The 143,435-nt window shown below is 45.7% G+C and overlaps 3 protein-coding genes across 6 annotated transcripts; 2 read left to right on the forward strand and 1 right to left on the reverse strand.

Annotated features, from left to right (window-relative positions):
• On the reverse strand, positions 381-3,421 carry FAM43A (family with sequence similarity 43 member A). The gene has a single exon (XM_018046503.1). The coding sequence runs from the start codon at positions 2,469-2,471 to the stop codon at positions 1,203-1,205; it is 1,269 nt and encodes a 422-aa protein (XP_017901992.1). The 5' UTR covers positions 2,472-3,421; the 3' UTR covers positions 381-1,202.
• LSG1 (large 60S subunit nuclear export GTPase 1) lies at positions 17,136-43,357 on the forward strand. The gene is made up of 14 exons (XM_018046507.1): positions 17,136-17,305; positions 19,283-19,409; positions 23,458-23,578; positions 23,757-23,843; positions 24,335-24,421; positions 28,336-28,396; positions 29,470-29,646; positions 35,012-35,410; positions 35,855-35,956; positions 36,101-36,244; positions 36,681-36,804; positions 38,980-39,059; positions 41,046-41,219; positions 42,761-43,357. Exons 1-14 carry the CDS (start codon positions 17,207-17,209, stop codon positions 42,938-42,940), a joined length of 1,962 nt encoding a protein of 653 aa, XP_017901996.1. The 5' UTR covers positions 17,136-17,206; the 3' UTR covers positions 42,941-43,357.
• Positions 53,313-100,726, forward strand: TMEM44 (transmembrane protein 44). Of its 4 annotated transcripts, none has more exons than XM_018046509.1 (11): positions 53,313-54,268; positions 56,684-56,810; positions 58,490-58,583; positions 59,683-59,849; positions 60,056-60,142; positions 64,993-65,163; positions 66,559-66,699; positions 68,297-68,401; positions 80,951-81,109; positions 93,407-93,439; positions 95,985-100,726. In XM_018046509.1, the coding sequence occupies exons 1-11, from the start codon at positions 54,114-54,116 to the stop codon at positions 96,093-96,095; spliced, it is 1,350 nt and encodes a 449-aa protein (XP_017901998.1). In that variant the 5' UTR covers positions 53,313-54,113; the 3' UTR covers positions 96,096-100,726. The 4 variants fall into 4 exon arrangements, with proteins under 4 accessions (XP_017901998.1, XP_017902000.1, XP_017902004.1 ...); XM_018046511.1 differs by having other exon boundaries at positions 93,410-93,439; XM_018046515.1 differs by lacking the exon at positions 93,407-93,439.

A 143,435-nucleotide genomic window follows, 5' to 3' on the forward strand; every position in this document is an offset into this window, starting at 1 on the left:
CCCCTCCCTAAATCACCTCACAGGTCTGGCAGTGAGGACCTGGCACCTCCAAGAATTGCCTCAAAGAGGTCAAAACAGCTGATGCTTATAGAACTGAATAAGCGAAGAATCCGGACCTAGCTGCAGTACCCAGAGTTTCAGAGGACAAGAAAGGCCTCAGACTACGCAAAAAGCAGGTTCCCCCTTCTCAATCACCTCCAAGCCCTTCGAAGGACAAAGACGAGCCTCCCAACCCTATCCTAGTCATAGTTACACCCTCTCCCGCCCACCCCCATAGCCAAGCATTTTCTGAAGCAGCTTTGGATGCTCACCTGTTCTGTCCAATTTTCCTCTCTATTCTCTTCCCCACTGGCGTGCAAACAGAACCAGAGCACGGCTACTCTTAAAAAATAACAAAATGTTTTATACACATTTCTGTATATACAACTGAACAACATTTTACATGTTCCTTTTGCACAGCAAAAGATATAAACATTGGACTCTGAGAACACAGTTATGTACAAGGAAACCAAAAAGATGTCAAAAATACTTCACAACAGTGCAAAAATATTTTACACAGTATCACGGAGTGAGATCTTTTGAGCAGGAGCAAGGTGTGTGTGTTTCTTAAGGAAAACTTTTTCTAGGTATTAGATGTCAATAACTGTAAACAAAATGCGACTTTCTTTCACCCCTCTCCCTTCCCCACTAGTTATTTGAGGAATTTGGCAGAATTTCAAGGGTCTGAGTCTTGAGGTAAACAACCCAAGCTCTCGCACCAAAAAGACTGGGTCCAAGGAGGTGGCATTAAAGCCTCAAACACTGTGAAAGCAATTAAAAAAAAAAACCAAAAACTGCCATGTCAATGACAACGCTAGGCCTTCCCAGATGGCCGGTGGGGGAGGAAGTTAACCCCTCCTCCTCAGGCCCCAGCTGCCCCACAAACAGGAAACTTGCTAACACCAGCGGCCTTTCCCTTCCCCAGACCCCAGATGGCGACCTCTTTCCCCTTCCTTGTAGGGTTCTCCTCCCCCGTATCTCCACTTGCAATCTGAGCCCCGCTTCAAACACAGCCATTTGTATGGGTGTAGAGAGGGAGGGTCTGGGCCTCAAATGTCCCATTTCCCCTTTCCTGGGCCAGGTCGGGAGGTACGGAAGTGGTGGAGAGACGCGTCGGGGTCACGATCGGGCGCCAGGGGCGCGCACAGGACATTGCTGGGAGCTCAGCCCGAGTGGGGCTCGTCTGGGCTGGCGCAGTCCGCAGGGCCGGATGGGTCCCCGGCGGTGGCAGTGTTGGCATCCGGGCCCCCTCCTTCAATGGAGCTCTCGCTACCCGTGCTCTCGCCCGACAGCAGGCGCGTCACCCGCAAGTCCGCCTGCAGGCTGCGCACGTCGTTGCCAAAGCTGAGCTCGCCCAGGTCGTTAATAAGCTGCGAGAGCTCGGCCCTCATGTCGGAGGTGCTGCCCAGCAGCAGAGGCGACCCAGCCTCAAGGCCCGGCGAGACCCCGCCGCCCCCTAGCGCCTCCTCGTGGCCACTCTCCAGCGTGTCCAGCAAGTCCCCGCATTCGAAATGCATGGCCACCACCAGCGCCCGCTTCGCTTCGGCCTCTGGCTCTGCCGGCTCTCCCTCCCCAGCTCGGTCCTCCTCCTCCTCGGGGCAACCCTCCGCGTGCTCCTCTTCCTCTTCCTCCTGCAGCTCCTGCTCCTGCTGTTCGCCGAGCAGGTCCTCGGTGATGGAGCCGAGCTTGGGCGCACTTCGGCTGCGCTCCACCGGCGGTTTGTAGCAGCAGGGTCCGTGCAGGAGCAGCTTGCGCAGCGGCACTAGCGGGATGGTGTGAGCGCCAACCAGCTCCTGCTGCTGGTGACGCGCATCGTCCCGCCGCTTGAGCCGTTTAAATTCCGCCAGAGCGTTGGCCGACGTCTGGTAGAGCAGCAGGGCCATGGCCTGCGCCTTCTCGGGCTTCGACACGAGTACCGCGTGACAGCGCAGCATGACCGCCTTGTGCTTGAGCTCGTGCCGGTACACCCAGGCGAAGACCTTGGGCAGTCGCGCGTCCGCCACACAGTAGGTAACGCGGTGCAGCAGGTACAGGTGGCCAGGGCGCCGCAGCGCGCGCTCCTCGGCGTGCACCATGCGGATACCCTGCGCACTCACAGTCAGCTTCATCTTGGTGCCCTGACGGCCCGCCTCGCTCTTGCTCCAGATCTTGCCCACCGCTAGGTCGGTGCAGCCGTCGCCGCGCGCCTGGATGGTGGTGGCATTGCCCAGGTAGAGCACAGTATAAGTGGGGTCCTCGCTGGTGATGTGCAGTTTCTTGCGCTTGGAGCGGAACATGCTGCCCACCCGGCTGAGCGCGCCTTCGGGGCACGCCCTCGCTAGCGAGCTGAGCGCCGAGTAGTGCAGGCTCACCGCGTAGCCCTTGGGCTTGGACGCCTGCCGTGGCGGCGCCTCGGCCAGCAGCTCGAACTTGTGCTTCTTCCACGGCAGCATCTCCGGAGGGTGCCCCCGCGCAGCTGGGCGGCGGCGGCAGAGCGCCGGTTGAGAGCCCGGCTGTGCCACCCGCCCCGGCCGGGCTCGGCCCGGGCAAGACCGAAAAATAAAACTGCTGGGAGTGGCCCAATCAGGAGTGGGGGCGGGGGAATGGGGGTGTATAAGGCTCGAGAACCCAGCAAAAGAGGTAGGGGTCGAATTTCTTTCCTTTCTTTTTTTTTTAAGATTTAACTGCAAGGGGGAGGAGGGAAGGAGCACACAGATTTACCCCAGCCTGAGCAGGATCAGGGCAGAGTCTTAAGCAGGCAAAATGAGAGAAAGACAGCACAAGAGTGGGGCGGAAAACGTCTTTAGAAAAAAAGAGATGTGCGCGTGCAAATAAATGAGAAAGCCCCCAGAAAAAGCAGCCGGGGTGGTGCGAGAATACGCAGGAACTCCTCGGCGAAGGTGAATAAGGGCCCCTCTCTCTCACACACACAGTCGCTAGGGCCAGAAACCGCGGAAACTCAACCGCGAGTGTACCCAGGGGTCGCTACTCCCCACCTCCAAGGGGTGCTGGAGGCAGAGAGCCCCTTGGTTGAGCGGGTCCCAGAAGCAGTTGCTTGCCCCAAGTTCGCTCCGATGGTGGGTCCGGATGGCCGCGGCGGGCCCCGTGCAGCAATCCCCCCGTGGCTCACTGCATCTTCCCACAGGCAGGACGCCGAGGACTTGGGCTCCGCGGCTCACTGTTAGGGCTGGCTCGGCGGGGGCAGCGCGGGGCTCCGAGGGCCAGGCGTGCGCATGGTCGGCTCCCGGGACGGTCGCTACCTCATTTCTTTTCTCCGGAGGGTGTCTGACTCGGCTCCCGGGATACCCTGGCTCGGCTGCCAGCCTTTGCAGCGCGCCCTCTCCGGTGCTACGAGCGGTAGCTGCCTCGCCAGCCTCACATCCTTGCCGTCCGAGAGGAAGATCTCGGGTAAATATAGGCCGGCACAAACCATTCGCCGCGCGGGGACAGGGGAGGAGCAGAGACAAGGATCTGTTTCAGGCTTGGACGCCTCGCGGTTTGCCAGTCTCTTAAAGGGATCTGGTTGCAGCCATTGGTTGGGGGAAAGGGGAGACCGCTCCAGTCTGGCAATTTCATCCCAAATTTACCAATATCCCCTATATCTACAGAAATCTCCAACCCCGCAGGAAAAGCAACTTGAATTCTGACACTCCACCCCCAGGCTGAATTGCAACTCACTAAATAAATGTATGTCTCCATCGAAACTTCTGGGGGAGGCGCTGGAAGGTGGGATTTAGACTCTAATATGCAAAAAGGTTGGGGAAATAGTAATTCTTTATGTGTATGAGAGCTTTCTGAGAATGACTGGGTGCTGTTTTTTCCCGCAGAATTTTATTCTTTCAAAGAAAATAAAGAAGGGCAAAGAAAACATCTTTCACTCTCTTGGAGCCCTTTCTCCACAGGTGAAGAGCAGATAGTGAAAAGAGAGATGAGTGGTAATAAGATGGTTGGAGTGGACACTAAAGTATGTATTTGATAAATAAGCTCCTAACTCTCAGCAGTGGCCCTGCCTTCTGTTAGGGCCTAAGCGGGAGAGCACTTTTCTGAGATATATACAGTTTCTAAATAAACCTGGTGTGGAGTGAAGAACTCAGTTTACTTTGGCTTGCCAGTCATTTAGTTTTATTACATCACTATCACATTATGGATGAAAATTCCTAGTAAAAGTCAAATGACTTTTATTTGTTTCAAATAATGCCCACCCACCCTCCATGAGAATGATTAACATTAATCATTCTCTTCTCTTGTGCCAGCTTGACACTGTCGCTTTAATCATCTAGCCGGCTTGACCCTTGGTTAGTAACTCATTCCTGGGCCCTTGAAACAACCAGCTTTCCTCTATGGTCTACTCACTCAAAGCAAAACCACTTGTAGCGGGAATGTGTAATAATTGTCCTGATAACCCTGCATGGAACACCCAAACTCATCCCACAGGAGAACAATAGACCCTCCCACTCTCCAGGCCCAGGCTTCTGGGGATCTGGATGTTTCTGGCTTCCGTGCCAGGTCCTGATCTCACTACAACCATAATCCCTCTTGGGGATTCTCTGGCCCTCTATTTTTGCTAACTTTTAACCTTTCTTTGAAAGTAAGTGAAATTTACTCAGTTGTGTCCAACTCTTTGCGACCTCATGCACTGTATGTCCATGGAATTCTCCAGGCCAGAATACTGGAGTCGGTAGCCTTTTCCTTCTCCAGGGATCTTCCCAACCCAGGGATCGAACCCAGGTCTCCTGCATTGCAGGCAGATTCTTTACCAGCTGAGCCACGACTCAATTTGCTAGAGTCATGGGTACTGAATTTCAGTTTAACTAACTTTCCTGAATACCTTTTGGTACCAGGCCCTGAACTGGGATCTGACAGACCTAATTCCTATCTTCAAGAAACTCCCAGTCCAGTGAAGGATATAAACTTCACCCAACTCTGAGCTTCTGCTGGAACGTAAATTCTATGAGAGCACCCTGTCTGCCCCAGTGCCTGGCACTACTTAATTGTTGAATGAATGAATGAAACATGCATGTAAACAAGAAGACGGAGTGGATCAAATGCCCTGCAAAGATCCCAGAGTACTCTGAGAAGCTGGAGAAGAAAAGAGTCTTTGTGACTAGGAAAATCAAAGAAGGTTCCACAGAGGTGGTTATGTTTAGAATGAACGAGACATCCCCAAGCCGGAAAGAGTTAAAGGACTTTCCAGATATGGCAAACATAGAACATAAAGATGCGCATGTGCAGTTGAGGCTGGCATTTAATAACAATGAAACGGGAGAACTCTCCTGGTGGTTCAGCGGTTAAGAGTCCACCTGCCAATGCAGGGGATGTGGGTTCCATCCCTTGTCTAGGAAGATTCTGCACGCCATGGGACAACTAAGCCCATGTGCCACAACTGACGAGGCCCACGTGCCCTTCAGCCTGTGCTCTGCAACAAGAGAAGCCCCAGCAACGAGAAGATCACACTGCAACCACAGAACAGCCCCTGCTCTCCGCAACTAGAGAAAGCCTGCATCCAGCAGCAAAGACCCAGGGCAGCCAAAACAAAATAAATTAAATAGTTTCTTTAAGTGAAAGAGGAAAATTTCCTGATCAAACAAGGAATTCTCCTGATCATGCTTTCTGGGCTCTCCTAGTCTCTGAGAGAAGGAATGGCCTTTTCATGGCTGGCTGGGCCCAGAATGTCATTAGACCAGAGCTATAATGACTTACCCCTCAACTGCACTGATAGGTTAATGGAGGCAAGGTGTTGGAAGGAGCAGGTTAGGACTGTAATAAGCCACTTAAACCAAGGTTAATTCCTCTTCTGCTTGCATTTCAGGAATATCTTATAGTGGCAATGAAGTAGAGAGAGTAAGTGGTCCAAACAAAAAAAATCCTGTAAAAAACACACCAAATTAACTTGTGCTTCCCTGGTGGCTCAGAGGTTAAAGCGTCTGCCTCTAACGGGAGACCTGGGTTCGATCCCTGGGTCGGGAAGATCCGCTGGAGAAGGAAATGGCAACCCACTCCATTATTCTTGCCTGGAGAATCCCATGGACGGAGGAGCCTGGTGGGCTACAGTCCATGGGGTCACAAAGAGTCGGACATGACTGAGCAACTTAAGTGACCTTTAGCTAGTCCATATCTCAAAGTCTAGACTCTACAAAAGCAGACATCATGTCCAAGCAGTTAACATTTCCAAATTACTCAGAGGTCCAAGGATTACGACAAGGCTGTATATTGTCACCCCGCTTATTTAACTTCTATGCAGAGTACATCATGAGAAACGTTGGGCTGGAAGAAGCACAAGCTGGAATCAAGATTGCCAGGAGAAATATCATCTTCAGATATGCAGATGATACCACATTGATGGCAGAAAGCAGAGAGGAACTAAAGAGCCTCTTGATGAGGGTGAAAGAGGAGAGTGAAAAAACTGCCTTAAAACTCAACATTTGAAAACTAAGATCATGGCATCCAGTCCCATCACTTTATGGCAAATAGAACGGGAAAAAGTGGAAGCAGTGACAGATTTTATTTTCTTGGGCTCCAAAATCACTGTGGACGGTGACTGCAATCATGAAAATTAAAAGACACTTGCTCATTGGAAGGAAAGCTATGGTAAACCTAGACAGCACATTAAAAAACAGAGATGTCACTTTGCTGACAAAGGTCAAAGCTATGGTTTTTCCAGTAGTCATGTACCGATGTGAGAATTGGACCATAAAGAAAGCTGAGTGCTGAAGAATTGATGCTTTCAAATTGTGGTGCTGGAGAAGACTCTTGAAAGTCCCTTGGATTGCAAGGAGATCAAACCAGTCAATCCTAAAGGAAATCAACCCTGAATATTCTAATGAAGGATTGATGCTGAAGCTGATAGGCTCCAATGCTTTGGCCACCTGATGTGAAAAGCCAACTCATTGGAAAAGACCCTGATGCTGGGAAAGATGGAAGGCAAAAGGAGAAGGGGGCGGCAAGAGGATGAGATGATTAGATAGCATCACTGACTGACTGAATGGACGTGAATTTGAGCAAACTCTGGGAGACAGTGAAGGACAGAGGACCTGGTATGCTGTAGTCCATGGAGTCGCAGAGTTGGACACAACTTCATGACTGAACAAAAATGAACAACAACCAAAGATCAGAAGGGTTTAGGGAGGAAGTGGAGGCGCTGGTGATGGGAGCTAGGGCTTGTCTCAGCCTCCACGAGAGGCACCTCCTGGGCTTCCTGCAGTGGCAGAGAAACCAGTGGTGCACAGCAGCAGGGAGGACTCCACTGGCGGGCCAGGCTTTCCAGCAGACCCAATGTCCCAGACACACAGGCTCACAGAGCTGCTCCTGGGCTATCTTCTTAGTAAGCTTATTTTCAACCTGGGAGGACAGAGAAGGTTTAGGCAAATATGAGCACTCCGATGTGTAAGACACACAGCATGTAGACCTGAGATGTGGAACAGTTCCAGAATAGGCCTCAGCAAAGTCAGCTGGCAAGGGCTGACCGAAGCTGCATGGACCATAAGCTGCTTTTTATGACACTGCCCCATCTACTGGTGCCAGGCAAAAGTGACACTTGGTGAAACATTTTCTCACAGAACCAGATAAGACAGCAGTTGAATCAACACACAGCCAAGTCACAGCTGGAAAGAAACCCAGCCTCTAACATAACATCTAAGAGTAAGCCTTTTAGCTTGCACAAAGCTTTGGGGCTGGCTTTCTCCCACCTTATTTCTTGCATAATACTCTTCCTGCTTGGTCCCCCTCCCCCTGTATCCCACTGAATGAACATTGGCTTCAGCCATGACAAATGACATACCTGGGATCTTCAAAGTCATTCAACAAATATTTGTTGAGAGTCCACTGTGGATGTGATGTCATTGCTGGGGATACAGTGCTGGGGATAAAGCAGACAGACAGGTCTTTGCCCTCATGGGATTTATATCCTGTGGCGAGGCAGATAACAAGCAAACGAACAACTGAGAAAATATCAGTTAGTGAAGACTCTCTGAAGAAAAGAAAGCAATGTTAGGAGTAGGAAGTAACTGGTTTAGACTGCATAGCCAGGGAAGGCCTCTCTGGGCAGAGACCTGGATGGGATGAAGCCAGCCAGACAAAGAAATGGAGAGAGAACATTCCAGCCTGTGATGGCCAAAATGGTAGTAGTCATGGGCCAAATGCTGCTAATAAGCACCTGAAAAGTACTGGGTCCAAATTGAAATGTGATGCAAACATGAAATACACTCAATATTTTAAAGACCAGATGTATAGAACAGTCTTTTGGACTCTGTGGGAGAGGGAGAGGGTGGGATGATTTGGGAGAATGGCATTGAAACATGTATAATATCATATAAGAAACGAATCGCCAGTCTAGGTTTGATGCAGGATACAGGATGCTTGGGGCTGGTGCACTGGGATGACCCAGAGAGATAGTATGGGGAGGGAAGTGGGAAGGGGGTTCAGGATGGAGAACACGTGTATACCCGTGGCAGATTCATGTTGATGTATGGCAAAACCAATACAGTATTGTAAAATAAAGTAAAATTTTAAAAAAATAATAGAGAACTAGATAGGAATGTAAAATATTCAATAATTTTATAGTAATTATATATTAAATGATAATATTTTGGCTTGTAGAGTTAGTAGAATATGCTATTAAAATTAATTTTTCCCATTTCCCTTTACTTCTTTAATGTGGCTGCTGGAACATTTAAAACCATGTATTTGGACAGCTCTGTGCTAGGCAGAGGGCACAGCCAGTGTGAAGACCCCAAGGTGGGAATGACTGCAGTGGGTCCAAGGACTCTCCAACTTCAAAATCTTACTGTGAGATTACAGCCTCTTACCCTTCCAGCCCTCTTCATTCCTGACTCCTATCACATCAGCATTCTTCACAGAGTAGACTCACCCCCTGGCTGTATCAGAATTCCGTGGAAAAATTCCTGGATCCCACCCATAAACCAGAATATCTGGAGTTAGAGGTTGGGAATATGTGTGCTTCAACTTCTCATGATTGAACAGATACTAAAGTGCAGGGAGCTCTGCGCTAGCCCACTTCATTTTTCCCACTATCAACCTATTCCTAACCTCTTATCCTTGCCCTCCTCCTCAACCAGGACCTTCTGGATGAGCATCAGGTTCACAATTTCTGTGCACTGTATCCACTCCTTCCCTGGATTACTACCACCGTCTCTGTGCCCTGCTCCTGGAGTCAGAACACTGAGTAGAATCCTTCAGTTGTTCAGACAGGGCCTCAACACATCCTGACCATCCTAACTAGGCAGAGTGATCACCACCACCACCAACATGAAGAAGGCTGAGCACAAAGAATTGATGCTTTTCAACTGTGGTGTTGGAGAAGACTCTTGAGAGTCCCTTGGACTGCAAAGAGATCAAACCAGTCAGTCCTAAAGGAAATCAGTCTTGACTATTCATTGGAAGGACTGATGCTGAAGCTCCAATACTTTGGCCACCTGATTTTCAAAGAGTGAACTCATTAGAAAAGACCCTGATGCTGGAAAAGATTGAAGGCAGGAGGAGAAGGGGACGAAAGAGGATGAGATGGCTGGATGGCATCACTGACTCCATGGACGTGAGTTTGAACAAGTTCTAGGAGATGGCAAAGGACACCAGGGAAGCCTGGTGTGCTGCAGTCCATGGGGTTGCAAAGAGTCAGACACGACTGAGCGACTGAACATCAACCACAACCACCAACAGCAACCTCACCCCCACCACAGATGCCTATGTCCTAACCCCCAGAATCTGTGAATAAGTTACAGTACATGGCAAAGGGAAAGGAAGATTGTAAATGGAATTAAGGTTGCCAACCAACTGGAAATAACTGGGGAAAATAGTTTGAGTTATCCAGATGGGCTCATTCTAATCACCATGGTCTGTGAAAGTGGATATCTACAAGAACATTGTGCTGAAGTGAAACCCTAATGACAGAACACAGGCTGGGGATTGCCAGGGGCTGGAGGGATGGAGGAACGGGGAGCAAGTGCTTAATGTATGCAGGCTTTCCTTTGGGGTGATGAAAATGTTATGAAGCTTGACAGAGGTGGTGGTTGCATAACATTTTGAATATACTAAATACCACTTAATTATTCCCTTTAACAGGGATAATTTTATGTTACATCAATTTTTAAAAATGAAAGCAGGATGTAAGAGAGTTAGAGTGGTGTCATATTTTAGATTCCACCTGTAAGGGATATCATATGGTATTTGTCCTTTTCTGACTTCAGTATGATAATCTATAGGTCCATCCATGTTGCTAGAAATGACTTTATTTCATTCTTTTTAAGGCTGAGTAGTATTCCATTGGATATGTGTACCACGTCTTCTTTATCCATTCACCTGTTAATGGTTTCCATGTCTTGGCTACTATGAATAGTGCTGCAAGGAACATAGAATTGCATGTATCTTTTTGAATTATAGTTTTGTCTGGACATCAGTGGAATTGCAGATCATATGCCAATTCTATTTTTAGTTTTTTGGAGGCAACTCCATACTGTTTTCCATAGTGGCTGCACCAATTCACATTCCCACCAACAATGTAGGAGTGTTCTTTTTTCTCCACACCATTTATTATTTGTAGGCTTCTTTGATGATGGCCATTCTAATCAATGTGAGGTGGTATCTCATGGTAGTTTTGATCTGCATTTCTCTAATAATTGACAATGTTGAGCATCTTCTCGTGTGCCTGTTGGCCATCTGTATGTCTTCTTTGGAGAAATGTCTGCTTAGATCTTCTTCCCATTTTTTCAATTGGATTTTGTTATTGTTGTCATTGAGTTGTATGAGCTGTTTGTATGAGCTGTTTTGGAAATGAAGCCCTTGTAGGTCACATCATTTGCAAATATTTTTTCCCAGGCTATGCTCTTTGCATTGAGTCAGGTCAGGGACTGAGTCTGGAGGACCTTGAATAGCAGGTAGAGGCATCTTGCAAGCTGGGTGAGTCACTGGAGGCCTTTGAGTAGGGATATGCTGTGATCAGAGTCAGAGCTCAGACACCCATGTCCCAGCTCTGACTCACTGAGGGTCCCAGAGCAAGATGCTGCCTCTTCCTGGGCCCTCTCCTTCCTGCTTGTGAGCTGAGCAAATTCCCCTCTGGTTCTAAGATCATAAGAAGCTATGTTGGCTTTCAAAGGCTGCCATAACAAATTACCATAAACAGAACGTCTGAAAATAATAGAGTTTTTTTTCTCTCATAGCTCCTGAGGCTAGTAGAAGATAGCATCCTTCCTTGCCTCTTCCTAGCTTCTGCAATCCCTGGCATTCCTTGGCTTGTAGACACATCACCCCCGTCCCTGCCTTCCTCCTCTGATGATGTTCTCCCCCGATTTTGTATCTTTTCTGTGTGTGCCCAAATTTGTGTTTTCTTATAGGGACATCTGTCATTGCAGTAGGCCCCACTCTAGTCACATGTTACCCTGTCTTCACTTTAGTATATCTGCAAAGATCCTATTTTCAAATAATATCTTATCAGGTTAAGACTGGAATCTCTATTTTTGAAAGACAGCATTCAACTCAAAGCAAAGGGCATAGTAGGGAACTACAAGGGTAAGAGAACAAAATAGACAGACTAGATGTCTATAAACTCTGGAGGTCATCCTGTGTCCTAAGGCCCCAAAAATGTTCTCACATTTTTTTTTACTTTGCTTGCCTTGAAGCCCTGCATTTCATGCACTGCTTGCTTGGAATGTTTACCACCTGGAAAAGGGCCTGGCAGAAATGCAAAGGCATAAGAAGGCAGTCAAGAGAAGTGAAACTATGAGCATTGCAAGTGAGCCTTTCTCATCAGCACCACCAGAGGCAAGGAATGAATGCCAAGTTTGTTCCCTCAAAAGGCAGAGAGAGGACAGAGAAACTGCTAGGCCTGCGTGGTTATCTTTAAAACTGGAGCCTTCAATCTTCACATTTTCATTTGTGCTAGTCAGTTCAGTTCAGTTCAGTCGCTCAGTCATGTCTGACTCTTTGCAATCCCACGGACAGCAGCATGCCAGGCCTCCCTATCACCAACTCCCAGAGCTTGCTCAAACTCATGTCCATTGAGTTGGTGATACCATCCAACCATTTTCCTTCGGTCGCCCCCTTCTCCTCCCGCCTGCAATCTTTCCCAGCACCAGGGTCTTGTCTAATGAGTCAGCTGTTTGCATCAGGTGGCCAAAATATTGGAGCTCCGGCTTCATCATCAGTCCTTCCAATGAATAAGTGCTGGCAATACTTGTAAATAATAATGACCACATTTGCTAGATCGTTGGCTCATGATGCCCTTGACCCTTACATGACAAAGAGGGCAGGATGTACTCTTCTTCCTGGGTTATATAGTGAAGGTACCATGCTGATATTGCCAGCCTAGGCACCTTCTCTGAGATCATCATTGTGCCACTAGTATTTCAGATATTGGAGTGAAACAAGGGGTGGCATAAGCAGGAAGGGCAAGGAGTCTATTAGCTAAGAACCTTACCTAATCGAGCACCTTAGTGATTATCTGTTCCAACACCCACTTTGAAGCATGAGCCTACTTGAGAACATCCTGATGCTTGATTATTTAGCATTTGCTTAAACACCTCCAGCAACAGAGAGCTCACTGCCTTTCAAAGCTGTCATTCCATCTTTGAACCACTTCAATTGTTAAGAAGGCTTACACAGGTTGAAATGGCAACTCTGTAGTTTCTCCCTATTTGTTCTAGTTCCACTTGCCTTGTCAGAACAATCCTCTCCTGTCCCTATGACAGTCCTTCAGATAAACAGAAACAGCCCTATGTATTTTCTCCTGACTCTATTCACACTTCCTCCAACTTTTTCTCATTTCCCTGCCATCCAAGTGTACCTGCTAACATTATCGATGTATCTGTTAAAATGATTTAGGGGAGGGGCCACAGTTAGAGACAAACAGTGAAATCTCAGTGGTCAGAAGCCCCTCCCAGTGGATTAGGGTCTTACTTATAGTTCATCACTCCACCACTGACTTGAGCTATTTAACCTTGGATGAGTCCCTCTGTTGGACTGATGACCACTAAAATATAAGCTCATGGGAGCAGGGAATTTGTCCATTGCCGAACCCCAAAGACTAGTAATGAATGAATGAATGAATAAATGAAAGAAACCTGGCACTTTCCATCTGAAGATTTTAGAGTTGCTGATTATTCACTCTACTAGGAGCCTTCTTTATTTTGTATTACTTCACTGAACTTTACTGGATCTCAATTTCTACTGCCAAAAGTTCAGAAAACTGACAGTGCCCTTTCGTACTTGCTGTTGTGAGGGAAAAAATAATATTCATCTGTGAATAGAAAAAAAAAAACAGAAATTCCACATATAACTCCAAGAGTTGGGAAAAATTCATGGGTTCAAATACAGTACACATAGGATCTTATAGCCTGCCCACCAAAACGAGAGGTCTTTTACATGTTCCATTGAACATACAGTGACTCGCACAAGTGGGAAAGCAATGTTTGAAGTGACTCAAACTTTCCATTTATAGTCACTGCTGAACTACTGAAACTTGTTTATGTGTAGGAATCCACCCATTTTCGACAGGGATAAATTGAGAATCGTAGATAATCGAAGGGAGTTTCCTACTGATTCAGTGACTCTGTAGAGACTGCCAGACTTCTATTTTCACAACTCTCAGGCTTATGCAAACTGCTTTAATGTCCTTGTGGAAGAAGTTGGTGTAGAGAATGGGAAAGAGGGAGGGCAAGGTTGCAAGCTTGCCTTGGGATCATTTTTCTGCCACTGACACATTGTTGGCCAAGAGGTGAAAACCAAAACAGAAACCCACCCACTCATCCCACTCCATCCCCAGTGAGAGGTGGAGCTCAGAAGCACAAGAGTGTGAAGCTGGAGAGCAGAAAGCTGCTCCAAGGTTTATTCCTGCATGTGGGTTTGGGGGACTTGGAATTGCATTTGTTGAATCACAGTAAATCAAGAATGAGGAACACCCCATATTGCTATTTGGAAACTGAACAGGAGGCTCCAAATCTCCAAATCAATGCAACATTCCCCAAGAGTCAGCTATTTAGGGAATCTTGGCCTCAACAGGTCTCAGCTATATGGGGTATTAGAAAGATCTGATTAGTCTTCCAGACACAAACATTTCCACTGTCGTGACAAAATGATGAAGGGAGTTTGGCTGGGTTGTGTTGTTCCCTGAAGTGTGTGGGTGGAATGGCTTTTGTAGTTAGAGGGTAGGGACTGGGCTGATTCATCTTTGCAACTTCCTCACTCAGGAGCAGCAACCAACACCTTCTCCACCCTTGACCATCACCATCATCACTCCCTGTGTCCCCATTTCACTTTGTTCCTCTGAATCTAGATCCCACAATCGTGTCTCATCAGCATCCTCAATTCCCCTTCCTCCTTGCCCTCTCACTGAACTAGCCTCATAATCCTTCAGTATGAACCAATTATACATCTGGAATCTCACCGGCATTGTCCAGTTGTTGGGGAAAAAAATTGTTCAGTCGTGAAAATGAACACAAAATACTAGGCAATGATCTTGCAGCATTATCTCATTTACTACCTCTGCAGGACAGGAATTTATCTTCATTAACCAGATAAGAAAGCTGAGATTTAGTTCTTTGTCAGTGGTAGATTTGAGGAGTATCTCAGGGGGGAGTAGACTTTTTTTAATGGCTTACTTGTCAGCTAAGAGTAGTTGTTGACATTTTACGATGCCAGTGTCTTTTTGATGCCCTATCTTGATTAAATTATCACTTTATTTGATCCAGATTTTTTGAAGCCTAGGAGAATGACAATAGAAACCAAAAGTGTTTGTTTTCCTTAAATTGCTGAAGGTGACAAAATCTGGAAGAGGAAATGAAGGTGAAGTCCCAAGTTTCTAACTGAGCTCTAGGTGGCAGGTTTGTTTACATCCTCTCATTATTATTGTCACTAGAATATAAAGTTCATTGAATCTTGCTTTATGAGTTAGTTTTGTCCCCTGAGCCCTGGTGGCTCAGAGGGTAAGGCGCCTGCCTGAAACGCAGTAAACCTGGGTTCGATCCCTGGGTCAGGAAGATCCCCTGGAGAAGGAAGTGGCAGCCCACCCCAGTACTCTTGCCCGGTAAATCCCATGGACGGAGGGGCCTGGTAGGCTACAATCCATGGGGTCGCAAAGAGTCGGACATGACTGAGCAAATTCATTTTCTTTCTTTCTTTCTTTATCCACTCAGTTCTAAGAGAATGCCAGAAACTCTCTTCCATCTTAGTTCTGGAGATGATGTTCAGGTTTGGGGGTTTTTTGTTTGTTTGTTTTAGTAATCCAATTTTATTGTATGTTATTGTGGCCATGCCTCAATGCATGTACAATCTTAGTTCCTGACCAGGGATCCAGCCCATGCCCCCTGCAGTGGAAGGGTGGAGTCTTAATCAGTAGACTGCCACAGAAATTCCTCAGGTTTTTTTTAAAGATATGTTGTCTCTAAGTTGAGAGATGGGAGAAAGCACATTCTAATGCTTTCCTTCACTGATCTGTGAGCACCACCTTCCCGAAGCCATGCCGACTGCTACATGGTTTGTCAGCAATCCTTTGCGTGTTTCCCAAAGTGAAGTGAAGTTGCTCAGTCGTGTCCGACTCTTTGTGACCCCATGTACTATAGCCTACCAGGCTTTTCAGTCCATGAGATTTTCCAGGCAAGAATACTGAAGCGGGTTGCCATTACCAAAGTGAAGTGAAGTTGCTCAGTCGTGTCCGACTCTTTGCGACCCCATGGACTATAGCCCACCAAACTCCTCTGTCCATGGAATTCTCCAGGCAAGAATACTGAAGTGGGTTGCCATTTCCTTCTCCAGGAGATCTTCCCGACCCAGGAATCGAACCCAGGTCTTCTGCATTGTAGGCAGATTCTTTACCAACTGAGCTATCTGGTGAAAGTGCACTCCAATTCAGTTAGAGTCAGCAGTGAGATACAGCCCACAGCAGGGCTTAGCAGGAAATGCAGACATGGGTGGGGGATATGGTTCCAGCTCTTCCTGACCCAAACTTGCTGTGACTGACTTCTAGCCAATGCTCTTCAGGGTCTTCATCTGCACCAGCAGGAAATGGACTTCTCTTGCTCTTCAGAGTGGCCTGTGGGCCAGACCAACATCATCATCATCTCCTGGAAGGACCCAGTGCCGCCAGACCCTAGACCTTATCAGTCAGAATCAGCACGTTAGTAAGATTCCTAGAGGGTTCACATGCACATCAAAGTTGGGGAAGAACTAGGTTCTAAAATACACAATAACAACCGTCATTCTCCCCTCTTATCCGCCTCAGGAACGGATAAAATATTGAGGAGACTTGGGTTTGATGCCTGACCGAATATATTTCAGCTATGATTTGGGCACTCTGCTTGCTCTCAGAGCATCACAACAATGAGGTGTTCTCCTGATTAATGAGAATAGAGTTAAAACCCCCAACACCCTCATAACTCTAATCCAACTTCTCTAAAGATAAAGTGAGGAGCAAAAGGCGGCAAAGAGTGGAGCGGGGTTACTGCTTTTACTTTATTTTAATTTATAGGAAAATTTAAATACAATTCTAGCTAGGAGTTTTAAATGCTTTTTAAAAAGCTATTTGGAAAAATAACCAAAAACGTTTAAGTCAGATTCCTTTGGCTTTCCTTGCAACCTTGTCAAGCTCTTTCCATTCCAAACTGCCATCCACGCAGGAACTCTTCTCACCAATTCACAGCTTGGGAAGACCAAGTAAACACAAAGCTGTTTAGTTGCCAGGCGTGACCGCGATGAAGCCACACCTTAAAACACTAGGCCGAAAATTAGCGCCAGGAAGCAACGCCACCTAGCGCTGCAGGAACACCCTTCACGCAGGTCTCCACCTCCTCCTGACGAAATTAACCGGAGGCGTGGCTGCTACCGCAAGAATGCCCGGCCACTTTTTTCCGAGTCTCCTAGTTGTACCCCGAACACTAAAAATCGACGCACAAATTTAGACGGTACCATTCGTTTAATCTAATCGCCTTACCCAACTTTGAGATATTCTTAGGAATATATATTGAAAATTAAGCTCTGAAGCCACCTTTTGCATTTAATTTCTATCGTAGTGGCAAATGTGAGATATATAAGTGGCGATTTGAGGCAAATTTTTCTGTTTCCCTGCGACTTCGGGCCTTAACCACTTGGGCTCGCCTACACGTCACTTCCGGAGATCGCGCTCCTGATTACCCAGAAAGCTGGTGTGACTCTTGCTTGCGGCTTTTCGTTCGTGTTCTGGACAAGCATGGGTCGGAGGAGAGCGCCAGAGGGTGGAACCCTTGGCCGGGCTCTTATCCGCCAGCAAGTTCAACGGAGCCGTAGCCACCGCCACCCTGACTCCTGGGTAAAAACCTTGTCTTTCTGCCTAGTTGTGAGTCTGAACGCTGCGAAATTTACGGTCAGAATTCTCAGGAAAATATTCCAAAGGAAATGATACCAAAGTAGGGTTTCTAGGGATGAATACAGTTGCCCCCCGGTAACGGCGGGGATCCGTTCTAGGCATCCCCCCCAGACCCTCTCGGATACTGAAATGCGCAAATGCTCAAGACCGTTAGAATCGACCAGGCGGATAAACAGGCCCTCCTAGCAAGACACGGCCCAGAGGTGGAGGCTAATGTGATGAGGTCGGAGTGAGATCTTGAAAACCAGGGCAAAAGTTTGATATCCTATAGGCCGTGGAAGCATTTGGAAGTTTCTGCACAGGAATGACGCAAAAACGACTTCTTCTTGTATTCATTTTTCTAAAGAATTGATCCTCCAAGAGCCGCTGGTTGGTAGCAAAAGTACAAAATAACTCAGATTCGTGCTCCACTTTTTTTTATTCCCTAGTGGTGTTACTCAGAACTGGACAGCATTTCTCCAAAGTGTGGCGGGCCTAGTAGCTTCCTGGGCCTGGAAACGGCCGTAGTTTTAGGATCCTTGAAGAGCGGATGAAGTGGTTTGATTTGTAATTGTCATTTTGACATTTATTCCTCGAAGTGTTTGAGAATTCACAAAGTTCTCAGTAAAGAACTAGATTCTAATCCTTACCCTGATTTTTGCTGATTCTGTGGCCTTTGGGCAAACCACCTAGCCTTTTAACCTTCAATTTTTTCCTTTATTTGTACCTGTACAGAGCATGTAGCTTAGGATGGTGTTTATCTTATCAAACTGAGGTGTGTCTGGAATCAGATCAGTAAGTGGCAACTAGCCAAGCTTTTCACCCCACAGAATAAAACTCAAGAAAATACCACATTGTGTGTAATGTAATAAAGGTAACTTTCAGGATTCTTTTGTTTTCACTTTACTGAATGGTACACAGCATCTCACAGTATCTCACAGCATTTAAGTCACTATGTGAAGTGTATTTCTTACTGTGGGTGTCTGTCTAAAAAAGTTGACCAACAGTGGCTGCCAGAACCAGAGTATGGTTTATGGGTTTAGATTCAAATACCTCTGCCACTTATTAGCCTATGACTGTAGGCAATTTATTCTATCCAGTTTAATCCTGATTGAGATATGAAGTTTATTTCAAAAGATTTTGAAAATCAAATAAAAGGAAAATAATTATAACGAGGTAAGAAAGGGCTCATTTAAATGTTAACTGTTACTAGTGTTGACTAAAAGAGCTAACACCACCCTCAAGGCCATAGAATGGTTTTTTGGGAATCCCAGGGACAGGGGAGCCTGGTGGGCTGCCGTCTGTGGGATCACACAGAGTCGGACACGACTGAAGCGACTTAGCAGCAGCAGCAGTGTTTATTTGGATGTGAAGAGCAGAAGAAAGCAGCTCTCTTTTTTTTTTTTCATTTTACAACATTTTTTTTAATTTTTTTTAATTTTAAAATCTTTAATTCTTACATGTGTTCCCAAACATGAACCCCCCTCCCACCTCCCTCCCCATAACATCTCTCTGGGTCATCCCCATGCACCAGCCCCAAGCATGCTGTATCCTGCGTCAGACATAGACTGGCGATTCGATTCTTACATGATAGTATACATGTTAGAATGCCATTCTCCCAAATCATCCCACCCTCTCCCTCTCCCTCTGAGTCCAAAAGTCTGTTATACACATCTGTGTCTTTTTTGCTGTCTTGCATACAGGGTCGTCCTTGCCATCTTTCTAAATTCCATATATATGTGTTAGTATACTGTATTGGTGTTTTTCTTTCTGGCTTACTTCACTCTGTATAATCGGCTCCAGTTTCATCCATCTCATCAGAACTGATTCAAATGAATTCTTTTTAACGGCTGAGTAATACTCCATTGTGTATATGTACCACAGCTTTCTTATCCATTCATCAGAAAGCAGCTCTCTTACCCTCCTATGTTTTACTCATAGCTGCACACAAGTGAGCTCAACGATGGGTATGACTGGGGTCGACTTAATCTTCAGTCCGTGACGGAACAGAGTTCCCTGGATGACTTCCTTGCCACTGCGGAACTTGCAGGAACAGAGTTTGTAGCTGGTGAGTTGTTGCTGAGTGCCTCCAGCACATTTCTGTCTTTGCTGACTAGATACAAGTAAGTCTACTTGGGGGTGTTTTGCCAATCTTCTAAACTCATAAGGGAGCTGTTTTTAACCCAAAGGCAGATATCTCAGGAGCAGTGCGGAAGGTTCAGTTGAATTCAACGGGGAAGTACAAAATGTGCCACATTTTAAAAATTCAGCTCTAAAAAGCATCTGTGGTTATCTATCATTTCAAATTCGAGAAACTCAGTCTCTCATCAGGGAAGAGACCAGTTAACATGGTGAACAGGAACCAGCTTTTACCAGAAAATGTTTCCTGCTACCATTGTAAGAAGCAAAATCCTGAATTAAATTTAAGTACTTGTCACACACTGTAGTGCATTTTTCCACGCATATAATTTTATTTTAGTCACTGCTTGCCCTTTTTTGTTGTTTTTGATTTGTTTGTGGTTTTGTGTATGTGTGTGTTTATGTGTGTTTTCTAAGCACTTAGCAAACTACCTGGCACAGAGATACCCTTACAAACTACTGTTTCTATTGCTCTTCTGTTACTGTAACTGTTGTTTAGCAGATTTGTTCAAAATGCTTTTATTGAACCCTAGTTACTTTCAGGTATTGTGTGCCTACTAAAAGTATAGTATTGAGTAAGAGAAATTTTTATTTCTACAGAATTTTATCTTAGGTGCTATAAAAGAAGTCTGTAGCAGAGTAATAAGAGATGGATAAAAGGTGTCCGTTTCTATCTGAAGGAAAACTGGGGCTGGTCAGGGAACTCTTGACCCAGGGTCTGAGCCTTAAAAGATGAGTTGATGTTAGCGGGACAGGTGAAATGATGCAGGAGGTTACATCATCATACATCATAATGGAGGAGCTAAGATCTGAGCAGCAGCCTGCTTTGTTCAGAAAATGGTTAGAAAAAATTTCATGGTTCTTAAAGTACATGGGTACAAGAGGCGATGAACAAACACTTAGGGAGGAAGGAAGGGCCAGGTCCAGGAATGAGGTCTTTAAAGGTGTCGGTTGTAAGCAAGTATATTTTTTGAAAGATCATCGATGGCTTTTGAACAAGAAAGACCAGTTAGGAGACTGTTGCTTTAGTCCAGCAAGCGAATCAGGCCATGGCTGAAAGAGTAGTAAAGAGAAGAATGGAGAAAACAGAAACAAAACTGTTCGTGGTTAGACTAAACCAGACTTTGTAGAGAGGCTGGAGTAAGTGAAAAGAGTGTCTTTTTTGCATGTTAATGAGTACTCCTAAATAGTTTCGGTATACGGGTTGGTCTTCTAGGCAATGTAAGCATAATTAGAAGGTTGGAATTTTCAGTCCCACTCAGGAGAAGGGGGGCAGGGGGGTGCTTCCCTGGGGGCTCAGTGGTAAAGAATTCACCTGCAATGCAGGAAATGTGGGTTTGATCACTGGCTTGGGAAGATCCCCTGGAGGAGGGCATGGCCACCCACTCCAGTATTCTTGCATAGAGAATCCCATGGACAAAGGAGCCTGGACAGAGGCTGCAGTCCATGGCATCCCAAAGAGCTGGACACAACGGAAGACGCTGAGCATGAGCGTGAGGGAAAGAGAAATTGGAGACTAAGTAAATCACTAATGACCAATGACATACCTCCATAACGAGATTTCCATAAGCCTTTCAAAAAATCCATAAAAATCCCTCCTGGAAATTAATTCCCTTACGCTTAGTAATGGAGAATTATTTAATGATAGGATTTTCCTCAATTCTCTGTGTCTTTCAGACAGCACTTGTCTTGTGGACACAAGGGGACAGGGATTCTTAACCTGGAGACTACAAGTTTCAGCTGTCCACGAACCCCTGAGATTGCAGGCAGAATCGTACGTGTGTGTGTCGTGTGTGTGTATACATGTACATAGTGCACTTTTGAATAGGGTGATGGTCCATGGTTTCTAAACTGGTTCTCATGGATCCCTGACCTTAACAAAGGAGTGCAGAACAATGGAAAATGCTAAGTGTTCACTGGGAACTCGTCACTTTTAAAAGATGGCAAAGGCCACACTCAGCAAATAAGCAGAAGGTATGATATTGTACCATAAAAAGAAGTACGTTTATATTTGGTCTTCATTTCTGGTTCCTTGATACAAGCGTTTCTAAAACCCTGGTGATTTCTTGAGTGGTAGGGGCGAGAGGAGTGTCTTTTATTATTCATAGTAAGCCCCTTTCAACCTTACTAGGTTGGACTTCCCTGATACCTCAGTTGGTAAAGAATCCACCTGCAATGCAGGAGACCCTGGTTAGATTTCTGATCGGGGAGATCTGCTGGAGAAGGGTTAAGGCTACCCACTCGAGTATTCTTGGACTTCCCTTGTGGCCCAGCTGGTAAAGAATCCACCTGCAATGTGGGAGACCTGGGTTCAATCCTTAGGTTGGGAAGATCCCCTGGAGAAGGGAAAGGCTACCCACTCCAGTATTCTGGCCTGGAGAATTCCATGGGATCGAAAAGAGTTGGACACAACTGAGCGACTTTCACTTTTCAACCTTACTAGAGTTTATGCTAATGAGGTGACCTGAGGTTGCTGTGAGAAGGATGGACAGTGCTTCTGCCTGGGAGCTGATTGCCACAGGAACCTACCCTGTGATTTGAGGGTTGGGACTTTTTGAAACTCCTTCCCGAACCCCTGGGGATGGGAGATGTCCTGAAGATTGAGTTAGTCATCGGTGCCCAACTATGTAACAGTGGCGCCCGTGTAATGAGGCCTCCATAAAAACCCATTCGCAGATTAGGCATCTGAAGTGGGGGCAGTCTCTTGATAGTGTCAGAACAGAATTGTAGGACACCCAGTTGGTGTCTGGAAAGTTGGAAAACTGGTTGTTGGCGTGAGAAAACCCACACATTTGGTGTCAGAAGTGTTGGAAGTGAAAGCAGTTCAGACACAGGTGGCTGCATCATCCATCGTGTGCTTCCTGCTTATGGCTACTGAGATGAGAATAGGAATGGGCAGTTGACTCTCCCTAAGATTTGAGATTTGGGAGCAGCTGCAGTACACTAAGGAATTTGATGTTCAGTCAGAGTGTGGAATGGGTATACTCTGCGGTTTCAGCTAAATAGGGAAAAAAGTGAAGCTATAAGCTGGATGGCGGACTGGGAGAAGAAGAAAGAATCAAGGGGCTAGAGGGATTTACAGAGCTTGGACCAAGCAAAGTGGGAACATTGGAAGGAGAAATTAATGTCAGAAATGATCAGGTATGGGGTTGGAGGGGTGTGTGTTCTCACTGGTGGTTGAGGATGACATGATGAGAATGGTGACTGAATTGGCTGTTTGTACACTGGGTGACTGGACCGTTCAGTATTGGTGGTCACGTGAGGATAGTGGATTGCCGCCTTTGCCTAAAGATCAAGAGAACCATTGCTGAAGATGACCTGTTATCCTTGAATAGGACCTCCTCTTGGCATTTTGGTAAGAAGCGTAGCTGGCTACCAAGTGCTTATCTCACTGGAGTCACCTGCCCCGGAGACTAGGTGGCTCTGTGGAGAGGTGCAGTGGAGAGGCCTGGAGCAGCCTGGGGGGATAGAGCCTAGAGCAGAGGCCTCTGGTTATACATACACTGGGTGCTTTTTTATTCCTTTAAATTCTTGTACAGCTTAATTGTGAGTGTTTATAAATGTTCTCTGTAAATTCTAGCTTTGTAGTACCAGTTCTGACTGGAGTGCGTCTCCTTGCTGAACTTTGCTTTTCCCCTCAGTCCCTTTGGCTTACAATTATTCTCCATAGGTAAAATGAGGAGATTGGTTGTAATGAATATTCACAATCGCTTCCCACTCCTATTGTTTCTGGTTCTAAGAAATGCATTTAGTATATGGAGTTTTATAAAAATCAGCACTTGAAAAAAGTGGTTGACCTTTTGAAACATTTAGTAAAGATCTTTTCCTTTTTTTTAGGTTAGGGGAATCTATGTAAATCAAGAAAGCTGAAAGCTGAATTCTGTTTTGGGTGCTCATATTTTTAATATTCTAAGTAATGAATTCACTCTCTATACTGCCTCTTAAATAGCAGTACTTTTTTTCCCCCCTATGGACAGAGAAGCTTAATATTAAATTTGTGCCTCCTGAGGCTAGAACTGGACTGCTATCTTTTGAGGAGAACCAGAGAATTAAGAAACTCCATGAAGAAAACAAACAGTTCCTGTGTATACCAAGGAGGTGAGTTGAGTAAAAATGTAGGATATTAAAAGGCATAATGAAACCACTGAATGTAAAATTTTTTATTTGGTGTTCACTTTTTTCTGCTTTCTTTTCTCAACTGCCGTTACTAAATCCAGTTATCCTGTTCTATTTTGGTAACTCATGTGGGTTGTTTTTTTTTTAATGATTGTTTCAGACCAAAGTGGGACCAAAAAACTAGCCCAGAAGAACTCAAACAGGCAGAGAAAGATAACTTTCTAGAATGGAGACGTCAGCTTGTCCGGTGAGTGTTCACCTCCGTGAAGATTTTTCTTGAAATTTTGAGTTAGGCATGTTGGCGTGCTTGCATTGCTGTTTGTATTTTTAAGGCTTTGTTCTTTTAAACGGAAATGGTAGATTTCATCTTACAAGTGCAAATAGGTGTGTGTGCAAGCCACATTGCTTTGTGCATGTGTTTCCTTGCACAAAGGTTGTGAGTTCATTGCTGCATTCCTGGCCTTTTCTCCTTTTCCTGTCCTTCTCCCGCCGTTTGTCACTCTGGAGTTGATCACTGCTCCCTGGAGTCTTCTTCCAACGTGATGCATAAACCTCTAGGACTTAAAAACTTAAGTAGAAAATTTAAATTATACAAACTTAACAGAAAGGATATAAAAATCATTTGACAATTAACATTTGTGTGCTTATTTTTTAATGCAATGAATTTGAGTATGTATATTACTTGAAACCTAACTATCAAAATCCAGCAGAAATATAAACTTCTCATTCTAAAACCAGGTTGGAAGAGGAACAAAACCTGATATTGACACCATTTGAAAGAAATTTGGACTTTTGGCGCCAACTCTGGAGGGTGATTGAGAGAAGGTAGATTACCATTTTCTTCTGGTGTAAGGAGAATGTGGTGGTGGTACATCAGATTTGCATGTTATATATGTTTGTGAGCCCAGGGAGGGGTTAAGGAAACAGGATCAAGCTATATAAAGGGCTACTGAGAATTATTATAAAAATTGGAACTGTGATACTACATTTCTTTTAAAATATAAGGGGGGGGTTTGTTATTAATAAACACATTGATAAACTTAAAATAATGGTTATTGTTTTCTGTAAGATGAGTTGTGAAGCACCTATAGTTATTTCAGCAAATGTATACGAATTCATTCTAGTAACATGGAAAATATAGGTGTGAAAAAGGATTCGTGTCTGCTTGCAGAGAGCAAATGTGTTTTGGGGAGAGGTCAAATACCAGGGACACACAGATAGATGAAATGCAATCCTTGCACTAAGTTGACGAAATACTAGTAAAATACAAGGTGGAGTGTGAGTCCTGCTGTGTTACAGATGGAAGGATCACGGGCCAAGTCAGAGCAGAAGGAACAGTTAGTAGTATTGGGGGAATTTAGGAGTGATTTGTTTCAGCTGGGATTTGAAAAGAAGAGAATGACTTTGATAAGTTGAGAATGGGAGATTTTCGATCATTGCCATGTCCTGATTGTTAGAAACTGATGAATCAACTTTCTTCGATCTCATTCTTTGTTATTGCTAAAGGGTTTTTATTTTTGTCAAAAGAGTGTATGAATTATTTATAAGGACCCCTTAAATTAACCTTATATTTGAAATGATGCTTTTAACAATAAGCCTTCAGGGGGCAGGGGTGTATGTGTTTAATCTATAAAATACACTCAGTAAGAATGTTAGGAAACAGGATGCTTTCACTGGGATTCTTGGGAAAGAATATTAGCACATTTAGCATTATTACCAAGAAAAAGGACTTGTGTTAAATTTGTAAAAGTCACTTACATTTCTTTTTAGGGTGATGAAAATGCTCTGGAATTAGTGGTGATAGTTATACAACTTTGTGGCTTATTAAAAACCACTAAATTGTATACTTTTAAAAGGATGAATTTTATGATAACATGAATTATCTCTTTTTCTTTAAAGTTGCTTACATGCCTCCAACCCGTCTTGCTCCCTTGGGTAGAGAGGGTCATTGGGCTGGGATGGGAGGAGGTGAGAATATTATGGCAAATCTCTAAGCCTGAAGGAAGGGGAAGGTTGCCGCTAATTGCCAGGCTCCATGCAGACCTCTTAGATTAACCTAGGTTTGAATGGGGCTTAGGAAGACCCATTATGGTTCTTTTGGGGACTGGCATGGACTGATCTCTCCTTCATGCAGTTAGGATGTATATTGCTGAAAATGCCCTTATTTCCAAAGAGAATTGGTAACAATGTGGAATATTGAAACTTCTACCTTGAAGGAATGCCCCTATCTGCACACTCTTAGTTTATTTTTTAATTCTAGATTTTCTCCTATTTCCTATTTTGTCTGTCTTTTTCCACATTTCTTTTTTTCCCTGTTTATTCTGGTTTCTGACTTTTGTGTAAGAGGCTCTCCACAGGTATCAAGTGATGTTTGCCATCTGTTCGTATTTAAGGAAACAGTGTTACAAAGCCGATTGACAGGACTTCTGTTTGGGTGATTTTGCCACCAGGTGAACTTCTCTGTATGGTGACTGAGCAGAGATCAATTTTATTTTGTTGGGATACCCTAAGATGTTAGTATCTGTGGGTGTTTTCCCTAGGATCAGTAAGAAGCACGATCGTCTGCCAGGAACGGGGTAAAGGTGATAATATGCTACACGGCGGCTGGGCCTTTCCACCATTTGGGGTATATGTAGGCTTATGTTAATCCTCCTCTCTTCAGTGTGGCATCTCTTTCCCACCTTCTCCTATGCTTGAGGTCTTAGCTCTGGAGCCTCTCAGGTTCGTCTTCTCCACAATAAAGCCTGGCTTCTGCCATTGGGATAGGGGGCTGAGGGGCTGTGGGGTGAGGTGTGGCTGCCTGGCTGAATGGAACAAGGGAATGGACCTAATCACTCCCTGTTCAGAGTGGTTTTAGCCCCACACCTTGCCCTTGTCTCAAAAGCTGCGTCTCATGCTTCTGATCCTGAGCTTTCTCGGAACTCTGGAGTGTGAACAGGCCTGCTTCTCATTGACTAACTTTCTGAGTTGCTCTTTTTGTCCTAATGAGTTCCAGCCTTTACTTTCATTTTTGTAGGTTTTAAGAGGGAACAAAGGTAACCATATGAATTCTTCGGTGTTTAACAGGAAGGCCCTTATTTTTTATGCCCCTAAATAAGCCGTTTGTTTCCCCAGAGTAAGCCTGGACCTGTTGAAACTTGTAGCTTCAACTGGATTACAGCGTCACTTGTTCCGTTGCTGTATCACATGGAAGTGGATCTGAATTACATAAAAATACCAATAAAGTGATTCCTGCCATGTCTCTTAACAGGAAACATTGATTGATATGTTCTGTAAGACAGCAGATGTCTCCTGTTTGATAACAGGCTAGCTATGTCATCTGCCTCTTTAAGTTCAAGAATAGTTATCAGAAAGGATTTGGTGTATGACATTTCATTGAAATGCAGGAAACTGCTGAGGCACGGAGGGAAGCAGAATGCTGCTTCCAGTCAGACAGGGCGTTTCCATTGCGTTGCATCAACCCTTCCCAGCACATAACCGGCACTTTGCCCTGCATCTTAATTCAGTACACGAAGCAAGCCATCTTACACTTTGTCTTCTTACTGGTGTGTCTAAGCTGGTTATTCTTTCTGCCTGTTTGGCAGGTATACATAATGTTTATGGACTTTGGTTCATTAGACTTTGTCCTTTTTTTGCAGTCATTTTTGCATTTACTGTTAAATCCTTACAGTTAGAAAGCAGTGGATATTACCTTAAAGAAGGAAATACTAGGACCCACTTAACTAGAGAACTTTTTAAGCATCTTGTCAGAAATTAGCAAGTCTATGAGTTCCTTTACTCACAAGGTTATGCTGGAAATTTATTCTGAAGGAAAATGCAAACCCAGATTTGTCAAAAGCTCTGCCCTGATTGGTAGCCTTGATTTAACACATTTCCTTGGTGTTCAGCATAGTTTCATAGGAGTTACTTGAGGAAGAGCGAACCAGACATGGATTGGGAAGACTGCTAGAAGGTGCTGGCACATGGCAGCTTGCTCCCTCCCAGCGGTGGTCACAGTGTCCTAGCCGCAGAGGCTGAGGGCAGGGAGGATCCTACCGGAGAAGGGCAGTGTTTATGCATACAGTGCTGGCCTGCTGGTCCCCGCTACCTTTGTGAGGAATTCGAGGGACTTGCTGTCTGTGCAGAAAGTTTTTACATTGCTCCATCATCTTCTGTGTGATGAAGGGGGTTGGATTCATCATTTCCTGCTTCACTGTGGCAACTTAAGTTGATACTTCGCTGTTTTGAATTTTTGGATTTAAGCACATTCTTGAAACTGGTGGGTGATGATTTGCTAGACGTCAGAAGGGTTTCAGTGAGGTTTATAGTGGCAGCTGTGATCAGGTGATGTATTAGGGCTTTTTGAGGCCTTGCTTAACACGAGTGTAGACTGGGTGCTGAGTATACAGTAGACCTCACCTTGGGTTGAAGTCTTTGGAATAACTCTAATCTTTCCAGGAGAGATGACTAGAAGGTATAGTTAAAAATTATAGCATTTTGAGAGCAGGAAAATGTTACTATTACAGCATGATCTCTGGTCCAGAGTGCTTGAGTTCCCCTTCAAGCTCCATCACTTAGTACCTTGTGACTTTGAATGGACCACTTAGCTGTTCCAAGCTTGTTTCTTCACATATAAACTGGGGATAAGTGTGCCCATTGAAAATTAACTATATCAGTGCCTAACATATGGAGAATGTTTGCTCTCAATACTATTTCCTTTCACTTCACAATGATTGGCGTGTCTCACATTTGTTTTTCAGTGATATCGTGGTCCAGATAGTAGATGCTCGAAATCCGCTCCTGTTTAGGTGTGAGGATTTGGTAAGTAAAACATGACAAGATTCCAACTTAAGAGGCCTTGGAGCAGCAGTGGGAGGACAGTGTCACTGACAGCAGTGACTCTGGGCCAGCCTTTGCACCCTGTCAGGTCCCCCACTCCTTCCAAAGCCAGGAGCTTGCATAGTGGTACCCTTTAGACAGATGTTTTCTTCAGACAGTTGTTCCCATCTGCAGGAACACACAAACACTCGAACTTTCTAGATTTTAGTTTAGAAGCCACTTTGTTCAGAGGCATTTGCCAATGTTTCTCATTTTTGAAGAGACAGTAAATGAAGTAGCATTTTGCTGATTTTGGCATATGCCTAGTCCCTTCATCCCACTAAGCTTTCTCTTCTCACACCATAGTTACTACCTTCTGTGGTATTCAACAAATGATCTAAGTTTGTAAAATACTGCAGGGGTCATCATTGAGGTGTGAGGATCACTAGAAATGAGGCGATACAGGCTTTGAATTAATAAGACTAAACACACGTGAAGTATTCCAGCTTCCGTTTGAGGACCATAGTAGAACCATTATTTTAAAATTTACTGGTGGATAGCAAAATTCAAAATAGGGAAACTCTTACTAATTCAGCTTTCAATATTTTTAGGGTATTTCCTAATGGAAAACTATGCTTGGGAGTTAATTTAATCACTGAGTCTTATTTTCCTTTTAGACTTCAAAAATATTTTTTGTAATAAATGGTAAGATTATTATTGGCTGTCATCATTTGGCTTGAAAATAGTTCTTGCTGACTGACAAATCAGCAGTTCTTTATTTTTGCTTCAAAGAAACTGTATAAAGAAATGAGAACAGGGCAGGAAAGCATTTCTTTTTTACCCTTTAGTTTTTTATCTGAAGAGTTTGTAAGTATATGTGACCTAACTTCTTTTCAAAGCCTTTTGAAAGGATCCATAGAATGTACCATGATTAAAAATCTTTTATAATAGGACTGTTTTAAAACTGGGACAGTAAGACCTTTTAGTAATAGCTACTGGGGGAAGGGGGTCTTCAGTATAATTAGCCAAATTTTTCCCCATTTGGAGAAATATCTGAGTATCTTTGTCTGGCCTAGGAATGTTATGTGAAAACCATTGATGACAATAAGGAGAATGTTATTCTAATAAATAAGGCAGACTTGTTGACTACCGAGCAGCGGAGTGCCTGGGCTGAATTCTTCGAAAAAGAAAATGTGAAGGTCATTTTCTGGTCAGCTTTGGCTGAAGCCATTCAACTGATGGATAACTCTAAGGTAACTGGGGATTTCTTCAGGTTGGGCTTCAGGGAGCAAGCTTTCGGTTTATTAAGTGCACTTTGTTTTTTCTTATTGTTGATTTGTGGGGCTTTATTTATAGTAGGGTAGTCGGACACGACTGAGCGACTTCACTTTCACTTTCCTGCATTGGAGAAGGAAATGGCAACCCACTCCAGTGTTCTTGCCTGGAGAATCCCAGCGATGGAGAGGCCTGGTAGGCTGCCGTCTATGGGGTTGCACAGGGTCGGACACGACTGAAGTGACTTAGCAGCAGCAGTAGGGTAGTATGATGACTTACAGACGAGTGAGTTGCAAAGTTGCTTTCTCTGAAGACACATAATTTTTTTAAATGTTAGGCAGAAAGTTGTATAGGACGTTTCCTAATGACTTTACAGTTGCTTTTAAGAGAAGTCAAAACCAAAATTCAGATACAACTGAATGTAATAACTTCTCTGGACTCAACTAGAATCTCTTTTGACTTTGTTTTGAAAACAAAGAAATGAGGTAATACTAAATTAAGATACACCATGTGTTTTAACCCAGTTTTGATAGAAACAGTTTAAGTGTTATTTTCTAATAAAAATTCATAATAACCAGCTATGGAAAGAACTTAGCAGTAGCATCTTAGAGCTGAAAGAGACTTAAAGTCGTATCTTTTCCTGTCCACCTCCTTTTGTCTCACCTCTGTTTATCAGCCATTGCTGACTAGTTAGTGGTCTGAGCTGGGTGCTCTGAATACAACCCCTTCTTGTTGGTGAGCTCACAAGTTAGTGAGCTCTATCTCTGTGAAGGACTTCTTCCCTCTACCCCCCTGGCAGACAGTCACATACTCTCTGGGGCCATACATACCAGATGTCTCGTTCTTTTTCTCTCCAGGGTGAAAGTTCTTCATTCAGTCCAATGAGGCTCAGCTCTCCTAACTTTGATCTAAGGCCTCTTACTTTCTCCCTGTGTTCTGTCTTCTGCAGAAGATACATTTTTCTGCTCTGCTGCTCCTTATAAACCTGTCCTCCAGTGCACTCCTCACCCTAGGGCCTCTCTGCCTGAGTCAGGAGAGCACCTAAAATGGGTGGCCACTGACCCAGTATGGTCTTTCAGGTGTGGTTTGCCCAGGACACGTGTTCTTATTTCCTGTGATCAGGATACTCCCAGGAATTCAGGGTTTTTGTTAATTCACCTCTTTTGAAAGGAGCTTATGCTTTTGGCTCATTAAACCTATAAACAACCATATCCCTCAAATATTGGGTTGGCCAAAAAGTTTGTTCTGATTTTCCTGTACTACCTTAAGGGAAAAACCCATATGAACTTTTTGGCCAACTCAGTATTTAAAAGATAAGATTTTACCAAGCAGAGCTCATCTATCTTTACATGTGGCGGGGGGAGTTTCTCACTTTATTTTTAGCTCAGCTTAGGACATGTTCCTCTTAAATATTAGTGGTTTGTGGACAAGGTAGAGTTCATTTCGGATGTGTCATTTGCTTTTCTCTTCTTCCAGCATTGAATCATCTGCAGATTTTGTGTTGGCCCTTCTGTGTATTCTTAATATTCATTGATGACGCTGTTGAGTAGTCTGGGGCCGAGGACAGAGTTCGGCGACCTTTCGTGGACTAAATAAGCACAGGTGTACCAAGCATTTAAGATGTATTTGAAAGGCTATAAAAGTAGTTATTGTGCTATTACTGTTGTTAATAAAAGCTAATCCACAGAAAACCTGTTCTTAGCAGGCACTGCTATTCTGAGTGCTTGCCATGTTTTATTTCATCTTCTCCAGAAAGAGTGTAACTGCTTGTAATCCTTGGGCAATCTGGCTTCATAGTCTGTCTCCTTCACCATGGCTTCTCTTGTTTCAAATCCTTCCTGGAAGTTGGTGTCTAGTTGCGGTGCTGAATAATTACTTATCAATATATCACTCAGCCCTGATGCACCAACCCAGTGGCCCTGTTGAAAATGGGAAAAGGATCAGTTTTTACATCTGTGGTATTCCCTGAACTGACAATCAAGGAGTAGATTCCCAAGGGAAATGGGATTTGTTTGCAGGATCTGTTCTCAGGTAATCTTTGCTGCCTCCTGTTGCTGACTGTCACCTAACTTGGGGAATTGTTTCCCTGTCAGACTGGATTACCAGTGCTTGGTTTATGGAAGATATTCTTTTTTCCTTTTTAAAAGTTGAACCGTATTTATTTGGGCTCCAAAATCACTGCAGATGGTGACTGCAGCCATGAAATTAAAAGACGCTTACTCCTTGGAAGAAAAGTTATGACCAACCTAGACAGTATATTCAAAAGCAGAGACATTACTTTGCCGACTAAGGTCCATCTAGTCAAGGCTATGGTTTTTCCTGTGGTCACGTATGGATGTGAGAGTTGGACTGTGAAGAAGGCTGAGCGCCGAAGAATTGATGCTTTTGAAGTGTGGTGTTGGAGAAGACTCTTGAGAGTCCCTTGGACTACAAGGAGATCCAACCAGTCCATTCTGAAGGAGATCAACCCTGGGATTTCTTTGGAAGAGTTGATGCTAAAGCTGAAGCTCCAGTACTTTGGCCACCTCATGCGAAGAGTTGACCCATTGGAAAAGACTCTGATGCTGGGAGGGACTGGGGGCAGGAGAAAGGGACGACCCAGGATGGGATGGCTGGATGGCATCACGGACTCGATGGACGTGAGTCTGAGTGAACCCTGGGAGTTGGTGATGGACAGGGAGGCCTGGCGTGCTGTGATTCATGGGGTCGCAAAGAGTGGGACACGACTGAGCGACTGAACTGAACTGAAGTCTTCTGAAATCTCTGTTCATGATCTTCCACATTGTTACCAGCTGCTGTTGTGATATCGTATCTAATCACATCTGTCATTTGAATATCAAGCATGATTATTAAAAATAGATATTCACTATTTTTTCACCTATCTGAAGTTTAGTTCTTTCTCCATGGTTGTTTGGAGAAGGAAATGGCAACCCACTCCAGTATTCTTGCCTGGAGAATCCCAGGGACAGAGGAGCCTGGTGGGCTGCCGTCTGTGGGGTCGCACAGAGTCGGACACTACTAAAGCGACTTAGCAGCAGCAGCAGCCGCCATGGTTGTTTAACCATTTTTCTTTTTTTTTTTAATGGGACTTTTTTTTAAATTGAGTACTTTTGTTTTCTCTTGGCCATTTGTTAAATTGCACTGTGTTCCCCAAAAGATGGGCTTTTCCCTTCTTTCTTTCTTTCTTTTTTTTTTTTTTTTTGGTGTGTGTGTAGCAGAGTTTTATTAAAGTGGAAAAGGGACAGATAAAGCTTCTGACATAGACATCAGAAGGGGGTGGAGAGTGCCTCACTCTCTAGTCTTAGCAAGGGAGCTATATATACCTTTTTAATTGGTCCCTTCTTTCTTTTAATTTTTGATGTAACTACCGCCAAGTCCTTTTGTTGCCTGTATCATTTTTCCTGAACCTGAACTGCTTCAAGCCTTAGTTTTCCTAGTACATACCCACGTTCAGTTCACATTCTTGTGTTCTGCCTCTTTCATACTCTTAAGTGATTCGGAATAGCACACAGTGACTTCTTGACCTTCATTATAGAAATTGCTTCCAACTCCCAAGTTTCTTTTTGAGTCGCCTGAAATGACAGTGAAATCATGCCTCTTCTCGCTGACTGTTTCTCTTCCCTACAATGTAGGGTACCTGTTTAACTGAGTCCATCATGCCCTCTCCTGCAGATTATTTGGAAATGACAGGTTTGCATCATTTCTAAATCTAAATCAATTCACCCTTATTGATAAGAATTGGTAATACTGTAAATTGTTGTATTTCTGCTTTAGTATCCATAAGAATTCAGAATGATTGTTGTTAAGTTGCTAAGTCATGTCCAGTTCTTTGTGGTCTCATGGACTGCAGCACGCCAGCCTTCTGTGTCCTTTAATATCTCCCGGACTTTGCTCAAATTCATGTCCATTGAGTCGATAATGCCATCTAACCATCTCATCCTCTGTCGTCCCCTTCTCCTGCCTTCTATCTTTCCCAGCATCAAGGTCTTTTCCACTGTGTCAGTTCTTCATATCAGGTGGCCAAGGGGAGTTTCAGCTTCAGCATCAGTCCTTCCAATGAATATTTAGGACTGATTTCCTTGAGGATTGACTGGTTTGATCTTGCTGTCCAGGGGACTCTCAAGAGTCTTCTCCAACACCACAGTTCGAAAGCGTCAGTTCTTTGATGCTCAGCCTTCTTTATGGTTTAACTCTCACATCCATACGTGACTACTGGAAAAAAAAACATAGCTTTGACTGTACAGACCTTTGTCGGCAAAGTAATGTCTCTGCTTTTTAATATGCTGTCTAGGTTGGTCATAGCTTTTCTCTCAAGGAGCAGGTATCTTTGAATTTTATGGCTGCAGTCACCGTCCACAGTTATTTTGGAACCCAGGAAAATAAAGTCTGTCGCTGTTTACATTTTTCCCTATCTATTTGCCATGAAGTGATGGGATCAGATCACATGATCTTAGTTTTTGAATGTTGAGTTTTAAGCCAGTTTTTTCACTCTTCTCTTTTACCCTCATCAAGAAGCTCTTCAGTTCCTCCTCACTTTCTGTGATTGAAGTGGTATCATGTGCATATTTGAGGTTGTTACTTCTCTTGGCAATCTTGATTCCAACTTGTAATTCATCCAGAAGGAGTAATATACCCATGAATTGTAAATGATTTTTACCATTCTCTTTCCAAAAAAAAAAAAAAAATCATTGTTCGGTGAATAATTTCCATGCACAGTGTTGTTTTGTTGCTCTCATATTTCACACACAGGGACCTGTGCTCCATGGTGCTCTGATTTATTAAAGGCAGTTATAAAAGAATAGTTTCCTTAACTGTGAGAATCACTGTCTTTGAAAATGCAAATATATATTAATTATAAATTATACCCTTCTTGCTTTGTGCAGAGAAGAGAATGTTAACTGTTTTACTGTTAATGAGAATGTTTTTATTTTATTCTACAGTCCATTGCAAAAGTACTGCCAAGGAATTCAGCTTGACACAGGCTTTTCTAAATTCTTACTCTTTTTTTAATAGATAAAAGAGTTATCTATTAGACAAGATCAAGGTGTTCAGGGTAGTATGGCCTTAGACAAGAGTTATCTGTTAGAAAAAGAATAGATGTTATTTGTTCAAAGTTCAAGTAATATAAAAATGTGTGATGTGAAGGTCCACCTCTAGAGGGCACCACTGTTGATAGTTCAGTTATAGTATCATGTTATCTCATCTCCTCCATCTATCACCTTTTCTCTTCATGTTTTTTGTCCTCTGTTCATCTTAGATAACCAACTCTGAGTGTTTTCACCAGAGTGAAAAGTGCAGTTGTTACACACTTCTGAACTTATGTGGTTTCTGTTATTTCATCAGGAAGAAGTAAACGGAAACCCTGGAGAAGCTATCACAGCCGAGTTTGAAAACTCCAGTTGTGACGAAGCTGAAATTCTACACAAAGAGACTGAACATCTTTCACTTGGTGAAGTTGCCAGTAGTGAAGAAGATGAGAGTGAGTATGAGGACTGTCAGGAGGAGGAGGAGGAGGACTGGCAGACGTGTTTGGAAGACAGCAGCGGCCCTGATGAGGAAGCCTGTGGCCAGGACTGCAAGGAGGGCCATACCGTGGATTCTGAGGCTCAAGGAAGGAACGCCCCACAAAAGAGGCAAATAAGCAATTTTAGTCACTTGGTATCAAAGCAGGAATTGCTCAAGGTCTTTAAGCAGCTGCACTCTGGAAAGAAGGTGAAGGATGGACAGCTTACTGTTGGACTGGTAAGATGAGATATGTCATAAAACTGATTCATGGGGGTCTGTATTCCCATGCACTGGAACCCCAGAGACCAGTCAGGCCCTGGCGTCACAGGGAACACTGAAGACTTCTTGTTGCCCATGGGCGTCGTGGGAGCAGGCCATGTGTGACAGGCAAAGCCCAACTCAAAGAGTGAACTTTCTCAAGGCTTAAACTGGTTACACCCCTGTTCGTATTAGTTACCTTCTGCAGTCTCCCAGTTAATCCCTCCATGTTTCGTGACTTACAAGAGATACCAGAATGCAAACTTTTAAGGTTGTCTCTGCCCTCCGGTCCAGTGTTCTTTCCTTTAGATAGGGTAGGCCTTTGGCATCGTGTGATGCAGGCTTTTTAGATAGGGTAGGCTTTTGGCATCCTGTGATGATTGCCAACCTTAACTGTAGACATTCCGTCTGACTCCCTTCTAGGTGGGCTATCCAAACGTTGGTAAGAGTTCAACAATCAACACCATCCTGGGCAACAAGAAGGTGTCTGTGTCTGCTACGCCTGGTCACACCAAGCATTTTCAGGTATTTCCACAGCATCAGCCTCGCATTTATTCCTCAGACAGTTCCTCCCTCTGAGTGTTTTCTGAAGTTCTTTGCCCCTCGTGTGCTGCTCTTCTCCCCTTCCTGTGCCGTGTGCCCAGCCTAACGCCCTTACTTGTCCTTCAGACTCTCTATGTAGAGCCTGGCCTCTGCTTGTGTGACTGCCCAGGCCTGGTGATGCCGTCCTTTGTCTCTACCAAAGCCGAGATGATTTGCAGTGGAATCCTCCCGATTGACCAGATGAGAGATCATGTCCCACCTGTATCACTAATATCCTTGGTGCTATGCCAAAATTGTGGTGGTTCTGTGTATATTGGATCTTCAAAAAATTCTGGGTAATTAAACAGGGGAGGAAAAAATAATCCCTCCTTACATAATTGTAAGGATTAGAAACAAAGATTGTGTGACTTATCTCTGAATTAGGCTTTTCTCACAAATCTGTAGTGTATTTAGGTAAAAATTTGTCATCTTGAAGTCTGTTTCAGAGATAATATTTTTAAAGGATACATTTGGAGGTAATCATTGGTACATAAGGCTTTTTTTAAAAGAGGGACTGAAAGTCTTTTAAAATTAAGAATAATCATACTACTTTGGAGAAGTGGAAGATTTTTTGTCACCATGGTACTGAAATACAGTGTTCTTAGAAGATGCCATGGGGAGGAGGAGGAGGGTCAGTTCAGAGAAGGAGATTCCTTGACAAGCTTATGTTTGCCAGAATATTCCAAGACATGTTTTAGAAGCTACATACGGCATTGACATCATAAAGCCTAGAGAGGATGAAGATCCCCAGCGACCTCCAACATCAGAAGAACTGCTGACGGCTTATGGATGTGAGTGGTGATTTATTTTAAAATGTGAACAAAAAATAACAATATAATTACTGACAGAAACAAATTCAGAATTTTCCCTTAGCATTTTTCGTCTTTCAGGGTTGATATTTTTGTGATCCTTTTGGTCTTTCCTGCAGAATAGCCTCCAGGTAGCTGACTTGGTAGTGGTTTTGGGGTCCAGCAGTAAAGGAGGGGGAGCCGGCTGCTGCCTGAGTGGTATTTTACTTCATGTTAGGTGCTTTTTAGAGTTAGAGAAGGAGGTGTGCTGTGTTCCTTGCCTCTTCCCAGGTTTTCATCGTAGAAATCGGTGCCTGGGAGACATGTCTTCCCAGGCCTTTGTGGTCTCAGGCTTTTTCCTGTAGGAGGCCTTGGACCCAAGTGTAGACGTAGGGGTTCTGATCTGAGACTGTTGGCTTTTCTTCATGGGAGTTCCATGTAGGAACTTTCCAGGTGGTGGTGGTGGTAAAGTACCTGCCTGCCAGTGCAAGAGACATGAGAGACGAGGATTCAGTCCCTGGGTTGGGAAGATCCACTGGAGGAGGGCATGGCAACCCATTCCAGTATTCTTGCCTGGAGAATCCCATGGGCAGAGGAGCCCAGCAGGTTGTAGTCCATAGGGTTGCACAGTCAGACATGACTGAAGCAACTTAGCATACACACACATGAGAATTATCTTTGTCATATCTCTAATTGACTGTGATTTACTATCTTAAACACAAACTTTAATCTGGAGAGACCTGTATCTACCTTAAGAAATATCAGTGTTAAAAAATTTCCATGTATATGTATCTTGCCTTTCAAGAAATTGCCCTCCGCTAGGAAAGAGTTCAGATTATTTGAGTGCTTACTGGCAGAGAAAGGTGATTTGATATAAACCACAGTTAAATCAGACCTTGAATTTTTGCCTTAGTTGAGACATTTTAAAGAGGATGGATATTAAGCACTTGTGGTAAGACTAGTATAGTCACAAAATCATAGGACAAGAAGGGGTCTTAAAGATGCCCCCATCCCCCATCTCCCTTTCCTTACAACAAGTAATCTGAGCTCCGAGCATGAAATGACTTGCCCAAGGTGGTGTCTGGTCCGTGGCATAGCCTCAGGGAGAACCTAGGTTTCTTTCCTAATCCATCTCTCCCTTGTGCTGGCCTGAAAGACTGGGAAAAGTAGACTTTGCTTCAGACTTTCCATCTGGTTTGATATCCAGAGAAAACTGAAAGTAATATGAGGCTTTTCAAATTTTTCATCTAATTCTCTCTGGTAAATCAAAAAGTGAGGACAAAGCCAGTTTGTAAAAACACATGCCTAAACATTCTTAAAATACTAGTACAGTTCATTATCTGTCCGTGTATTTGTTAACCATTTTATCTTCTAAGAATCACTTTTTTCTCTGCATCATTTGTGCCATAATGATTTGTAGCAGTTCTTTGCCACCTATGTTTCAAATGTGTTTCCTGATGTATATTTTCTTCAGCTCTCTAGAAGTCAGTTTTGTTCGGTTTTTAATTTTGTTGGGTTTGGTGTTTTACTTGGGAAAAGCTGTTTTCCTATAATTTTTTTTTTTTTAATTTTTAGATTTTCATCCTCCTCCCAAAGGTATTTTTGTGTATATTTATAACTACTTTCTTCTAAACTAAAGGACCCAACATAGGGCTAGTACAAGGAGCTGGGTTTTGAACCTGTCAGCTAAAGCCTGTGTTATTATCAGCTGTGCTCTGTGGCTCCCTTCTAATTGGATTAGTATTACAGGGATCTTTGTTGTATGTTTGGAAAACTGAAAAAAGTGTAGGTATATCATTAAATAAGAAAACTTGATCTGTTGCTTTTGGTTTTGCTGATAATGACAACAAAGCATTCTACAAGTAGCCTCCTTGAATCAGTGTTTAAAATCAAAGAGATCAAAGAAATAACTAGAGTAGAGAGAGACTGAACGTGTCTATCACAACATGTTGCTAGGTGTTTGTCAAAAGATCAAATGTACCAGTATAGTCGGTCCTGGATTATCAGATATATTTGTAATGCTAACCAAAATATTTCCTACATTGTTAATTGATTTTTTTTTAAGGTAGCAAAAGAATGCAGTGTAGTAACAGAAAAGGCTAGATTTCCATCAACTTCAAGTTTCTTTGTTACAGTGTCTTCTAACTGAGGTTTTACAAAATTCATTTCTCCTCATAGGTATGCGAGGATTCATGACAGCACATGGACAGCCAGACCAGCCTCGATCTGCGCGCTACGTCCTGAAGGATTATGTCAGTGTAAGTGAGCCCTGCCTCTTGTTCCTCTCGAATAAGTAAGGACGTCTTTCTCCATTACATGTGTTTAGGGTAATGGCAACCAGCTGGGTTATAAAGGAGATATTTTCTTTTTGATACTGTTTTATAACTGGAATTATACTCTTGACCCAGGGGAGCCAGCATTATATAAAACGTAGAAAGGACTGACATGATACGAGATAGGTGAACATCCCTGAATATCTGTTACCAGTAAAGGTGATAAAGTATGTACGCCTGTGAGCTATTATTTCCCTGTTACAGTGAAGACATGGTAAGTTTTGGGTTTTTCTCATCAGCAAAATAGGAGTTCATAGTACCTATCTCATGAGATTATTGTGGGAAATAAATGAGGATGGTGTATATGAGTTGGAGACAGACACCCCCATGTACACAAGCACCACTTAGCTCAGTGCCTAATGTAAAATTAGCCCCGGTAGTTTTTATTATTAGCAGTAGTAAGCTGCTGCTTTCCACAAAAAGTATTCTGGGAGGCTTGTAATAATTGGCTGTGGGGATGTCACTTTATTCCCTCCTCGTCTTAGTATGTCATCACTGGGGCTTTGAGGGCACAGAAATAAAAGAGGACAGCTGTGTTCTTTTTTTTTTTTTTTTTTTCAGTTTAGGAAGAAAATAGTTAATAAGCACTTGTATGGATGAATTACTTATTAATTATTCTTTGCCATTTGTCAATCTGTGAAGGATTGGGGGTTGGTGATTGTTGTTCAGTCGCTCAGTTGTGTCCGACTCTCTGCAACACCATGGACTGCAGCACGCCAGGTTTCCCTTCCTTCACCATCTCCTGGAGCTTGTTCAAACTCATGTCCTTTGAGTCTCTGATGGTATCTAACCATCTCATCCTCTTTCACCCCCTTTCCCAGCATCAGGGTCTTTTCCAGTGAGTCAGTTCTTTGCATCAAGTGACCAAAGTATTGGAGCTTCAACTCCAGCAACAGTCCTTCCAATGAATATTCAGGGTTGGTTTCCTTAAGGATTGACTGATTTGATCAAGTCCAAGGGACTCTTCAAGAGTCTTCTCTAGCACCACAGTTTGAATCTATCAGTTCTTCAGAGCTCAGCCTTCTTTAGGATCCAGCTCTCACATCCATACATGACTACTGGAAAAACGATAGCTTTGACTAGACAGACCTTTGTCAGCAAAGTGATGTCTCTGGTTGTTAATATGCTGTCTAGGTGGAGGATGGGGAAAATGAGTTTAAAAACAAGCACAGTCTTTAGAGTACACATGGGAGGAAGAGGAACCTTGGCACCCAGTGAGCAATGGCATCAGGCCCAGTGTCCCCACTAGCGCAGACACACTGTCCACCTGCAGCCTGGCTTCTGTTGTGGAGAATACATTAAGCACAGGGCTTCCCTGGTGAGACTCAGTCAGTGAAGAGCCCACCTACAGTGCAGGAGCCTGCCTGCAGTGCAGGAGGCCGGTTCAATCCCTGGGCCAGAAGATGCCCTGGAGAAGGAAATGGCAACCCACTCCAGTGTTCTTGCCTAGGAAATCCCCTGGACAGAGGATTCTGGTGGGCTGCAGTCCCTGGGGATGCAAAGAGTTGTTCACGACTGAGTGACTAAACCCCCAACTACCACATTAAGTTTTGGATTGGCCAAAAAGTTTGTTCAGGTTTTTATATAAGATGTTACAGAAAAACCCCAAACAACTTTTTGGCCAACCCAATATAATCACGTACTTGTACTGAGGAGTACATTAAACAAGATAAAGAGGGGCACAGAGTAGAAAGACTACATTCTAACTTAGGACTATGGAAGGAGTGAGGCCTCTAGAACGCTAAGGATAGTCGTCTGGGTGTTAGGACTGTCTGGTCGCAGTGACCAGAACTCATCTAGGCTGTCAAAAGAACGAAAGTTCCATCAGTGTGCCCTGGCGAGAGGCCACCGCTGTGAACTTCACACAGATGCTCTGAGGATGTGCTGTTACCACATGTGTTATCTCTGCAGGGTAAACTCCTGTACTGTCATCCTCCTCCTGGCAGAGATCCTGTGACCTTTCAGTACCAACACCGGCGACTCCTGCAGAAAAAAGTGAATGGTGGGGAAATAAAACTGCAGGTGGTTAGAAATAAAAAGGCATACCAGATTGAAAATGTAGTGGACAAAGCTTTTTTCCATCAGGTGAGTTTTTTTAAGTTTTTTTTTTTTTAACTTCTGATCCAATACACTTTATTGAACAGCTTTATTGAAACAGCTTTATTTAGTAACAGCTTTATTGAAATGTCATTCGCATATCATTGAATTCACCCTTTTGAAATATATGATTTAATAGTTTATGGTATATTCACAGAGTTGTGTTAACCATCACCACCATCTAATTTTAGAACATTTTATCACTCCAGAAGGAAACCTTGTACCCATTAGCATTCACTCCCCATTCCCCACTTCCCCTAGCCACTTCCAACCAGCCATCCACTTTCTCTATAAATAGATTGTTCTGGACATTTCATATAAATGGGATCATATACTGTATGATCCTTTGTGGCTGGCTTCTTTAGCTAAACGTAATAGCTTCAGGGTTCATTCACATATCCGTACTTCTTTTGCTTTCTGTTGCCAAATAATATTTCATTAAATGGAATGTGCCACATTTTGTTTATTCATTTGTCAGCTGATGGATATTTGGGTTGTTTACACTTTTTGTATATTATAAATACAGCTGCTGTGTACATTCATGTGAAGGTTTTTCTATTTACATGTATTTCATTTCTCTTGGGTGCATACTTTGGAGTAAGATTGCTGGGTCATTGGAATTGCTCTATATTTAACCTTCTGAGTAGCTCCCAGACTATTTTCCAAAGTGGCTACACCATTATACATTCCCACCAGCAATGTATGAGGGTTCTGATATCTCCACATCCTTGCCAAACTACAGAAAGGTAGAGATATTTAAGCTAGGGTTTGAGAAACAAATAAAAATGTGTCAGTGGGAAGAAGTGATGAAATTTCCAGGCAGAAGGAGTAGATGAACAGAGGCAAAGAGATATGGGAGTGTGGGCTTTATCAGCACCAAACCCATGTTGCAGGTGACCCTGTGTGCTGTTGGAAGGAATATGGACTTGATTCCCAGTCTGCAAGGGCCCTTCAGAGATCTGTGAGGACAGGACTTAGAGAGATACAGATTAGAGAACTCTGATGGAAGTGTGGACTCCGGACTCAAGGAGTCTTGCAGTGGTCCAGTAAAAGCCAATGAACACCTGGGTTAAAGCAGTGGGGATGGATAAGAGGGGAGGATGTACAAAGTTCTAGAGACTGGAGTCCACAGAACTCAGTGCCTAACTGTTGTGACAAATAAGATGGAGTGTGTCATCTTGGGGGCTGAGCAGGTTTTTATACCACTGGCCGAAATAAAGAATGTAGAGTCAGCTTCTAACTAACCGAGTTGCACAAGTAGAATTTTGATATCAAGAGAGATTTCCAGAAAATAGCTGGTATTATGAGTATTGATATAGGTGGTGTTTGAAGCCATGGGACTAAACAAAAGTTGAAGGCAGAATGAATTGAAGACAAAACTCTGAGAAACTTATTTCGAGAATGGGGAGAGAAAGAAGAGCAGTGAGAGACGGAAGTCCACTGTCCTGGAGTTCTCCACAAGCAGTTCTGTGCGTATCCTCTGAAGGAGACTGCTGACACCGCCATTAATATCTTCCCTTATTTCCTAGGAAAATGTGAGAGCTCTGACCAAAGGAGTCCAGGCTGTGATGGGCTACAAGCCTGGGAGTGGCTTGATGACAGCAGCTGCTGTGAGCTCTGAGAGGGGGCCTGGGAAGCCCTGGAAAAAACACGGCAACAGAAACAAAAAAGAGAAAAGCCGCAGACTCTATAAGCACCTGGATACGTGAACTTGGACGCAACAGAACTGGCACCTTTGCTGTGCATCTGTGGTGCTATGGGTGGGCCCTTGTGATGCACACACAGCAGCCGGTGTTAAGACCAAGGGGCTCCTTAGAGCACCAGCTCAGACCAGCAGTTGTCTCAGGTTCCCAGGACCCTGCTCCTGTGGAAGGCCGAGTTTAAGATGAGGGAATTTATGATGTATATTTGTGTAAATATATACACAAGTGCAGAGTAATTTATAAATTGGGAATTTGGGGGAAAGATTAAAGTTCAGCTGCTACTTGTGGGTTTTTTATTGGCTCCTATAGATTTATTGCTATTTGGACATTTCAGATTCTTTAAATGATTTTAACTTGCTAAAACATGGCTGGATTTTTTAGTACATGATTAAATTTGTGATACTCTTGAGTGTCCACCTCAGAGCTGGGAGCATGTGTTTTTTTGTGTGTCATAGATGATTTTGGAAATTTAAGGAAAGTTATGGACACTTTCTCCAGAAAAATGTGCATTACCACCTATGCAGATATGCAAAATGTATCTAGAGAGTCATAGATCCCAAAGTTCATGAATTCACAGTTAAGAAGACTTGCCTTTAACGGACCGTAATCTATTTGGTATATTTGAAAATGTGTTCTATCTGGGGAATTTAAAATTTTTTATTCACCAATTTAACAAATACTCATTGACCAACTTTTCTATTTTGATGAAGTCTAAATTTATCTTTTCTCTTTGGTTGCTTGTGCTTTGGTGTTAGAATCAAAGTATTGCCAAATGCGAGATTACTAAGATATACTCACATTTTTTTTTCTGAAGAGTTTTAGGGTTTTAGCTTTTAAATTCAGGTCTCTGGACCAGAGTTCACTTTTGTACGTAGTGTGAGTTAGGAAATGGATCAGCTTAATTCTTTTACATGCGCATATCCAGTAGACCCAGCACCATTTATTGAAAAGGCTCGTCTTCTCCCATTTAGTTGTTTGGGCACCTTTGTGGAAAATCAAGCATAAATGTGAGGGCATTTCTAGAGATGTACCTTTGACAAGTCAAACGTTCATGAGTGGATAACCACTGTCAATAGTATCGGACTCAGCTTTCTAGCAAGTATAACTTGTAAGAGATGGATGTCTCTGCAGATGCCCCCCCACACACATACGCACTCCACATCCCTCAGTGTGAAATGGCATCCGCCTGCTTGCAGCCCAATTCCTGTACAGGCTGACCGCTTGCCACAAGCCCTGTGTTCCCTGCTTTCCCACCTGAGGACTTTCCCTGCACCCCCAGGAGCTTGCTCAGCCTACACAAAGGGCAGCTTGGAAGGGCAGGAGGCTGAGCCCCCGTAGAGTAACCCCCAACCGGTAAGAAGTGGGGGCCGGCTGGTAAGTACCCCAGCTTCCTGTCACATAGTACGAACATTCTAGTTTCTCACAAGATCCTTAGTGGAACTGAGCCCTATTTGCCCACGGTTAAACTGTCTTGTTAACTCACCTTTCCTTGCTCTTCTCCCTACCCTGTCTCGGTTTCACTGCTTCCTCACTTCTGCTTCATGGAGTTGCCTTCCAAATAAACTAACTGAACCTTTGCTTAGAGTCTGAGGAATCCAAACTAGGACATCCTGAAAGAGAATTTCTGTTTTCACTTTTGCTTCTGCCTGGAATATGTCTTGTTAAGCAAACTTGAAATTTGTAAATAGTATGCCCACCCTTGTAGAGGTTAGTATTTGGAGATTTTTGAAGGGCAGTCATTATCACTTCATTGTTTTGAAGTTTTTTCCCCTTATTTTATTACAGGGGACATAACATCCTTTTAAAGCTGAACGTGCTATTCATGTGTCGTCTGTTTACTTTGAGGAAATTAGAAGGAAGTAGAGTTTTGTCAAGAAACCAGTAGCAATGTTTTCTTCGTGGATAAACAGGAAAAATTGGTAGCAGGCCAGAAATCCAAGTGCTCCCTTGTTTTGTTAGCCCTTTCCCCTCTTCAGTCTTTGTGGAGAAGTGAGGAAAATTTTTAAGTTTCCACCATTTACAGCCATTTATTGTCTGTTGTGTTCAATGTACTGTATACTAGTTGAGGGTGAGAGGCCATACAGAAAGGAAAGATAGTGCTTTCTAAAGGCTCGTTACTAAAAGGTAACAACCACCATTTTGAGCAATTTAGAAACGACTTACCTGGTCCTGTGGTTAAGGCTCCGATTCCACTGCAGGGGCCGCGAGTTCAGTCCTTTGTGCGGCAGCATCTCACGTGATGCGTGGCATGCCAAGACAACAACAAAATGATTTCTTTTTCCTTTCACGATGTACAGTGTGTTGATGGCAAAGTTCTAAATAGAACTCAGGACCCTAACAATCCTATCACTTCAGTCTCAACTCCAGTTTGTCCACAATGGGACTGCTTAAGATTTGGAACAGCCAGTATTTCAAAATGCATTCTTTAGGGACTTGCTGAGACTCCACACTCCCAATGCTGGATCAGGGAACTAGATCCCACATGTGTCAACTAAAGACCCTGCATGCTGCCACAAAGATCAAAGATCCTGTGTGCTGCAACTAAGATCTGGGGTAGCCAAGTAGGTAGATAAACATACATTTTCTTAAATGTATTATCTTAGAATTAATTTCTCTCTACATAGCAGGTGAATTAAATTGAACTTTTTTTGCTGCTGCTGCTAAGTCGCTTCAGTCATGTCTGACTCTCTGCGACCCCATAGATGGCAGAGGAGTAGCCACGAGCCCTTTCTCTTTATAATGCATTTTATAAGAACATTGACAGGAGACTGTGTCCTCAGAAGAGGAAAGCTGTTGAGCTGCTCACCTGCCCACAGCCACCTCCCACCCTCTCACCCCAACCCCGCCCTTCTTCACAGGCAGCTGGGATTGGTCCAATTGGCTGCCCGCTCTGGCAGGGCTAGTCAGCCTGCTGCAGCCCTTCCTTCTTTAGGACAATGCCAGTGGCTGCAGTGCCTCTGCCAACAGGATGTGCTTACGAGCCATGTGAGGAGGACGTGTGTTATGGTTCCCTTGTTAAGTTTTCCTTTTTGTCAAACTCTGGACCATGGCCAGAAGACATTCACTCCTGGGCCTGAGAGGAGCCTGGTGAAGGAACTGAGTCACTTCCTGAGGGTGGATCAAGTGGAGAGCCCTGTGGAAGGTACTGGAAGAATTTGGGAGGGAGGGAGGGAGTTGGTTAGAATTCATCATCCTAAGTGTCCCCTACAGGACAGAGTCCTGGCTCCCCTGGGACTGGACCGACCACCCCTCTCACCTGGCTCTACCTGCTGCAGCACCTCTGCTGCTGCCTGTGCCCACAGGCCAGCCCCCTCTGCCCGCAGGAGCACCTGATCTCCAAAGCTCAGCTAATGCATTTCTTGAAAGCCTTCCCTAGCGTACTCACACAATACTAGGTATTGTTAGAGCATTTCCAGTATGTTCTTAAGTACATATCTCTCTCTGGCCTGTTTAAAAATCAGTATTTTCATTCCATATGTATTTTCCTTACCATGTGCCAAGCACTGAGTTGCGGAGACAGACAGGAACAAAACCATGGCAAGGTGCTCACAGCCTGGTAGAAAGACAACACTTAGCATGCTTGAAAGTCCCTAACAGAGGAGTAGCGCAGGCAATGGACCCCTCAGGACCAAGATGCCCGATCACCTGTAAGGGAAGACCACCCAGGTGGAGCAGCTTTGGAAAGGAAAATCATCCCGTTTTGTTGTAGATGTGCTCAATTAAGATATGCAAGACATCACAAAGGCAGTTGCTATGTGAGACTGAAGTGTGGGAGTTCTGAGCTGTGGATAATTCACTCCAGAGACCCAGGAGCAGAAGACAGATGCCCCGGCACGTGGTAGAAAAGAGAACAAAGAACTAAGCTGTGTCTCCGTTAGTTGATGTTCCTTTTCACATTTTCATTGAACCACATTTATATATAATATATATGTGTATGTAAAAGGTCTTGTAGGTCTTCATAAAACCGTTCAGCTTCTTCAGCGTTACTGGTTGGGGCATAGACTTGGATAACTGTGATATTGAATGGTTTGCCTTGGAGACGAACAGAGATCATTCTGTCGTTTTTGAGATTGCATCCAAGTACTGCATTTCGGACTCTTTTGTTGACCATGATGGCTACTCCATTTCTTCTGAGGGATTCCTGCCTGCAGTAGTAGATATAATGGTCATCTGAGTTAAATTCACTCATTCCAGTCCATTTTAGTTCGCTGATTCCTAGAATGTCGACGTTCACTCTTGCCATCTTTTGTTTGACCACTTCCAATTTGCCTTGACTCATGGACCTGACATTCCAGATTCCTATGCAATATCGCTCTTTACAGTATCGGACCTTGCTTCTATCACCAGTCACATCCACAGCTGGGTATTGTTTTTGCTTTGGCTCCATCCTTTCATTCCTTCTGGAGTTATTTCTCCACTGATCTCCAGTAGCATATTGGGCACCTAATGACCTGGGGATTTCCTCTTTTGGTATCCTATCATTTTGCCTTTTCATACTGTTCATGGGGTTCTCAAGGCAAGAATAATGAAGTGGCTTGCCATTCCCTTCTCCAGTGGACCACATTCTGTCAGAACTCCACCATGACCCGCCCGTCTTGGATTGCCCTGCAGGCATGGCTTGGTTTCTTTGAGTTAGACAAGGCTGTGGTCCTAGTGCAAAAGTAGGAAGTCAAGAAACACCTGGAGTAACAGGCAAATTTGGCCTTGGAATGCAGAATGAAGCAGGGCAAAGACTAACAGAGTTTTGCCAAGAAAATGCACTGGTCATAGCAAACACCCTCTTCCAAAAACACAAGAGAAGACTACACATGGACATCACCAGATGGTCAACACTGAAATCAGATTGATTATATTCTTTGCAGCCAAAGATGGAGAAGCTCTATACAGTCAACAAAAACAAGACCAGGAGCTGACTGTGGCTCAGATCATGAACTCCTTATTGCTAAATTCAGACTGAAATTGAAAAAAGTAGGGAAAACCGCTAGACCATTCAGGTATGACCTAAATCAAATCCCTTATGATTATACAGTGGAAGTGAGAAATAGATTTAAGGGCCTAGATCTGATAGGTAGAGTGCCTGATGAACTATGGAATGAGGTTCGTGACATTGTACAGGAGACAGGGATCAAGACCATCCCCATGGAAAAGAAATGCAAAAAAGCAAAATGGCTGTCTGGGGAGGCCTTACAAATAGCTGTGAAAAGAAGAGAGGTGTAAAGCAAAGGAGAAAAGGAAAGATATAATCATCTGAATGCAGAGTTCCAAAGAATAGCAAGAAGAGATAAGAAAGCCTTCTTCAGCTATCAATGCAAAGAAATAGAGGAAAAGAACAGAATGGGAAAGACTAGAGATCTCTTCAAGAAAATTAGAGATACCAAGGGAACATTTCATGTAAAGATGGGCTCGATTAAGGATAGAAATGGTATGGACCTAACAGAAGCAGATGATATTAAGAAGAGGTGGCAAGAATACACAGAAGAACTGTACAAAAAAGATCTTCATGACCCAGATAATCATGATAATGTGATCACTAATCTAGAGCCAGACATCTTGGAATGTGAAGTCAAGTGGGCCTTAGAAAGCATCACTACGAACAAAGCTAGTGGAAGTGATGGAATTCCAGTTGAGCTGTTTCAAATCCTGAAAGATGATGCTGTGAAAGTGCTGCACTCAATATGCCAGCAAATTTGGAAAACTCAGCAGTGGCCACAGGACTGGAAAAGGTCAGTTTTCATTCCAATCCCAAAGAAAGGCAATGCCAAAGAATGCTCAAACTACCACACAATTGCACTCATCTCACATGCTAGTAAAGTAATGCTCAAAATTTTCCAAGCCAGGCTTCAGCAATATGTGAACTGTGAACTCCCTGATGTTCAAGCTGGTTTCAGAAAAGGCAGAGGAACCAGAGATCAAATTGCCAACATCCTCTGGATCATGGAAAAAGCAAGAGAGTTCCAGAAAAACATCTATTTCTGCCTTATTGACTATGCCAAAGCCTTTGACTGTGTGAATCCCAATAAACTGTGGAACATTCTGAGAGAGATGGGAATACCAGACCACCTGACCTGCCTCTCGAGAAATCTGTATGCAGGTCAGGAAGCAACAGTTAGAACTGGACATGGAACAACAGACTGGTTCCAAATAGGAAAAGGATTACGTCAAGGCTGTATATTGTCACCCTGCTTATTTAACTTCTATGCAGAGTACATCATGAGAAATGCTGGACTGGAAGAAACACAAGCTGGAATCAAGATTGCCGGGAGAAATATCAATAACCTCAGATATGCAGATGACACCACCCTTATGGCAGAAAGTGAAGAGGAACTAAAAAGCCTCTTGATGAAAGTGAAAGAGGAGAGTGAAAAAGTTGGCTTAAAGCTCAACATTCAGAAAACGAAGATCATGGCATCAGGTCCCATCACTTCATGGGAAATAGATGGGGAAATAGATGGGGAAACAGTAGAAACAGTGTCAGACTTTATTTTTGGGGGCTCCAAAATCACTGCAGATGGTGACTGCAGCCATGAAATTAAAAGACGCTTACTCCTTGGAAGGAAAGTTATGACCAACCTAGATAGTATATTCAAAAGCAGAGACATTACTTTGCCAACTAAGGTCCGTCTAGTCAAGGCTATGGTTTTTCCAGTGGTCATGTATGGATGTGAGAGTTGGACTGTGAAAAAGGCTGAGCACCGAAGAATTGATGCTTTTGAACTGTGGTGTTGGAGAAGACTCTTGAGAGTCCCTTGGACTGCAAGGAGATCCAACCAGTCCATTCTGAAGATCAACCCTGGGATTTCTTTGGAAGGAATGATGCTAAAGGTGAAGCTCCAGTACTTTGGCCACCTCATGTGAAGAGTTGACTCATTGGAAAAGACTCTGATGCTGAGAGGTATTGGGGGCAGGAGGAGAAGGGGACGACCGAGGATGAGGTGGCTGGATGGCATCACGGACTCGATGAACGCGAGTCTGAGTGAACTCTGGGAGTTGGTGATGGACAGGGAGGCCTGGTGTGCTGTGATTCATGGGGTCGCAAAGAGTCGGACACGACTGAGCAACTGAACTGAACTGAACTGATATGTATGTATGTATGTATTTAGCTGTTTTGGGTCTTATTTGTGATGCAATGAATCTTATTGCAGCATGTGGGACCTAGTTCCCAGACCAGAGCATAGAGCTCCAGCCACTGGACCACCAGCGAAGTCTTTGAACCACATTTGTTTTTAAGTAGATCTGAGGCTCTTCCTGGGAAAGACAGTAACAATTGCCACAACTGGCATGTGCCAGATGCTTTATCTGCAGGATTCCTAATAATCATAGTAACTCTATGGTAGATACTCTTGTTATCAGTTTACAGGTAAGAATACTCCCGTGCAGAAAGGATCAGCGCTTTACCCAGTCATAGGGGCAAGGAGGCAGCATGTGAATTCCGGTAGAAGATTATTATAAACCCACACTTTCCTAATCCATTGTCCAATGTCCCCAGATATCCAGTGACTGGAAACAGCTCCCCACAGTTTCTCCACCCCAAGTGAGGGCCATCTTATAACCCTGTTTCTCATAAGCATCTCCGAGGAAGCTTGCATAAAACAGTGCAGTTAGTTGGCTGGATAATGGCCCCCAAAGATATCAAGTCCTGATCCTTGGAGCCTGTAAATGTTACCTTGTAGGAAGAAAGGGTCTTTGCAGGTGTGGTTTAGTTAAGGATCTTGAGACAGGGAGATTATTGTGGATTATTTGAGGAGGCCACAAACACAATGTCTTTATAAGAGAGAGACAGAGGGAGATTAAACATAGAAGAGGAAAAGGCAATATAGACCTGGAGACAGGAGGCAGAGACTGATCAGAGTGATGCAGCTGCAAGGCAGGGAATATTCACAGCCACCAGATGCTGGAAGAGAGGGGACAAGAAGGAGCTTCTCCCTTAAAGTGCCAGGGAGTAGGGCAGGCACCAGATACCAGATACCACCAGGGGATAGAGCAGGCAGCCCAGGAAACACCTTGATTTTAGTCCTGTGACACTGATTGCAGACTTTGGGCCTCCAGGACTGTGAGGGAATGCATTTTTGTTGCTTTAAACCACGAAATTTGTGATTTGTTTCAGCAGATCCAGGACACTAATCCATGTGGATTCCAAGGACACGCGCCCAGGGAGTTAGATTTAGTAGGTCTGCTTTTTGAAGGGTAACCAGAGCGATTCTGATACTGACAATCTGTGGGCCACACAGCCTCAACTGCTCAGGCAGGGCAACTGTAGGACTTAAACCCTTAAGTGCTGACCGCTGGACCACCAGGGAATTCCCTGAAACAACTAAATTAGGTCCATCTCCCCAGGATTTATGCTGAGGCTGAGGGAGAAGGAAACCAAAATAAAGACTGAATCAAGTTAAACAGTGGCAATTTCAGGTCTAAACAAAACTGATAGTATAAGGTGATCTTGGGCCTTGTGAAAGGGTGACACCAAACTGTGGACAGTCCTCACTTTAGCAAGACAGCTACTGGGATAGATGATTTTGGAATAGACCTGCCTCTGGGAGCTGTAGGCACCAGAGGAACCCAGGATCTAGATGGCCACCAGTCAGCACCCATGGGTAATTAGATCAAGGCAGAGAGGACCATTTGTAAGCACAGAGGAAAACACCAGAAGAACCCACAAAAACCCAGAAGACAAAAACAAAAATAAGGAAAAAAAAAAAAAAAGAACCAGAAGGCAGAAATTAGACCAAGAGTATATATTGTTTATGCTGCTGCTGCTGCTAAGTTGCTTCAGTCATGTCCAGCTCTGTGCGACCCCACAGATGGCAGCCCACCAGGCTCCCCCGTCCCTAGGATTCTCCAGGCAAGAACACTGGAGTGGGTTGCCATTTCCTTCTCCAATGCATGAAGGTGAAAAATGAAAGTGAAGTCGCTCAGTCGTGTCTGACTCTTCGCGACCCCATGGACTGCAGCCTACCAGGCTCCTCTGTCCATGGGATTTTCCAGGCAAGAGTACTGGAGTGGGGTGCCATCGCCTTCTCCGATTAATTGTTTATAGACTATGAGAAACTTGGGTTACATATATTTTCCCTTTTAATTTACCCATCTAATCTTGTCTTGCATGTATGCGTGCTCAGTTGTATTCAACTTTGCAACCTCACGGACGGTAGCCTGCCGTGTTCCTCTGTCCATGGGATTCTCCAGGCAAGAATACTGGAGTGGGTTATCATTTCCTCTTCCAGGCAATCTTCCTGACCCAGGGATCAAACCTGCATCTCCTTCATTCACAGGTGAATTTTTTTACCACTGAACCAACTGTCTTAGTTGGCATTAATTTTATATCACTTCATCTTAAATCATTTTACTATTTGAATTTTGGCCCACTTTGTTTAATAATATATTTTAATTCAATCTCTATTTGCTCAATTGCCTCTTTAATATCTTTTTCTTCTACTGAACTGTAAAGGTAGGTGGAAACTATGTCTGTTTTTCCCAGCAGTGTGTCCCGAGCCCTTAGCACTAAGACTGACAGTGGTCGTCTCTCCCGTGAGTGCTCGTAGCTTTTAAAGATGAATGAACCTGTGAAATGGCACAGCCACTTTGGTAAAAAGTCCAGTAGTTCCTCACACCCAGGTATATGCCCAAGAGCCTGAAAACCTATATCCACACAAAAACTTGTACACAAATGTTCATAATAGCATCATTCATAATGTCCCCAACGTGGAAGCAACCCAACTGTCCATCAAATGATGAAAAGATAAATAAAATGTGGTACATCCATACAGTGGATTATTTTTTAGTCCTGAAAAGAAATGGGGACTTCTCTGGTGGTCCAGGCCCTACGACTCCAAACTCCCAATGTAGGGGACCCCACTTCAATCCCTGTCAGAGAACTAAATCCCTGCATGCCTCAATGAAGATGGAAGTTCCTGAGTTCCGCAACCACCGGTGCAGTCAAATAGATAGATAACAAAGAAATGACACCCTGATACATGCCACGGTATATGGATGAACCTTAAAAACATTATGCGAAGTGAAAGAAGTCAGTCACAAAAAGGTTACCTATTGGATGATCCCATTTATAAGGAATGTCCAGCATAGACAAATCCATAGAGACAGAAGCTGCCTAGGGCTGGGAGTGCTTGAGGGGGATGGAGAGTAACTACATGCTAGTGGGTACTAGGTTTTTTGCCAGGTAATGAAAATGTTCTAAAATTCAATAATGATGGTGGCTGCAGCAACTCGGTGGATATGTTAAAAACCACTGACTTGTACACTTTAAAAGGGTGAATCTTCTATGGTATATGAATGGGATCTCCATAGAGCTATCTTTAAAAATAAAAAAAGAAATGATACAGACAACTTCTTTAAGTTATTAAAAATCAACAAGAAAAAATTTAAATTATAATAGTTTATTTTCAAGAAAAATAGTCCTATGTACTTGAGTGGCCGTGTCTGAATGGGAGGGGGCGCAAAAATCACGGGGCTCCCTGGCTGCGGGGGTCGCCGCCCAGGAGGACTTCACTTCTAGAGCCCCGCTTGGGCAAATGGTGGGGACGCAAGGTGCAGCTACAGCCTCAGAAAAGAGGGTGAGAGAGGATGCCGGAGAGCGCGGGCAATTTCTCTTTCCTGGCCTCCCACCGCACCCTTTGTATCGTGCCATTTTAACGATCTCACACCTCTCGGGATCACCAGAGCCCAGGCGGCTCGCCGGGAGCGAAGTGTGTATTGTTTGGCTCAGGAAATGTGGGGTAATGAAGGTGCCTCCCACTGGGCTGGCAGGTCACTGTATTCCGCTCTGGCCTCCGGTTTGGGGGATGGGTGACAGCGAAGGGGTCCGCGGAGCCGCGCCGCCGCTGTCTGGGGGACAGGGAGCGCAGCCTTTGTGCCGAGGCTGCTCCCGGCTCCGGACGCTGGGGGGCGGCCTCCCGCCCGCAGACCCCCGACAATAGCGGGAGGGGTGGGGAAGCCGCACGGTTCCGGAAACTTTTCCCTGGAGTCCTGACCGCCGCCGCCCGCCCCCGGGAGCGCGGAGCTGGGCGCGCCTATCTCCGGCCGGCCGACGGTGTGCTCGGGCTGGCCCGCTGCGGCGGAACCGCACAGAAGGGGGCGTGCGGGGCGGCAGCGCCGGGGCCGCGGGCAGCAAGGGAGGCTGCACGCGGGTCCCTGGCCACGCGTAGGCGCGGGCACCGGACTGGGCGGAATGGAGCCTGCCATGGGGGAGGCTCCCAGCCGCGCACCGGCGCCCGCGCTCTGGGACTGGGACTACCTGGACCGCTGCTTCGCCCGACACCGTGTCTGCATCTCCTTCGCCCTGTGGATCTGCGCCTCTTCCTGCTGGATCGCCGTCCACGCGCTGTAATGGGGGCCGGGGCTGCCGCGGGGGGAACGGGGCGCTGGCCCTGCTGACTCGCTCTTGGGCACCTAGAAGGGTTGAGGGCAGAAAGGGAGGATCCAAGAGGCAGGACAATTCCAGGGTCGAGAGGAGCATTTTGCTGTAGACTGAAATCAGAGCCTTCTTTCCGGATTCCACGAACGAGGAAGCTGGGCTGGGAGCCCACAGAAGGCTGGGTGGTATGGTGGGCGGGACCGTGGACTGGAAGCCGCCAGTCCTGGGTGTCTTGTCAGCCTTTCCCCACTGACTGGGCTGGACGAGGTGTAAAGTCCCCGGGGCTCACTTTTCCTCACATAAACGGGGATGTTAGCGCATAGGACCGGCTGGGAGGATCCAATGAGTTAGTGCTGGTAGAGCTCTTCCTAAGTGCTCATTAAACAGCATTATTATTGCTCCTGCACTGCCATCCACCCTTGGCAGAGAACATGAGCCTGTCTCTCCATGTTCTGGCCTCAGTTTACCCAAGGCCCTCCTAGCTGAGAAGGGGAGAGGTAATTATATAACTGGCTACAAACTTGGCCCTGGTCTGTCCAACACCGGAAGTGATCTGGCCGAGTGATCACCGTAACCTGGGTTCTAAGGGTGATGTCTGGCTAAAGATGGTCTCTAGGTCTTCTGGCACCATGTCCCAAGCTCTGGAGGATGGTGCCCCCATGTATTCCCTAGGTGGAGGGGAAGGGAGAGAAGGACCACCCGCAGGGAGGCTGGCACCTGCTCACCCTCAGCACTCAGTCCTGTTTACCTCAGGCCTGATGTTGTTGGAGAGAGTCTGCAGGCCATGAATAAGAAAACACTTGGAACATTTGCTGAGGGCCTAGTCCTGCCATCGTTAAGTCACCAATCCCTGCCACCACCCCGTGAGTCAGGGACTGTCACTGACTCTGTTTAGATGAGGAAGCCTGAGGTTCTGACAAGTTAACTGACTTACCTGAGTGAATGGGGAGAAATGAAACCCCAGGACCTACTGGAAGGGGCAGGCTTGGGAGGTGACTACCCAGATCAGAGGATGGGAACTAAGGGGGCAGTTTACCTGCATGGTCTCACATGCTCATCACCACCACCCTCTGAGATGGGTGTCATCAGACAGCTTACCCTCCATGAACTAAACTTGGAGAGGTTACGAGCGTCCGTGAGAATGCCCACTGGCTGGGCTGAGAGCAGAGCCTCTGCCTTTCCACCTTGCCTCAGCTGTGTAGGGGCTGGATCAGGGCCAACCCGGGGTCCCTGACCCCTGAGAGCTGAAGACGTGGCTGAAGAGCACCAGGGCACAGGCAGGGCCTCCACAGGTAAAGTGGAAGGCCTGCATTAACTCACCTTTCACCATAGACCTCAGTGTTCTCCTCTCTCAAATGGGAGGGTTGAAATAAATTATTCCTAACTTGGGTCCATCTCGGGGAGTCTCTAGTGTAGAGTCTTCACTCTCGGGCCTTCAGTTTCAGGTCTCAAAATTAACAGTTGACATTCCCACTGGGAGCTTTGGGCTTTGTCTGGCCAGTCAGGAATGTTTGGGAGCCCAGTCTTCTGTCTGCATCAATTTGTCCCAAGGGCTGATGCTCAGAACTGGCCAAATGGTCCTAATGATGTGGAGTAAGTCCTACCCTGTGGTTAAAGGAAATGAAACCAGAGCTGCAATTGTGCATCCGTTTCCTGGTAGAAATGTTGGCGGGGGAAACATCTCCAAGTATTTCCAAGATCCGACTGATGGTGCTGACAAAGAGACGTCTGCCCCTTCCAGCTTGTCCTGCCTTCCTGCACTTATTCCTGGGCGAATGTGGGGGTAGAAAGTGAGCAGTAAGGGAGAGAAGCCAGCAGTGGCAACTCAAAGTGCCACGGCATCTTTGAAGAGTCTTCCCTGGTGTGTAAAGAACGTTCACCCAAAATGAAAGCAACGCAGATGCAGCTGGCAGAAACCGAGCCATCTCACTGCACAGATGGATTAGAAGGATTTCATGTTAATTGCAAAGAAACAAGTTGCCTTTTTAATTTAGGCAATTAAGTCTGCTCTACAGTAAAACTGCAATGATTGGATTACTTTTATATCTCTCCTGTTTCCTTTCTAAAAAAGAAAAGCTGACAGCTCGTTTGTCAGCACTGAGAGGTGGGTCGTGAATTTGAGGCAGCCAGATTGATAGGGGGAAAGAAACTCCTCCTTTCGTGAGGCCTGGCTCTTGCTTTGGGCTTGTTGGTCAGAGGCTCAGAGTCCTTTCCATCCTTTACTTTTTGCATCTGTAAACTAAGGTCAAAAACACCTGCTGAATATATGGGGAAGAAAGTGATTCGTAAGGAAACCAAGTCACAACTGCCTTTTTCAGACACCTGCTCTGGGAGCCCAACCTTACATCTTTGTATTCTGTCCACACTCCTGTCTGTCCCCACAGGCTTCTGTATCTGAGATGTGGGAGGAAATCTGGACGGGACCAGTCAGCGTTATGGGCTGCGTGCTGCCTCCTGATCAGTCTGTGTGATACCATTGGGGCGATTCTGGCCAAACAACTCACCATTCAGGTGGGTTGGGACCACAGGTGACAGTGGCTTCTGTTTTGTTCCTTCCCCACGCAAAGCAGCTTTGCCCTAGGGTCTGTGCCCCTGCTGGCCTTTCTGGTCCTCCAATAACCACGTGAGTCACTGCTCACCTCCTTCAAGTCTTTGCTCAAAAATCTCCTCTCAATAAGACCTCCTGACCATCTGTTTAAAATTGTGCCCTGCGTCTCCCACAGCTGCTCCAGACCCCTCATCCTGCTCATTTCCCCCTCAATGTACCATCTGCTTTACTTTATTCATTACGTCTATTCTTTATTACATGTTAACCCTTACTAGCATGTCAGCTTCATAAGGGCAACAACTTTAATTCAGTGCCGTCTCCCCAGCACTTAAAACAGGAGCTGGCACATAGTAGATGTCCAATTTAAAAAAAAAAAAAAAAGATGAGTGCTGTTACTGTTTTCTAGAGCCCAGGCACTGCCCCTACTCATGCAGGGGTATCTGAATCCTTTCCCAGGTGGTGATGTGGGCTTTGGAGCAAATGAGAAACATTTCAAGTTTTTCCAAAGTCTGGGACCTTAAACAAATCTGTGTAGAAAGGGGCCTATCTCAAAACACATATCCCAAGGAAGAAGGACCTGTGGGCCCCACTTTAGGGGGCTGGTCCTGGCCTTTTGCCACCCAGGGAGATGTGAAGGAGGGCAGCCTGGCAGTTGGACACAGATTTGAAGAGTTCTAGACCCTGCTGTGTGCAGCATTCTATCAGAAACAAATCACCTTTCATTTTGGAGGCAATTCTCACTAGCTGATAAAAGATAATGAAGTTCAGCTCAAGTCCAATAATAGCTGATATTTATTAAATAGTAAGGGCTTTTCATATATTAATTCACTTAATCCTTGAGTTATGGGTGCTCTCATCATCCCTGTTTTACACATGAGGTGTAAAAGAAGTGTGGAGAGGTATAGAGAGGTTACATAACCCTGCTACAGGCACAGTCTTGTAAGTAGCAGTGTCAGGATTCAAACCCTAGAACACATGCTGTTAAGCACTAAATACAGTGGACCCTTGAACAACATGGGTTTGAACTGTGTGCAATCACTTATACGTGGATTTTTTTCAAATAATACACACTATGGCACCCTACGATCCACGGATGGTTGAATCTATGGATGCAGAACAGAGGATACAGAGGACCTGCTGTAAAGTGACACTCAGAATTTCCGCTGCAAGGAAGTGAGCTGTTCAAGCGTCCACCATAGTGTCAGTAGCGAGTGCCAGTTTCGGCAGGCGCATCTTACTTTCCTCCGATCACCAGCCTAAGCAGCTTTCCATGTGTCTGCTCATATCATCGGCTTCACACTGAGAGAAGTGCTGTTATTATCTCTGCTTCACAGATGAGGAAACAGAGGCACTGGGAGGGTCAGTGGCTGGACCAGAGTTGCACAAGACCACGCCGTACAATGGAAAGTGTGGCGGGCTGGGATTTTGTCCCATCTCTATGATGCATGTTTTCATAATGGCTTTGGTCACTTGAGCAAAACCCCATTTCCTCAAATGGAGGTGATGACCAACCTCCGTGGCGTGGGAGGTATCCCTGGAAACCCTATTTCAGTGGAACATATGTGGTGGAGGAGATCCAGAACGAGAGGTACTACAGCTGTGGAAAGAGGTTTGAACACCAAGACCTTTCCTTTGCTCGCAGGTCTTCACTGGTGCCTACCTAGCAGCTGTCGACCTGGTGAACTTTGTGTCCATTCTTTTCCCAGTCTGTGGCTCCAAATTCAAGTCTAATTCAGGTGAGTGTGCTGCCACCTCTTCCAGACTTCATCATCCACTCATTTCATTCAGCAGCACCTCTCCCTGTCGTGCCTGAGCTGGGCCCCTGCCAGGTACATGAATGAGCGAGCTCCCCGGCCTCAGCCAGAGCAAGAGGTCCGGGCCCTAAAAGGTAGTCAGCGCTGCTAGTGAGGGGTGTGCGCACAGTGGGCAGCGGAGGAGGGGAGGGTCTGCAGGTGTCGGGAGAAGGTGACGTTGGAACTGGGACCGCAGGAAAGGGCTTTCCAGATGAAAGAGCAGCCTGGGAAGAGATCAGGAAGGAGGGGGCAGGGCTTAGGGGACAGACAGTGATACTCAGTGTGCAAGTCCAGGGGCTCCAGGTGAAGCCCCACCACTGCTGGAAATGGAGTCCAGGAAAGGACCTGCACAGCCTCAGGCAGAGCAGGGACTGGAGGTGGCTGAGATGGGATGAGTAGGCTGGGAGTATGTGGGACCAGACGTTCCCGACAAGGGGCAGCAACACGCTCGGACCATCATCTTAAAAGGAAGTGCTTGCACCAGGGCGTAATGTAAGATATCCTTGGGCTCAATGCTGCCCAGAGGAGGAATGCTCTTTTTGGAGTTGTTCAGCGGAGGATCTGCCTCCTATTTCGAGGGGTCTTTCAGAGATGATGCTTCTCCTGCTCACAGTTTTGATGCCTTGGCACCACTCTGCCCACTCATAGGGCATTCACCAAGCTTGTGCGGGCTCCGCTCAGTGCCAGGCTCTGTGCAGATTCTAGAGCTGCCTAGGCACAGTGCCTGCGCTTAGGGGGCTCCAGTCTAGGATGAACAGCACTGTGTGCACGCAGATGTATGTGATAAAGGATAACGCTGACCTGCCTTGAAACATAAAATGACGTGAAAGGCTGAGGAAGGGGAAGAGCACCAGGCATGGGGAGTGAGGGGAATGAGAGGGCACCACCGCAGGCCCTTCAAGAGTGGGCAAGGTCTGACCTGTGGAACAACGTGGGAGCACGTTCTGGCCTCGTGGCCGGGGTCAACACCAGTTCTTCCCACGCAGCTGTCTGTTGGGTTCCAGATCCCGGCAGCTGAGCAGGATCTTGGTGTCTGTTGCAGGACGGGGCTCCCGGGAGAGGAAGAGGAGGCGGCGGCTCCAGGCCAGCGTGTTTGCCCTGGTCCTGCCACTGAGCCTGGGCCCGGGCTGGGCTCTGTGGGCCGCCATCCCATGGGCTTCAGGCCATGACCGAGGGCTGCAGAGGAGGCTGCTGGGCATCCTGGTGCAGGTGAGGCCAGGCCTGCTCGGGCTGGGGGAGAGGGGTATGATGTCGAGGAATACGGGTCCCTCCCCTCCACACAGTCCCAATCAGTGTCCTGGGGGTGGGAGCCAGGCCTAGGCCTTGGTGGGAATAACCACCTAAAAGCCGAAAAGGGTGGGCCCAGTGTGCCTGGGAGTCTCCCCCAGGTGCTGAGTGTATCACTGTTCCCACAGGACAATACAGAAATCCTCGGCTTCCTGCTGGGTGGCATCGCGGCCTTGGGCTCCTGGGTTTCCCGGATCCCCCCACTCTCCAGAATCGTGAGCCTGGGGCTGGGACTGTGGGGTCACCCCTGCAGGTCTTAGGGCATTTGGGACCATCCTCCCAGCTCCAGGTCACTGGGGTGGAGAGATGGTGTCCCCGTGTGCACAGCCGTGTGTGTATGTATGGTGGGGGGGCGTGTGTGTTTGTGTATATGTGTGTGCGGGGCAGAGGGCAGCTGGCCCCAGGCTCCAGGGATCCTGAGGCTCACAGCGGGAGGGCTCTGTGTCCATTCTATTTCTTGTAGCAAATGAGAAACAGGTTCTCAGGAAGGAGCCCCTGGGTTTGGATGAACAAGCATCCTATTAAGGAATGAAAAGGTTTGAGGTTTTAGAAGATAGGATTGTTCAGCTCCTGGGCTCTTTATATTCGAGAGTGTCTTGTTGGCAGACATTTTCCCGGTGTCTGGGGTAAAGGAAGCCCTATGTTGGCCACTCCCCTGGGGTAAACAGACATGACTTGAGATGCCCTGCTTGCCCTTGGCGAGCTCAGTCTCAAGAAGACAGAGAAATGGAAAACAAGGTGTTTGAATGCTCTAAGAAAGAGAATCAAATGTTTGGGGATTTGGAAAAGAGGGAGAGAAACCTCTGCGTTGTGCAAATGAATGAGGGTGGAAACTGTTGACACTGCTGGGTGCTGGGGGTGCCCAGGTTGGCAGGAAGACAGGGTGGAGCCTGAGGAAGCAGAGGCAAGGGGAGGCAACAGGGGCAGAGGAGAGCGCAGGAAAGGCCACCAAGGCAAGAGGACACCTGCAAGAGAACCACGTATTACATGACCCCAGAAATGTGCCAGCCCATCATTTAGTCTTAAAACAGTCACTTGCCCAAGAGTACTGTGTTTTCTTTACATTAATTTATTTATTCAGCTGGGCCGGGTCTTAACTGCAGCACTCAGGATGTTTGATCTTTGTTGCGGCTCATGGGATCTTTAGTTGTGGCATGCAAGCTGTTAGTTGCAGCATGGGGGATCTAGTTCCCTGACCAGGGATAGAACTGGGGCCCGCTGCACTGGGAGTGCAGAGTCTTAGCCACTGGACCACCAGGGAAGCCCCAGCGCTGTGATTTAATAGCAGTTCCAGGAGAACAGGATTTGGGGATGGCGGGGTCTTAGTTGAGCACTCCGAGAGCGGCAGCCTGAAACCTCCCAGGGCACCGGGCCTCCTCAGCAACGGTGCGATCTCCAGATCAACGGAGGTGAGTGTGGGGAGCACTGTGCTCAGTTCAGCCCCCCTGGGATGGGTCTTCAGGGTGGTGTGGGGCTGGGAAGCTGTGTCACATGACAGCCTTTGAAGGAATTGCTGCAGGGCCCTGGCCACCTGTATTGTAAAAGTTTCCTTCGCCTGCAGTAACAAAGTGTCACAGACTTGGAACAACAGAAATGTATTGTCTTTAAGTCTCAGCGGCCAGAGGCCCGACCCCAAAGTGTCAGGGCCACGCTCCCTCTGAAGGCCCTAGAGAGGGTCTGTTTCAGGCTGTTCTCTGAGCTTCTGCTAGTTCCCTGACTGGTGGCAGCACAACTCCAGGATTTGTGTGGTGTTCTCCGAGTGTGTGTGTGCGTGCGCGCACGCGTGTGTGCACACCCACCAATGCATGTAGTCTTCCCGTGGCCTTTCCTCCGTACGTTCCTGTACCTGACTTTCCCCTTTTCATAAGGAATAGTCATCTTGGATCAGGGCTCATCCTAACAGCCTGAGCTTAGCTTGGTCATCTACATAGACCCTGCTTCTAAATAAGGCTACATTTACTAGCTCTGGGAGTTGGACTCCAGTGTCTTTTCAGGGAAACTCAATCCAACCCATAACACCAGCCCCCCTAAAATACCCCAGGCCAGCCCCACCCCTGGGTTCCTCCCTCTGCTTCATTTTCTTGATCACACTTATCACAGCCTGAAATTAGCTCCTTTAGTTATTTGCCAAGTGGCTGCCTGGTTCCCCAGCAGAGAGTTGGCACCGTGAGAGCAGTCACCCTTTCTGTTTTACTTCTCGCTGTGCCAGACATTTGGGGTCTGCCCAGCGTAGTGCCAGGAGACATTTCTTACTGAGCGACTATATCTGGCCTAGAAAATAGGGAGTTCATGGATACAGGAAATGGAGAGCTGTCTTGGAGCAGAAAGAGTAGCCTTGTTCTCTGCGGTCTTAGTGATCAGAACCAAGACCGGAACCAATAACCAGGAGGTTACTGGGAGGGCCACATCCCATTCAGTGAGAAAAAAAGACTCCATGGGTTAGACACTTTGCCCAGAGGCTGGCATGTTGAGAGCAATCGGTATTGTTATTTATTCCTGCTTTAGTAGGTAGTGAGCTCCTCATCACTAGAGGCATTCAAGCCGGATGACCCCCCCCCTTGGCAGGAAGATAGAGGGAGATTACATTGGGACTGAGCTGGGTAATCTAGGAGAGATTGCCAGCCCTGAGTGTGTCTGGTCCAGTGAACAAAAGCCCAGAGCTAGGGTTCCCTCATTAGGAAGAAAGCCAGCAAGACTGGGGTGCAATGGAAGCTGAGCCAGCATGGCCTCAGACCCTGGATCCCCCAGAAGCTGCTTCTACCTTACCCTTGGTGGGGGCACTGAGCAGTCTGGCTGGGTAGCTTTGGTGGGAGAAGATGCCATTCTTCCAGGGGCAAGTCCTTGAATGGGACAAGGAGTGTGAACGTGCTCTGATCAGGAGAGCCCTGTGCTGACAACATGGGGAATCACTGCTGCTGCAGGAGCAGCTGAGGCGTGGCCCACTTCCCACCCCCAGCACAGATTTGCCAGGCAACCACCAGGCGGGTTGTCCCCTCAACCATCAGTCCTGAACTGTTAGGCAGGCCCGAGTGTGCTGGAGAAGCTCCCGCCACATCTTGAGTCACCAAGCCAGTTCCAGTCTTCAGGCAGCGATGCTTGAGGCACCTGCTGTGTGCCCAGCGCCACAGGCAAACAGCCCTCTAGCCCTCCAGAGCCCTAGTACCAACACTGACAAGAGCTGGAGTGTTGAGTCAGATGGTACTGGGCATGAGTTGGCACCAGAGTGAGAGCAGAGGGCTCCCCTGCTGAGCCCCTCTCTGCACGTCACTGCTCCTCTGGCCATCAGTGTCCCCTGTAAAATGGGGTGGGTGGGCTGGAGGACCCCAAGGGTTTCTTGGTATAGTGGTGCTGCCTGCATTGTGTGAGGTAACGGGTGTCACTCTACCTACAGCCTCTGGGGCTACCGGTTCGGGAGTCACCCTCCCCAGCTAGGTGCTGTCTGTTTAGGGGTGTTGTGGTGGTTTAGTTGTTAAGTCCTGTCTGACTCTGCAACCCCATAGACTGTAGCCCTCCAGGCTCCTCTGTCCATGAGATTTCCCAGGCAAGAATACTGGAATGAGTTGCCATTTCCATCTCCAGGGTATTTTCCCAACCCAGAGATCGAACCCACATCTGCATCTCCTGCGCTGGTAGTGGATTTTTTACACTAGGCCACCAGCAGGTAGTGGTGGTGGGAGGAAGGAATTACTTGCTCCCCTTAGGGTCGAGGTGGTAAGGGATGGTTTCCCAGAGTTGAAACAGGGAAGCCTGGGAACAAAGTTGGAAGAGATGCAGAGGGAGGCCTAACACTCCTGAGGAATCTTTTTTTTGTTTCCTTTTCCTTGGCTGCTCTGCATGGCTTGTGAGATCCTAATTCCCTGATCAGGGATTGAACCCAGGCCCTTGGCAGTGAAAGTGCAGAGTTCCAACCACTGGGAATTCAGTCCTTTTGAGGATTAAAATTAAAATGCGGAAAATCGACCAAAACATGCTTTTTCTCTTGAATTTTGTCCATTCCTTAGGCAAGGCCTGCATGTCTCCAAATACAGTCATCTAATGAGCAGACTAAGTTTATGTATATATATATATATGTAAACACACGTGTATATATATATTATGTATGTATGTAAACGCACGTGTATATATATGTAAACACACGTGTGTATATATATATACACATATACATGTATATGTATTCTGTGTTAATTTAAATGCCTATGTAACTGTATGAATTGGAAATACATATGTGTTTATATACTTAATGTGTATAGAAAGTGACTTTATACCTGTAAATGGTACTTACATATAGATATTGCATATGTTTCCTTTTAAAAAAAACAATATTCATGACTCATTCTCCAAAAATATCCCCTTGGCTTCAAAAATTACCAGAATGTTATCTCTAATTTCCCTGACTTTCCCATCTGGGCTGGTTTGGAGTTGGTGGTCCCAGGAAGAGAAGGGTCAGGGCTTGGCTCTCCATAATTCTATCTCCCTCATGCTCTCTCCACTGAAATTCACGGGCTCCTGCCCAGTGCTGGGTTCCAGGGCACTGGTGAGGCCCTCAGCCCTGCTCTGAGGAGCTCTCTGTCTACTGAGAAGACAGATGTGTAAAGAGCTAAGTCATGACCAGCGTGAAAGGCACTCTAGTAGAGGGGTATGTCAGGTGTGAGGGACACAGAAGAAGGAATTACTTGCTCCCCTTAGGGTGGAGGCAGTAAGAGATGGTTTCCCAGAGTTGATTTTAAGCCAGGTTCTGAGGAATGAATAGGAGTTCACCAGACAAAGGGGGCAACTTTTTTTTTTTTTTTTGGCCTTGGCTCATGGCTTGTGGGATCCTAGGTCCCTGACCAGGGATCGAACCTGTGTCCCCTGCCGTGAAAGCGTGCAGTCCACCAGACTGCCAGGGAATTCCTGGAAGCAGCTTGAAGCCCAATGGAAACAACTCCTCTGGGGGCTGGCCTTGGTCAGAGGGCTTGCCCTCCACCCTCTCACATCAAGGGGCCTGGGTCTTAGAATCAACCGAAGGGAGCTGGGCGAGGCGGCAGTCCTCCTCCCAGCACAGCCCCTTCCTCTCTCTGCCCAGTGCCGGGGTAGGACATTTCCTTCCATCCACCTGTGGACCCGGCTCCTGTCAGCCCTGGCTGGTCTCCTCTACGCCTCGGCCATCGTGGCCCACGACCGGCGGCCTGAGTACCTGCTGCGGGCCACGCCCTGGTTCCTGACCTCGCTCGGCCGTGCAGCGCTGGACCTGTCTGTATCCACCCCAGGTCCCGGGGCTGGACTGCCTGTGTCTCGTCTCCCCTCTGCCCCACCATACCCTCCTACCCGCTTGGTAGAAAGAATTCTTTCTCAGTGGCCAGGGTGGTGGTTTGAAGCCTAGGGCAGGCAGACACAATTGCAGCGTGAAATTCTGTGTTTTGTTCCTTTTTTTTTTTTTTTTAAATAAGCAGAAGGATCTCTTGACTGGAGCTCTATGAAACGGCAGAGGGAATGTGAACTTCTTGGCCCTGGGCTCAGAGAAGAGGCAGCTCCTGTCTCCATGCTGCTCCCCGCTGCGTCGGCCCCACCCTCCATGAATCTGTTTTCTCACCTTTGCCTTGTCTTTCTCGTGGGCCGGGAAGGGCTTTGCGAGCTGAATTGGCCTGCACAGCTGATCCTGCACTTCCTGTCCTATTTGGTGCTGGAGCCTGGGGTGGGGAAGCAGGAAGAAAAGCTGTCCCCCTTTCTTGTCCCCAAGGGGATGTTGCCCGATGCGCTGACACCCCAGTGACCTTGGTGTGAGGGCCTCAAGGGCAGGCTAAGCTCAGACAGTGGCGGGTGGAGATGCTGACAGTGGATAAGCCTCTGCTGGGGAGGGAGTGTGTGAAAAAACCCTGTGGATTTAGCATAAACAGTTCCGAAAAAGATTTTCTCACTTACTGTTTGAGTCTCCCAAGGTTGCCATAACACATTGCCACAAACTCGATGGTTTAAGCCAAAGGAATTTATTCTCTCAGCTTTGGAGACCAGAAGCCCCAAGTCCAGACAGGGCCACACTCTCTCCAAAGGTTCCAAGAGAGAGTCTTACCCTGCCTTTTCCGGCTTCAGGTGGGCTCCTGGGGTGCCTTGGTTCCTGGCAGCATAATTCCCATTTCTGCCTCTATCGTCACGTGGCCCTTTTCCTTTTGTGTATCTCTGCCTATCTTCTCTTCCTCTGAAGTTCCTGTTGTGGGACTTACCTTATCCACCTTAGTCCACTGCCAACCTCATCTTAACTAATTCTTGATATCAGCAAAGACCCTGTTTCCAAATAAAGTCACATTCTGAGGTTCTGGGTGGATATGAATCTGGAGAGACGCTGTTCAACCCACTACATGTACCGTCCCTCCTAAGCCAAGGAAGATGGTTTTCACAATCCTTTGGTTTAACAAGTATTCACCAAGTGCTTGTTAGAGCACCTGGCTGGGTGGTGGGCCCCGGGGGGACAGAGAGAATTGGACCTGGCTCTGTCCTTAGATTGTCGTGTGTCTGCTCTGGGGCCTACCCTGGCAGGATGATTCTGGGGAGTGAGGGCGTCACTCCAGGGTGGAGCCCTCGGGGTGCCAAGGTGAAGGCAGCGTCAGGCAACTGAAGTTCTCTGCTTCCTTGAACCTTAACATCCACTTCTCAGATCATTTTCCTTTCCTGCGTGATGAAGAGCAAGATGAGGCAGGTCTTGGGATTTGCCTCTGAAGCGGGAGAGAACCCCGACACCCAAGCCCTTCTGACCTGTGCAGAGAAGGAGGAAGAAAACCAGGAGGCAATGACTGAGGCAAGGTCTCCCAGCTGGATGGGGCTAACCGGTGTCTGTGCCCAGCGTGGGCAGAGGTGGAGAGCCTCGCCATGGCCCAGCCTGGGAATCTGGGGGTCCCTCCAGTGTGGGTTATGCCCAATGCTGAGTGCCCTGAGAAAATAGGATCCTCTGTTTTTCCAAATACAAAATATCTTTAAAGTTTTTTTTTTTTGATCGCTGCATAAACTTGAACATTTTTTAGCAATGTCAATAAAACAGTCAAATGTCCACTTATGCTATTTGGTAATTTATACATATTTGGAAGTTCACATACTATATAAATTAATACTTGAGTTTAGAAGTAAAGTGTTTTTTGCCCACGTTCAGTAAAAACTTATGTTCCTACTTTTGCATACATTTGACATCCACAGCATCACCACCAGTAACACAATTTTTTTAAAAGCTGATATTGCTAAAAAGCTAATTTTTAAAATGTTGTTTACAATAAGATCCACCCTTGGCAATTATGTCATATCTGTAAATGTGTCTGTCTCTGTCTTTACTGATTTAATCAGGTGACCCCTGTAAGTAAGGAGAACTATGCTAACTGAGGGAGTTTGTCTTTGTCAGAAGTCCTTGGCTGCAAATAATTGAACAAGTGCCTCATGATAATAAGAGAGCTTGTAAAGACTTGAACAGAAAGCAGCTCCCTCTTTTCTAAGATAATTTTTTCAGGAAAAAAAAATCTAGTCTCCTATGAGGACTCTTCACTATTCTCATTTCTTTCAGAATGGAAATGAGACTCCCTGTGAGTGAGCCAGGTCCACTCCTGAAAATGTTCTAGCTCTAACAGCATAATCTGACTGAGTTAATGAAATAGGAGATGGTGTGTAGGTATGACCAAGCTAAAAGGGGCGATACAGGTTCTTGGACCAAAGATCCAAGTTCCCAGGAAGGCTCTAATGGGATGTTATTTTCATTCCATTCTAGAATCTGTTATGAAATTATATTCCAAACGGGAGCTAAAATATTTCAAGAGAGCCTTATGTGTTTAATGTTCTGAAGAGAGTAAGTAGAGCCTTCAGCATCTCTTCAGCAGTCTTTACAGCTCTGGTTCTCAAAGTGTGGTCCTTGGACTAGCATCGCCCAAGAACTTGTTAGAAATGCAAATTCTAGGGTCCACCAAGCTCTACCAAAACACAGCTCAATTGTTTTAATAAGTCCTCTTGGTGCTTCTGATGCACAGTAAAGTTTGAGAACCACTTCTTCTAAAAGCATTTGTTTAGCACCCACCTAAGTAGTCTCCCAGCTTTGTCAAACTTTATAATTATCTGGGGAGCTTTTAAACTCTCCAGGTCACTTCCACACTGGTTAAATCAAAATGTCTGGGGTTAAAAGCTAAACATTAGCTGTTTTTTAAGAAGCCCAGGTAGTTCCACTGTGCAGCAAAGTTTTGGACCCACCCACCTTCTGTGACATCAAAGAGACAGATAAGATACGTCTTATAGGAAGTAGAAAGTGAGATGTGCCATAAAAGAACAGAAAAAATACTGTAGGGATTCTGCTGAAGAAAATGGAATCCTGTTTTTAGAAAGTGTCTCCTTCTTCCTTTTTGTCTTCCTGTCTCCTTTGAAAGAACTCGGATTGGGTGCCGCTCACCGCACTCCCACACTGCAAGCCGCTCAAGAGGATGGCAGCCATCAGTCGCTACATGGAGCTGACCATTGAACCGGTGCAGCAGGTAAACGGCCGTGAGCTGCAGCTGGGTGCCCGGAAGGGTGGGGGGTAGTCACGGGAGGCTTCTTGGGGGTGACACTTTAGCTGTAGGAGGCGCAGAATGAGTCAGGAAAGCATGCAAACAAGAGCTTTTGAAGGCCCTGGTAGGGAGGAGGTGGTCAGATGAAGTGGAGCTGGAAAGATGAAAAGGTGGCAAAGAGGCAAGGTCACAGTGTGGAAGCTGACCGTCATCCTGAGGACGATGGGCGTCCAGGAGACTTCTGAACGAGAGACTTGGGGTCAGTCACGCTTTCCAGGGCCATCGCTCAGCCTGTGTCAGGGGCAGATTAGAGAGAGGAGCCTGGAGATAAAGGGGGTCAGTGAGGCACGGCTGCGAGTCCAGGAAAGAGGTGATGTGGCCTGAACCAAGGCCAGAGCTGATGCGGACGCAGAGCTTCAGTGGAGTCAGTGGGTAGAGCAGTGGGAGCTGTGAGGGTATGGGGTGACTCCCGGGGCTCCAGCCTGTCTGAGGGGTCCTCAGGAGGAGGAGGGTTGGAGAAAAGACTGGAAAAGGTGGTGAGACATCCACTTCACGTCCTATACCCCACTAGGATGTTCCTGTCGAGGCTACAGTGGCCTCCCTACCGCTAAATCCTGGGGTAATTTCTGTCCTAGTCGAGATTCAACTCATTCAGCCACCCGCTTCTTCCAGTTTCTGGGGCCCTCCTTGGCCTAGTTTTTCTGACTCCCTCCCTCCTGGCGGCTTCTCCCGGTGAGCCTGACTTCAAGGTTGCAGTACCTGAACTCCGCCTCAGGAGGGCTCCCTTCTCTGATCCCATAGCCCCACCTGCCAGCCCTTGAGATCTCCCCTGCCTGTGTCTCCATCCTTTCCAGTTCGGGCTGCTCCGCTTCCTCTTCATTATCAGCACATGGCATCTCACACGTGACGTGTCCAATACGGAATTCTGGATTTCCATGCCCAGACGGCTCCTGCTCCTCTCCCTATCTTCCTCATGTCAGTGCAGGGAGGCAAACCCAGATCCCCCTCTTCTCATACGCGCTTGTGCCCATCTCACCCGTGGGCGAGTCTTGGAAATACTTCATTTAAAGTAGATCCAGGAACTTCCCTGGTGGTCCAGTGGTTAAGACTCTGCGCTTCCAATGCAGGGAACATGGGTGTTGATCCCTGTTTGGGGAGCTGAGATCCCACATGGCACGGGCACATCCAAAAAACGAATAAATAAAAATAAAGTAGATCTAACCTGGAGATTACCATATAAGTGAAGTAAGGAAGACAAGTGTTATATGATGTCACTTTTATGTGGAATCTAAAAAATACTACAAATGAACTTATTTACAAAACGGAAATAGATGCACAAATATAGAAAACACACTTATGGTTACCAAAGTGGAAGGGTAGGGGAAGGGATAAATTGGGAGCATGGGATTAACAGATGCACACAACTATGTATAAAGTAGATAAATGACAAGATTTTGCTACATAGTACAGGGAACTATATTCAATATCTTGTAATAAACTATAGGGCTTCCCTGGTGGCTCAGATGGTAAAGAATTCACCTGCAATGTGAGAGACCTGGGTTCGATCCCTGGGTCGGGAAGATCCTATGGAGAAGGAAATGGCAACCCACTCCAGTATTCTTGCCTGGGAAATCCCATGGACAGAGGAGTCCGGCAGGTATAATGAGAAAGAATTGAAAAAAAGAATATAGGCATATACAGGTAAATATGTATAACTGAATCACTTTGCTGTACCCCTAAAGCTAACATAACATTGTAAATCAACTTTACTTTAATTTAAAAAGTGGGAAACAAAAAACAATAAAAAATAAAAAAAATTAAAAGTGGGAAACAAGTAGATCCAGGAGCCTTGTCACTGGTTTGCTATTTTTGTCCTATCCCCTCCATTTACACGGAGAAGGCAATGGCACCCCACTCCAGTACTCTTGCCTGGAAAATCCTATGGACAGAGGAGCCTGCTGGGCTGCAGTCCATGGGGTCGCTAGGAGTTGGACACGACTGAGCAACTTCACTTTCACTTTTCACTTTCATGCATTGGAGAAGGAAATGGCAACCCACTCCAGTGTTCTTGCCTGGAGAATCCCAGGGACAGGGGAGCCTGGTGGGCTGCCGTCTATGGGCTCGCACAGAGTTGGACACGACTGAAGCGACTTAGCAGCAGTAGCTGCTCCATTTACAACCAGTAACCCGAAGAGTCTGCTTAAAATGTAAATTATATCTTGCTACTCTTTGTTTTAAAGCACTCCTCTGGCTTCCCTTGTGGCTCGGCTAGTAAAGAATCCTCCTACAATGCAGGAGACCTGGGTTCAATCCCCGGGTTGGGAAGATCCCCTGGAGAAGGGAAAGGCTACCCATTCCAGTATTCTGGCCTAGAGAACTCCATGGACTGCATAGTCCATGGAGTTGCAAACAGTTGAACACGACTGAGCGAATTTCATTTCACTTCACTTCTGGCTTCCCGTTTTATACAGAATAAAATCTAATCTCCTAACACAGACCTGTTAGACCCTCCAAGACCCGTGCTTGCCCATCCCTGACTGCCTCCTCTTCTACCCCGCTTCACTCCTCTCTGGCTACACAGAATATCTCTGCCTACATGCTCTTCCTCCTGATTTTTTTACATGTCTGCTTTTTTTCTTGTCTTTCTGTTCAGTAAAAACGTCACTTTCTCCGAAGGCCTTCTTCCCCCACCACCCAGTCAAATGGGTGTATTACCTCTTCTGCTGTATTAATTTCAGTTCAGCTCAGTCGCTCAGTCGTGTCTGACTCTTTGCGACCCCATGAATCGCAGCACACCAGGCCTCCCTGTCCATCACCAACTCCCAGAGTCTATCCAAACTCATGCCCATTGAGTTGGTGATGCCATCCAGCCATCTCATCCTCTGTCGTCCCCTTCTCCTCCTGCCTTCAATCTTTCCCAACATCAGGGTCTTTTCAAATGAGTCAGGTCTTCGCACGAGGTGGCCAAAGTATTGGAGTTTCAGCTTTAGCATCAGTCCTTCCAATGAACATTCAGGACTGATCTCCTTTAGGATGGACTGGTTGGATCTCCTTGCAGTCCAAGGGACTCTCAAGAGTCTTCTCCAACACTACAGTTCAAAAGCATCAATTCTTTGGTGCTCAGCTTTCTTCACAGTCCAACTCTCACATCCATACATGAGCACTAGAAAAACCATAGGTTTGACTAGATGGACCTTTGTTGGCAAAGTAACGTGTCTGCTTTTTAATATGCTGTCTAGGTTGGTCATAACTTCCCTTCCAAGGAGTAGGCGTCTTTTAATTTCATGGCTGCAGTCGCCATCTGTATTACTTTATTACCTTTTAAAATGCTCTGCAAAGCACATTTCATGATCTTTTACTTTTGTTTGTTTTCTGTTTCTTGCTGGGATATAAACTTTGTCTGCTTCTGTCTCATCTGCCTCAACCCTGGTGCTTCGAGTCACAGGTTCTCGGCACAGGTGTGTTGGAACGAAGAGTTCAGTAGTAGGGGCCCCACTGAGCTGACCTTGGGACATGCTGATGCTCAGAGTCTGGTCCTGATAGAGAGGTTTTACTTATTGTTGTTCCTTGGGACGTGGGTGCAAATAGACTGTATGTGATGTAAGTGAAGTTCAGGGAGGTTCGGAGCACGTTTTCGCAATTAAGAGCCTATTTTGGCCATTAAGCTCTTTTTCCATCGGGAGACTGGCTGGGTAGGTGGGTGATTGGAAGCTCTGGGGAAACCACGGGGAGCCCTGGCATCTGGCCAACGCTTTACATTAGAAATTTTGAAATCATGGAATTTCTGAAAAATAATAATGCAAAATAAAAAAGAATGGTGCAAAATAAAAAACAATCATTCAAAAGTTGTGTTCACTTAAACGCAAGACTCCCTGTACCTGAGTCTTGAGAGGATGCCTGCTGGGAAACAGGCTCTTTGGGACAAGACTGTGTTCTCTTGTTCTCTTCCTTCTGTGTCCACCAGAGGGCGAGCGTTGTCTTCATGACGGCTCCCAGCGGGGAGCCTGGAGCCCTGCCTCTAGCCTGGGCAGAAGAGTCATCATTCCTGCGGTGGTCTATTTATTAGCGCTAACTACCTGTCAGGCTCTGAGTAATCGATACCAACCAGCCCTTCTGGTGATAACTGTACTGGTCATAGTGCTTAGAGCGCTGGTTATAGTGCTTAGAGTACTGTGCTTTACATAGATTACATCATTTAACCCAAACACCCAACCCTTGAGGTTACCGTGGTCATTTTACAGAGAAGGAAAAGGGGCCGGTTGAGGTTAAGCAGCTTGCTCAAGGTCACACGATCTGTTGGTGTTAGAACCAGGATTTGTGCCTGTCTCTACCCAGATCTGTGCCTTTCCTTACAGAGTTAGGCAGCTTCTTACTTGGCAAAATGGCTGACACCCTGTAAATGCTTGATAAATGTTTTTTAAAATTATCATCAACACAAATTCTTATAACAACTTGAAGTAGATACAAATGTTATTTCTATTGTTATAGAAATTGTTGAATTATTATTATGCTAAATTATTATATTTAATACTTTTATTATTATTTTCGAATGAGGCACAGAGAGGGTTAACTCACTTACCCAAGATCCCATAGTTAGAAAATCTCAAAAATAGGTTTCAGACTAAGCATGTCTGATTCCGGGCCCTGAGCTTTTATGGAAAAGACATGATTTTTATGCCGCCATTTCATGCCTGCCATGTTAGCAGATTTTTTTTTTTTTTTTAATGAGAACGTCCTGATGGGCATGTTGTGGTTTGGTAGCGTGATTCCTCATGCTTTAATACACATCCTGTTTGGACTACCCTGTGAAACGGGCAAACAAGCCAGTGAGACGCCCACTCTTCCAAACATCCCCTCCTGAACACTGGTCTAATGAGAGATTTCCCAAGAGGCGCAGCTGGGGCCAGGCTGGGCCCAAGGGGCTGAGGGCGTGGGGTCCTAGGAGTCCACAACTCACAGAATTTGGAACTCCATTTTATCTGTTGACTCAGGTGTGGTCAGGCCTGGGGAATTTATAGATTCTTTCATTGCTGTGGCTGGGAGGCCTCTGCTCCCCACCCCCCATGTCTCTGCCTGTGTCTCCTTGGTGGATTTTCCTCCCTTCCAGCCAACTCTCACAGGAATCTGTGCCTTGGACCTGTCTAGGGTTGCAGCCCTGCGTGATTTGGGGACCCGTATGAGCAGATGTTCTTCTCATGTGTCCAGGGCATTTACTAAATCTTATCCTCGTGACACCACTTAAGAGGAGGGCAGGCAGGGGCTGCCAGCCCTGTCTATAGGTTAGGAAAGTGACGCTCAGGAGGACGAGGTTTTTTGCCAAGGTAAGGCAGTTAGCTGGTGGACGCGTGGTCTGGAAGGCAGGTTGCTCCCCCTGTGCTGTGTCAGTGTGATGACTGCCTGGCTCTGAAACCCCAGCCCACAGCCTCGAGGATCTGGCGGAAATCTGTGTGCCCTGTGGAGGGAATCTCTCTTCTGAGATGTACAGAGAGATAAGTGATAGATAGATTGATGATGACAGGTACATATGCATGCTCTGAAACCCCAGCCCACAGCCTCGAGGATCTCTGTGGAAACCCATGTGCCCTGTGAGGGGAAGCTGTCTTCTGAGACGGACAGAGAGACCAGTTCAGTTCAGTTCAGTTGTTCAGTCATGTCCGACTCTCTCCAACTCCATGGACTGCAGGACACCAGGCCTCCCTGTCCATCACCAAATCCTGGAATTTACTCAAACTCACGTCCATTGAGTCGGTGATGCCATCCGACCATCTCATCCTCTGTTGTCCCCTTCTCCTCCTGCCTTCAATCTTTCCTAGCATCAGAGTCTTTTCCAGTGAGCCAGTTCTTTGCATCAGATGGCCAAAGTAGTGGAGTTTCAGCTTCAACATCAGTCCTTCCAATGAATACTCCGGACTGATTTCCTTTAGAATGGACTGGTTGGATCTCCTTGCAGTCCAAGAGACTCTCAAGAATCTTCTCCAACACCACAGTTCAAAAGCATCAATTCTTCGGCGCTCAGCTTTCTTTATAATCCAATTCTCACATCCATACATGACTACTGGAAAAACCATAGCCTTGACTAGGCGGACCTTTGTTGGTAAAGTAATGTGTCTGCCTTTTAATATGCTGTCTAGGTTGGTCATAACTTCCCTTCCAAGGAGCAAGTGTCTTTTAATTTCATGGCTGCAGTCACCATTTACAGTGATTTTGGAGCCCCCAAAAATAAAGTCTCCCACTGTTTCCTTATCTATTTGCCATGAAGTGATGGGACCGGATGCCATGATCTTAGTTTTCTGAATGTTGAGTTTTAAGCCAACTTTTTCACTCTCCTCTTTCACTTTCATCAAGAGGCTGTTTAGTTCTTCTTTGCTTTCTGCCATAAGGGTGGTGTCATCTGCATATCTGAGGTTATTGATATTTCTCCCAGCAATCTTGATTCCAGCTTGAGCTTCATCCAGCCTGGCATTTTGCATGATGTACTCTGCATATAAGTTAAATAAGCAGGGTGACAATATACAGCCTTGATGTACTCCTTTTCCAATTTGGAATCAGTCTGTTTTTCCCTGTCCAGTTCTAAATGTTGCTTCCTGATCTGCATACAGATTTCTCAGGAGGCAGGTCAGGTGGTCTGGTCTCCCTTCTCTTGAAGAATTTTCCACAGTTTGTTGTGACCCACACAGTCAAAGGCTTTGACATAGTCAATAAAACAGAAGTAGATATTTTCTGGAACTCTCTTGCTTTTTTGATGATCCAACAGATGTTGGCAATTTGATCTCTGGTTCCTCTGCCATTTTTAAATCCAGCTTGAACATGTGGAAGTTCACGGTTCATGTACTGTTGAAGCCTGGCTTGGAGAATTTTGAGCATTACTTTGCTATCATGTGAGATGAGTGCAATTGTTCAGTAGTTTGAGCATTCTTTGGCATTGCCTTTCTTTGGGATTGGAATGAAAACTGACCTTTTCTAGTCCTGTGTCCACTGCTGAGTCTTCCAAATTTGCTGGCATATTGACTGCAGCACTTTCACAGCATCATCTTTTAGGATTTGAAATAGCAAGATGGTAGGAAGGGTGGAATTGTGTTTAGAATCAAACCCCATAGAGGGCTCACACAGACTTTGTGTGCACCAGGACCCAGAGACCCCACAGAGACTGAGACAGAACTGTGTTTGAGTGTCTCTTGTGCAGGTACCAGTCAGCAGTGGAGTGCCCCAGGGGCAGGGGCTCTGGGTGCAGCAGACCTGGGTGTGGCATAGCCCTCTTGGAGGAGGTCGCCATTAACCCCAGCATAGAGCTGCCAGAACTTACACAGGACTGGGGAAACAGACTATTGGAAGGCACAAACAGCACCTTGTGAGCACCAGGACCCAGGAGAAAGGAGCAGGGACCCCACAAGAGACTGACCCAGACTTGCCTGTGAGCGTCCAGGAGTCTCGGGCAGAGGCGTGGGTCGGCGGGGGCCTGCTGCAGGGTTGGGGGCAGTGAGTATAGCAGTGAGTGCATGGGGCATTTTGAAGGAGGTTGCCATTGTCTTCATTACCTCCACCGCAGTTTGAAAGAGAAGGTTGCTCAGTCATGTCTGACTCTTTACGACCCCATGGACTGCAGCACACCAGGCCATCACCAACTCCCAGAGTTTACTCAAACTCATGTCCATCAAGTCAGTGATGCCATCCAACCATCTCATCCTCTGTCATCCCCTTCTCCTCCCACCTTCAATCTTTCCCAGCATCAGGGCCTGTTCAAATGAGTCAGTTCTAGTTTGGCCCCAGGTAGCTCAGTGGGTAAATCATCTGCCTGCAATGCAGGAGACCCAGGTTCGATTCCTGGGTCAGGAAGATCCCCTGGAGAAGGAAATGGCAGCCCATTCCAGAATTCTTGCCTGTGGAATCCATGAACAAAGGAGCCTGGCAAGCTACAGTCCATAGGATCTCAAGAGTCGGACACGACTTATCGACTAAACCAACCAAATAACAGGAAGGGAACACAGCTCCACCCATCTTCAGAAAATTGGATTAAAGATTTACTGAGCATGTCCCTGCCCATCAGAACAAGACCCAGTTTCCCCTTCAGTCAGTCTCTCAGGAAGCTTCCATAAGCCTCTTATCCTTCTCCATCAGAGGGCAGACAGACTGAAAACCACAGTCACAGAAAACTAACCAATCTGATCACATGGACCACAACCTTGTCTAACTCAGTGAAACTATGAGCCATGCCATGTAGGGCCACCCAAGATATATGGGTCATGGTGGAGAGTTCTGACAGAATGAGGTCCACTGGAAAAGGGAGTGGCAAACCACTTCAGTATTCTTGCCTTGAGAACCCCATGAAGAGTATGAAAAGGCAAAATGATAGGACACTGAAAGATGAACTCCCCAAGTTGGTAGGTGCCCAATATGCTACTGGAAATCAGTGGAGAAGTAACTCCAGAAAGAATGAAGGAATGGAGCCAAAGCAACAACAACATCCAGTTGTGGATGTGACTGGTGATGGAAGTAAAGTCCTATGCTATAAAAAGCAATATTGTATGGGAACCTGGAATGTTAGGTCCATGAATCAAGGCAAATTGAAAGTGGTCAAACAAGAGATGGCATCAACATTTTAGGAATCAGTGAACTAAAATGGACTGGAATGTGTGAATTTAACTCAGATGACCATTATATCTACTACTGTGGGCAAGAATCACTTAGAAGAAATGGAGTAGCCATCGTAGTCAACAAAAGAGTCTGAAATGCAGGTCTTGGCTGCAATCTCAAAAACGACAGAATGATACCTGTTCATTTCCAAAGCAAACCACTCGGTATCACAGTAATCCAAGTCTATGCCCCAACCAGTAACGCTGAAGAAGTTGAAGTTGAACAGTTCTATGAAGACCTATAAGACCTTCTAGAACTAACACCCCAAAACGATATCCTTTTCATCATAGGGGACTAGAATGCAAAAGTAGGAAGTCAAGAGATACCTGGAGTAACAGACAAATTTGGCCTTGGACTGTAGAATGAAGCAGGGCAAAGGCTAATAGAGTTTTGCCAAGAGCACGCACAGGTCATAGCAAACACCCTTTTCCAACAACACAAGAGAAGACTCTACACATGGACATCACCAGATGGTCAATACAGAAATCAGATTGCTTATATTCTTTGCAGCCAAAGATGGAGACGCTCTATACAGTCAGCAAAAACAAGCCCGGGAGCTGACTGTGACTCAGATCATGAACTCCTTATTGCCAAATTCAGACTGAAATTGAAGAAAGTAGGGAAAACCATTAGGCCATTCAGGTATGACCTAAATCAAATCCCTTATGATTATACAGTGGAAGTGAGAAATATATTTAAGGGACCAGATCTGATAGATAGAGTGCTGATGAACTATGGACCAAGGTTCGTGACATTGTATAGGAGACAGGGATCAAGACCATCCCCAAGAAAAAGAAATGCAAAAAGGCAAAATGGTTGTCTGAGGAGGACTTACAAATAGCTGTGAAAACAAGAGAAGCAAAAAGCAAAGGAGAAAAGGAAAAACATACCAATTTGAATGCAGAGTTCCAAAGAATAGCAAGGAGAGATAAGAAAGCCTTCCTCAGTGATCAATGCAAAGAAATAGAGGAAAACAATAGAATGGAAAAGACTAGAGATCTCTTCAAGAAAATTAGAGATGCCAAGGAAACATTTCATGCAAAGATGGGCTCAATAAAGGACAGAAATGGTATGGACCTAACAGAAGCAGAAGATATTAAGAAGAGGTGGCAGGAATACAAAAAAGATCTTAACAACCCAGATAATCACGATGGTGTCACCACTCACCTAGAGCCAGACATCTGGAATGTGAAGTCAAGTGGGTCTTAGGAAGCATCACTACAAACAAAGCTGGTGGAGGTGATAGAATTCCAGTTGAGCTATTTCAAATGCTAAAAGATGATGCTATGAAAGTGCTACACTCAGTATGCCAGCAAATTTGGAAAACTCAGCAGTGGCCACAGGACTGGAAAAGGTCTGTTTTCATTCCAATCCCAAAGAAAGGCAATGCCAAAGAATGCTCAAACTACCACATAGTTGCCCTCATCTCACACTCTAGCAAAATAATGCTCAAAATTCTCCAAGCCAGGCTTCAACAGTACATGAACCGTGAATCTCCACATGTTCAAGCTGGATTTAGAAAAGGCAGAGGAAACAGAGATCAAATTGCTAACATCTGTTAGATCATTGAAAAAGCAAGACAGTTCCAGAAAAAAATCTACTTCTGTTTTATTGACTATGCCAAAGCCTTTGACTGTGTGGGTCACAACAAACTGTGGAAAATTCTTCAAGAGCAGGGAGACCAGACCACCTGACCTGCCTCCTGAGAAATCTGTATGCAGGTCAGGAAGCAACATTTAGAACTGGACATGGAACAACAGACTGATTCCAAATAGGGAAAGGAGTTTATTGTCACCCTGCTTATTTAACTTATATGCAGAGTACATCATGAGAAACGCTGGGCTGGATGAAGCTCAAGCTGGAATCAAGATTGCCAGGAGAAATATCAATAACCTCAGATATGCAGATGACACCACCCTTATGGCAGAAAGCAAAGAAGAACAAAAGAGCCTCTTGGTGAAGGAGAGTGAAAAAGTTGGCTTAAAATTCAACATTCAGAAAACTATGGGACCTTGGCATCTGGTCCCATCACTTCATGGCAAATAGATGTGGAAACAATGGAAACAGTGACAGACTTTATTTTGGGGGGCTCCAAAATCACTGTAAATGGTGACTTCGGCCATGAAATTAAAAGATACTCCTTGGGAGAAAAGTTATGACTGACCTAGACAGTATATTAAAAAGCAGAGACATTACTTTGCCAATAAAAGTCCATCAAAGCTATGGTTTTTCCAGCAGTCATGTATAGATGTGAGAGTTGGACTGCAAAGAAAGCTGAGCACCGAAGAATTGATGCTTTTAAACTGTGGTGTTGGAAAAGACTTGAGAGGAGGACTGCAAGGAGATCCAACCATTTCCATCCTGAAGGAAATCAGTCCTGAATATTCACTGGAAGAACTGATGCTGAAGCTGAAACTCCAATACTTTGGCCACCTGATGTGAAGAACTGACTCATTTGAAGAGACCCTTATGCCAGGAAAGATTGAAGGCGGGAGGAGAAGGGGACAACAGAGGATGAGATGGTTGGATGGCATCACTGACTCGATGGACATGAGTTTGAGTAAACTCCAGGAGCTGGTGATGGACAGGGAAGCCTGGTGCTACACTCAATATGCCAGCTCAGTATGCCTGGTGCTACAGTCCATGGGGTCGCAAAGAGTCGGACACAACTGAGTGACTGAACTGAACTGAAACCCCCGCCCATAGCCTTGAGGATCCCTGTGGGAAACTTGTGTGCCCTGTGGGAGGAAGATCTCTTCTGAGGTGGACAGAGAGATAGGTGATGGGTAGATAGATATGGGTGCTTGCTAAGTCGCTTCAGTCGTGTCCAGCTCTTTGAGAATCTATGGACTGTAGCCTGCCAGGCTTCTCTGTCCATGGGATTCTTCAGGACGGAATACTGGAGTAGGTTGCTGTTTCCTCCTCCTGGGGATCTTCCCCAACCAGGGATCGAGCCTGTGTCTCATGTCTCCTGCACTGGCAGGGCCACCTGGGAAGTCTAGATAGATAGATATAGATAGATGGTAGTTAGCTAGATAATCTCATAAGTTTCTTCCTCCCTTAACCCTTCCCAAGGCACTCTCATAGGCTGCTGGCTGGTGTGCTGGTTAAGCCTCTATGGAGTGCACTTTTGCCAAGTGGAAGTAAGAATGAAAGTCACTCAGTCATTTCCAACTCTACAACCGCATCGACTATACAGTCCATGGAATTCCCCCTGCCAGAATACTGGAGTGGGTAGCCATTCCCTTCTCCAGGGGATCTTCCCAACGCATGGATCAAACCCAGGTCTCACATATTGCAGGAGGATTCTTTACCATTGAGCCACAAGGGAAGCCCTACTTTTGCCAAGAGCTATCCAAATGACAAGTGTGCATACCGTCTGACTCAGCAATTCCACTTCTAAGAATTTATCCTGTATATCCTGAAATTGTGAATGTAAGATATAATTTACCACAGTCAGTAATGATTGTAAAAGCAAGAGGTTGGGAATACCCTAAAACATCCATCAGCAGGGGATTGGTTAAACAGATTGTGAACACCTATACAATGCTACAAACACAGAGCTGCTGCAGTACTATTTCTAAAGCATGTTGTTAAGTGGAAAAGGAAGGAAGATGCATAAGAGGCTACAGAGTGTACTACTGTTAGTGGAAATGGGCGGGGGGGGGGGGGGGGCGGGAATATGTCCCTGCATTTGCTCGTGTGTGCACAGAAAGTTTGGAAGGACACACAAACGAGGGCTGACTGCCGCTAGGGGGAGCTCGGTGGCTTCGGGAGGATGGTGGAGGCCGCCGCATGCTACATCCCTTCCTACCTTTGGAACCCTGAAGGACACGAACGCCCTGACAGTGCAAAAAATAAAGATGCCAAGTCTCTGCCTGCCCTTCCCCACACACCTTGCAGGTGAGCTGCAGTGCCAGCAGGCTGCCTGGCGACGGACAGAGAGACACAGGAGCCACGTCCCTGCAGGAGCCCCCCTCCTACCCTCCGGTTCAGGTCATCCAGGCCCGCGTGTCCTCCAGCAGCTCCTCCCAGGTCTCTTCCATCAACTCGGACCTCGAGGTACGTGCTGGGTCTGCTGGTGGGTGTGCGCGTCCTCCTTCACCTGGGCTTGCCCGTGCCTCCCTGGTACCTGCATCTCTCCGCTCCTCCACACCAACCTCGTGCCTGCTGAATAGTGAATAAGCGTCTTCCAAGGACTTTCCTGCACAATCCGTGCTGGGGAGAACTTTCTGTGGTCAGATGAGTCCGGGAAGCACTGCACACTGAGTCACTGGAAACAGTCACGTTTTAGAGAAATAAATGCTGAATGACAAACTTTTTAAAGAGGCTCCATGGTTCCCAAACCCATTTGACCAGGGAAGCCTTTCTTCCCCCAAAGGAGCACCAGCTGCTCCCTGTGGTGCTGTCGTGGTGATACACGGAGGCCCTTGGTGGGCATCCTGCCTGGCACTTTCATAAGCTTTGCCTCATTGTCAGTTTTTGGATCTGCGAAGAAGACACATCACATTCTGTGATACAGAAATGGGTATAACTCTCAGGTCTGTGGTCCTGTCCCTCTCAGCCCCACAAGCTGTGGCTCCCAGCCCTGGTCAGAAGGAAGTTTCCCTTTGCAGCCAGTGAGAACAAGGAGAGCATCGTGGACAGGTGGTGTCAGCGGGGGGCACCTTCCTTCTGGGTTGGTTGGGTTCTCCCACTCTTTTGATGTTTAAATACCTTTTTATGACTTGATGATAATAGGAAGTGGTTAGTTGGTGCTGAGGTTTTGGTTTTGGTCGTAGTGGCCTTGCTTGGCAAAGTAATGAGCCGGAGGTCCTGAATCAGTCCCCCGTACTTGCTGAACTCACAGTGAACCTTGAAATCTGAAAGACTTAGAGCCTGTGATTTTCAGGGGTTGAGTCCTGATCCTGTGGTGTGGGCTCCAGGCTGTGCACACCTGCCCAGGACTTGTGCCCTTCCTCGCCCTGACCTACATGTCCTCCCTGGCCATGGCCTGCTCCCTCGTCCCCAGGGTTCTGGGCCTTTCTTCCTGGGTCTTCTCTGGCCCAGTTTCCACATGTCAGAATCATACCCAGATGCCACCTACTCACAACCCCCGCCCCCAGGGATTAAAGCCTCCTTCTCTGGGGTGCCCACAGCCCATACATCTCTTACACCCCTTCTGTTGTGTGCCGTGTGGCCTGGGGGGCTGCAGGGACCTGCCTCCCCCGCTAGGCTGTGCACAAGCTTTTAGGTCTGGAGGCCTGGGCTGCCCTCATCTTTATCTCTCAGTCCTGGAACAAACACAGCTGGTCCCTGAGAGCTTGAGTTTTGAGGGAGAGATTCTATTTCAGACCAGCGACCATTCAGGGTCCGTGTATCCCGAAGTCCTGCATTCGATGCTGTTTGTTTCTTGGGTTTGATCTCAGAATGGGCAAGACACCCAAGGTGCATGGCTTGGCGGCCGGAAGCCAGCAGTCCAGGCTGAGTCCAAGGCTCCAAGGGGAGAGGAAGCCTGAGCACAGAGTGTGTTCAGTGAGGGGAAGGGACAGTGGGGTTGGTGAGACGGGGAGGTGGAGGAGGGAGGGAGAGGGTAGGAAGCTACATTCACTCTCACTCTGTGGAAACCCTAACTGAGGTCAGGATTGGACCGTGACCTTGAAAAGTTTAGATGTTTGTCTCTGTGACTGTTTTGGGCCATTTCTGTGTTTTCCAGCCCTTTTCCTTCCTCTCCTCTATTCTCTCTCTTTTTAGACCTTTATTTGCTTAACTACGTAAATCCCAAGAGGATGGGATCACACTCATAAGTGAGGCAAGTGGAAATGAGTACGTTTGCCTTGTTAAATAAGAAATGTGTTTTTAGAAGCTCAGCTGCCCCACCCTCCCGAACCCCTGCCTTCCCCCAGCACAGTCCTCCTACTTCATTACCTGAAACGCACGTACACGACACATGGCAAAGCCCTGAGTGCTGAATAGCTGGGAAGATCACTAGACATAGACACTGCGGGTCAGATGGGATTATGAATCTCCCAGGACAGGCTGTTGAATATGCGAGCAGGGGACAGGGTAGCTTGTCAGATGTGTGACCCTTCGGGTCTTCCGGTAATCTGTATGCTCTCTTCTTAAAAGTAAGATGTGTTTATTGTAGAAATTTTGGAAGATGTTCAATTCAGTTCAGGGTCTTCTGGTAATCTATATGCTCTCTTCTTAAAAGTAAGATGTGTTTACTGTAGAAATTTTGGAAGATGTTCAGTTCAGTTTGGGCATTCACTCGTGTCCGATTCTTTGCGACCCCATGGACTGCAGCACTGTAGGCCTCCCTGTCCATCACCAACTCCCGGAGTTTACTCAAACTCATGTCCATTGAGTCAGTGATGCCATCCAACCATCTCATCCTCTGTCGTCCCCTTCTCGTCCTGCCTTCAATCTTTCCTGGCATAAGGGTCTCTTCAAATGAGTCAGTTCTTCGCATAAGGTGGCCAAAGTATTGGAGTTGCAGCTTCCATATCAGTCCTTGAACACCCAGGACTGACCTCCTTTAGGATGGACTGGTTGGATCTCCTTGCAGTCCAAGAGACTCTCAAGAGTCTTCTCCAATACCACAGTTCAAAAGCATCAATTCTTCAGCGCTCAGCTTTCTTTATAGTCCAACTCTCACATCCATACATGACTACTGGAAAAACCATAGGTTTGACTAGATGGACCTTTGTTGACAAAGTAATGTTTCTACTTTTTAATATTTCTGCTTTATAATATGCTATCTAAGTTGGTCATAGCTTTTCTTCCAAGGGGCAAGTGTCTTTTAATTTCATGGCTGCAGTCACCATTTGCAGTGATTTTGGAGCCCCCCCAAAATAAAGTCTGCCACTGTTTCCACTGTTTCCCCATCTATTGACCATAAAGTGATGGGACCGGATACCATGATCTTAGTTTTCTGAATGTTGAGTTTTAAGCCAACTTTTTCACTCTCCTCTGTCACTTTCATCAAGAGGCTCTTTAGTTCTTCTTTGCTTTCTGCCATAAAGGTGGTGTCATCTGCATATCTGAGGTTATTGATATTTCTCCTGACAGTCTTGATTCCAGCCTGTGCCTCATCTAGCCCAGCGTTTCCCATGATGTACTCTGCAAATACGTTAAATAAGCAGGGTGACAAACAATACACAGCCTTGATGTACTCCTTTTCCAATTTGGAATCAGTCTATTGTTCCATGTCCAGTTCTAAATGTTGCTTCCTGACCTGCATACAGATTTCTCAGGAGACAGGTAAGGTGGTCTGGTCTCCCATCTCTTGAAGAATTTTCCACAGTTTGTTGTGATCCACGCAGTCAAAGGCTTTGACATAGTCAGTAAAACAGAAGTAGATGTTTTTCTGGAACTCTCTTGCTTTTTTGATGATCCAACAGATGTTGTCAATTTGATCTCTGGTTTCTCTGCCTTTTCTAAATCCAGCTTGAACATGTGGAAGTTCACGGTTCATGTACTGTTGAAGCCTGGCTTGGAGAATTTTGAGCATTACTTTGCTAGCGTGTGAGATGAGTGCAATTGTGTGGTAGTTCGTGCATTCCTTGGCATTACCTTTCTTTGGGATTGGAATGAAAACAGACCTTTTCCAGTCCTGTGACCACTGCTGAGTTTTCCAAATTTGGAAGGTGTAATGATGAAAATTAAGCTATAAGCCTTTCAATCAAACAGCAGCAGCTCAGCGTGGTGGGACGGGGTGGTCTCCTTGGCTTTTCAGAGCAGTATTTCTTAAAGATTCTGGATCCTTGATGGTGAAGGGGAGCAAGAGGGCATTTTACTTAATGAGCATGATGCCGCATTCACCCACCTGTTCCGTCACTCACTCATTCAGCAAGCATGTTCTGAGGGGGGCGGGATTTGAAAGCAAACCTTCTGAGGACAGGTGAGCCGGCCTGCCCCACCTCACCGGGTGGGGGCCCTTGGTAGATTGGCCACAGCCTGACTGTGACCTTGCTCCTCCAGACCACACACCAAAGGGACTGAGGCCTGCGGTCAGATGCTGGGCCCCAGGTCACCACTTCCTCTGGTTTGCAGCCTCTCTTGCTCCTGGCATTGCACAGTTCAAATGTTTTGTAATGCTGGGCTGCAGCACCCGGGGCATCTGTCTCTACTCTCTGGCCACAGTGGGCATCCGCGGCCTTGACCTCCTCTTATTGTCTTTGTCTATTGCCAACCAGCTGGGCTTCCACCTCCCGTACAGAAAGGAGCATTTGCACACTCCCAGCTAAGGTGATGTGTTTACCTCCTGTGTGGGCTTTGGCCTTTACAGTTTTGTGACTTAACTCTCAGAGGGTGGCTTTGTGGCTTTGGGGCACATACTGAGGGATTTGAAGACCCACTTCCTTCCATACTGGGGGAGGTGGAGAGAAGAATGGCCCCTCAATACAACATACACTGTATCCACATCACTCAGCTCACGAAGCATTTTAAGACCATTGCTCACAGTGACTGAGGTTGTGTCATGAGCCACACATGGTATGTTCTCTACTTCACAAACACTGTTTGGTATAATCCTTCTAATAGCCCGAGGCAAAGACCTTTAAATATTTGTTTCCCAGAAGAGAAAACTGAGATTAAGTGAGTTTAAGTAACATGCCCAAGAAAACATCATCACCATCATCACAGTTATAATTTGCAGACCTGGGGATCTGAACCTGGCTCAGAAGTCTGGCTCAGAAACCCTGTCGTTACCCACTACACCCCGCTGCCTCAGCAGGAGCTCCCCAGGGAGGGAGGCAGGACTCTCCACAGGACTCTCTCCGCTCACCTGCGCTCTGCCTTTGTTCTCAGGCAAGGCCCTGTCTAGCAGACAGGATAAAACATTGGGATTCACAAGGAATTTCAGTGATGCAGAACACACAAGAGAAGGGAGGGATCAGACAGATAAGATGTGGAAACTTGCCTGAAGGGAGAACTGGGTTATTTTCACTGATCCTCAAAGTGTGCACCAGCTGGGCTGGTCAAAAGTGTGCACCAGCTGGGCTGGTCAGGGCACCGGATGAGTGTGACTCGTGACTCTGTGGAGAGGTCATTTGTGTGGGCTGCCTGGATTTCTGCATGTCTCCACAACAGAGGGCACATTCCACAGGGACGGTGCCCACTCACTCCCTCGGCCATTAAACACGAGGTAGCCCTACCCCTAGCACAGCTGTCCGAGGGCATCCTGCGCACCTGTGGAGGAGGGGTCAGGAGCCGCAGTGGGTGGGGGGCTGGGCCCACAGGGAGCAGGACTTTCCAGCCAGCCTCCTCACTTACCAGGACAGTGGCCAGCCCCTGCTTCATGAGTGCAGGGTCGCCCTCGTGTTGAGACTCCTCTTGTGCCTTTAAAGGCTTTCCCCCACTAGCCTCTGGGATGCAAGAAAGGACTGAGTCCCTCTTGGTGAGGAAGGAGCACTTAGTCATTTTTTTCCCTTCTGTGCTTCCGAGCGATGCTGTCGACCTGGTGTAAGAAGCTTTGGAGGAATTCTGCAGCGGGGCTGTTTCTGTCAATGAAAGAAAGTCTGCATGTTGAGAATGACTGGCTGGAGCAGGCACAGTGTGTGTGTGTGTGTGTGTGTGTCTGTGTGTGTGTGTCTGTGTGTGTCTGTGTGTGTCTGTGTCTGTGTGTGTGTGTCTGTGTGTGTGTGTGTCTGTGTGTGTGTCTGTGTGTGTGTGTCTGTGTCTGTGTCTGTGTGTGTGTCTTGTGTCTGTGTGTGTGTCTGTGTCTGTGTGTGTCTGTGTGTGTGTACAGAGCCAACGCCAGATATCAGATTGCTGTCTGAAGAGGCTCCAGTCCCAGCCCCTGTGTCTTGCTAATTCTGTGCCTGAGGCTCTTGACAACCTTGACAACAAGCACTGCTTGTTCCAGACCCTGCTTCCAGCACCCGCAGGTCAGGACAGAGGCCTCTGATGTTTGTCCTTCTTAAAGCCACATCATTCTTTTAAGGAAAAAACAATTAGTTAAAAAAAAGAATACATACACATCATCCCTGGTGGCTCAGACAGTAAAGAATCTGGCTGCAATGTGGGAGACCTGGGTTCGACCCCCAGGTTGGAAAGATCCTCTGGAGAAGGGCATGACAACCCCCTGCAGTATTCTTGCCTGGAGAATCCCATGGACAGAGGAGCCTGGCGGGCTACAGTCCATGGGCTCACAAAGAGTCAAATACAACTGAGAGACTAACACGCCCACATACACTAACTTTTAAAGTCCTAGTTTTAAAAGAAAATACATATAAGTATGAAGAAAGAGGCCAGAACATTCCAATAGGCCCCAAAGGCTAGAAATCAAGTTTCAGGGTGTGGTATCTGCCCTGCCCAGATCTGTGTGCTCCTATGTGCCCTGTAGCCAAGAGAGATGGTGTGTCTGGAAGTGTGTGTAGAGTCAGCCAGTTCCCCTGGGGATAAGGAGAGACTCTCTACTGGGCCCCGAGGGCAGTAGGGCTGAGCAGAAGAGAGGGCGCTGAGCAGGGACGGGACTTGTTAGGCTCTCACCTGCCTGGTGGCCATACTTTTCTGCACTGGACTCCTTGGGTTTGAGTTTCTCCCTTTGTACACAGGAATCAGGAGACCTGCCCTGCCTACATGACAGAGATTGTGAGGATCAAATGGGGGTGCTGCTGGGGCTCTGTAAACCTGTCGATGGTTCTAGATGCGGTGCGGTGGACAGCAGGCTGCAGGTGGGCTGGACACCCATGCTGGCCCTGGGTCCCTGCGCCAGGCAGTGCCGTTCATTTTTCTGAACTTGCTCTGTAAGTGAAGACAATGAGCTCAGGGAGCTGGTGAGGCTGACAAAGCACCGTTCCCACAGATACTCAGCTGTGGACCAGGTTATCTTTCAGGCCCCATTTAGCACGTGACTCTAGGTGTGAAGGTGTATGGCTGGGGGAGGCAGGCGGAGGTTAGTCACACTGAGTCAGTCCTTTGGTTCTGAGCAGCACATGAATAGCAAAATTTCTTCCAAAAACCCCACAAATATACAATGTTATATGTCAGCTATATCTCATATTTTAAAGGGTAAAAAAATTTTTTTAAAGAATCAGGAATAGGAACCAAGGTTGCCAGGGCCAAGGTTGCCTGGTGGTCCTAGAGTTTGGCTTAAATACAGTATTTGTAAATCCCTGTGACTGGAATAGAAAGGGCCCTTTTCCCAACCCCTGCTGCCCACCGTTGTGATACATATGGCTTCTCCATCTCGACCCCTTATGCCAACCTTGGCATGTCCCTGCATTGAAACTGTCATCTTTATTAAGGAAACCAGCCCTCTGTGGGTCAGAACTCCTCCTTCACCGGTCCAGGTCACCAGGGGCCTTGCACATAGCACTCCATGGCTTGTGACCCATTTTGCTATCTCACATCCCATTTTACTCACTACAGACCATGAAGGAAGAGCTGAGTAAAAAGTTTGAGCTGGTCAGTTCAGTCTCTCAGTCATGTCTGACTCTTTGCAACGCCAGGCTTCCCTGTCCATCACCAACTCCCAGAGCTTGCTCAAACTCATGTCCATTGAGTCGGTGATGCCATCCAACCATCTCATCCTCTGTTGTCCCCTTCTCCTCCTGCCTTCAATCTTTCCCAGTATCAGAGTCTTTTCCAGTGAGTCAGTTCTTCTCATGAGGTGGCCAAAATATTAGAGTTTCAGCTTCAATATCAGTCCTTCCAATGAATATTCAGGACTGATTTCCTTTAGGATGGATGGACTGGTTGGATCTTCTTGCAATCCAAGGGACTCTCAAGAGTCTTCTCCAACACCACAGTTCAAAAGCATCAATTCTTCCGCGCTCAGCTTTCTTTATAGTCCAACTCTCACATCCATGCATGACCACTGGAAAAACCATAGCCTTGACTAGACGGATCTTTGTTGACAAAGTAATGTGTCTGCTTTTTAATATGCTGTCTAGGTTGGTCATAGCTTTTCTTCCAAGGAGCAAGTGTCTTAATTTCATGGCTGAAGTCACCACCTGCAGTGATTTTGGAACCCCCCAGAATAAAGTCTGTCACTGTTTCCACTGTTTCCCCATCTATTTTCCATGAAGTGATGGGACCAGATGCCATGATCTTAGTTTTCTGAATGTTGAGTTTTAAGCCAACTTTTTCACTCTCCTCTGTCACTTTCATCAAGAGGCTCTTAAGTTCTTCTTTGCTTTCTGCCATAAGGCTGGTGTCATCTGTATATCTGAGGTTATTGATATTTCTCCCGGCAGTCTTGATTCCAGCTTGAGCTTCATCCAGCCCAGCGTTTCTCATGATGTACTCTGCATATAAGTTACATAAGCAGGGTGACAATACACAGCCTTGAGATACTCCTTCCCTAATTTGGAACCCATTTGTTGTTCCATGTCCAGTTCTAAATGTTGCTTCCTGATCTGCATACAGATTTCTCAGGAGGCAGGTCAGGTGGTCTGGTCTTCCCATCTCTTGAAGAATTTTCTACAGTTTGTTGTGATCCACGCAGTCAAAGGCTTTGACATAGTCAGTAAAACAGAAGTAGATGTTTTTCTGGAACTGTCTTGCTTTTTCAATGATCTAACAGATGTTGTCAATTTGATCTCTGGTTTCTCTGCCTTTTCTAAATCCAGCTTGAACATGTGGAAGTTCATGGTTCATGTACTGTTGAAGCCTGACTTGGAGAAATTTGAGCATTACTTTGCTAGTGCGTGAGATGAGTGCAATTGTGCAGTAGTTTGAGCATTCTTTGACACTGCCTTTCTTTGGGATTGAAATGAAAATTGACCTTTTCCAGTCCTGTGGCCACTGCTGAGTTTTCCCAGTCTGCTGGCATATTAAGTGCAGCACTTTCACAGCATCATCTTTTAGGATTTGAAATAGCTCAACTGGAATTCCATCACCTCACCAGCTTTGTTCGTAGTGATGCTTCCTAAGACCCACTTGACATTGCATTCCAGGATGTCTGACTCTAGGTGAGTGATCACACCATCATGATTATCTGGGTCATGAAGATCTTTTTTGTACAGTTCTTCTGTGTATTCTTGCCACCTCTTCTTAATATCTTCTGCTTCTGTTAGGTCCATACCATATCTGTCCTTTATTGTGCCCATCATTACATGAAATGTTCCCTTGGTATATCTAGTTTTCTTGAAGAGATCTCTAATTTTTCCCATTCTATTGTTTTCCTCTATTTCTTTGCATTGATCACCAAGGAAGGCTTTCTTATCTCTCCTTGCTACTCTTTGGAACTCTGCATTCAAATGGGTATAATTTTCCTTTTCTCCTTTACCTTTTGTTTCTCTTCTTTTCTCAGGTATTTGTAAGGCCTCCTCAGACAGCCATTTTTGCCTTTTTGCATTTGTTTTTCTTGGAGGTGGTCTTGATCACTCCACAGTGTCACGAACCTCCATCCATAGTTCTTCAGACATTCTATCTATCAGAGCTAATCCCTTGAGTCTGTTTGTCACTTCCGCTGTATAATAGTAAGGTAGAGAGGTAGAGAGCTGGTAGAGATGTGGAAAGAATGTAAGAGAGGTGAGACCATGCTTGATCCCAAGTTAAGTGCTACAGAACTCCTTAATTAACTAAAAAAATAGGAAGGATGAGATACTGAAGTGCACGGTGGAAGGTTTAAATGCCTGAGAGGTGCAAGGAAAATAAAAAAAGGAAATCTACTTAATGAAATCTAAGACTGAACTGTAGCTGGTGTGTATCTGGCCAGTCTCAAAACTTTATGTTCAGAAAAACAAAAAAACCCTTTATAACAGGTCCTGAGCCCAGCAGCATCTCACCACCCGAATCCTGGGGAGGTCTCTTCTCCCTAAATATAAGGAGGGAGCTGTACAGATGGCCTCTGGGGGCCCGTTCAGCTGCCAGTCTGGAAAGTGACTCTCCTCAGTGGCAGAGATACACCTCAGAGTCTTCAGGAACAAAGAAGTTAGCGCATGACCTGGGGGAGGTTTCAGAACACCAAAAGTATACTTTTAGCAATGAGGTGAATTGAAATACTGTGTGCTGTGGTTCATGAAAGTGATGGAATTGTGGTCCTAAAGACAATTTAAGGGTGTATAGAAATGCTTATTCTGTGTTAAGAGAGAAAAGCAATTTGCATAATTTGATTTTTGCGTGTGTGTTTCAGAGGGCTGTTCCTTCATTAAATCATAAAAGCTCTCTTTCAGGGATAGAATTACATGCAGTCTTCAGTTTGGTTTTTTAAAAAGTTTCTATACAAAACTGAACAAATGTTGCTCCTGAAACAGGGAAAAGACTACAAAAATGTTAGTTATTTTCACTTTTTTTCCTAAGGGGTGGAGAGAGACCTCAGTTACAAAGATTTGGATTAATCATACTTCTTAGGGACAGTCTCATCTACTACTTCCACTAGAGGGCACTCTTCTGAAATTTTAGGTTGCTGAAGATTTTGGAAAGGCGGTTTCAGGGTTTCATTTCAAACCTAGTTGGAGGACTCCAGCTTCTTTATTTGTTTGCTTACTTGTTTGCTTGTCTTTAAATACACTTTTTCTTTGGGAATAATTTTAGATTTACAGAAAAGTTATAAAGGTGGTGCAGAGAGTTCTTGTTTACCTTCACTCAGTTCCTCCTAAGATTAACACATTGCAGCACCATGTGTCAGAACTGAGAAATTAACATTATTACAGTAGTACATTACTGTTACCTAAAGTACAGACTTTATTTGAATTACACCAGTTTTTCCATTAAAATGCTTATTCTGTTCCAGAATATAATCCAGTATATCACACTGAATTTAGTAATTTTTTTTAAAACAAACTACAAAACTCACTGTGGTAATCACACATCACCAATTATACTTTACATGAACATGTATATTTTCTAAAGAAAGATGAAGGTTACCATTCTTTCTTTCACCTCTCGTTTCACTTCCATTACGTTTGCAGAAGTTATGTAACTTTTTCAATCCCTATGTTGTCATCAACATTTCCGTCCTTTGCACTGTATGAGGAACCATCATTTTTAGTAATTTCGTATCTTCTCCAATTAATCTTTTTTTTTTGCAGTTTATGTTCCCTCCAGTAGGATGTCATTAAAAAATCAATGCTGTGGAATGATAACAACTTTGTTAGGTGTAATAATGGCATTGTGCTTAGGATTTTTTTAAAGTCCTTATCTATAAGATAATACTGAAGTATTTACAGACGACATTATTTACTTTAAAATACTTAAGCCAATGAAAGCTTGGGGAGCTAGAACAAATGAAGGAGGGTGTGTCCATGGGTGTTATTGTTTTACTTTTGTGTATGATTGAAAATCTTATAATTAAAGAGTTGTTCAAAAGAAAAAGGCGTGGCACAGCTGAAGTCAGCGGTGACTCAAGTTTTTGAAGTACATTCTGTCCTCCTGCAAAAAACGGGAAGGGCTTCATGGGGGAGGATGGGAAGGCGGGAGAAGAGGGAGGAACTGGGGAGAAGACTGTCAGGCTTCCTTTTGCCTCACCCACCCCATATTCTGCCCTCTCTCCTGCTGGGGCCACCACATCCTGCCCAGGGAGGGACAGGGAGCTTGTGTGGGGGCACGGACCAAGAACCCAGCTTTGGTGCCCCTTCTCTGCCCTCCTCAGAGTCAAGATGGGGTCTCTGCCCTTTGCTCTGGGCCTACCAGGTGCCCTGGGTGTGAGCTTGCGGCAGAGCTCTGCCAGCACAGCCTGGGGCACCTCCCTGCCTGCTCCGCCCCTTCCTCCACCTCTGTGGAACTCCACCCGCAACCCCCCACCCCCACACATAGCTGAGCCCCATCTCTGGGCTAGCAGTTATCAGCAGACAAATAGAGGGGTTCAATAAAGTTTTTATAATCTTAATTCAGATAACACAGCTACACACACACACACACACACAAACACACATGTCCCGGGCACTGCAGGAGGTGCCAGAGGAATGAGAGCAGATGGCAAAGTTACCCTTTAAGAACCTGAATCAGATATATTTGAGGTTTGGGGTGGAACCAACTGTACAGTAAAGGCTGATTAAAAATGAATCTTGGGTGGTAGCAAATACCCTGGAGTTTCAAAGTGAAGATTTTATTTGCATCTCTTTTTCTTAGTTTTATGGTTTCGAGTTGACTCATCTCAGCCATGTGGTTAATAAATGGAATCTTCATTGTTATGTCTAATAATAATAAATCCTAATAATAGTAATTTAAAATCTGTATAGATGATAATCTTTTTCAAGCCCTTCATAATTATCACAATTATCCTAGTGACCATTTAACTAAATTGGAGCCGCTAGTAGCTGCTGCCTTCTTGCTTGCTGAAATCAGCTGTTCCTTTGCCTCCAGCCCAATGCAGGGCCAGGCTTCTGGCTCAAGGAGCTGATGGGCTGGCGCTGATCTCTGCTCTGCTCCGTGATGGTGGCAAACTCTATTCAACACTTTTTTTCTTTATCTCTTTTTATTCTGCAGCAGAAGTATTGGGAAGCCCTAATCTCGGAGCAGGTATGGACAATTGTGCTCTCTCTTTACTCCAGAAGGGACTTCCTGTGGCTTGATTTCAGTTCCTGTTTTTGTGAGCCCCTCTTAGATGGCTGGGCCCCTGCCAAATTCCTCTAGGGGAAAAAAATCTGAAAATAAGAGGAGAGTCTGAAAGTTGAGGTTCTTTCCAGGTTCTTTCAGTTCAGAGTTCTTTCTGCTTTGTCCAAACCATCTAGTAGGGATTCAGAGAAGATGCATTACCCAAGGAAGAAATGTGCTTGGAACAAGTCTCTGAACGGGAGGAAGCCCAGCAGCTCCCTAGTGGCAATGGTGCTGGGAGTGACTGAGAGAGCATAGATCAACATTCCCCCGTGTTGTCACTTGGAGACCTTGGCCAGCTGGCTCCTGTCTCCCTGCCATCCTCAACTCCAAGTGACAAATGAGCACATGATTCATGACAGCCACCTGTGCCTGTCACCTCCCAGGATTTTTTTTGTTTTTATGATCAGAGAGTAGATTATCTTCTGCTCAAATTCTCTGCATGCCTGGATTCCAGCGATGTTTTTATTACTTAAAATGACATTTAAAAACACATTATTTGGGGAATTCAGAAGGAAGAGATTTAAAACATTTTTGAAGGTTTTAACCCAGTTTAAAGAGTGCCTCATCAGAGTTTCTGTTTCCTGGCAGCTGAACTGGTCAGGAGTAGCAAGGATAACTCTTAAGAAGACATTTTAGGAGCTGAAGCAGTGGTTCTGATACATCAGGGTGGCTAAGAATCACCCTAGGAGCTTGTTCAAATGCCAAGCCTTAGATCCCAAGCTACAGATGGGGTCAAGGGAGCCTTTTTGATAAGCACCCTGGGCCCTCCTGGTGAGGCTGGTCCAAAACCAGATCTAGCACTTGGGTCTCCACTTGAAAATAGAATTCACCCAGAAACACACTGTCCATTCTTAGAGAACGGACCAGGCCCCTGCTTCCACTGCTAGGCGACTGGGTCTTGGAGGCTGAGGGGCCAGGGAACTCTTTTACTTGGCATTTCTGATAATGTCTGGAAGGGATTTGCTTAGAGGTATACCCCCAAGTCTGCAACCACAGGTAGATGAGAAACCAGCACCAGAAGGGCCTGACACAGCCCCAGACATGGACGAGGGGCTGAGCTGCCCCAAGCAGATCAGCTCGGGCCCTCACCAGCAGGGTGACTGGGAGATGAGGTGGTCATTTTAACGCAATGCTATTTCTCATGACCAAGTAGTAGAATCAATTCAGTTATTATCAGTAAATCACGAATTAAATTGGACTCTTTCTGTTCAGAGCTACAATTTGTGTTTTATAACTGGCAGGCTGCAGGCATTGTCAGTCAAGTGACTCAGGGAGCCTTGAGGACCTTGTCCTGACCTTCTAAGGACTGGATTGTTTGATTCATGTTTGAGCAGCTGGAGGAGCATTTTTCTTGAGTGCACATCTATGCCTAGCTCTATTTTCTTGCCCAAATAGATTGTCTAGCCTGGGCTGACACATCCTACATGGCCTTTGCTTGTTGTTTCCTGGGTCTTTTGATACCTCAAATGCAGCCTTGTGACTCAGAATCACCAGTCATAGAAACTCAGAAATGAGAGCTCATGTTATCTAGTTCCTGATTCAGACTCCCAGTTCACACAAGGAGAAATTAAGACCCACAGAAGAGAATTGAGCCTGACCCCCACATACCTCTGTGGCTGGAATCAGTAAGGATTCCCTTGCTTTTGGCCCGCATACAGAGCTTTCTCTCTTATCCATCCTATTAGAACAATAGAAGACTTTGGTACCGCATCATTAGTACCTGTGTGCTCACCTTTTTTTTTTTAACCTTTTACCCCTACTCCTGCAAATTTCGGTTTCCCATACTTGTCTGAGTCAGTGATGAAATATTCACTGGCACTGACCACCACTCTGGATTAGGTTTTAAGTGTTTGTTTTTGATGAGTTAGCTGACCTCAAGTTCAGAAGAAGCACCATATGAGGGGCGGGGGGCAAGGGTAGACTAGTACCCTACTCTTAAGGGGCTCTGTTATCTACCTGAGGACAAGGAAGACACTCAGGCAAGGGGCAGGACCTCCCATGATCAGCCGCAAACCAGTGATACAAGCAGTACAGAGAAGAGGGTAAGAGCTCAGTGGGTGTCGTGGTAGGCTTCTAGGAGGAGGAGAAACTTACCCAGGCCATAAAGAATAGGTTGAGTTTTCCTGGTCTTTTCTGCGAATGAGTCTGGCATAGAGATGGAAATTCTCTGGGTAAAGGGAACATGCCTCAGGCTCACTGGAGAAGGACTTGGTGAAGACGGGGAACAGAGAACGGGAGGGGAAGTAGGACTGATCTATTCAGGGTAGCTGTCCATTAATTCCTTGATTTAGAGTTACACTTGCCCTGTTAGGTCCTCGAATCACAGGCCTGGTTAACCTGTCCTTATTTGTTTGTTCTTGTCTGTGCCTGGGCCTTGAGAACCAGGACTGGAGCTGTTGTTGGGGGAACTGTAAGAGATAGGATGGGTCTCGTCCACCAAGGTACCTCTTGTGTCTTCTTTCCACAGTGGGATCCTGAAGATGTAAACCTTGGAGAGAACAAAGACAGCATGGAGACACTCAGATCACAGGCACACAGGTGGTCTGTGAAGCCAGTGGACTTGCCCTCTGATGAGTAACACTTTCTGGAGCCAACTCAGCAGCTCAGAGCCCAAGGTCAAGCATTTGTCAGGAACTGAGCAGGGATCAACCTGCAGGGACAGCCTTGGTAGGAATTAAGCTTCTGCCAAGGCTGCCCATAAAAGTGAGGAACCAGAAGCTGTCATGGAGCTTGGCTGGTCTGTACCACAGCTCAGAATGGAGCTAAGACTTTGGGCCCAGTGGACAGACTTGAACATGCCCAAAGTTTGTTCTAAAGATCTGCAGTTTGTCACAAACCACTCGTGCTTTGACATATAATCTAAAGGACTTTGGGCCCTCTGTTCCTTTTCCCTTTGGAGTCAACCATACTCTGAATATCTGCTGTGAATGAGTTCATCTAACAAGCAGCTAATATGTTTGGATCTCAGCAAAGCCCCATTATGCAAGACCTGGCTAAGCCTAGCGAGCAGTGGGCCCACATTCTGGGTGTCTAGGACACAATGACAAGTTCTGATGGGACCTGGCTACTGCCTTCCAGTAACCCAGTAGAGTTTTCTGCTGAAAGTTGAGAGAGGACTGTTTGATCAACCAAGTGTTTACAAGATCACTGGTATTGCAAAGGCAAGCAAAGCAAATTGCTCTAGGTACAAGGACTTGCTCCAGTCTGGCAAAGTGTGTGCTGGAGCAAGGTCTGCAGGTGAAGGGGACTGTCTGCTTTAGAAGGTAGCTGAAAGCACGCAAAGCTAAGAGGCATGGCTGGAGGTGTTAAATTCAAGCACCGAGATCCCCTTGCAGGTTTATTTTGGAGCTAAGGTGGGAGGAACACTAGAATGAATAAATCCTGATTGAGAGAACTACAGTATTTCACCATGGAGCTCAGGGATACATCTGAATCCCAGCACAGCCTCCAAAGTCAGCCACGAGGGCATCTGGGAGAAATGCCAAGAAACGCAGCTCTGCTCTTGGCTGGCCCCTGGCAGCCTGTGTGATTCAGCTGCAGCTGCCCAGCTGCTCCTAAAGGGTAGTGCAAGTCCCACCAGCATGAAAGAGGGGGTGCCTCTGGGAAGCAGTTCGGTTCCACAGGTCTCTGCATAGATTCTAATCAATTCCCTATGTGACCTGCGAACTAGAAGTGAACCTAAAGCCACCCTATTTATCCAGTTGCTTTGGACCCTGGTTGTCTTATAACGGAGTTTGCTAAAGTTGGTTTTACTTTGTGATCTTAATCACTGAAGCTGTACTTTGACGGAAGATGAAACTTTGAGTTGGGGGCCGAGGTGGGGGGTTAGGAGAACCTTCCAGAAGATGAAACCACACAGAGAATTGGAAGCAGAGAAGGGGAGAATCTAGCCAAGGAAAGAAGACTCTGATGTAGCCAGAATGGAAGTAGAGAGAGGGTGAAGAGGCTGGAGAGGAACTGGGAGTTGGTACTTAATTCTATAGCTGACTGGAAGCTACTGGAAGGTAGAATAGGAAGCTGACTGGCATGCCTCAGATCAACCACAGCTGATTGGTCAGTTTTACATCCCTACAGCCACAACTTTTCAGGAAGCAGAAATGTACAGTCATGGATAGAGTACCAACTTGGGGAGTGTATTTAATCTGATTGGTGACAGCAGGGAAGAAAAAGGGTTTATCTTTGGAAAGGTAAAAGGCATGGGAATAGGATGACATCCTTGGAGTTTGCCCTCCCTCCAAGGGGAGACTGGCTTGGACCCAGAAATTGGTTGGATCCTGATTGGAATGTCCATTCATTCAACAACATCAAGTGATCTTGCTGGCTTTGACCAGCACAAATTGCTTCAGCTGTAGATGTTGACCATCTCTTTAGATCCCATTGTCCCAGCCTCTTTCTTCACAAACCATTTCTTATTATCATTGTCCGAGCTTGTCCCAAAACAGACTCCCAAGTCTCTTCATCCAGAATGAACCTTTAAACTGAGAATTTTGGAAGCAAAGCTTGGCCTCATTGTTTAATGAGAACCTGCCTGTTATTCGAAGCTCTGTAACTCTGGAGCCTTTGTGAAGAAGTGCCAGCCAAAATGCCTTCCTCCTAGTAAGAGGATTCTTGCCCTGGGCCTCTGTTGCAACTCCATCCCTAACTGTCAGTCAGACCAGGATGATAATGGGAGTTAATTGCCCTGAAGAGTTACACATAGCAGTGCAACAAGGTTACCTACACTAGGGAGAAGCTGGGAGCCAATTGTGTAATCCTCCTCTCCTGCCCATTCATCTGAACATAAGAGATGGTGTAATAGTAGTTCTGCTGCCTATTATCTGCATGGCTTGGAGCCTGTTACTTAAACTTGGTGAACTCTTGGGGTAGACTGAGAATAATAGCTATCTAGAAAGCATGTTGTGAAGAGTAAGTAATATATATGGAATGCATAACACTACTAACACTAGGTGACTCAAAGTAGACATTGAAGAAGGATTAGTTTCCTTCCTCCCTATAATTCCTGGCCACATATGTCCGGAAAGCCAGCTGGTAACCAAAGAATCACACCGTCAGATGGAAGAAACTTCAGAGGCGTGAAGAGCCTGACAACAACTCCAATAAGTGATTAAGTGGTGGTTATCCGGCCCCTGCTTAAGCTACTAAAAAAAAAAAAAAAAAAAAAAATTTCACCCATTTTAACCTCCCAAAGAAAGAAATCTGTGATTTAGGGAGAACTGTATCAGTAAAATTTTCTTAAAATCTGTCTAGACCCTGAAGAACCAATCCCCTTATCTCCCGCAGTACTTCAGTATGATGAAGAGATGTTTGAACAAACACCTGCCACACTCACACGTTATTGTTACAATGGGGTATGAGCTCCCCCAGAGCCAGGAGAGGCAAGAAGCATGGCTGGGGTCCAGTTCTTAGGTCTGCTTCAGTAAGATCCTTGTCAAGTCATTTCCCTTTCTGGTTACAGTCTCCTCGTCTGTAAAATGAAAGGGCGAATCTCTGTGCCTTTTTCCCTTTTATGAACATGCCAGTGATTCTTTCCTACAGAAGACTAACATGCTCGTAAACTCTCAAGAAAGAGGCACTATCAAGAGAAATTTTAGATGCACTTTAAGAATAGGTTTCATTATATAATGTGCACTTCTCTCTGTTTGGATTTTACTATCCGTTTACGATAAAATCCCCCTTATGAAGAGTCCCAAGTTTTGCTGTAATAAGAGATCACAGCATATGACATTAAAAATGTCTGCAGTTTCCTTCCAATACTGAAAAGTCTTAAGTATGAGATATGAATAATATTTTCCACAGTGACAGAAAAAGAACTCTGTATCAATCATTAAGAAAAAGAAAAGCTTTTCTTATGTGATTGCAGCAGGGCTAAGTCCCTATCCTGGGTCAGGGGCGCTCGCCCCCTTCTCACCCTCCACACTGCCTTAGCGGGGCAGCAAGTCGCCTCCACAAGTTGTGACGGAGAGGGAGGCTCCTAGGGGCACCATGAGAAGTGAATCCCAGCTGCTACTTGCTACCTTTTCCTCTGGGATTCTGCCAAACCGCGGCAGCCTGCGATCCATTCAAACCACCGCCCGCCGACTTCCGGGAAGAGAGGGCCTGTGCGGTTCGGCGCGTGCGCACTGTGCAGCCACCGCCTCACGCGAGTCGCGAATCCTGCACGTGCCGGCCCCTCAGTCCCCGCTGCGTGCGCTTTCCTACTTCACCGCCACCGCGCCCGGGCCTCGGGGGAACTGCACAGGACTGCTCCTGGGATGCATTTCACACTGCTTGTTTTGTAACGGGATAATCACGAGATTACCCTTCTCAAAGTATTTGAGATCGTTCAGCATCCTTTAGGGTGTACTGCAGAGCAGAGTCTGTTTTTAAATATATTTAAAATACGTTTTAGGTTTTTTTTTTTTTTTTTAATAGCGCAGGTACACGGTTTAAAAAAAGAGAATCAGATTGTAACAAAAAGCTTGTAAAGGAAAACATCAGTGCCCTGCTCCTCCCCTCTGCCCGCAGTGGTCCACCCACCCACTCTTTTTTTTTTTTAAAGACTGCTTTGTTTGTTCTAGCAGTTTTCTCCTTTAGGTTTGATTTCAAACGTGCTTTCCAGCTGTAAGTTTCCAAGATTATACTGTTTTTTGTTTTGTTTTTCTTGGCTAGATTCTCTCCAACTTCCAGTAAGTACAAGCTAATGAGACACCACGGTGTGTTGAGAACTGTTTGTCAAAACTGCCTTTACATCCTGCTTGTTGCTGTGGAATCCTTCGTGCCAGGACCCTTTCCTCTTGCTGTTTTTCCTGATCTAGCTTCCAGCTTCCAAGTCCTGCCCACAACAGGTCGCATCTGCTCTCAGAGCAGCCTAGCTAGGCCTGTCTCTGCTCTGGACTTGACCTTGACCATCGTTTTATCTCTGCTGCAGGTGTCCTAGTACTTGGAGCATCACCAGTGCAAGTCTCAGAGATTTTCTAAACCCACAACCGGAAAAAGGGCTCTCCTACACTGCAGCTGCCACTGTCTTACCCAAGGACAGCCTGACCATGTGTGAGAAGAGCTATGCCATAGGCCTTTCCTTCTGACCAGCAAGTGCACTATGGAATATGTATGTCCTAAAGCTCTGGTGTGTGTGGTATCTGTTCAAATAAAAGGCTCTTACGCTCCACCCTAGTGATGTCCTAGGTCTGGACAGGGCCTGGGAATCTTTGGGGGCTTGTTTTTTGTTCATTTGTTTTTGTTTGTTTGTTTGTTTGTTTGCAGCACTGAGGTATGCAGGATCTTAGTTCCACCAGACATGGAGCCCCCTGCATGGAAGTGCAGAGTCTTAACCACTGGACCACCAGGGAAGTCCCAGGGTCTGGGAATCTTTAACAAGCTCTTCAAGTGATCCTTTGAGAACATTGCCCTAAGGAAATTACTTTTAAAGCCTTTCTATTTGTGTGAGATGTTTTCATAAATGTATTTAGAACAGGTGCAAAAGTGATAAAGCCTCAAAACCCCACTTGTTTGGAAAGATTAAACATTATACTTTCATGAACAAATGATATTTGGGTATTAGACCTAGAAGACCACAGAGGAACAGATCTGAATTACTGAAGAAAGTTATGAATACCTATATGCTCCCCCAAATAACATTCATGTAAACATTAGAAGAGGGGAAGCTTATAAGTAACTATGTATTGTGCATGTATTTTCATTTTGCTCTCTGTGTGGATGTAGAAATTATATTTTCATTATACTTTTCAGTATTTTATACCTTTTTCATAATGAGCATTTTTTGGGGGGTTAAAACAAAGTGATCCATCATAATAATATTTGACAGGCAAGGACCTCAATAATTGCTAAGAATTCATGAGAAGATATTCACAGGGTCACAAAGTACCTCTTGTGTATGAAAATTTAGTTAACTATCAACCTAAGAAGAAAAAAAGGGAATTTTATTTGAACCAAACTGAAGATTATAACCCAGGAAACATTCTCAGAAAGCTCTGAGAGCTATTCTGTTAGAAGTCATTCTTTTTTTTTTTTTTTTTCAAGAAGTTTAATCCCAAACTTGAACCCCCCTCCCACCTCCCTCCCCATAACATCTCCCTGGGTCATCACCGTGCACCAGCCCCAAGCATGCTGTATCCTGCGTCGGACGTAGACTGGCGATTCGATTCTTACATGATAGTATACCTGTTACAATGCCATCCTCCCAAATCATCCCACCCAGAAGTCATTCTTAAGACAAAGGACAGTAAATACATCAAAATGACATACTAATGTTTTACATAAAGTTCACCAAGGTTATGTAGTCCAGGTAAACGTGTGCAAAGTGGGCTTAAAGTCAGCACGACCCACTACAGAATTGGGAAAAAGTGCTAATCTTCAAGGAATTTACATGACTAGTGTTGGAAACAAGGGTAAAAGTGAACTTTACAGTTAAGAGGCACTCCTATCACTGAGAACTTCTGGTGTATGTGTATTGCAGATACTCACTGCCCATTAAGGAGAGGGAGGAGTTGCAACCGGATGCAGAGAGAGGATTTTATGTTTAAGTTTTCTTGTCCTGTCTTAAAAGATAGATTTTATTTCATCACACCCTGCTAATTACTTTATTAATTACAAATGGAAATAGATTCCTGTACAATGATGAAATCTGCATATTACTGTGGGGGTGATGTGAGGATATCACCTTAACCAGGATATGAAGTTCACATTACCAAGATCGAGGACATTGGAGCGTGTGCTGCATATTAGCTAACATTATCATTTCATTTTCTTGGGAGTGATAATAGTATTATGGTTGTGTAGGAGAACCCCCTATTCTTCAGATAGACATGCCAGCTATTTAGGAGAGAAGCATCATAATTTGGCCACTTTGAAATGGTCAGACAAGAAGAAGTATGGACAACAAGAAGAAATTGTTCAGCTATACATGAAAGCTAAAACAAACGTGATGAAATGGGGTCAACTGATGAATCCAGGTGAATAGGATAAGCATGTGCATCATATCATTCTTGCAACTTTTCTGTAGGTTGGAAGTTTTTCAGAGTAAAATTTGAGGGTGGAAGTGCAGGAGTGAAGACTCTCACAGTCAGCTTCACCAAGAGGTGGCTCTCCATCACCCTTGCCTGTAGAGGACCCTGACATTCTAGGGCTTTGTGAAGGAAACTGCTGGATTACTAGGGACTGCTGTTCAAGCAGCTTCCCTGTGCAGCTGGCTTCTGAGCTAGCTGATTGTGGGATGATATCAGGCCATAAAGGGGGAACAGATTCCAGTTTATCTGGTACTGAGAGAAAAATAGGCCCTGTATCTTAGACTGATAAGGCACCTCCATGGATATGAGTAATTGTCAGACCCAGGGGATGAACCAGGGCTGAGAAAGCTGAACAATGGAAAGCCGGGAGCACGGTGACAAGGAAATTCTTCCCCTGAATTGCCTTTTCCTATTGAGATAAGATAGTATGCAATAAAGCGCCAGACTCAGAAGTGCTGCCACCAGTCCCCGTGGGAGTGGCTGGCACTGAGCCTGAGCGGCAGCACGTGTGAGCCTGGTGCTTTCAGCACCTGGGTGGTCCCTCAAGGGCTTGCTCTGGCCTGCTGCAAGAGGGGCGAAGTCAGTGACCTCAGACCCAGAAGGCCTGGGGGCAAGTCCTGATTCCACCACTCACCAGCTCAGGGACTGATTCTCTTATTCTTGTTTGCACACACAGACACAGAAATATTTCCTTTTCTCCCGTCTGCCTTACTGATAGGTTGCAAAACCCAAGAACAAACCATGAAAGGGTTTTTCAACTCCCAAAGGCCATCAGACTGTCAGTCATTATCATGACTCCTAAGCATGAAGCAGTTAGTTTTGTAGCTTTCCCTTCTCTTCAGGCCAAACTCACCTGGATGTCTTGTTGTGCTGGTTTCCACTGTCCAACAATGTGAATCAGCCATATTCATATATTCCCCTCCCTCCTGAGCCTCCCTCCCACCCTTGAGTACATTTTTATTATGAGATTGTATGAGTAAAACCTTTCAAACTTCTGAGGAGGCAGGATGGACATGCTTTGAGATGCTCTGACTTCTCCTGAACAGGCAGAGTGGCTGAGGATGTTGCCCCTTTGATATACCGTAACTGGGAAATAAATCCCCATGGGCAAGCTGTGACTCATCCATATTGTTCCGGCAGAGTCGCTGTCCCAGCTGAGCGAGCATGGGTGGTCCTTTGTCAGAGTGCCACACAGGAGGGCCTCCACTCAGTCCTGGATGTCAGCCTTGGCGTCTCAGGGGCAGCAGAGCAGTGGACAGAGTGAAAAGGGAGCTGTGCCTTTGGCTGATCTTCAGGAGGAGAGGATTGAGCTGGTGCAAGGAAGAACTTGCCTTTGGTTCTGTCCCAACTGCAGTGGAGGCCAGGAGTTCCCTGGTACTAAAGTTATCCCACACAGCTCCATCACCCCTTCTCTGAAGTGTTTTGGGGAAGGGGCATTACTGACTAGAGATTGATCAGATGATATTCCAGGGCTCTTCCAACTTTAAGAATCTAAGCTACTTTTGACTAGCAAGGAATTTGGATTATCCCATCCTCTGCTTATTGGTCATGTGACCTTGAACATATTAATTAACTTTCTTTTCCTTTTTTTGTTGTTGCACCATGTGGCATGCAGGATCTCAGTTCTCCAACCAGGGATTGAACTCTGGTCCCCTGCATCGAAAGTGCAGAATCCTAACCAGTGGACCTTCAGGGAAATTCCTGTTTTTTAGTTTCCTGATCCTTCATTGCCTCAGATGTAAAATTAGGTTATTAAGATCTACCCTAGTTATCTCCTAGGGTTAGTAGAAGCATCCACACAAGTAAGTCATGCTTCTTGGTGCAATCATAAAATTTTTCCCAGCTCTCTCGGCTCTCTGCCCACAGTTCCTGGGTGGCCAGGAGACAGCCTGGACTGGCATATTCCATGGGTCCAAACAGAGGTCACAAATGCTCAAGGGATCAGCACTAAATACAGTTTCACTGGCCAGCCTCCATCCTTGCTCAGCACCTGGCCCCTTCTGGCTTCCCCATCCTTCTGTTGTCACCCTTCCCTTCCTCCTTTCTCTTCTGCTCAGTCAGCTAGCACTTCTGAGAGAGGACTATGGCTCAGACAACCTGCTGGGCCAGGGAGCATGTGAAAATTACCCAGTCCTGCCAGCATGTCTTGCCTGGTGTGGGGGGAACTCAGAAGGAGGGTTGTGCTGGGGCTCCCAGGGTGCAAGCCTTTGTGGGAGCAAGGCCGGGAGGGCCAGCTGGACAGGAGAAGTGTTCACCAAGAATAAGACATTTGAGACTGTCTTTCAACAGACTGGTTTCCAAGTACAGAAGGACAGCAGAGGGCATGAGTGCAGAGCACGTGGTTGTGAGCGTTGGACCTCCTTGGCTTGGCTTCTCTGCCCCCAGTCTTTAGCCAGCTCCTTCCCTCTAGTCAGCTCCCACCTGCAGCTTACTTCTAAGCAAGAGGATTTGGAAACTAGAAGCAGTTCCTGGAAACACTGCTGCTGGGTCATTGAGGGTGTAAAATACTGCTGTGAAATAAAGGCAGTAATTCTCAGCCCTGACTGCATGCCACCATCACCTGTGGTTTGTTTTTGGTTTTGTTTTCAATTCATATTTCCTGGCTCCACCCTTTACCTACTCTCATTCAGTAAATCTGGGGCAGGATTCCTGAAATACCTCCTCCTGCTTGGAGGTAGAAATATTGTCTCACTTTTGTTTTTCCAGTTCCCCTCTAAAGACTCCTCTTGTTTTATTGCAGGAGGCCTAGGATCCCCTAATAAAGAGTCTCACTTAACTACAGTTTTCTAAGAATCCTAAAGGCTCAGAAGTTCCAAAAAACAGAGAAACCATGGTGAGATTAGGTGGGATTAGTCTGGCCTTCATTCCCAGAGTGGGAGAGAATAATGATGAGCAGTCCACTAAAAAATCTTCTGTGAAAGGGAAATAAAACCAGCTCCTACCTCATAAGATAGTGGTGAGCACAGAGAACATAATAGCATGTAGTAGGCACTCGGGAAACAGTGGCTGCTGTTACGGAGGCAGCGAGGCCTGTCTGGCAGTTAAGGATGTGGGCTCTGGAGCCAGACTGCCTGGTTCACAGCCTGCTGGCTACACTCATATAACCTCCGTGCCTCAATTTCCTTTTCTTTACAAAAGGGTGATAATAACTCCCTCACAGAGTTGTTATTAAAGGAATGAATAAGGGCTTGGCACCTAGATCGGTGCTGGTCTAACCAACCAAAGGAATATTAGCGTATATCACGACTTGTGCTGTGACTGCTAGCGGCCTCATGGTGTCACTATTGGACACTGGTCCTGCCGCCTCTTCAGCTGGTGCCTGCAATGCTCTCTGCAGCTTTGCAGGCCCAGCCCTAGCCCTTGGAGAAGGAACCACTGCCCACCACCCACCGCCCCACCCACCACCCCCCACTAACTGTGCTCTCCTAATACAGCAGTTGGCCTCCACAGCCTCCTCGCAGGACACCAGCTAGCTCCACAATGCTGAGTCAGACCTGGTTCCAAATTGCCCTATCTCCTTCCCTGCAACGATCTATTCGAGGGTTCGAGGCTTCTTTGACCGTCTTGGAACCTAAAGCATCTGAGCACATCCCTTTCCCTAAGAAGGCTAGTCTTAAGTCATCTGGGCAAGTCATGGGGTTCCCATGCCCCTCTTTGCTCAGAAGGCTGTCTGTCCTCTGTGGCTCCAAATGACTGGTCCTCATTAGGGAGATTCCCGAACAGATTAGCAGGTACTAACACGTAACCTTCTGATGAAACCACTGCCGGGGTTTATAAAGCCCTTTTCTTGTTTTTTAGAGAAGAGAGGAGAATCTCCCCCCGACATACACACATCTACCCTCTGCTTAGAAATCATATGTAATTGTTTTAAAACTCTGCACATGATTCTGATATGCCGTCAGGGTTAAGAATCACTAAAGTAAGAAGACAGAGACCTAATGATTGTTAGAACTCACCTGTGCCAGTGGGAGGCTGGGGGCTTACTCCCTGGAGCCTGCCATCCCATAGAACATTTCAATCCGAGAATGCCAGAGCTAAATCTGTCCCCGAGGTCAGCTGGCTGAATGATTCCCAAACTCAGTGCAGCAGAATCACCAGGACTTGCCCATCACACAGATACTCAAGTTTTAAAATTCAGGAGATCTGGGGGTGGGAGGGGGGAAGGAGTCTCAAATCCTCGTGAGATGCCCAGGAAGGGATCTATGGGGAGGGTGTGAGCAAAGAGGGTAGAAGGCTGCCCACACAGTGGTGCCTAGGCAGGGGCTTATGTGAGGCAAGGGGGCTTCTCAGGAAGGCTGAGAGAGGAAGGAGTTGTCATCTGTGCACTTCTCAGCGTTAAAACTCAAATCTCCTGCCAAATAATATAGCCCCTATCTGGCTATCGGGGCATATTTTTCAGATGAAAGAAAATATATGTCCAAAGCAGGAATACCAGTATCAGAACCCTCCGTGGGAGCGGAGGTGAACCCCTGGGAACGCAAGCTGGGAAGACAATTGCTGCCACTGGTCAGTGAGGAAAGCCTCGAACTCCGATGACCTCATGGCTCTTTTCTGTCGCCGGTGACTGGACACACCCTTCCCCTCTGCCCACCTCCACCCACAAGCATATCAGACAGATGACCGCATGAGCCCAGGGGAAAAGTGTTCCCGTCGATAACACGACATTCTCATGTGCTGCTGCCACCACTGGCTTCATCTCCCAAATGTCCCATGATGTCAAGCTGAGCAAGCCTGGCTGAGGTCAACAGGAGCGCTCTCTCTCCCCGGAGACGCAGGAATTTTTGAAAAGTTGTCTAAGGGCAAATGCCTGGTTGTGCCTTGATTTTTTTCCTGCAAAAACTTTAGCTCTGACAATTCGAGTCACTTTTGCCCCCTGGCTCACTGTGCCTGGTTTTGTTTTTCTGAGCAGTGCTCATTGTGAGAAGTAAAATTGCTCCAGAGTCATCAGGGAGGCAGCCTGTCCAGCCATGAGGTAAGTGATTGCCCAATCAAATGAGGCTCACATGCTCATGGCCTCTGGATCCCACCCCTCCCAAGGAATCTTTCCCTCTCTCTCCGAATTCTGTAAGTGATCCCAAGGTGTCACCTTAACCCCAAAGAACTCAGTTAGTGATAAAGAAGTCAGGGGGCCAGAGCCTCCTGGGTATCACTATTTCCATCAAAATACCAGAGGATCTCCCCAAAAAAGTCCTTTCCCCACATTATCAAGCTCTCAAACCTCTCTGAGGGCTCCCCAGCCCTCCCCAGCCTCCTACTTGGCTAAATATTTGGGAGCTGAAACAATAGCCTCACTGAAGCAGTGGTGGGCAATTACTGGAAAGTCATGTGATTGCCCGAATTCAACCAATTTGTCAAAGACCATTTTCCTTTCACTCATCACCTCCCCCACGATAAGATAGGGTCCCCAGAGCACAATAATCCTTTCCTGAGATACAATGTAGAGGCTCCTGAGAAAAGAAACAAAAGTGAGGCTAATTTTGGCTTTTCTGGGACTAAAGAAAAGCAGGCAGACAGGCAAGCAGGCCTGGTTCAGCTCGAGGAAGTTGCTCCTTGTTGCCTGCTCCAGGGTGTCTGCTTAGGTCACCAGGGAATTTGGAGAACAATGCAGGGGTGGGGTGGGGGAGGGTGGTGGTGGTGGTGGTGGGATGGAAACTGAGGCCTGGCCCTGGCCACCAGGACAGAAGCCTCGTCCAGGCTCTGAAGAGGTCTGTAGAATGGCAGCCCATGGCTGCAGACTTGGATATTTTTTTAAATTATAAACTCCTTGCTACTCTTCCTCTACTAAATTATTCATGAATTAAGACTTGGGGATTCCTTACAGACCCAGCCAGTGGTCTTTAGGCTCTGCAGGGCTGTGTGAAAGCCCTAAAGTTGCAGGTGAATGTTGGTCATCATGCGCCCTTTTTTCTGGGACGAGGACCCTTGGCTTTCCTCTGATTCTCAGAGGGATCTGCTGTCCCAAAATGGCGTATCTTTCTTGGCGGGGTGTTCCCCTTTCTCCCACTCCACCCGCAGGCAGAACTCCAGTTCTTTGTGGCAGGGGTGGTCAAGTTTCCATGGGCATTAAAATGACCTGGGTATCAAGTTAACATGTAAATTCAAATTCCGTAGGTCTGGGTGGGACTCAAGAGTCTGCATTGTTGACAAGCTCTAGGTGATGCGGGGGCTACTGGTCCTGGCGCCACACTTTCTAGTCAGCAGAGCCTGGGGGCAAGCCGTCTTTCTTCTTCCAAGACTGGGTCATGGTTGCGGCCTCCTAACTGATCTCCTGTCTACCTTCCCGCTGGCCACAGGAGTGACCTTGATGCACGTTTCTTTCTTTCTTTTTTTTTTTTAACTTTTATTGAAGTGTAGTTGCTTAACAATGTTGTGTGTGTTTCAGGTGTACAGCAAAGTGATTCATTTCTACAAATACATATGTCCTCTCTTTCGAAGCACATTTCTAGTCATCTTCCTCCCCTTCCTGAAAGCCTCTGTGCCCTCCATCTCTGTTAAATAAAATGCCTCAGAATCCATAAACAAGATGTTGATGATTGATCTTCATTCTATCCTTACTCCCACTGTATCATCCTCAGTTCAGTTCAGTTCAGTTGCTCAGTCGTCTCCAACTCTTTGCAACCCCATGAATCGCAGCACGCCAGCTAATTCCATCCATGCTGGAATCCCTAAGAACAAAGACTTGGGAGATGGGGGTGTCATTATTCCTGCCATTTTGTGACCATCTGGTCTCCAGTTTCTTCATGTGTAGAATGGGAATAAAAATACCTACCTCAGGAACTTGCTGGTGGCCCAGTGTCTAAGACCGCATGCTCCCAATGTAGGGAGCCTGGGTTTGATCCCTGCTCAGGAAACTAGATTCCACATTCTGAAACTAATAGTTCACATGCTAAGATTCCACATGCTGCAAAAAAAATCAAAGATCTAGAGTGCCGCAACTAACACCCGGTGAGTGCGTGTGTGTGTGTGTGTGTGTGTGTGTGTGTGGTTAGTCACTTCAGTAGTGTCTGGCTCTTTGCAACCCCATGGACTAGTCCTCCAGGCTCCTCTGTCTATGGGATTTTCCAGGTAAGCATGCTGGAGTCAGTTGCTATGTCCTCTTCCAGGGGATCTTTCCCATGCAGGAATCAAACCCATGTCTCTTGCATCTCCTGCATTGGCAGGCAAATTCTTTACCACTGAGCCACTTGGGAAGTCCCCTGAAGCCAAATAAATAAATATTTGTAAAATACCCACTTCATAGAGTTACTATGAGGAACAAATAAGATAGTGTATATAAAACGCTTTGCACAGTGCCTACATAGCAAACGCAGTGACTGTTGTGACTTAATCATAATATGTCCAGAGTTTCATTCATCACGTGATTCCCTGCTTGGATTATCCCCCCAGTTCCCCTTTTTTGCCCGCATCAAATGCCAACTCTTCCTTAAATCCTTCCTGACACTTCCCCCTCATCACCATTCAATCCTTCATCCAGTTATAACTCTATGAGTGATTTCTTTCTGCCTACTGCAACGCCCAGCCTGGTTTGGGGCCCATATTAATAACAGTCATTTTTAAAAACAGTAAAGTTTTATGAAATTGAATTGTGCTCTTATTTCTTTTTGTTGTCTATGTATAATACATACCTGTAATACTTATTCCTTAGCTACAATAGATAGTCTGTATTATCTTATAACTGGAGAGATTTATTTGGTTATTTCTTCCCCACCCCCCACAATTAATTTGATCTTCAGTAGTATCCATCACTTCTGTCCTGAAAAGTTGCATATCTTAAAACAGTATAGGATTAGCATGGGTCATTACCTTCTGTTGCAATCAATTCACTTAACCAACATTTACTGGCATCTGCCAGTAAATAAATTCTTGTCATGAAGCTGATTGCAACAACAGAAGTGCCTGTAGCCTTCCTTACAGAGGTGTTGGCTCTGGGACAGATTCTGCCACTCAGGAGAGGACAGGGTCTATGCTGAGACCTCCCTCTGTAAGGGGGAGGACACCCACTGTATGCCTTCAGGGAGCCCATAAATGCAGAGACGCTCCGCAATAGACCCCTTAGGTAAGGACCCCTTGAAGCTCTTTCCCAACCCCAAAATGATCTGGGCTGATTCACTGAAAAATCTATCCTTTTGAGTATTTGTATGCCCATCCAAGTCTCAATTCCCTAATTATAAAGGTCCTCATTCACACAGTCTTTACAGTTTACAAAGGTCTTTCACATAACAGTAATGAGATTGATCTCTGTCACAACTCTGAGAGGTAAGCAAGGTTTGCTTCTAGATTCCCGTTCTGAAGTTGAGGGACCAGAAAGCTCAGAGGAATCAACGGATCACCCCAAGGTCTTGTGGCAAGTACTTGAAACTCTCAATACCCATATCCAGACTGACGACTAGAGGCCCAGAAATTCCTTTTATCGTGGCGGGATCCCAGGTCTCATAGCTAGGGAAAGATGGAGCAGGAGAGCAACGCTTACTCAGTGCATTTCTTGAAAGAGAGGAGGGGCCAGGTGAAGTCTCAAGGCCATGGGAGTGTGGGAGACTTCGGGCTAGAGGGAGGGTAGCCCTTCCAGGTATCGATTACCAGGAGAGAAGACAGCCCTTCGACTGCCCCCCCCCCCCAGACTTTCTCCCTTGCTCTGAACTTTCCAGACCACTATTGGACCTGATGGAACCTTCTGGTCTGCTGGGAAAGAGAACGGCCTCAGCCACATGGGCCCAGGCAGGGAGACAACCAACAGGCATTCCTCTTGAAACCAAGCAGGACCCTTCAGGGCCCCTCTAGGTACAAAAGCCCCTCCAGTTCCCCTGTTTCTTGTCTGTGGCAAAAGGCTTCAGTCTCCTAGGCTTTCCCTGAATTCAAAAGAGCAGACACAAGCAGTTAGTAATTAGGGTAGCGGAATCCGGAAACAAAGGAGAAGGAGTCAAATGAGAAAAGTAAAGACAACTGTTGCTCCACAAAACAGAGTCTGAGCTCTTCCTCAAGGGATATACAGAACAATCTGACGTGCATTTTTGAGCTGTTCTATAGGCTCCAACGGCCCCCACCCTGTCAGACAAAGGATGATGGACTACAAACTGAGCATATAGACCCCAGACTGGGTGGAACCAGAAGACTGATGAGTAAGATTCCCCAAGCCACACTGTCACCACCAACCAACCAGAACAAGTCATGGCCCCTGTATCCCTCAGCCCAAATGCTGTCTAAAAACCCTCCCCAGACTTCCCTGCTGGTCCTGTGGATAAGACCCCTTACTTCCTCTGCAGGGAGCATGGGTTCAGTCCCTGGTTGGGATATTCTAGATGCTGCATGGTGTGGCAAAAAAAAAAAAAAGCAAGGAGTTCCATAAAATAAAGATTTTGGGTCTTTTGAGCCTGAGCCACCCATGCTGCTTGCTTGGGGCCCTGTAAATAAATGCTGTATGTTCCTTCACCACAACCCCATGTCAATAAATTGGGTTTGCTGCATGGTAGGCAAGTGAACCCAAGTTTGGTTTGGTAAAACTTTCAGAAGATATGTGACTGAAAGTGGGAACAGAGTTTCTTGGTACATGTGACTTTCTATGGCTACTTCCCATCAGTTGTCCCTCAGCATTTTAGCAAAGTTGGATCTAGTTGGGAGTGAGGGGTCCTCTCTCCAGCTTGGTAGCAGCACCTGTGATCAGTGAGTCCATCCAGGGGAGGGTAACTGTTGGTCACTCTCAGTGCAGGGCCCAACTGCCCTCCCACGTGGATAGGGATGCGCCTCCATGGATATTTTTAGAATTGGGTGTGATTTTTATTGAGGAAACCCAAGACTTTCTATACATGGGGAAGGGAGCAATTTTTGTAAATCACTTCTAGGTACTTTTCAAGGATTAGGGGTTCCAAGCTTTGAGGTCCAGTCCTGACTCTGCTGCCAACTAACAGGGTGTCTGGGTCACCACTGGACCTGAGCTTCTCTCCTCTAAGAGCTCTAAATCACGAAAGGTTAAATGCTTCGGCCTTCAAAACATATTGGAATCACCTGTGGAGTTTTTTTTTTTTTTTTTTTGGAGTTTTTTTAAAAAACAAAAAAAGCCAAACAGGGCCTCATCTTCAGATTCTTATTCATTTGGTTTGGTGACACAGGGAAGTGGTATATATATATATATTTTTTACAAGTTCCCTCAGGTGACCTACTGCATAGTGACAGTAAAGAAATAGAATGTGTTAATTTCTGAGCTGCTGGGAAGAGCTGGGCAAGAACCTGAGTTCTTGTATCCATCTGGTCGACTTTCCACCGTGTATTGCACCAGGTGGCGTTCCAACTTTAGACTCAAGGCTACGAAAGACCAGGGTAGGCAGTACTATACAGAGACCCCCTGGGGAGCCTGCGTTCCAGGTACACAGCAAGGCAGAGTGCACAGGTGTGTGAACACACAGGTGTTCAAGCATCCAGCCTCCAAGTCAGTGGCCGTGTATTACTGCCACACACCGCTGTTAGAAGCCAGGGGGATTATTGGAGAGAAAGCAAAGTTCTCCCTGTCCCCGTAAGGCTTTCACCTAAGGGTGTTTTGGAGTTCAGTGAGTATTTCCTCATTCCTCCTGCACTTGATAAACAAAGTGGTTCAAGCCCCAGAGAAGCAGTTTGTTACTACCCACAGATGACAAAACTACAGGTGGAAAAGTCGAGACTTGCCCTGGTCACACAGCACAGTAATAGCAGGGGCTGCATCCTGGAAACCGAAGCTCTTGTTGTCCTGGAGGAAAATCTCTTCCTTTTCATCATGACCTGGCTGTTGAGAAACAGCAGGTCTTAGCTGGGCAGCTCCATGGAGAACAGAAACACTCCTGCCTGAGGGACTCCCACCCTCTCAAGTCCCAACAAGAAGAGAAAGCATGCCCCAGTCCTCGCTGGGGCTTCAGCTTCAGCGGAGCTGGCAGCTCAGCTCTGCGGCTGTGTTTTGGCACCTCGATATCTCTCACATGTTTATCAAGCCCTTTCACATCTTGTCCACTGGTTTTTCCCGCCCTTGTGTTCAGGCACAAACTCTCTCAGCTGTCCCCAGAGGTTCCCTCTGCATTATTCCATCTGGAAAGACAAAATGACAGGAAAGCACCCATCAGGGGGTGGCGAGGTGATGAGAAGGAAAAACATTAAACTTTCAATTTTCCTGTGGTCAGTAGAACAACCACTGAGGTGCTCCGGTGTGAAACCGTGCTGTGCTAAAGTGGAAACTCTGCTGGCCCCTGCAGAGTGCTGCCCGCCCGTCACCACACGTACAGATGTGGCGTTCTGTTGACCAAGAGTGAGAAGACTGTTGTAATCCAAATCCAGTATGCCACGAGATTTCTTTTTAGCTTTGCTCAGTGGAGAATCATTTTCGAAGCCCTGCTGTTGTTTCCCTACCCCCTCCCATTTGGCTCTAAATCCATTAGCAGCCGAAGACAACGCGCATCAGGAAACTGGGCAACACAGACATGTAGCCAACAAAGAGTCTGCAGCAAAGCAGCTTTGTGTGCCTCGGCTTTGATGTTCGCAGCTGATGCTTCCCTTTTGGGAAACTTTAAACTCTTTACCTTTGGAAGGTTATCTGGGCTGATAGGAAATCAGACAGACCAAGAACACCATCCACTAAGCCCTGGGCTACAGTGGCCAACACAGTGACGCATCTCTCTCAGTTACCTGCCCTTTAGCTTTCTGTCAGCACTGTTCCTATCTGGCTTTACCTGACCTCACCAAGCCCGGTGTGGTAGCCACCCTCCCAGATGACCCCTAATACCTTCATCTCTTAGTATTCACAACTGTGTAGTCCCCTCACATAATGAAGAGGGCTGAGACCAATAAGATTGCAGACCTGATGGGGTGGGGCTTCCCAAAGTGAAGTGTTAGTCGTTCAGTTGTATCCAGTTCTTTGTGACCCCATGGACTCTAGCCCACTTGGACCCTCTGTCCATGGGATTCTCCAGGCAAGAATACTGGAATGGGTAGCCATTCCCTTCTCCAGGGGATCTTCCTGACCCAGGGATTGAATGTGGGTCTCCGGCATTGCAGGTGGATTCTTTACTGTCTGAGCCCTGGGGCTTCCCAGACAAGACTATTAAACATTCCAGCTTCCAGTTTGGGCCCTTGACTTGCTCACTTGGAGAAGCCAATTGCCACATCATTAAGGACCTTCAAGCAACACCATGGAAAGACCAAGTTGGGATGAACAAACCTCCAGCAAGAACTTGCCAGGCACTTGAATGAACATAGCCTGGAAGCAGATTCTTCAGTTCCCTTAAGCCTTCAGATTCCAGCTTCTCAGCATTTGAGTCTTCAGCAAAGACCCCAGGCAACAGAGATAAATTGTCTCTGCTGTGTCCTGTCTGAATTCCGGGCCCACAAAAATAATGGAATAGTAAGTCATCACTGTTGTTTTCTGACAGGAAGGTATAGGGGTGATTTGTAAAATCCCTCTCAGCAAAGATTCTGAACTCCGTGTTTTAGGTTGAGGGGAGCCTCAGATCCTTGAAGAGCTCTGTGGGCACTTTTCTCTGTAGGTCAAACACTGCAGTAGGAGCTACAGCCGCCACAGTGATGTCCCTAACGCAATGGGGATGATAGGATGCCCAGGGTGGCAGATACCAAGTGACAGTTTCATCACAGAAGATGGGTGTGCTTACCACAATGGACAACCGAGCCGAGGCAGTCTTCGCAGCAGTCTGAGTCACAGAGAACTACGACATTTGGCTAGCAAATCATGGTCTCTTTTGGAGAAGAATGAGAGAAAGATTAGCTGTGTAAAACTTTGGCAGTGCACCAGAGCCCTTCTCAAGGGACCTGGCCTCCACTTCATTCAAGAGTTCCTTGGCCTGTAAACTGGCTCAAGTCTGGGAATTGAGTGAAGGTTCATCATGACTCTGTTTTGGTGGTCTAAGATAAACTACTATTCACTCAATGTAGAATTCCTATGCTTATCCATAGGCAAGGGTCTACGCGGATCCACAGGGTGTGAGCAGTGGCTGGGCTGAATGGGCAAGAACCTGAGAGGTAGGGACAAGGAGGTCCCAGCAAGAAGTCAGTGTATAGCCATCTCTGAATGGGCAAAAGCTGTGAAGATATTTGTAATCCATGTGAACGCTCACCAAAGGGTAACCTCCGCAGAGGTGAGAGTTGGATGGAAGCCCCAGGGCTCAGACAATAAAGAATCCAGTGGATGGGGTAACACATTCTGTGGCTGCCAGTCAACTTCTTTCTTCAGTGAGTCCTGTCATTGCCTATCAGGTGCATAAACAAAGCGGGAATGGTGGCAGGGATGGAGATTATGCATGGGCTCAGCTTCTCCTCACCAATACTGACCTGGCTATGACCATTGCTGAGTGCCCAAATTGTCAGCAGCAGAGACCAGTATTGAGATCCTGTTATGATTCTGGAGAGATCAGAGAGCTACTTGGTGACAAACTGATTACACTGGACTGTTTCCATCATGGAAATGCCAGCACTTTGTTCTTATTCAATAGCCACTTAATCTAGACATGGATTTGCCTTCCTGACACACAATGCTTCTGCCCAAATGACCATATGGGGATGTACAGAATAATTTACTCACCATCTCATTACCCCACACCACACTGCTTCTGATTAGGACGTTTACTTTATAGCTCATGAAGTATAGCAATGGGCCTCTGCTCATGGAATTCATTAGCCTTACCATGCTCCCCATCATTCTGCATCTGCTGGCTTGATAGAATGTGGGCTGATCTTCTGAAGACTTATCCATAGCACCAGCCAGGTGGCAGTATCTCACGAGGTTGGCGCAGTGTCCTCCAGCAGGCTGTGTATTCTCTAAATCAGTAGCCAATATATGGTACTGTTTCTCCCAGAGCCAGGATTTCTGGGTTCAGGAGTCCGGGGGTGGAGACAGGAGTGGCTCCAGTTTCTGACTCCTAATGATCCACTAGCAAAATGTCTGTTGTCTTCCCTTGTGACCTTAGGCTCTACTGGTCTAGGGGGTCTTAGTCCCAAAGGAAGGAAACACAGCAAAGATTTGAGCATATTTCACTTTTTCTTGGAACTTCCAAGATTCCAAGATAGGTATTTGAGAGACAAGATGGTCTTCATTATGTATCAACTTGTCTAATTATAGTCCCCAATTATTCAGTCAAGCATTAATCTAGATGTTGCTGTGAAGGTATTTTACAGATATGTTTAAAGTCCGTAATCAGTTGACTTTAAGTAAGGGAGATAAGGATTTCCCTGGTGGCTCAGATGGTAAAGAGTCTACCTGCAATGCGGGAGATCCAGGTTCAGTTCCTGGGTTGGGAAGGTCCCCTGGAGAAGGAAATGGCTACCCACTCCAGTAATCTTGCCTGGACAATCCCATGGACAGAGGAGCCTGGTGAGCTACAGTCCATGGGGTCACAAAGACTCAGACGCAACTGAACAAGTAATCCTTAAGGGAGTTTAACCTAGGTAATCAGTTGGTTTGATCAGTTGAAAGGTCATAAGAACTTCTTCCTTAGAGAATCTGCCCGAGAGTTCAGCCTACCTTCCCAGATTGTCTGCAATATGGATTTCAGCTTTGCCCAGCCAGCCCCCACAATTGCATAAGCCAATTCCTTGCAATGAATCTCTTAATATATTAATATATGTCACCTACTTGTTCTTCTCTACTCGAATCCTGGTAGAGACATTAGAAAGCCCTCTCTCCAAAGCCCCTCCCATTCCCCACTTCCCATTCACAGGAGAAACCTAAGAATTAGAATAGTGTGGACTCATTTTCTCTTAATGGAAAGGATATTAAAATGAAAATTATAATGAAAATGTAAACCCAAGAAGGCAAAGGGACCTTTGTTCCTCTAGAAAGTGAAAGATTAAAATCATGTTGACCAAAGGAATGTAATATAGACCCACTGAAGCTGAACTGGTCATCTAGAAAGTGAAAGCAATGGCAACCCACTCCAGTACTTTTGCCTGGAAAATCCCATGGATGGAGGAGCCTGGTGGCCTGCAGTCCATGGAGTCGTGAAAAGTCGGACACGACTGAGTGACTTCACTTTCACTTTTCACTTTCCACTTTCGTGCATTGGAAAAGGAAATGGCAACCCACTCTGGTGTTCTTGCCTGGAGAATCCCAGGGACGACGAAGCCTGGTGGGCTGCCGTCTGTGGGGTTGCACAGAGTCGGACACAACTGAAGCGACTTAGCAGCAGCAGCAGAAAGTGAAAGATTAAAATCACGTTGACCAAAGGAATCTAATGTAGACCCATTGAAGCTTAACTGATCCTTTCGTTTCTGGGTTTTTTTCTTTTTTAATTGAGATACAATTGACACATAACATTGTGTAAGTTTGAGTTGTACAGGTATTGATTTGATGCATTGATGTGTTGCACTATGACTACCACCTTGGTATCAGTTAACACCTCCATCAAGTCACATACTTTTTTTTTTTTTTTTTGCAGTGAGAACAATGAAGATCTGGTCTCTTAGCAACTTTGAAGTTTATAACACAGCATTGTTGACTATAATTACTATGTTGTGCATTAGATCTCCAGGAGAAGGCAATGGCAACCCACTCTAGTACTCTTGCCTGGAAAATCCCATGGACAGAGGAGCCTAGTGGGCTGCAGTCCATGGGGTCGCAAAGAGTCGGACACGACTGAGCAACTTTACTTTCACTTTTTACTTTTATGCATTGGAGAAGGAAATGGCAACCCACTCCAGTGTTCTTGCCTGGAGACTCTCAGGGACGGTGGAGCCTGGTGGGCTGTCGTCTATGGGGTCGCACAGAGTTGGACACGACTGAAGTGACTTAGCAGCAGCAGCAGCATTAGATCTCCAGGTCATATTTATCTACTAGTTGCAAATTTGTAATCCTTGAGGTCCAAGACGCCTCTGAGTTTTTCGTTTGTTTTCCTAACATATTTGGAGGAAAGAAAACTGCACTCTGAAATGGGAATCCTCTTTGTTCTGGATATGCTTCATATCCATCGCTGGCGCCACCTCTTCTCCATACCCAGAGGCAGAAAGTGGAGAGAAGACAGAGACATGCTGGAGCTATCCAGTTTAGACAGAAGAGGGGACCTGAACACAGGTATTTGACTGAATGGTGGTAATTCAAGAAAATGAGGTTGGGAGATGCAGGGCCTCCGGGGCTTTAAAAAGGAAAGAGGGAATATGAGAAGGGAGAGAAGGCTGATATTAGGAGAGGAAGGGTCATCCACATGGTTGTAGGGCAAGGCAGTGAGGCTCCAGACTTCTGTCTGGGGCAAAAGGACAACATTTGAGAAAAGAGATTCAGTGCCAGACTTTCCAAACTTTACATCCATCAGTGGAACTTTGAGCAAAGGACTGCAAAACTGCTCACCCTTGTTGAGATTCTGGTGTCTAAAACAGGAAGTGGGAGAACCACCCTCACCCCCACCTCCAAGATCAGCATCAGAAATTAGAAACACCTGCACTGAGGCTCCTGAACGGGCAGTGACAGGGACAAAGCATAGTGCCTTTCACATTGCCCTTTGCAGAACCCTGGTGGAAGGCACAGGGCGGCATGATTCAGTTCTGCCAAAAAATGCCTTTTAAGTGCTCTTTCTGACTAAAGGGAAATGGTCTGCCTTGGAAGGAAGGGAGCTTCTTCTTCTAACGGTATTAGTAGATACAGATGACCACCTAATATGGGTGGTGTGGAAGAGAACTCTGCTGGATTATATTTAACAGTATAATTCTACCGTTATTGAATGATGCAGATAATGAGATATAAGGATATTTGGGACCAGGACAAGGAGATTTTTTTTAGTAATCCCAGAGTTAAAACTCATCACAGAGTATCAGAGATGGACAGGATCTTTAAAATCATCTTATCCAACTCTTCGCCTTTTATCTAAATGGAAAAAAGTAAGGCCCAGAGAAAAGTGACAAGCTCAGGGTCACATAGCTAAAAAGTAGATGATCTGGACTAGAACTTCCAGCGTGTTTCATCTCTCAGCATTTTTGCTGGTCTCATTATCAAATCTGCCCAGCAATACCTGGAAACTTGCCAGGAAAAAAAAATTGGAAACAATTAAACCTTGACAAATGACAGCTTCTTCAGATGTCATTTAAACACAAAGAAATATAAGGAACCCAACTGCTGAAACTCCTTGATAACATCAAGGAAAAGGAGTCATTTCACATAAATCTCAGAGATGATGTCATCCAAACACACTAGCAGTTAGCGGAAGTTCCAACTCATTATGAAGGAAATGATTCTTATAAATAGTTTTGATCTGGAGATACTGTTTGGCGTCTTCAAATCATAGACTCTCGAAATAGGAAGACCTATGAAGAGGTCATCTAATCCAGCGCCACTGGTCCTGCAAATAATGGGCAGGGTTCACACTGCTCTCAGCTTTGTGTCTTGTGGTACCTTGTACCAGCAACTACTCTAGCATTTTGCTGGAGTACACAAAACCGAATAAAAGTTTTTTCTTCTAAATTGAAAATAGTGTTTTTCCCCTAATAAAATAAACATACTTTTTGTAAAATTTCAAATAATACAGAGACGTATAAAACAAAGTAAGAAGAAAAAAAGCTTTCCAGAAATCTCACCACTCAGAGATAACCATGGTTAGCATTTTGATATCATTTAATTATTTCTCCACGAATATATGTTTCCACTTGCACATCTATATTTTTGTAAAATTGGGGCTGATTTTAAGTGACAGTTTTGTCGCATTCTTCTCTTTGTATAATCTGCATCTTCATTTTAATGGCTGTATGATACACCTTAATGTGGTGAGTCAGATGCTGACTGATGGATTAGTTGTTCTCAGTTTTCTTACTAACATGGGGATTATTTCCTGCTTCAGGAAAAGAGGTCATGTTGGTCACCCTTGGAAGGGTGTATCATCTCTGAAAACTGAAAGAAACTGGCTGCTACAAAGTGGTGATGAGGGTGATTGCAGGGCTAAGGCTCCCTGGAATGTGAGTGGGTGGAAGGAGGGCTCTATATTCTCTGCTGGGAAAGGGAGTTTAAAGAAGCCTCTGGTTTGCTGGAGAAGCTACCATACTCCAGAGGAAAGACTCCAGGAGTAGCCAGTGACTGGAAACCATCTGACCTTGGCTGACTTCCCAATCAGCTTGCAAAACTGCTTCTGCCCTGTCCATAGCAGCAGCCAGAATTGAGGACTCAACAAACCTCTGGTCCAGAACTCAAATCACTCAGGTCAGTCGCTACTCTGTGACAAGGACTGCACTCCTGGAGCTTGAGACACAGCTGCCTAATTCCCTGGTCACTAGAAGTTCATTCACTTCCCAGCTTTGGGTATAGATTACTTAACCAACTCTGCTGTCACGAACACTTCCCCTCACAATTATAATAAATGACACAACCATCAATTAATTCCCAGGGGTGCTATAGGAAGTGGGGAATAGAGGAGTCTAGGACCCATCCACATTCTGGGAACAACGTAGGATACAAAAGTACCCCCCCACCACTTCCAGCTGAGGAAGAGAGAAGATGACGATGCACTTTTCTACATCTCTACATATTTATCCAGATATCTCTTTAATATGGGTTTTCCTGGTGGCTCAAACAGTAAAGAATCTGCCTTCAATTCAGGAGACTGGAATTCAGTCCCTAGGTTGGGAAGACCCCCCTGGAGAAGGGAATTTCTACCCACTCCAATATTCTTGCCTGGATAATCCTATGGACAGAGGAGCTTGGTGAGTTATGGTCCATGGGGTCACAAAAGTCATTTCCCTAAGTGGAGTTGCTGGGTTTATGGGAAAGTGCTAAACAAATCCTTCAGTGATGTCGCATGGTGCCTGGGAAGGACCAGTTGGCCACCTGCTATGCACTTTCACAGAGCAGCAACATATTATAGAAGCAGCCACTGTTCAGGGTCTGGCTTTGAAGGTTCAGAAACTTGACTCCGTTGGGTACCAAAGTTAATCAGTCTCAGAAAGCTGAGTCACTCAGAGGAGACTGAAGGGGATAAAGCAGAATGCCAAGTGATTAATTTATAATGAGACATGTACATGCCAGGTGAAGCCGGCATTCGGGTCAGCCTGAGCAGCCTGTTCTTTCTCGTTGTGGCAGTCAGTGTGGGCAGTCCAATCACAGTCAAAGGCTAGTGGTGTCCCTAGAACAGAGGAAGGAGAGTTAGCGTGGTGGGATCTGAATGGTGGCCTGATGTATACACTTCTCCACTGGGGCGAGGGTAATATACACTCACCGCATGACAGTGGCGGCAAAGGAGAGTCCAGTGAGTTGTAAGAACAGAAATTGCTCTGGGGCTAAGGTGGGCCGCAAGCCATTCTCTCTGCAGACTCCTTTCTTCCATCCAGCAGTCTTTAGGGTCTCAGAGACTCACAGCTTTTCTTGTTGATATAGAGGGTACAGAAGGGTTGAATGATGCCATAGGGACTCTTTTTTTTTTTTTTTTTTGAACAGTGTAACCACTTCTCACTTTTCTATTCATCTCTTTCTTTGCACATTCAACAAATGATGGTTGGACATCGGTCAGGTCCTGGGAAGATAGCAGTGGGTAAAATAGACCAAATGTTTGCTCTTGTGGAGCTCACATGCCAGAGGAGGAGAAAGACAATAGACAGATAACTGAATCAATAGACAATAATTTTAAAAAACCACTTAATAAATAAGACAATTGTTAACTGCAAAAATCTTTATGCAAGATGTTAGATGTCAAGATTTGCTATGAATGAAAATTAAGCAGAGTAAGAGATTAAAGAGTAATAGATGAAAATTTTTAGAGGGTGATCAGAGAAGTTCTTTCTGATAAGGTTACATTTGAACAAAGACCAAACTACAGCAGGAGGCGGGTGGGACAGTATTCCAAGTGGAGGGAACAGCACATTCAAAGGCTTTGGGGCAAGAGTATGGATGGAACAGCAAAGAGATCCAGCTGGAATATATATAAGCAAGGGGAAGAAGAGGTAGAGGAAGGTGCCGTAGAAGTGATGAATCGGAATCAGATCATGTGGGGCTTTGTAGTTCCACATTGTGAAAAGTGGATATTATTCTGAATGATATGAGAAACCACCAAAGGGTCAAACTCACCTTTTATAAGGAGTCTGGCTGCTGAGTGGTGAATAAACTGATTATTCTAATTTGTTAAGAATTGAGCCATTGAATATTCGCAAAGGGAACTTGGAGACCAAGACTCCTGCTATACAAAGTGCGGCTATGGACCAGAAGAATGACCCACTCACTCCAGTATTCTTGCCTGGAGAATCCTGTGGACAGAGGAGCCTGGGTCGCACAGAGTCAGACACGACTGAAGTGGCTTAGCATGCATGTATGCATTGGAGAAGGAAATGGCAACCCACTCCAGTATTCTTGCCTGGAGAATCTCAGGGACAGAGGAGCCTGGTGGGCTGCCGTCTACGGGGTCACACAGAGTCGAACGACTGAAGTGACTTAGCAGCAGCAGCAGCAGAAGCTTATTAAACATGAAGAATCTTACAACACCACCCCAGACCTCTTAAATCAGAGTTTGCATTTAACAAGATCCCCTGATGAGATGGAGGTATGAGAAGCACTGGTCTAGTCCAGGGCCTTCATTTTACAAGCAATGAAACCAAGTATCAGTGTGAGGAAGTGACTTGCTTACAATCACGTGGTTAGGTTCATAACTGGGTCAATGCTAGGGCCCAGGTCTTCTGACTGTGGCAAGCCCACTTTCCATGGCTCTCAGGTCATGAGATTATAAATTCATTCATTTAGTCACTCACTTACTCACTCATCACTAAGGCCATTCCATAATCAGACACGATCATCTCACTAAAGATTTTTACCTTTTAAGAATGCAAGATCTAGTCAAGAGAATCGGATAACAGACTAATGTAACTCAATTGACCACCTACCCTGATTAAAAAAAAACAAACAAACAAAACTGACCATGAGTGCTATCAGCCTTAGTTTCAGTATTTCTCCCAAACTATCTCATCCTCTGCTGAGATTTGCTGGAAATGCCCAGGATGTTTAGGTGTGGTGTCCCCTGAAACATTTTTTCCTTTTTTTGTGGGAAAGGGCACAGATTTCATTGTCTTCTAAGCAGAAAAATCCCCTCTGGCCTCAAGCTATTAAAAAAAAAAATCTGTATGTGGGTACCACCCCAGAATCTTGGAGATTAAACATAGAAACCCAGGTCATGTCCCAAAAGGGAAGAGTCCAGATAGGAAGGACTCTATTTTAAGAGATGGCTAGGGTGAATGGCTGGAAGCTTGTACAATGGGAAAAAAAAGGCGGGTTATCATCTCTGTCATTGCTATTATTGTAGTTATTATCAAAAACTTGTAAATAGTGCTCTTAATTTATTGTCCCTTTGAAACAATAAAGGAGATAATGGAGACTTCTGCATGCATTTGCTATTCATCAGCAGCTTTGCTGTCAGAAAAGTGGCCCAGTAATGACTGTGGGGATCCAGGCAATTGCAGGAGCAGGACTGGAGAGAATCAGCTGGCCCTTCAAGAAGTGGTTCGGGCAGACTGTGAAGGGCACTTCCAATGGAAGAAGACCCACTCTCTAGGTGGGTCTGTTTAAGCTGATCAGGAGATAAGTGGCAGGAGAGAGGGAAAAGAAAGGCAGGGTGGGGAAGATGGGATACACTGCAGAGACACCTGGGCAGAAAGGGGGGCTCCCAGATGTCTTTGAAAGATCAAGCCTGAAGGATTTGGGGGACTGGTGGGTCACCTGTAAATTTCCTCAATTTCTCTGTTAAACAGGGTAGTTACCTCTAGCTGCTAATCATCTTCCTCTACCCTTCCTATGTGAGGACAAAGGCTTATTTATGTATTTATTAAATACTTATTTTTTGTTATTTATTTATTTGACTGTCCTGGGTTTTGGTTGAAGCATGCAAACTCTTAATTGTATGTAGCACGTGGGATCTGGTTCCCTGACCAGGTATAGACCTTGGCCTGACTGCATTGGGGGCACGGAGTCTCAGCCACAGGACCACCAGGGAAGTCCCAACAAAGGCTTTTTTATGTCTCATTCCTATAGTCTGCTGTGGGGTCTTCCAGGGACACAGGCATCCTGGTTGAGCCCATCTGGTACTTGCACCATCTTAGAATCCTTCGTGTCCAGCCAGATGGGCAGAAGAGAAAGTAAAGCTTTTTCTTCACTGCCATGAATGGGAGTTGACCCATAGCTTTCACTTTCTTCTGTTGGTGAGGATTAGTCATGGGGCCCCACCTCACCTCCAGGGACCAGGAAACCTAGTCCAGCCGTGGGCCCAGGAAGTGAGCCTGGCTGGGGAGCACAGCCACCCCTCTACTGCAGGCCTGACCCACAGAGTAGGTGAGGCCATGCCACCCACACTTGGGTGGCTCTCAGGAGGTTGGCCACAGGCCAGTGTCAGGAGTGGGGAGATGTTGTGACCCCGGCAGAAGGGGGCCTCCTCACTCCAAATCACATCCTGCTGCCCCGTCTGGACTATTCCTGGTTCAGATGAGGCCTGGAGGTCACCAAACCCCTCCCTGTAAATGACAAGGCCCTATACTCTGTCTTTCACTATGACTGTACCTTTAATGCTCCTTCCAACACTGGGATCCGATGAATATTCAGAAGTTTTGGAGTCTCACCCTGCCTCTCTGGTACCTTACCCTCTTACCTTTCCAGCAGTTAGGGCCTTAGTTTCCCTAACTGCAAAGGGAGTGAATTGGCCAAGATGGTCTTTCACGTTCTTTCCAGGCTTCAGTCTACTTTGCCTGAGGACTAGCTTTACCCAGTCCACTTCTACTGTTCCTGCGCCCTTGGAAAGGAATGAGGCCTGAAAACCCTGGAGTTATTGCTGTGACCTGTGGCCCTATCTGATCCTGCCCCACACTGCCTAACAAACTCAGTGACAACTTCAGCTGAGCAACTGCTGGCATTCAGCTGCTGGCAACTGTCCCCAAAAGGGGAGGGTTGAGGGACAGACCCAAGGGCATGTGCGAGGGCCAGAGGTCAGATTTCAAGGCAGCAAAGCATTCTGCCTGTGGGGACCTCTGTGAGATCCTGGGTGTGAGCGAAGCCTAGAGCATCCATAGGCGTGCGTCTAAGTACATGAGTCAGGGTCCCAGCATGCAAGAGCGCGCACTCGGGTGTTTAGTGCGGTGGGGAGCGGGGAGAGAAAGAGCTTAACGAAGGGACTGCTTACAAAAGGTGAGGCCAGAGTTATGGGACCAGCAGAGAGTGGGGGGCACCCTGGGACTAGGAATGAGCCTGAAGGGTAAGGCAAGGAGACACTGTGGCAGGACTCCATGAGAGCAAGAGTCCTGCCTCCACTTAGGAGCCAGGGCCACAGATGAACAGGATCACTGCCGAAAGAGCGGCAAAGCAGGAAGGAAGGTGGTATTAAGGAGCAGGGACTAAATTTGTCAGCGTGGAGTCTCCTGCCCAACTCAACAAGAAGCCAGAGCAATAGGGGCTTGGTGATGTGGTTACAGAGCCCGGAGGGCCCAGAGCAGGGCCGGGAACATGCGGCAGACGCACTTGGAAAATAACCAGGATGTGAGTCTCAGGTCTCACCTGGTCTTCCTCCCATACTCGGAGAGATGTCGAAAGGTCTAAACCTGGTGGTCCACTCCGCAGTATCCCCAGCCACGGGGGTGACAACAGCCACAATAATGAAGATGGTGGAATCATCTTGTTTATAAACTCTACGCTCCTGCTATAATATCTGATTACCTGGAGCAACTTTTGCAGCATCTGAAGGAGTCAGGTTGAATTTTTGGCCTCTTTGCTCTGCGACTGCTTGTAGATACAGATTCAGACATTGTTCTGCCTTTTTCTTGAGTGGTAACACTAGCTGCTCTGTCAGTCCTGTGAGAGCTGGAAGACTGGGATAAATTTAGACCAGAGAGTTATTGTGCCAGAGCCAGTATTTTACATACTTGATTTTTAATATGACCTTGACCTCTGTGCTTTGCATAACCATTTATTTCTTGTCCTGAGCTTGACCAGCTTTTCAGTCTCTCGCCCCCATGCTTGTATGTATCTCCCCACCCCCGGAAGTTCCAAGGAGTCGGTGTGTACAATGAGACTGGTGTGGGGCTGTGCTTGGTTCCCCCTCCATCAGATACCATGATTGTCAAAACAAAGTTAGCTATGTGAAAACCCTCACCATTCCCCCTGCCTCCTTTTGGAATGCACTGTTCTGACTGCAAGTACAAAGAAGCAATTTATAAGCATGACTTGGTACAGAAAACCAAGAAAGTGAATATGATATGGCATAGCATGAAACCCAAAGCTGTAAACTTGGAGACAGGAATGGAATCAGGAACAAGGGGACATTTCAAAATTAATATCCTGAGACAGGAGAGCCTAGAAACCAGATCTCAGGTATTTCCTTTGTTGCTTTGTGTAGTCACACTCACTATGGAATGACTATCAATACCTGATTTTCTTCTGGTACTTTTAAAACTCTTGAAATAAATGTGGCCATACTTGTAGCACTATTAAAAAGGGAAAAAGAGATAGAAAAAATATATGCATTTTTTACCCTGTAGTACGCTGCTGCTAAGTCACGTCAGTCGTGTCCGACTCTGTGTGACCCCATAGACGGCACCCAACAGGCTCCACTGTCCTCAGGATTCTCCAGGCAAGAACACTAGAGTGAGTTGCCATTTCCTTCTCCAATACATGAAAGTGAAGTCGGTCAGTCATGTCCGACTCTTAGTGACCCCATGGACTGCAGCCTACCATGCTCCTCCATCCAAGGCACTCTCCAGACAAGAGTACTAGAGTGGGTTGCCATTGCCTTCTTCTACCCTATAGAATAGTGTACAGTTTTCTTAAATGATAGGTCACAATCCTTTAATAGGTCATGAAATTAATTTAACAATCTGATCAGCAGCTTTCAAAAAAAAAAATAGAGTGAGAATCATCATAAGCATCAGAGTGTATCACACAGAGCAAAGTGAACGTTGGATGATACACCCAGACACATGTGTGCTGGGTGTGATCGTAGGCTGTGCTCTTCAATGCGGCCAAGGTAAGTAGAACTGGCTGGGGGTCAAGGCACTTGGGCACTTGTTCCAGCAGAGCTGTTAATCTTCCAAGGGGCCTCCTCTAATCCGTTGTCCCCTCTGGCCTTGGTATCCTTACGTATAAAGTGATACATTTGGACAGAATGAACCCTAAGAGTCTTCCAAGCCCCCAGTTTTAACACAAATCAATTGAACACCTAGTAGGTGCCAAGCAGTGGGGATTCATTAGCCAAGACTTTGCCCCTACTGAGTTTATATTATGATGGGGGGATGCCCAACAATAGTCGAACAAGTGAATAAATAAAATGCTGAGTGGTGACAGTGCAATGAAGAAAAACAAAGATAAGGGAGCTTACAGAACAATGAAGGGAGGGGATGCTGTGTTTTAATGTGAGTGGGTGGAGCCTCTCTGATAAGGTGACATTTCAGTTGAGACATTAAGAAAGTGAAAGACACAAACCACCCAGATATCTGGTGGAAGAGTTGTTGTAAGTTGCTAAGTTGTGTCGGACTCTGCAAACCCATGGACACAGCACGCCAGGCTTCTCTGTCCATCACCAACTCCTGGAGCTTGCTCAGACTCACGTCCATGGAGTCAGTGATGCCATCCAACATCTCATCCTCTGTCGTTCCCTTCTCCTCCTGCCTTCAGTCTTTGCCAGCATCAGGGTCTTTTCCAGTGAGTCAGCTCTTCACATCAGGGGGCCAGAGTATTGGAAGAACAGTAGATACTGCCAAGATGAAAATTTCTTGCCTTATTGGAGGAAGAGGGCAGAGTGGCTGGAGCGAGTAAGCTAGGCATAGGAGAGCATCAGGGGGAGGGGGGCCAGATCAGTGGAAACAAAGCCTGGAGCAGGTTTGACCTGATTCTGACTCCTATTGTAAAAGGATCCCTGTAGATTGTAGGAGGTTAGTTAAGAGGGTTCTAGAATACTCCAGAAGCGGGATAATAATGTCTTGCTCTAGGATAGCAGAAAGAAGAGGTGAGAGAGATTCTGAATACATTTTGGAGGTAAAGCAAGCAAGATGGTTTACATATAATGTGAGGAATAAACAGGAATATAAGATGGATTCAAGGTTTGAGGCCTGAGCAGCTGGGGTTTTGATTTACAGAGGTAAAGATGAGAGACAAGGCTTTGGGGAAGAGGGTGAGGTGGGAGATGCTTATGGGATGTTGCCATGCATGCATGCTGAGTTGCTTCAGTTATGTCTGACTCTTCGGAACCCCATGGACCGTATCCTGCCAAGCTCCTCTGTCCATGAAATTCTCCAGGCAAGAATACTGGAGTGGGTTGTCATTTCCTTCTCTGGGGCTCCTATAGAGGAAATTAGAATTGGATGCCTCAAGTCGAAGGGAGCCCCCCAGGCATGTTCATTATCAGAGTATTCCTCTCCTCTGTAAAGCTCTTCTGACTGCCAGATTATTTAATTGTGAGCCATTCAGGGGCCATTGCTCTTTTGATCTTAACATACTTAATATGCACCCCAAAGATCTTTCCTTCAGGATAGATGAAATATTCCCATTTTTATAAGATTTGTAACATGAAAACACAAAAGATGCAGACAAATTCCAACATAGACACAGAGATTAGAAGAGATTCCCAGGTCAGTTCCCAGCCCCTCCCACATAGAGACCCAGAGGATGAAAGAAAAAGAACCAGCAAACAGGATTTGACTCTGTGACTTTTTCCAGGAGAGGTTGGCTGAAAGAGAAAAGGAAAATCTGAAAAATGTAGGTTTCGTTTTAAAGTAATGAGCATGAGTTTCCCATCAGTGATTGCTAAATCCCTCATTCCTGATTGCAACAGCAGCAACATCTTGTACCAAGCTAGGCAGAGGTTTGCTGGCAGAGTAAATGGCAATATGCATTGATTGATGTAGGGTTTCTTCCAGTTTCTTGGTGTTATAAAAAAAAAAAAAAGGGAGCGGGAGCAAATTAGAGATTATTTGCATTCAGTAGACAATTCCAGCGGAAAGAAATGAACTCCCAGGGTTTCCCCTGCAGCCTCTGTGCTCCATAGGGAGGCTGCAGATGGGGTTTCCCCAGCTTTGCCCCTATCAGTGCCATCTCTGGGTCAGAAGTTTATTTACAGTGCTGGGTCCTGAGTTAAGTTATCCAGGGAATTTTTCTTTTTGGGTGAAAGGAAGCGAGATCAGCCTTGTGATGAATCCTCAGCCACACACCTTCTTTCTCAGGCTTCAGGACTCTCTCCTATAGGAACAGGGAAAACTGCAAGTGGAAGAGAATGCAGTGCACACTTTAACTCCTTTAAATGTGTCTTCTTGAACGAGGATTGCACACGGCAAGGCTCATCAGACTGTGTGGAGCTGCAGGGTGTGTCCCACTGTGAGTTCTGGATTTCGACTACAATTTCTGTGGGCTGTCTGGATGCAGCCAAGTTGGAAGGTCATGGTGGCCACACCGAGATTAGAGGGAAGAGCGGAGGACTGCTATATTTGGAGCAGCCGCAAAAGGAACTAGCAATTTTTGCACCCCAGATAAACTTTCTAAACTGCCCCTCACTCCTACCCCACCACTGCCCTCTGCCCCTTGGGCCACCTTCCCTCTCCCAGCAACAGATTCTCTGATTCTATTGTGACTTTTCTGGACACCAAGCCAGGACCCCATGCATTCCAGAAACTGTACTCTGGGCCTTCACCGTCTCTCTCTTTACTCTCTTTCCCCTTAGAGCACTGAACTCCTGAAATAACTACATCTGACCTGCAGGACAGGTTGACAGATTTGGAGGCTCAATACAGTTAAATATTGCCTGGATCAAAAACAAAGCCCCACTGAATATTCTCGAGGCTTCTGGAAGTGTACTTGTCAGGCTGAGGGGACAGGCTGACAGCTCTGCTCCCCTGACCAGTAGACAGGCTGAGAACAATGTTGGGACAATATAGCCCAATATTGTTATTGTCTAGTCATTCAGCTGTGTTCAACTTTTTGTGACCCCATGGACTGCAGCACACCAGGCTTCCCTGTCCTTCGATACATTCCAGAGTTTGCACAAACTCACGTCCATTGAGTCGATGATACCATCCAACCATCTCATTCTCTGTCACCCTCTTCTCCTGCCCTCAATCTTTCCCAGCATCAGGGTCTTTTCCAGTGAGTTGGCTCTTCACATCAGGTGGCCAAAGTATTGGAACTTCAGCTTCAGCGTTAGTCCTTCCAATGAATATTTGGGGTTGATTTCTGTTTTTGTTCTTGGATGTACTTCCCTGCCCAGGCTGTGCATTATTTTTTAAAGTCTTTCCCTAGTTTCCTGTTGCCTGTAGTACAGGGGTTAACCCTGGTGGCCTCTGATTGAAAACCTCACACCCTTTAGACTTTCCACAAGAGTAAACCATCTTCTCTTAAATACTCCCTGTGTGTGCATATGCACACACGTGCACGCACCCACACCCACAAACACTAACATTCTATTCATGATAGCCAGAAGGTCTTTACCCCAAAGTCTTCCCACATCTCTGGGCCTGTGTCCAAGTCTTTTCTTTGCCCACTGGCTCTCAAAACCACCTTCCAAAACCCTAACTTACCCTGTTCTCGGTCAAGGCACTTTATCATAATGCTTGCCACTCTCTGCATGATGTTTAGGCTAACTGTGTGGGCTTCTGCCCACCGCGCTCCCTTCCCAACACCACAGCCCACAGGAAACTGAGATCTTTGAGGTCAAATTAGTACCAGAGACAGTCACGCGTCAGGGCCTTTGGCACTTTCACAGAATCAAATTAAAGACTTTGCTAATTGAACATGGTAGTAGGCTAGCAGCTGCGATATTAGTTTCTGTTCATTCCTTGGTGGCTTAGACAGTAAAGAATTTCCCATATAAAGAACCCCCAAAAGATAAAATTTGACATATTCAAAAACAAAGAAACCTGGCATGTGGCCTGGGATTTGGGCATATCAAACACCCTCCAACTGTGGTTTCAAATAGGTTGTGGCCACACACTTGGTCAAGGCTGCTACCTGAGCACAGGCTTGGAAGGGCAGCTCCTCCTTCCTGTTTTGACGCTGCAGTTCTCTCGTTAGAAATGTATCCCAAGTAATAACTATATAAACTGGTAAAGATTTAACCACAAGGGAAAATCAGGGCAAATTACACAGCTACCAGAAGAATAGGCTGAAAAATTGGGGTAAATTTCTGTGAAAGTGTACTGTATATTCAATAAAAATTATGTTCTAAAAATATGTTTGCTGACATGAAAAAATGTCCATGATTTATCGTTGGTGAAAAAATGCAAGTTACAAAACAGAATATATCACCCAATTTTTATAATAAAAACCTACCATAGTTATATGAAGAGGATTAAGGCTAGAAGAATATATGTCAAAATGTGGACCGTGGCAATCTCTGGATAATGCAATTATGGCTAATTTTTACTTGCTTCTTTTAGTCTTTTCGATTATTTCAGCAACAAAATGTGTTTCTCCACTAATATTGAAACAGGAAGGAAGGGGGTAGGGCATGACCTTTAAAAGAATAACATAACCATAGGACATGATACAAACTGGTTAGAACCAACTAGGTCCAAGATGGTGGACGGGACTACCACTAGACCTTGAGCCTCAGGATACCCTGACTGTAACGCACTGGCATGCTAAACAACACACCCACAGGCACCATGACAGTTCCAAGGCTGACCCTGAAATGTCAACAAGTGGGTGGTGGCCCAATTTCTAGAAATTTCCACCCCTTCCCCCAAACAGCTGGACTCCTCCCACTTATTAGCCTGTGAAGTTACCCACCCCTATAAAAACTCACAACCCTATCCCCTGCTGCCACGCTCACATTCTGAGATGGCCCACATTCTGTCTGTGGAGTGCTTTTCCCTGTAAATAAATCCACTTCTTATCTATCATTTTGTCTCTGTCTGGATTATTTCTATAATGAGGGATCAAGAACCTGAGCTTCATTAGGTCCTGAGAGCAGGTGTGTGATCTCAATTCTAAAAGACAGTGAGTTCCAGTCCTAATCTGAGTCATACGATTTCAATACATAAAGTGTATCAGTAATAAATAGAGAAGCAAACTGACTTCAAACTCATAAAACCTGGCCTATTCTAAAGGCTCAATAAATGCATGTGAACAGGTAAGCAAGGGACCGAGCTCTGATTTGAACCTGACAAAAAGTGAGATTGCTTAGGAAGAAAAGTAGGGTGAGATGTGCATGGCCTGGGACTGGGTCTTATGGCCTCCAAACTTAATGATCAGCTAGAGTGGGAGAAACAGGTAAAGGAAATGAAGAAATGCCCAGATAGGAATCACCAGTGTTTGGTACTGAAAACCAAGAAAATGGGGTGTTTCAGGAAGGAGGAAGTGGCCAGTTGGACTGGGTACTCTGCCGAGAACTCAGAGGAAGTGTGAACAGGTTGCTCTGGTAACAAAGGTCCCGGTGATGGTGGTAAATGCAGCTGCAGGGGAAGTGGGTGTAGGGGGATCCGGACTGGAGGGGGCTGAAGAATGACTGACGGGTGCAGAAACAAGGCAGGGAGTGAAGACAGCTTTCAGGAACCTTGGGAATGGAGCAAAGGGAGACATCAGCAACCAGAGGGAGGTGTGGGACAGAGAGAATTTATATTTGTTCTGTTTATAAGATGGAATGACTAGAGAATGTGCAATAAGACCCTGACCAAAAAAAGATGCTTTCTCCATGTGCGTGAGGGATGATGGGAAGAGCATGATACAAGTGCAGTGGTGGGAGGATGAAACAGCCACCATCAGAGATTTTTCTTTTTTCTGCGCAGTAGGAAGTCAGGTCATTTGCAAACAGTGAGGAGACTTAGAAGAGATGGGTGGATCTGCGAGGAGAGGAAGGCCTGTCGAGTTCTCTGTGGGGAGCCGGACAGCCATAGACAGCAAAGTAGAGAAGAATTATGGGACCTTTATCCATGCTGTGTTCCTTCTGCAGGTCTTCTCACCTCTGATTTCACAGCCAAGGATATGAAGACCCAGAGAGATGAAGCCATCTGCCCAAAGTCACACAGCACACTAGGGGCAAAGCTGCGACTGGAGTCAGGTTTTCAGGCCCCCAGTTGGGAGCACATCTATCCACGGCAGCAGTCACCTTCATCTACGTCTGCTCTTCACCTTGTACCGTCGTGTCAGCATCTTTGCAAAGCATGGGCTCCTGGGTCTAGCTAGATGTGTTGCTTCTTCTCCCCAGGCAAAGCCTTGCACATAAAGGGGACTCCAGCAATATTTTCTCAGCTAATGAATGATCAGAAATCAGGCTGCCCTATGTCTCATTATTCTTAAGAGAAGGGCTCTCTTATGTACCCTTTCCATGCTCCCTCCTGCCTATTTCAGAATAAGTCAGGGGAGAACAGCATGTTCATCTCTTCTCTTTGTGACTTGGGATAACAGACACCAATTACTAGGATATCTGCTTTCCTACATTGGGACATGGATAACATATTTACCTATGTACACTTCACCTTGTTCTGGAAAAGATTTCATGCTTCTAGGGTGTATCAGTTGCTAAAAAATAATAATAAGTCCTCATTTTTATGGTGGATGTCCCAAAGCTCCACACAATGGTTTGGCTACTACTGCTGTCACCTCAGTCGTGTCTGACTCTGTGCGACCCCAGGGACGGCAGCCCACCAGGCTCCCATGTCCCTGGGATTCTCCAGGCAAGATCCCTGGAGTGGATTGCCATTTCCTTCTCCAATGCATGAAAGTGAAAAAAAGTAAAAGTGAAGTCGCTCAGTCGTGTCCGACTCTTGGCTATTACAGATTCTACTAATTAATTCATGATATTTTCTGGGGGGCTTAGGAACTCATTTATGTAAATGAATGAAAAATAAACAACCCATTAGAATTCCCACCCCCACCCAATCCTTGTCACATTATAAAGACAGAATTTAGTAAGGAGTATTTACTATTTATCCACTCAATAGCTATTTTGCTTTCAGTTAGAGTTGCTGTTGAGTTTTAAGCCAGCTTTTTCACTCTCCTCTAAAAACTAAGATCATGGCATCCAGTCCCATCACTTCATGTCAAATATTTGGGGAAACAATGCAAACATGGACAGACTTTCTTTTTTTGGGCTCCAAAATTACTGCCGATGGTGACTGGAGCCATGAAGTTAAAAGATGCTTGCTCCTTGGAAGAAAAGCTATGACAAGCTTAGACAGCATATTAAAAAGCAGAGACATTACTTTGCTGGCGAAGGTTCGCATAGTCAAAGCTATGGTTCTCCTAGTAGTCATGTATGGATGTGAGAGTTGGACCAAAAAGAAAGCTAAACTGAAGAATCGATGCTCTTGAACTGTGGTGTTGGAGAAGATTCTTGAGACTTCCTTGGACTGCAAGGAGATCAAATCAGTCAATCCCAAAGGAAATTAGTCCTGAATATTCATTGGAAGGACTGATGCTGAAACTGAAGTTCCAATATTTTGGCCACCTGATGTGAAGAACTGACTCATTAGATAAGACTCTGATGGTAGGAAAAGTTGAAGGCAGGAGGAGAAGGGGATGACAGAGGATGAGATGGTGGGATGGCATCACTGACTCAATGGGCATGAGTTTGGGTAAACTCTGGGAGTTGGTGATGGACAGGGAGGCCTGGCATGCTGCAGTCCATGGGGTCACTAAGAGTTGGACATGACTGAAAGGCTGAATTGACTGAGAGGTGCCGTGCAAAGTCACCTCAGTCATGTCTGATTCTTTGCGACCCCGTGGACTGTAGCCCACCAGGCTCCTCTGTCCATGGCATTCTCCAGGCAAGAATACTGGAGTGGGTTGCCATGCCCTCCTCCAGGGGATCTGCCCAACCCAGGGACTGAACGCTGGTCTCCTGCTGCTCCTGCACTGCAGGCGGGTTCTTTATCAATGAGCCACAGGGAAGACCATTATCTAGAGATAACCTTATATAAATGTCAATAGAAAACTCATAAACTAACTTGCTCTGGTGGGTGGCAGGCCCTTGACCCTGGGCTACTCAGATGATAGGATCAGAGGCACGGAGAGTGTAACAGAACAGTAAGCAGGAGTTGTTAGATCTCTGCTCTAGGCTTGATTCCATCACTATCTTTCTAAACCGAATCTCTTCTGGTTTACTGGTGGATCAGAAAATGAAGCATTCATGCTGCTCTGACACAGTGAGAACTCCTAGAATGTAAACTATTTCTTGTTGTGGTCCAGGTCTCACAGGGTTTTGAAGTCTCCTCAGGCACAGCAATCGGCCGCTTGTCCCTGGACAGTCAGCAGGTTTTTGTGAACAGGAAGAGTTTGGCCCCCGGGATTCAATCACTCCCCTGAGAGTTGCCAGGGCTCTGGGTCTGGTCTTGGCTGGCTAGATGGTGGGCATTCCTTGTTTTCATCTTGAACATCCCTAGGGCTCACTGTCAGGGTGGCTGCAATCAATGATAACTGCAACATCCTTTGTTTACTGGTATGGCAGGCAATATTTTATTTCTCACAGAAAAATAAGTCTTTGCCATGTGCCAGGAATTTATAGGTAGATAAAACATGATCCATGTCCTCAAGAAGTTCCCAAGAGGCTGGTCCTTAAGAGGAGCTCTCTTAAAGCCTGGGAAGCTCCAAGGGAGCCTCCAAAATCAAGTTTCTGGAGAAGCAAAACTGAGGAGCAGATCCTTAATACACTCGACCCAGCAAGAGGCTCTTGTGCCAGGAAGTCCTAGAAACCCAGCTGGATTTTGCCCCTTTTCTGCTCAGTCAGTGGACTTCATTGCAGTAAGCACTCTCCTCTCTAACCAGGCCCAGATTTACTAGAACGGTAGAGTTTTTCGGTTGCTTTTATTTTTATCTGTTACAATGTTAGAAATTTATGGTTTCCTTTTGTATTTAACTTGCTATTGATGATGATTCTTTATCTATTCACTCATTGTCTCTAGTTCCCAATAAAGGAAGGAAATAATGCCCTTTAGGCACCTCCCTTGCCCTTTAAAATTATGAAATGTTCCACGTTTACAGAAGAGTACATGCACAGTTTAAAGATAAATAATAAAACGAACACCTGGGCCTGAAGCCCAGCTGTGTGGCCCGCCCAGTCTCTTTCCCTCGACTACTCCCATCCAGCCCTCCCCCCATCAGGTAACCACAGTAATGACTTTTACATTATCATTCCAGTTTTTTTTTTTTACAGTCTTACTCTCCATATTATATATCCCTAAGTAACCCACTGCTTGGATTTGAATAGCACACACAAACACAAAAAGCTGTATAAAGAAAGAGCACTATGGCTGTTATCAGAAGGGAAGCATTATCCTAGGACAACAATTTGACTAGCATCTCCAGTGGAGAAGGCAATGGCACCCCACTCCAGTACTCTTGCCTGGAGAATCCCATGGACGGAGGAGCCTGGTGGGCTGCAGTCCATGGGGCAGTGAAGAGTTGGACATGACTGAGCGACTTCACTTTCACTTTTCACTTTCATGCATTGGAGAAGGAAATGGCAATCCACTCCAGTGTTCTTGCCTGGAGAATCCCAGGGACAGAGGAGCCTGGTAGGCTGCCATCTATGGGGTCGCACAGAGTCAGACACGACTGAAGCGACTTGGCAGCAGCAGCAGCAGCAGCAGCATCTCGAGGGTACAGTATAACTTTAGCTTTCCTCAGTTTTTAAAAGCCTCTTCTGAGCAAGTTACAGGAAAAGTCTCAAGTAGAAGCAGATCTAGGATTTGTGGGGTGTGAAGAGTATATAATTTGGAGGACTCTTTTGAGAAGAGTATGAATTCAAAAGTACAAATGTTGAGTTATGTGCAGGGCTTCGGGAGGGACGTATGAGTAAGGAGCTTAAGTTCCATTGGCTTCAGGTAAATAAATCTCTAACCAAGAGGGCTCACCTGCATCCAGCATCTGGCAGATCTGCAGTATGGGTGAGGCACTGAACACCCTGTAAAACAGACAAAGGGAAAGGGTTGCTTTGTATTTTCTGTTTCTAAGCTCATCATAGCCTATGTCTAGTTCTCAAGAATAGGTCAAAGAAGAACACTTCAGAAATGGAGACATTGTAAAATGAGGGTTCTCAGCTGATTCTAGAGGCAGGACACAGGGACACGAGCAGGAATTGTCTTAAACATACAGCGAAGCCCTGACAAACACAGATAAGCATGTCCTTAAGTTGAAATGTGGCCATAATGTCAGTGGGGATTTTGGTGGTAACAGTTATCATTATATCTGTTTCTTTTTTGTTTGTTGCGCCATGTGGCTTGCAGGACTTAGTTCCCTGATCAAGGATTTAACCTGTGCCCTTCACAGTGAAAGTTCAGAGTTCTAACCACCAGGGAATTCCCTCATATCTGTTCTTGAGTCACTCTTCTCTAAATGGAACTGGTTAAGTAAAGTAGTGCTCAAAATTCTCCATGCCAGGCTTCAGCAATACGTGAACTGTGAACTTCCAGATGTTCAAGCTGGTTTTAGAAAAAGCAGAGGAACCAGAGATCAAATTACCAACATCCTCTGGATCATGGAAAAAGCAAGAGAATTCCAGAAAAACATCTATTTCTGCTTTATTGACTATGCCAAAGCCTTTGACTGTGTGGATCACAATAAACTGTGGAAAATTCTGAAAGAGACGGGAATACCAGACCACCTGACCTGCCTCTTGAGAAACCTGTATGCAGGTCAGGAAGCAACAGTTAGAACTGGACATGGAACAACAGACTGGTTCCAAATAGGAAAAGGAGTGCATCAAGGCTGTATATTGTCACCTTGCTTATTTAACTTCTATGCAGAGTACATCATGAGAAACGCTGGGCTGGAAGAAACACAGGCTGGAATCAAGATTGCTGGGAGAAATATCAATAACCCCAGATATGCAGATGACACCACCCTTATGGCAGAAAGTGAAGAGGAACTAAAAAGCCTCTTGATGAAAGTGAAAGAGGAGAGTGAAAAAGTTGGCTTAAAGCTCAACATTCAGAAAACGAAGATCATGGCATCTGGTCCCATCACTTCATGGGAAATAGATGGGGAAACAGTGGAAACAGTGTCAGACTTTATCTTTTTGGGCTCCAAAATCACTGCAGATGGTGACTGCAGCCATGAAATTAAAAGATGCTTGCTCCTTGGAAGGAAAGTTATGACCAACCTAGATAGCATGTTGAAAAGCAGAGACATTACTTTGCCAACAAAGGTCCGTTTAGGCAATGGCACCCCACTCTAGTACTCTTGCCTGGAAAATCCTATGGACGGAGGAGCCTGGTAGGCTGCAGTCCATGGGGTTGCTAAGAGTCAGATGAGACTGAGCAACTTCACTTTCACTTTTCACTTTCATGCATTGGAGGAGGAAATGGCAACCCACTCCAGTGTTCTTGCCTGGAGAATCCCAGGGATGGGGGAGCCTGGTGGGCTGCCGTCTATGGGGTCACACAGAGTCGGACACGACTGAAGTGACTTAGCAGTAGCAGCAGTATGGTTTTCCCAGTGGTCATGTATGGATGTGAGAGTTGGACTGTGAAGAAGGCTGAGCGCCGAAGAATTGATGCTTTTGAACTGTGGTGTTGGAGAAGACTCTTGAGAGTCCTTTGGACTGCAAGGAGATCCAACCAGTCCATTCTAAGGGAGATCAGTCCTGGGTGTTCATTGGAAGGAATGATGCTAAACCTGAAACTCCAGTACTTTGGCCACCTCATGTGAAGAGTTGACTCACTGGAAAAGTCTCTGATGCTGGGAGGGATTGGGGTCAGGAGGAAAAGGGGACAACCAAGGATGAGATGGCTGGATGGCATCACCGACTCGATGGATTTGAGTTTGAGTGGACTCCGGGAGTTGGTGATGCACAAGAAGGCCTGGTATGTTGCAACTCATGGGGTCGCAAAGAGTTGGACACGACTGAGCGACCAAACTGAACAGAACTGAATCTCTACATCTGGTACAAGGCTATTATTGTGGGATTTCTCTTCACCATCTTCTGGTGAATCCTTGTCTCTCTCCTGTTTTAGGTCCTCTTCATTGATTTATTCTTTAAGTGGAGTACATTCTTCAGCAGCTTTCTTAGAAAGGATACATGATAGGTATAAAAATGTTGAGAACGTATATACTTGAAAAATAACTTTTTTCCACTTGCAGACTCAATTGGTCATTTGGCAGGGCATAGAATTCTAGACTGGAAATGACATCCTTCAGAATTTTATTGTATTTTGGCCTCTAGTGCTGCTGATAAGTCAGAAGCCATTCTGATTCCTAAATTTTGTATTTGACTTAACTTTTTTCCTCTCTGGAAGCAGTAAAAATCTCTTGATTTGTCATATGGTACCAGCCACTTATGGGCTCTTCAATCTGGCAGCTCATTCTGTTCTTGAATTACACCATTGATTCTTCCTCCCCACCCCCACTTTTTTTTTCTTTCTCTCTAGAAACACTGCTATTCAGATGTAAGTCCTCTTAAGTGAGTGAAGTCGCTCAGTCGTGTCCGACTCTTTGCCACCCCATGGACTACCAGGCTCCTCTGTCCATGGGATTTTCCAGGCAAGAGAACTGGAGTGCATTGCCATCCTCTTAAACATGTACTCTAATCTCTTACTTTTTCTCTCTTGTTTTCTATCTCTTTGTCTTTTCGCTCTATTTGCTGGAAAATTCCCTCAATGTTATGTTCCAACTACTGTGTTGAGTTTTTAATTTTTACATAGGCAGATAATTCTTATCATATTTCCTTATAATTCCTATAAGTATTATATGCACATTATTTAACAATTAAGTATTACAAAAATATTTTACATAGAAAACAAAAGGTTTCTGTAGTTTCATTTAGTAGATCACGAAACAAGAGTAGAGTTCAGAAACAGATCCATGCATGATAGCCTAAACTTTTATTTATGAACAATACTGTATATATTTTCAACAATGTTGCTGCATAGTAAGAAATGTGACCTCCAGAGGTCTGGCTTTTGTCCCAGTACCTGGGAAACAACCTTGAAACCCTTTGAATCTCCTGAGCAATAGGAAATGTCTTTCTCTTTAATGGAGGGCCCCTGGAAATACAACTTGTATTTCAATCCTAATGAGATAACTCAGGGTGGGGGCTAGTCATGCAAGAAAGACAAAGCATGAGATTAGAGGTGTGGGACTTTGGGTCACATGATAGTCCAACTTCAAGGAAAGAGAAGTCTAGAATTCAACCACATGGGCAATGTTTCAACCGATCGTGACTCTGTAATGAAACCTCAGTAAAATCTCTGAATACTCAAGCTCAGCTTAGTCTCCCTGGTTGGCAATGTTCTGTACATATCATCACACATGACTGTCAGTAGAGTCACACATCTCTGATGATGAGAGAAGAAATGCATTTAAACACTTGGGGCATCCCTGGTGGCGCTAGTGGCAAAGAACCTGCCTGCCAATAAGAGATGTGGGTTTGATCCCTGGTGGAAAGACTCTCTGGAGGAGGGCATGGCAATCCACTCCAGTATTCTTGCCTGGAGAATCCCATGGACAGAGGAGCCTGGTGGACTACAGTCCATAGAATCTCAGAGCCAGACACGACTGAAGTGACAACACACACACACAGACTTTGCCCATGAGTTTCTTCCTTTGACTGGTTTTAATTTGCATGCTTTGGTTATAATAAAACTGTTATTGTAAGTACCCACTCCAGTATTCTTGGGCTTCCCTGGTGGCTCAGAGGGTAAAGAATCTGCCTGCAATTCAAGAGACCTGGGTTCAGTCCCTGGGTTGGGAGATCCCCTGGAGAAGGGCATGGCAACCCGCTCCAGTATTCTTGCCTGGAGAATCCCCATGGACAGAAGAGCCTGGGGTCACAAAGAGTTGGGCATGACTGAGTGACTAAGCACAAAACTGGTTATTGTAAGTATAAGGCTTCCCTGAGTTCTGTGAGTCATTCTAGCAAATAATTGAATCTGAAAGTTCAACTGGGAAAACCCCAAACTTGAAGTTGTTGTCTGAAGGAAGAGCAGTCTTATGGAACTGTTCCCTCTGGCTGTGCACTTTGGAAAACCCCTTAGAGATACCAAGGCAATTCAGTGAAGAAATGGCACTCTTTTCCACAAGTGTTACTGTAATCATTGAGATCCATACGTAAACAAGTGAACCGCAATGCTTACCTCAGAGAATTCCCTTGCGGTCCAGTGTCGGAACTTGCTTTCAGTGCCAAGGGCACAGAATTCAATCCCTGGTTTGGGAACTAAGATAATACAACCCATGCAGTGTGGCCAAATAAATAAAATTTTTTAAAAAGGTAAAAAGAAACACATTGAAATAAATTAGAAAAAAATATTTACCTCATACTATATACAAAAACTAACTTGAAATGGATCATAGATATAAATGTAAGAGCTAGAAATACAACATTTCTAAAATAAAAAATAAGTGAAAATATTTGTGACCTTGGGTTGGGATGTATTAATATATTAAATAGATCACAAACAGCAGGAGAAAAATGATGACTTGGACTTAAACAAAATTAAAACTTTTGCTCTTCAAGCCTGTTAAGAAAATGAAATGGCAAATCACAGGTTGGGATAAAATGCAGCTGACCTTTGAACAATGTGGAGGGTAGAGGCACTAATCTCTGTGCAGTTGAAAATCCATGGAAAACTTTATATTTGTATCTGAACTTAATTACTAATAGCCTACTGTTGATTGGAAACCTTACTGATAATATAAACAGTTGATTAACATTTATTTTGCATTTTATACTTATTGTATACTGTATTCTTATATTAAAGTAAGTTAGAGAAAATAAAATGTTAAGAAGATCAAAGAAAGAGAAAATACAGTTACAATACTGTACTGTGTTTATTTATCCCATAAGTTTATATTCTCTCTTTACAAGATGCATCATCTGCATCAATACTGTAGATATAGATGCTACACGTCTTACTAACATTAAATGTAAAAATGCTGTAGATGTTACATGTGTTAATAATGCTAGACATAAAAAATGAAAAGATGATGTGAAAAATAAATTCACATTTATTTCAGCTCAGTTCAGTCGCTCAGTCATGTCTGACTCTTTGTGACCCCACGAAGCACAGCACGCCAGGCCTCCCTGTCCATCACCAACTCCCGGAGTTTACCCAAACTCATGTCCATTGAGTCGGTGATGCCATCTAACCATCTCATCCTCTGTCATCCCCTTCTCCTCCTGCCTTCAATCTTTCCCAACATCAGGGTCTTTTCAAATGAGTCAGCTCTTCACATTAAGTGGCGAAAATATTGGAGTTTCAGCTTCAACATCAGTCCTTCCAATGAACACTCAGGACTGATCTCCTTTAGGATAGACTGGTTGGATCTCCTTGCAGTCCAAGGGACTCTCAAGAGTCTTCTCCAACACCACAGTTCAAAAGCATCAATTCTTCAGCATTTAGCTTTCTTTATAGTCCAACTCTCATATCCATACAAGACTATTGGGAAAACCATAGCCTTGACTAGATGGACCTTTGTTGACAAAGTAATGTCTCTGCTTTTTAATATGCTGTCTAGGTTGGTCATAACTTTCCATCCAAAGAGTAAGTGTCTTTTAATTTCATGGCTGCAATCACTATCTGCAGTGATTTTGAAGCCCCCCAAAATAAAGTCAGCCACTGTTTCCACTGTTTCCCCATCTATTTCCCATGAAGTGATGAGATCAGATGCTATGATCTTAGTTTTCTGAATGTTGAGTTTTAGGCCAACTTTTTCACTCTCCTCTTTCACTTTCATCAAGAGGCTCTTTAGTTCTTCTTCACTTTCTGCCATAAGGGTGGTGTCACCTGCATATCTGAGGTTATTGATATTTCTCCCAGCAATGTTGATTCCAGCTTGTGCATCATCCGGCCCAGCATTTCTCATGATGTACTCTGCATAGAAGTTAAATAAGCACTGCTAATGTTGTTCAGTCTCCAAGTTGTGTCCGACTCTGTGTGATCCCGTGGACTATAGGCTGTCAGGCTCCTTTGTCCACGGGATTTCCCAGGCAAGAATATGGGAGTGGGTCACCATTTCCTTCTCCAGGACATCTTCTCAACCCAGGGACTGAACCTGGGTCTCTTGCATTGCAGGAGGATTCTTTATCACTGAGCCACTACGG

Source organism: Capra hircus, chromosome 1 (assembly GCF_001704415.2).
Source record: "Capra hircus breed San Clemente chromosome 1, ASM170441v1, whole genome shotgun sequence".
Classification (NCBI taxonomy): domain Eukaryota; kingdom Metazoa; phylum Chordata; class Mammalia; order Artiodactyla; family Bovidae; genus Capra; species Capra hircus.

What these genes read in the sequence shown, in the direction of transcription:
- LSG1 (XM_018046507.1), top strand. Translation starts at nt 17,207, where the DNA reads ATGGGTCGGAGGAGAGCGCCAGAGGGTGGAACCCTTGGCCGGGCTCTT. An exon ending in TGGAGACGTCAGCTTGTCCG is followed by an intron (nt 23,844 to 24,334) that starts GTGAGTGTTCAC and finishes TTCTAAAACCAG; the next exon opens with GTTGGAAGAGGAACAAAACC. An exon ending in AACTGATGGATAACTCTAAG is followed by an intron (nt 29,647 to 35,011) that starts GTAACTGGGGAT and finishes TTATTTCATCAG; the next exon opens with GAAGAAGTAAACGGAAACCC.
- FAM43A (XM_018046503.1), bottom strand. Translation starts at nt 2,471, where the DNA reads ATGCTGCCGTGGAAGAAGCACAAGTTCGAGCTGCTGGCCGAGGCGCCG.
- TMEM44 (XM_018046509.1), top strand. Translation starts at nt 54,114, where the DNA reads ATGGAGCCTGCCATGGGGGAGGCTCCCAGCCGCGCACCGGCGCCCGCG. An exon ending in CCAAACAACTCACCATTCAG is followed by an intron (nt 56,811 to 58,489) that starts GTGGGTTGGGAC and finishes CTTTGCTCGCAG; the next exon opens with GTCTTCACTGGTGCCTACCT. An exon ending in GTGCAGCGCTGGACCTGTCT is followed by an intron (nt 65,164 to 66,558) that starts GTATCCACCCCA and finishes TCCACTTCTCAG; the next exon opens with ATCATTTTCCTTTCCTGCGT.